Source organism: Sinohyriopsis cumingii, chromosome 14, assembly GCF_028554795.1.
Source record: "Sinohyriopsis cumingii isolate HCF-2022 chromosome 14, ASM2855479v2, whole genome shotgun sequence".
Classification (NCBI taxonomy): domain Eukaryota; kingdom Metazoa; phylum Mollusca; class Bivalvia; order Unionida; family Unionidae; genus Sinohyriopsis; species Sinohyriopsis cumingii.
The window spans coordinates 105,983,966-106,128,144 of NC_142974.1; the positions used below are offsets into that span (position 1 = coordinate 105,983,966).

Sequence of the window (144,179 nt, forward strand, 5' to 3'; positions counted from 1 at the left end):
GAAATATAAATGCGTTGCTTTTGATGCCATCTTTTTAAAACATTGTGTACTTTGTTTTGTGGTGTGCGTGTGTGTGTGTGTGTGATCTATGCATATATACATTTTACTTTAAGAGCACGTGCTGTCATCATACAATGTAGTTCTGACAGACGGTCTTTATTGTTGCTGCCATGACCAAACGCTGCTGAGATTTCTGCCAGTATGAAAATAGCTAGGAGAAATAATCAGCAAGTAAAAAACGGCCCAAACCTCATCACGTTTTCTGAGATGCGATGAGACAAAACCTAACGTTTGAAGCAAGAGGAATCTTGACAACAACGCATGACTGGGCAATGTAAAAGGACAGCTGAAGTTTCCAAGAGATATCTGTAACATTAACTTCAAATATAACAATTTAATGTGGTCAGGAGGTAAAAAGCAGATAATTTTGTTGGAACTAAGTGAACCATGGGAAGCTTGAATAGAGGAGGGCCATGAGAGAAACTCAGCCACGAATGACAGCAAGATAGATGGAAGTTCTGGAATGTACTGCTTAAAATAGGATGGCACGTCTTTGCAGCACATACATTTCTGGGGAGTCATCGGGATAACAGGATATAGCTGAAGAAAGTTAGTCCACAATATGTGTAAACAAACCGAGGAAGTCTCACAATGAATTTGCCGGAAGAGAAGGTAGCAACGGAAATCTATCGGTTCCGGGCTGAGTCTGATCCAATCATTCAGCGCGCATCTCTTGAGATTATTGTATCAGCACCGAAACACTCCAGTAAAGAGGTCACCACTTGATGATGGGACCGAATTGCAGTTCACACACACAAACACACACACACACACACACAGATATATATTATGTTAATTTTTACTATTCTATACAAATACGCGTTGTACTCATTGAACAACGATATTTGCTTAACATTAATCGTAACTATGCAAAACCATATTATCTCTGCAGTAATAGTGAAAATATATTGAGGCATTTCCTTCATCTTCAGCTGTGTTACATTGCCAATACAGCTTAAACTCAATCTATTGATGAATATACGTTTCTATCAAATGCAGTGCATTATGAAGCAAATTACGTTTTTTCTCAGTGGCTAAAATCAAGGAACCAAATGTTATTATGTTCCCTGGAACAAAGTGGTATATAGTTTCTGATAAATATTTATCCTTCATTGAAACTGACCCCACACCATCGTTTGACATGTCTGTTTCGTTAGCACGAAATAATTCTTTTACGAGAGGCTATGCAATGTGTCAAAGCTTTAATTTTAAAACTTCATTACTCTTATAATCCAATAATAAAACATTAGTTAGTGTTGATCTTCTTTATGGGCATGTCTTCATCAGCATGTTGACTTACAAAATCACTTTTATTAACTTCACACGTCACGTCACGTCAAGACTAAACCTGCGATCAGCAAAGCGTGAACTAATGCACAGTGTAATTATAATAATGTGAAAATGTGATAACTACATTGATAGTTGCACTATACTGAACTTAAGTTGTGTGTGTGTGTGTGTGTGTGACTTTGATTTTTAACGTAGCTTTAACAATTTTGCAGTCATATCGCTACGATATCGGCAGTGTGGAAGTTATAGTGATGTCTAGAACTGGGGCATCGTGCCGCAGACATGTAGCATGATGTCCCACCCAATCCCATTATCCTGACACCAGGTCGACTAATCCTTACACTAACCTCTTAATGCTGAGCGCCAAGCGAGGCAGCTGTTAGTACCATTTTTGTAAGTCTTTGGTATGACTCGGCTGGTGATCGAATCCACGACCTCTAGCATCCGAGGCGGACGCTCTTACCACTAAGCTACCGGAGCGGTCCTGAACTTAAGGAACTGTGATCGGGTAAGGGCGCCTATAATGCTGTTGTTGCTTAGGTGTTGCTTAGACTTTGCCAGACTCAACAGGACCACTTTCTGAAAAAGCGAAAAATGAATTATCAAATATATAAAATGCAAAAATTATCGGCTCCGTTTCTTTTACAATTTACTTATAAAGTCCAAGAAGTGAAAATAAGCAAGCGGAGTTAGCAGTTTTCGTAAAGGTGCAAATCTGTACATCAGGCCAAGCTGTTAACTTTACAACCCGAATTACACCTATCAGTCATACACCAGAATAAAGAGAAGTAACAGTTATTTAAACATTACCTAATATGTGCAAGGTCATTTTTAAATAGTCAGTACAACAAGTGCTGAAATCAGGAAACTTTGGTTTCTCTTTCTAAGTCTAGCCACCGCTCCTTTGGCCTATTGGTTAGAGCGTCCGCCTCGGATGCGGGAGGTCGTGGGTTCGATCCCCGGCCGAGTCATACCAGAGACTTAAAAAATGGTACTAACAGCTGCCTCGCTTGGCGTTCAGCATTAAGAGGTTAGTGTCAGGGCTGGTCGGCCTGGTGTCAGGATAATGTGATTGGGTGGGACATCATGCTACATGTCTGCGGCATGATGCCCAAGTGCCAGACATCACTATAAACTGCCACATTGCAGACATCGTAGCGATATGAGTGAAAAATTGTTAAAGCTACGTTAAAAATCAAAATCACATCACACATCACATCTAAGTCTAACCCTACGCAGCACACGAAACTGTAGAGCGCCACCTATACCTATAACAGAGTCTAACCCATAGAGCATACAAGGCAGGGAACCAGACTAGAAAAAAAAAAACATCTCTCATCCGGTACCCTGGGTATTAATTGTTTAATCGTTGACCCAGGGTACCCGGATGCTACAAATCTTACATAAAGCATTAATCATGGTTAATTTATTGCTATTTATTTCTCAATATAATGTTCCGACACCTTAGGATCCAACCACCTGAGAGTTCAACAATTGGTACAGTTATACTACTACTGGGCGGTCGATACATAGGGTCCAGGAACCAAGCTACTATCAATTTAAATGCAAAGTTATCTTACTTTTTCTGCATACCTTCCGTTGCTATATAAAGCGCTGATTACTTATGACAAATAGAGGTGCATCTAGATCAGCAAAGCCAAGCTACTTGTAAGCTTGGAGGCTGTTGTTTATAGAGCAAATAAGCATTTTCGCAAATATGCAGCCCTTTCGTGGCTAATTTAAACACTCTTCCTAAGTGAGATGAATGAATGATTCATTATGTTAAATAACTAACAGAGAATATAGTTATGAAATTTGTCATTACGCTTCGTAATTTTAGAAAGAAAGAAAAGCATACGTGTCACCTTGATCCTGCGTTGCAAAATTATATAGATTTTCGGGAAGGTTGGATTGGGTTAGGATTGGCAGGGATTTGTTTAAATTTTGTTGGTGTTTCTGTTGTTGTTTTTTATACCTCACCCTAATTTTTAAAGCTATTAAAGTTTATTTACTTTTCTGTAAGTCTCAATAAAAATATGTTTTCAAGCTATTTAAGAGGAAAATGTTTTTTTTTCTTTTACTTTCGTAACAGTGCGTGTGTGTGTGTGTTTGTGTATGTGTGCATGTGCGTTTATGGAAGAGTACATTAGCTGTTGGTGACAAGTATGATGAAAAGTAATAATATTCGTAGTGTAACTCATATGGGCATTGAACTTTTAATGATGTTCTAAGAAACACCTTTAGACACTTCTCTGAAATTGTTCAGGGGTGGGTTCTGGGTGGGGTGGGTGGGATGACTAAGTTAAATTTAATCATCTTTGGAAAAAAAAGAAATTAAATATTTTTCCTTTTCCCTTTCACGCGGAATAGATACAAAGTATTGAGATTTGGTCGTTGTTTGCATGATACGAAGTATAAATGCGTTGGTTTTGATGTCATCTTTTTCCAAAATTGTGTATTTTGTTTTGTGGTGTGTGTGTATGTGGTCTATACATATATAAATTTTCCATTAAGAGCACGTGCTGTGATCATGCAATGTAGTTCTGACAGACGTTCTTTATTGTTGCTGCCATGACCAAACGCTGTTGAAAATTTCTGTCAGTATGAATATAGCCAGGAGAAATAATCAGCAAATCGAAAGCGGCTCAGCTCTCATCATGCTTTGTGAAGAGCGATGATACAAAATCTAACGTTTGATGCCAGAGGAAAATTGACAGCTGAAGTTTCCAAGAGATATCTGTAACATCAACTTCAAATATAACAATGGAATGTGGTCAGGAGGTACCAAACCGATTAATTTTGTTGGAACTAAGTGAGCGATGGGAAACTAGAATGGAAGAGAGAAACTCAGCCATGAGTGCCAGCAAGATGGAAGGCCTTTTCAACGTAGCTTTAACAATTTTGCAGTCATATCGCTACGATATCGGCAGTGTGGAAGTTATAGTGATGTCTAGAACTGTGGCATCGTGCCTCAGACATGTAGCATGATGTCCCACCCAATCCCATTATCCTGACACCAGGTCGACTAGTCTTTACACTAACCTCTTAATGCTGAGCACCAAGCGAGGCAGCTGTTAGTACCATTTTTGTAAGTCTTTGATATGACTCGGCCGGTGATCGAATCCACGACCTCTAGCATCCGAGGCGGACGCTCTTACCACTAAGCTACCGGAGCGGTCCTGAACTTAAGGAACTGTTATTATATGATATAAAACAATATGAGTAATGCTATAAACATTATCTCTTGAAGATATATAGATTACCATCAAGATATTAATGTATAATTGTTATTTATGGCAGTTGTGTGCAAAACCTTTGTATCATGCACCCGTGAAAGGGCATACATATGTTAAACTTCTCTCAGAGCCGGATTCTGTCAAAGTTTGAATTCATAATTTAGTAATTCAATAATTAAATAAATATTAACATGGGCAAAATATCGTTCTACTCATATCATAGCTTGACAATGAATAATTAGCTGATTGAAGACGATCGTTAATGAACACAATCATTATATATCTAATCAATGAGTACGGTCTCTAGGAACAGTAGGTGAAATCGACGATTAAATCAATGTATTTTATAAACGTTCCTGCTCCCTGAAGGAATAGAATTTGTTATAAATTGATATGATTGTACCAAAACTGTAGAAATGCTATTAAATCTAAGTTTGTATTCCACTGTTTCTCAGAGTTTAATCAAAATGGAACATTATGGCCGACTAACAAAACGAATGGCGAAGGATGTACCCGAAAACCATACCTATTAAGCAGTGTTATTGGCCGCCATTGACACCGTCTTTTATTACATAACGTAATACGTGAAAACGTTTCTGCACGGATATTTTTTATATGCATACCAAGGGTTCGTATAGACGTGGTCTATTGCATATGACCAGCCTCTTGCGATGAAGTTTATATGGAAGGTATTATAATAAACTTTAAAACCTATTTTGAATGTAGAGTAAAAGAAAACTTTCTTATTCGGGTAATAACTCTTAAGTAATTTCCTTTATATTTTGACTCTTGATATCATTACGAGTAGAGGGAAGACAATATAGGGAACTATGCAGTATCGTCTAACGTACATTAACGCTGAAATGGTGGGGGTCTTGATAAAGGTACTCTCGTGTACAAATGCGGAACAGTGAAGCTTTTATTAATTTCCCGATTGTACTCCAACTACACAGCTAAAGTTGATAAATTATGTGATCTAGTTCGTTAGTGACATTTACGAACTGATAAGAATGTTTCAAAATTATTTTGTAGCAAGATAAATAAATTCCATAATCAAAGTGTTAATAATGTGGTATATACCTTTGTTTATACACCTTCTCATACCACTAAACAAGACGTATGTAAACTGATTCCCCTAATCCACTGGCGTCTTTTCGCATAATTTGGTTCTCACTATTAATTTGAATGAATGAATGAATGAATGAATGAATGAATGAATGAATGAACTGTATAGTATAAAGCCAGTTGAGCACGACATGTATACAAAAAGACATGACCGATTTCCGTGGCCGGAGTCCAACAATCTATCGGCTGAGCCACCGTTTTGTTGTTGTTGTTGTGTGGTTTAACGCCATTTTTCAGCACACGAGAGGCCATACATGGCGGCCAGTATTAATGGTGGAGGAAGAACCCGGGAAAACACCAGAAAGAACCACCGACCCACGAGAAGCTACTGGCAAGCTTTCTCACATACCAACATTGGCCGAATCCAAGACTCGAACCCATGTTGACAGAGGTGAGATGGCAGTGATCCGTGACGGAGAGCGCTTTAGACCACTCGGCCACTCGGGGTCCCCTACCGTTTTGTCCGATGGATATACTTCTCTCCCATGGTCGTGCAGTATTCCATCCGAAAAACTCGTTCATATTGTCCCATAAAAATGAAGTAACCTATAACTATATAATAAAGTAGTGTCATTTAATATACCAAAACTATAGAATAATATTATTTTAAATAGAATACCCAAAACTGTAAAATGATATTAATCAAATTAAAATACCAAATTATATAATAATGTTATGTTAAACAAAATATCAAAATATAGAATAACATAATATTAAATAAAAATACATACAGTATAAAATAATATTTTAATTAAAATTTCAAACAATGGAAATTTGTTACTTTACTTAAAATACCACACTAGAGAATAAAGTTATTTTAGATTAAAATTGTTTAGACAATTGTCAGACCTAAACCCAGAATTCTGAGAATGTGTTTATATAGACAGGGTTTGAATCTGACATTAGTCCTTAAGTCAAAGATTGGTACATTTTACTACAGACTAAATTCCCTTACATTGGTATTAGACTAATGGGATTCAAGAAAATTTATTTAAAATTTAGGTTCATTAGAGATGGTGGAAATGGACTGCAGCCTTCTGAATCTGCAAGGATTGCGATAACTTTTTGATACTAATTGTACTAGCAGGTTATTTAAACTACATACTTCTATACCTATATATATATATATATTATTTGAGAATTATTATTAAGACTTTAAAAAAATGCTTAAATTGGTTTAGCGCAATAAAAGATAAAATACATTCTTAAACAACCTATGGTATAAAGCAAATTTTTAAGAGATACTTTTCATTTGCTTGGCTATGATGTGTTATTAAAAGAACATATTCGCCGATCTCCACTTCCAAGTCAATACAAAGACATTCTCACTATAGTGATAGCCTCGTTTTGAATTTTTCGCAATCGATGTCAGGAAAGGCAACTCATTCGAAATGCATATTTTCAAAAGGGTCTATTGAAGGGGAAGAAACTTGAGCTGATCGTTTTAATATTCTAGGTGAGAGTTCATCTAGTCTTGGTTTTTTGTTGCTATCAAGTTTCTCTAACATATTTACACGATTTTTATCATATACGTAAAGGATATGGAAGGATTTACGAGGTGAGAGTTCGACTCAACAAAATTTATTAGGTGTAAACAATCGTTTGGTATGGAAGAATGATTTCCAAGTATTGAAGTTAACGATTAAAAACTGGTATATACATCAATTGCAAAATATAATGGTCGGTTCTAGTATGATCGCTTGTTTTAAATTCTCAAGGGAAATCCTGAAATGTTGAAGCTGAATTAAAGTTCCTAAAATCTTTCTAAAATTTTCTTACATAATAAATGGTCCTTTATAGCTTTGGTGATTAATTTTTTCCTAACTTTCTCCTTTTTTTATAACTTCGATTGTCACACTGTTTGGTGTCAAGCAGTGTTAGAAATCCTCTCTTTTACAGTAATTTTAGATTATTAGATTAATTTCAAATCACAATTTTTACGTTCAATTCAGATGCTTGTTGTTATGGTTTGATTTTTATTGTTCTCCACTTTGCTCAATTTTATTTTAGTCTTGTTTTCACATGTTGAGATTGCTTTTCTTTTTGTTATTCTTATGTATATCATTTCATGCAAATAAATTTAGAATTTTTTCCTGATTGTTTTTTATTTGAATGGTTCATGTTACTATGTACTTGAAAATATTATGTTAATTTTCCCTATTCTCAACAAACAAACAAACACACATTGTAATCACTGAACAGAACAATGTTTTCTTCAATTTAATCGTAAATGCACATGACTATATTTTGTTCACTTTGATGGATCATACAATTGACCATATTTCCTCTGTCTTAAGCATTGTTACATTGACTATATAGCTTAAACCGTTTTAAGATATTGATAAATTTACTTTTATACTCAATGCAGTTTATTATACGTCAAAACCTCATTTCCTCTCAGTGAATAAAATCAAGGAACCAAGTTGTATTCAGTTCCCTGGAATCAAGTGTTATTTAGTTCTCGATTGATATTTATCTATCATTGAAACTGACCCCACTCACTTATTTAACATATGCCTTACGTGGGCATTTGAGGTGCGTAATGAATATTTCCGATATGGGCAAGAAAGAATTCTTTTACGAGCTGATATGCAATGTATCAAAGCTATAATTTTAAAACTGCACTTCTCTTATAATAACTTATCAAAACATAAGTTATTTGCTAATGTTTTTTATGCAAGTGTCTTCTTCAGCACATTGACTGACAATCACTCGCGTCACATCCGGTCAAGACTAAAGCTGCGTTCAGCGAAGTACAAACGAATATAAGATAGAATTATAATAATGAATAAATACGGCAGCTACATTGATTTTACCGCTATCCTGAACTTATAAGACTGTTACTAAACAATATAAAACAGTATGCTTGATGTTATTATGATAATCTCTAGAAGATAAAATATATTGCCATCAAAATATTAATGTATACAGTATATGTTATGTATGGCAATTATGTACAACACCTATGTATTATGAACTCAGGAGAGAGTATATATAGATCACACCTGCTGCTCTCGCCATATTCTGTCAACATCTGTTAGCTATGACTGTTTCAATCATTTTACATATGTTATTATGAGGGAGATTGCATTCCTGCTGATTTGGTTTCAGATTTTGGTACAGTTTGGGACGGATTAGTTTTTGTTGAGATGGATTTTTTGGTTGTGTTTGGAGTTGAGAGGTTAGGTGACTTCCTTTGTTTCAATTTGATGGCAGTTGTGTTGCTGTTATCAATTGTTTTTTTTTTAATGCTGCCTGATATGTCAAGTGTATTGCATTCATGAGGTTAATTATTTGATTTTCCTTGATAGTATAGAGGCTATCAGATGCATTGGGGTAGTTTGTTTCTCTGCAGTTGGGGCATTTGATAAGTCCCTTTTTACATGCCTCTCTAGGTTGGTCCCCGCAGAGGCCACACCTATATTTGTATCGACATTTGTTGACGTAGTGTCCCCGATGTTGACAGTTGCCTGCTTCACTGGGTGCGTGGAGATTAGAGAACCATCTCGACAAGTGGGCCACAGTATTGCGCACCAGGAAAGACTAAAAGAAGAAATAAGAAGACTCAAACTCTTCGTTTTGCAACCTGGAACATCAGGACCATGTGTCTTGGATTGACCTCTGACCTACAGCAGATCGACGATGCATGGAAGACGCCCGTCATTGACAGATCTCTCCCGACTGAACATCGACATTTTGCCTGCCTCCAGGAGACCCGACTGGCTGACAGAGGCACCATCAGGGAAGCCAGTTACACGTTCTTTTGGCAGGGGAAACCCTCAGATGAACCTAGGCAGCATGGTGTTGGCTTCGCCGTAAAGAACACGCTAATCTCATTCACTGAACCTCCATCATCAGGTACTGAGAGAATCCTTGCCCTCCGGCTGTCAACATCCTTATGCTAGAGTGGGAGCTGATCATGAGGCCTGGTCCACCTGTCTCGGCTTTTACGGAAGGGACAAGATCAATAAGCATGGTCAGCGACTGCGGGAGATGTGCTGCTTCCACAGCCTATGTGTGACCAACATTTTCTTCAAATGCAAGGAGATCCAACAGGTGTCATGGAGACACCCACGTTCACGCCACTGGCACCAGCTAGACCTCGTCATCACCAGGCGTGCAGAACTGGCCGGTGTCCTCCTCAACCGCAGATACCACAGTGCCGATTGCGACAAGGACCATTCCCTCGTGGACAGCAAGGTGCGAATATTACCTAAGAAGCTGCACCACGCCAAGAGGAAGGGTCACCCACGCATCAACATCTGCTGTGCAAGCGACCCAGAGAAAACACAGCAGTGCATCAGCAAACTGAAGGAAGCCCTCACCAAAGTGACACCTGATGACACCATTGACTCCAAGTTGGTCCCATATCCATGACTCTGTGTACAATTCAGCCATCACAGCATACGGGAAGAGGGAACGAAAGAATGTCGAATGGTATGAGGCAAACTGGGAGAAGATGGAGCACGTGACTGAGGCAAAGAGGAAAGCTCTGCTGGCATACAAGGCTGCCCCTAGTCCCAGAACACTAGAAGCCCTCAGGAGTTGAATGAACAATGCCCAGAAGACCGCCCGCCGCTGTGCCAACACCTACTGGCTGAACCTTTGCAACAGTATACATACAGCTGCCGACATCGGGGATGCAAGAGAAAGGTATGAGACTATCAAAAAGGCGACAGCCCCCCTCCCAGCTAAAAGACCACCCCCTCAAGTTCAAGACGGGCGAAGTCATCACAGACCAGGTGAAACAACTGCAGCGATGGGTTGAATACTATCTCGAGCTATATGCAACCTAAAACAATGTGACTGGAACTGCCCTGGACCCCATTCCAGACTTGCCTGTCATGGAGGAGCTAGATACACAGCCCACCCTGGAAGAGCTCGCAAAAGCCATCGATTGTCTTGCCTGTGGGAAGGCTCCTGGAAACGACGGCATTCCGCTTGAAGTTCTCAAGAGCGGAAAACCAGCACTGCTCCAGCCCCTACACATACTCCTCTGCCTTTGCTGGGAACAAGGATACATCCCAAAGGCCATGCGTGACCCAACATAGTCACTTTGTACAAAAACAAAGGATACCGTAGCGACTGCAACAACTACCGTGGTATCTCCCTCCTCAGCATCGTAGGAAAGGCTTTCGCCCGTGTTGCCTTTCCACGCTTGCAGATCCTAGCCTCTCGAGTCTACCCAGAGTCACAGTGTGGATTTCGAGCCAGCAGGTCAACTGTAGACATGATCTTCTCACTACGTCAGCTGCAGGAGAAGTGTCGCGATCAGCAGATGCCCCTCTACATTGCCTTCATGGACCTGACGAAGGCGTTTGACCTGGTTAGTCGGAGTGGTCCCTTCAGACTCCTTCAGAAGATCGGCTGCCCCCACGTCTGCTTGCTATCACCATGTCGTTCCACGGGAACATGCACATCACAGTGTGCTTCAATGGCGCAACATCTGAAGCATTCCCAGTCATCAGCGGAGTCAAACAAGGCTGTGTCCTTGCGTCGACGCTCCTTGCCATCTTCTTCTCCATCCTTCTCCAGTACGGATTCTAGGACTGCAGTGTACATCCGTACCAGGGCTGACGACAAGCTGTCCAACATCACCAGTCTCCGTGCTAAGACTAAAGTCACAGAGGTACTCATCCATGAATTGCTCTTCGCCGACGATGCAGCCATGACATCACACACGGAAGATGGATTTCAAGAGCTGGTATGCCGCCTCTTCCATGCGTGGAAGGAATTTGGACTGACCATCACTTTGAAGAAAACGAGCATCATGGCGCAGGACGCAGACTCCCCTCCCTCTATCACCATCGATGGGTACAACTTGGAAGTTGTAGAGAACTTCACATACCTCGGGTATAACATCTCCAGCTCACTCTCCATTGATTCTGAGGTGAACGGCAGGATTACCAAGGCAGCAGCAGTGATGACCAGACTTAACCAGAGAGTCTGGAACAACACCAACCTCACCGAGAAGACCAAACTGCGTGTCTAAAAAAGCCTGCGTGCTCAGATCAGTTCTCTACAGCAGCAAAACATGGACCACATATGCAAGACACGAGAAGAAACTCAACAGCTTCCACCTGAGATGTCTGCGGCGCATTCTGCACATCCAGTGGCAGGACAAAGTACCCAGCACAGAGGTTCTAGAACGCGCCAACATGAACAGCATGTTCTCCATTCTCAGCCAGAGGCGCCTTCGCTGGCTTGGCCATGTCAAGAGAATGGATCTAGGCCTCATTCCCAAGGACCTGTTATATGGGGAGTTAGCAGAAGGTGCACGACGAACTGGACGACCACATCTGCGCTACAAAGATGTTTGCAAGAAGGATATGAAGACGGCAAACATCAATGTCAACGACTGGGAGAGCTGTTCAAACAACCGTTCCAGCTGGCGTCTAGCTGTCAGGCAGGGAGTTCAAAACGCAGAGGAAGAGAGAAAAATAAAGCAAGCTGAAAAGAGAGCTAGAAAGTAGGATAAACAAAAGCTTACTTTGGAGCTACGCCATCGTCTCCCGTAGACGGACGGATGCCAAGAAGATATCCTTTGAGGGTTAGTACTGTTTTGAAGTTCGTATTTAGGGGTGGTTTAGTAGTTTTTTCTGTTTTGAATTTAGAGGGTTTTTTGCTGTCAGGTTTAGTAAGTATATTTTATGGTAATATGTTTGTTTATAGCCCGAGGGAAAGCAATAATGTGGACACATATAACGGAATCAGGAATTATACTGTAAAGCGAGCGTGTTCACAGAGAATAAATAATATGCTCCATTATTGTTGCTGCAGGCCACTTTTAGTGACTTCAATATAGATTATGTATAGAAATAAAGCATAATTCAAGTTAAAAGATATACAACTGCATATCAAAGTTACTGCTATGATTGCATAGCTTCTCTATGCACACTTCATACACTGTCTCCTTACTTTACATACATAATGAAGCCCAAGTGCTTGAAATTTGGGGCTCAGAGCGCCACACAATATAAATAAAACCCCATGAAATATCAATAATGAAATATACAATGCGATAGAACGATTGACTATTGAGCCAGAAGATTACATTAATCTACAGTAAAAAAAAAAATTGTTATTGTTCATGAAGTGTGATGCATAAAATTCACCGTATCTCTCTCTACACACACACACACGCACACACACACACACACACATACAAACACACCTATATATGCATATTTACATCATAAATACTGAATGCTAAACACCAATAAATAGGCATACATATATATGCACAGGATTCACAGCCGGGTGCACACAGAAAAATGAGGAAAGGTTGTGTAGGGCGGCGGTGGGACTTAAAAGTTTAAATTCCACATAAAATATTTTCTGAAACCAGGATTGCATCTCTGCTCCTGTGCAGTTCAGTTGAAAGTGACGCTAATTACAATTCAAGTAACTGTACGCAGTTGCAAGCCCTGACACATGATTGGCCAGTGAAACCCATGTGACCACGACGGGGCAATTCAATTGGCCTTTCTGGGCTCTGTTCATTGTCATAACAGAGTATGGTAACAAATAGACCCAACCTCATCACACCACCCATACATGTACATACGCAGGCGTAAGTGATTTTATGCTTAGGTGTTTGTTTATAGCCCGAGGGAAAGCAAGACTGTTGACACAGATAACGGAATCAGGAATGATACTGCAAGCCGAGCGTGTTTAGAGTTCGGCTACAGGGAAGAAATTAATAGCATACTCCATGATTGTTGCTGCATGCCACTTTTAGTGACGTCAGTAAAGATTATATATAGAAATAAACATAATTAAAGTCAAAAGATATAAAATTGCATATCGAAGTTACTGCTATGATGGCATAACTTCTTTATGCCCACTTCTTACATTCTTTAGCCTTACTTTGCATACATAATGAAGCTCAAGTGCTTGAAATTTGGGGCTCAGACCGCCACCACACAGAGAGTGCCCGCCACATCTAGCGCTCTCTGTGTAGCCCCAAAATGAATAAATAAATAAAGGGGGGGGGGGGAGAACCTGCAGCAAACAAGCGAAGGAAACATGGAGTGAAAAGAAAGCATAGTAAGAAAAGATAAGAATTCTTTATTCCGGACTACCTAGTCCATACGTCTAAATCAAGATATAAAATAACAACATTATAAAAATAAACTAGCATACATCCTACGCACAAGTATACAGATAACGCCGAATTGTGCACCCGCGAAAAGGGGTGTATTACATGTGCGAAATACTCTTCATCGAACCCATATGAAGAGCAGTGCGCGTATGGTGTGGACGGCTGTTTCGGTCTGTGCACCCACGAGACTTAGACGAAGAATTGAAAAGCAGAACCAGTTAGTAGGAAGTTATATGATAACGTGTGCAACAACGGAAGTCCATACATGCAAATTAAAATAAAAGTAAAACATTGTAAACATAATGGAATATATATATATATATATATATATATATATATATATATATATATATATATATATATATATATATATATATATATATATATATATATCACGTGTACATGTATAGAGATACCTACGAAAAGGGGTGTATTGCATGTGCGAAATGCTCTTCAATGAACCCATATGAAGAGCAGTGACCGTATGATTGATTGTGTACAACAACGGAAGTCCATACATGCAAATTAAAATAAAACTAAAACATTGTAAGCATAATGGAACATATATATCATATGTTCAGGTATACAGATAATGCCGAATGTGCACCCACGAAAAGGTGTGTATTGCATGTGCAAAATGCTCTTCAATGAACCCATATGAAGAGCAGTGCCCGTATGATGTGTATGGCTGTCTCGGTCTGTGCACCCACGAGACCTAGACGAAGAATTGAAAAGCAGAACAGAGCAGTGGGAAGTGATATGAAAACGTGTACAACAACGGAAGTATATACATTCAAATTAATATAAAAGTAAAACATTGTAAACATAATGGAATATATATATATATATATATATATATATATATATATATATATATATATATATATATATATATATATATATATATATCACGTGTACATGTATAGAGATACCTACGAAAAGGGGTGTATTGCATGTGCGAAATGCTCTTCAATGAACCCATATGAAGAGCAGTGACCGTATGATTGATTGTGTACAACAACGGAAGTCCATACATGCAAATTAAAATAAAACTAAAACATTGTAAGCATAATGGAACATATATATCATATGTTCAGGTATACAGATAATGCCGAATGTGCACCCACGAAAAGGTGTGTATTGCATGTGCAAAATGCTCTTCAATGAACCCATATGAAGAGCAGTGCCCGTATGATGTGTATGGCTGTCTCGGTCTGTGCACCCACGAGACCTAGACGAAGAATTGAAAAGCAGAACAGAGCAGTGGGAAGTGATATGAAAACGTGTACAACAACGGAAGTCTATACATTCAAATTAATATAAAAGTAAAAACATTGTAAACATAACGTAACATATATATCATGTGTGCTGGTATACATATAATGCCGAATTGTGCACCCCATGTCGCGAAACGGGATTGGAAGAATGTTTTAATGTTTTGCACGAGGGTCACACCTACAATGAACCCATATGAAGAGCAGTGTCCGTATCATGTGGACGGCTGTACCGGTCTGTGCACCCACGAGACCTGAAGAACAAAAAGAATACGAAATCCGACACGGCAGTATGACGTGCTGTGATGAGGTGTATAAGAACGAAAATCCATGCATCTGAATTAGCATAGAAAACGAAAACATAAGCACTTATAAAAACTATATATACACATATATATATATATATATATATATATATATATATATATATATATATATATATATATATATATATCATACATAAATTTAAATTGTTGTTGTTGTTCTAGGGTTTAACGCCATTTTCAGCACAAGGCTATACATGGCGGCCAGTATAAATGGTGGAGGAAGAACCCTGGAAAACTCAGGGAAGAACCACCGACCCACAAGAAGCTACTGGCAAGCTTACCCCCGTACCCCTGTCTAGCCGAACCTTGGACTCGAACCCACGCAGACAGGTGAGATGGCAGTGATCCGGAACGGTGAGCGATTTAGACCACTCGGCCACTCGGGGCCCCCTAAATTTAAATGAAATGCTTTTCAATGAGCCAATATGAAGAGCAGTGTCCGTATGATGTTTAAGACTTTTACCGGTCTGTGCACGCACGAGACCTGGAAGAAGAATTGGAAGTGATATGATGACGTGTATCCCCACGGAAGTCAGCACTAAATCACAGACTGGAAATTATATAGTTCAGGCTTATATATTTCTTAAAGGTATCGGACCTCCACCGACCCAAGATCCGAATATGACTGTCTGAGAGACCCTGCTTAACACCCTATGTGGTTGCCCCTATGCTCAAACTATGAGTTTTGAACAATTTGGGGTTAAACCCGTTTTCGAGGAGAGCCGTGCGCAGTGCTTGGTTGAACTCTTGGCTAGTTATGGTCAACCCCCAGAGGTAAGGAAAAGTGGTCCCTCCTGACAACCCCGCAGTTGTAAGTAATGGAGTAGCGCGTGGACAGGGCACTGGTGTTGTACTTTTTGGGTCACGACACTTAAGCGAAAAACGGTACCATTGGAGTGTTTGTAATGCGCAAACTGTACAAATAAACCATCATCATTGATCAGAACCTTGGATTGCTGAAACTAGGCCGCCTAACGTTCATTTCCCCACCTGCAGAAAAAACATGAAATGCAAGAAGAAACATAGACTTAAAAAAAGTTTCCCGAAAAACATCGTGGTTAAATGACGGCAGGTCTAGAACGAGTTTATGTAGCACGCCTTTATCAATGGTTAGTCTGGTATCTGTGTGCGGTAAATTGTTATGAAGCGCTTGCAGTAGTTTATGAATAAGAAAGGAATTGGTTGGGTCAGGGAAATTTCTTAGTTTATGCACATAGCCAATAGCCGAGACATAGGTAGATATGGTGGATGGTGCATATTGTTTTTCAAAAAGATACGAGATAAAATGCGCCAAATTGGTACTTGAAACCGTGAAAGTGCTGTGAAGGTTTAAAGTGGTTGAAAAAGCGATGTAATGATTCCATCTGCGCCTGTAAGATTCTACCGAAGATGGAGAAAGAGCACTTTTTACTAACATGGACAGTATCACTTTCAGTCTGTCAATGACGGTAGTTCCGGGACCTGTTTCGTGATTTCCTCTGTACAAGGTGAGAGCTGGGGGAATCTGCGCACCTGTTAGCGAGAAAGAGCATCCGATGAATCGTTTTGAAGACCAGGGACGTGACAGGCGCGTAACAAAATATTGTAGCAGAGGCAGGTGAGGACCAGGCGCCGAACCAAATACATAATGACGGATTCCCTGCACGATTACTTATTGATGATATGAACTAAGTCCATGCTATCAGTATGGATATTAATAAAATCGTTAGCAAGCAAAGGCACCCATATTTGAAGAGCAGTTACAACAGAGTAAATTTCAAGTATAGTAATGCTTTTCTCTTTCCACTCCTCATTCCAAACACAATGAAACCATCTAGCGATCAGAACGGTCCAAAGTACTAGCTGCGTCAGTGAAGAGATTAAGTGTGTCCGAGTTTAATCAGCGTTCTGGTACGAAAAAGAGCGACCATTGAAATGCTGAAGAAACCGACTCCACATAATCAAATCTGATTTTACTGATTTGTTGAGTCGAATGTGATGTTGGGTATGTGAAATTCCCATTGTGATGTAAATGAGTACCACACAACAAGAAAATTGAATGTAACAATTATGGACTGAAGGTTATGAAGTGTAATCTTTGCTTTCTGCCGGCAGCTTTGTATCAGTTCATGACATGTAGCAGGTTTGTCATGCGGTAGACGCACTTCCATTCTCTTTCCATCCAATTCATAACCAAAGAAGGCCATCAGCAGGGCAGGGAGGAAAGTTTTATCCTCTGCCACAGGGATGCCACTGTCTTCATAGAGACGTAAGAAGTCGTTAAGTTTTTGCAAATAACCATCCTTAGTATTAAAATCTAATATGAGAAAATCGCACAAGACATGAACCATATGATGAATGCCCCATTTTCGGTTAGATATCCAGTGCAATGTCCTGCTAAAAGTTTCGAAAATATTACAGCTCGAACTGCAGCCCATCGGTAAACATTTATCAAAATAGAATTTGTTCTTCAATTGAAAACCAAGCAACGGATATTGTGAAGGCATGACTGGTATGATTAAAAAGGCAGTAGCAATATCAGTTTTAGCCATAAAACACCCTTTTCCTAACAGCTTAATGGAATATATAGCATCTTCAACTGAAGCATACAGAACCGAACTGACGACTTTTCTGGCGGAATATTAACATTGACAGAGTGTCCTTGCGGATGTGACAAGTGGTGAATGAGACGGTAAGTGCCCGTATACTATTTCTCAATCAGGCCTAAGGGAGAAATCTGCATTATAGTAAATAGTCGATAAGGGAAAGGACCCGCAAATTTGCCAAGTGACAATTCCTTCTGGATTTTGGCGTCCACGACTTCTGGTTGTGCTTCAGCCGTTGGCAAATGGTTACAACCCGATGTCGATATGGACTCGCTATGACCGATGTCAAAGCCACGAGTGAAACCGTTGATTAGATAATATGTTGAGAAGGGGTCGAACCCCTGTAACCAAAATTCAAGGCGATGCGGTGCACTTGGCGTAGGTAATGCTTTAATCGAGTTGTCTAGGGGTGCCTGATGTAGCACTCTTTTGTGGGTGGATTGATGGTGCACTCTTTTGTGGGTGGATTGATCCAGATGTTGCAATCCCCCCGAAAAAGCAAAGGCTTATTCTGTAAATCCAACTTTTGGGAGCAACGTGGCATGACCTTGAAAGGTGGCGTTACATTCTGTCTGCATGATGTAAAGGGGTGGTTCCCAAGACAGTTGAAACATTTGTGTTGGAATGAGCAGGCCAACCCAGCAGTACAGATTTTACATTTGTGATAGGGGATGCAGAACCCCTTTTGGAAATTTACTCTTGGGGAATATTGATGCTGAGATCGTGCAATCCCTTGCACGTCCACAACCAACTGCAGGTACAACTCTAAGTGTGGTACATTTGGATTTTACCTCTAATGTGGCAGAGGTTTTCCAGTTGCAGGAATTTTTCCACTTGATTAAGCGTGCTGCAGTGAACAATTAGGTAGTCAGTTTTTGGTCTAATTAACCTAAACTGTCCACGATGTGCTCTGGAAAGGGCGTCTATAATGCTGTTGTTGCTTAGGTGGAGCAGTTGCTTGTCCCTACTGCTAATGTATAACGTATGTTCCAGTGAATGAAATCTAGGTGTTACTTCCTGGTTGTTGCCTGGGGAAGAGGGTTTGTTAGTACTTGTATCCTGTTCCCAGTTTGATCTGGAGTGGTGCTGGGTTTTGTTCTCCATGGATGATTTCCTTTACCTAAATATGTTACATGTTCCCTGGTGCTGTCTATAGTAGATTGATAGTTTGGTTTAGGGGATTTATTTTTTAGGTAGCTTGCTGTTGGTTTTATTATCTTGACTGATCACCGAGGAACCTGTGGTTTGGCTGTTGTGGATTGTTTTGTTGTTTGGTTTATTCTTTGTTTTCCATAATTGCTGGATTTTGCTGTGTTGAGTGGGGAGGGGGAGTAGTTTATTGTGTAGTTGCATTTGGAGCTGTTAAGTTTTGATTGGTTGCTGGGTTGTTTACATTAGGTTGGTTTAGCTGTTGTTTGGGTGTGGTAATAGTGGATTTTGGTTCTTTGCTTATCAGGATGCCAATTAGTGGTTTGGATTGGGGAATTTCAAGTAGTCTGTATGTTCGCAGTGTTGATTTGACATCTAAGTGTTGGTCTAATGGGGGATGTGCGATTATAATTTCCACATATAGTGTGAGTATTGTGTCATGTAATTCCTCGTATTCGTATCTCTGATCAGGGCGCTTGAAGTCTATAGGTGAGATTGGGTCAAGGTCGTTTATTGCTACTATTAACATATTGTGTGGGGAACTGATAGTGAATGTTAGATTTTTTTGTTGGATTTGTTTTATTGAAAGGCTCAAGCTAGTGTCTAGTTGTCCTTTTTGTATTAGGGATTTATTTCTGTTTGGTTGGTGAGCGACATTTTTCTGATATTGTTAAGTTGTCTGTGTTGGTTTTTTCTGTCTTTGAGCGCCATTTTGTTTGTATACTTGTTTTGAGCTATATTGTCTGGTTGTTTGACTAAGTGGGAATAATGATTTGTTACTATTAAGTTGAGACCTTTCTTTTGTAAATTCCTTAGGTTTGGATAGTTATTCTTCAGGTGTAGTTAACTTTGTGTATATATTAATATCATGTGAGGGTTTTAATTGTACATTTTGGTTTGATGGTATTGTCTTATTTAATATCCTATTTAAGTTGGGTTGCTTATTAATAGTGTAGTACGGTAGAGCTATTATTACTATGATGATTGAATATTGATTGAATATTGTTTCTTTAATTAGATTTTAACTCTTGATTAAATAGTTTGTTTTTTGCTTAGTGGAGATGAGGAAAAGTGGACTTGTTTTAGGATAATGGCGCCAATAGAATAGAAGAAGTTGAAAAAAATAGAAAGATATAACGGTAGTGTTAGCAGTAGAGAGTTTAAATACTTTCAAAACAGAACAGAGAATGTAATTGCCCGTAGGCTTAAATTATATTACTATATTACTATCTTACTGAGTGTGCCTATCGTTGCTTTGTCAGAGAGTTCGTTTGTTCTGTGTACTTCCTTTGTCCCTTTGCTCACTAAACAGGGATATGAGTTTGCCATTTACAAACGATGCATTTTCATTGATATGTATCACATTGTTTATAATTAAAAAAATCACGAAAATTAAAAATATGATCTAGATATAAATAAGTACAATCTCACATATTTCCAAGAGAGTTAACATTTTCGTAAGCAGGACAGAAATAAGTCTGGATTCCTGACATATCTGCTTACTGGGTTGGACTCGACTATCGTGGCCATCAACGGACGTTATGAAACTTCGATAGTGAGGTGTAAGGTGAAGATGTTTGCATTTGCAACATGCATAATGGAGAGAATGTTGGCAAAGCTCTATGTTACTTTCAGATAAAGTGGCTGAAATTTCATTGACTAGTGTACTCTTGGAAATTGTACATGATCTAACTAAAACGATAATGACTACTCCAGTGTGCTAAAATCAGTGGCATCACTAGAGGGTACGGACTGCACCGGGTGACACCATCAGAGGAGGTGACACCATTATGACTGTCCATAACTTTTTTGAATTGTTGTGCAGGAAGGAGGTCCATGTGGGCAACACCATGAGCTATCGCACTGGGTAAAATGCAAAAATTATCGGCTCCGTTTCTTTTACAATTTACTTGTAAAGTCCAAGAAGTGAAAATAAGCAAGCGGAATTAGCAGTTTTTGTAAAGGTGCAAATCTGTACATCTGGCCAAGCTGTAAACTTTACAACCCGAATTACGGCTATCAATCATACACCAGAATAAAGAGAATTAACAGTTATTTAAACAATACCTAATATGTACAAGGTCATTTTTAAATAGTCAGTATAACCAGTGATGAAAACTGGAAACTTTCGTTTCTCTTTAAAAGTCTAACCCTAGGCAACACACGAAACTGTAGAGCGCCACCTATACTTATAACAGAGTCTAACCCATGGAGCATACAAAGCAGGGAAACAGACTAGAAAGAAAGTACATCTCTCATCCGGTACCCTGTGTATGAATTGTTTAATCGTTGACCAAAGGTACCCGGATGCTACAAACCAAGCTACTGTCAATTTAAATGCAAAGTTAGCTTTACTTTTTTCTGCATACCTTCCGTTGTTATATAAAGTGTTGATTACTTATGACGAATAGAGATGCATCTAGATCAGCAAACCCAAGCTACTTATAAGCTTGGAGGCTGTTGTTTATAGAGCGAACGTGCATTTTCACAAATATGCAGCCCTTTCGTGGCTAATTTCTACACTCTTCCTAAGTGAGATAAATGAATGATTCATTATGTTAAATAATTTACAGATAATATAGTTATAAAATCTATCATTACCCTTTAAATAACTTACAGATAATATAGTTATAAAATCTATCATTACCCTTTGTAATTTTAGACAGAAAAACAACGCATACGTGTCACCTTGATCCTGCGTTGCAAATTTAGGACCAATAATATAGATTTTCAGGAAGGTTGGACTGAGTTAGTGTTAGCAGGGATTTGTTTAAAAAGTTTTGGTGTTGCTGTTGCTTTTTGTTTATACCTCACCTTATTTATTTTTTTACAGCTTTTCAAGTTTATATATTTTTCTGTAAGTCACAAGAAAAATATGTTTCCAGCTATTTAAGAGGAGAATATTTTTTAAAATACTTCCAGTTTCTCCCCCACTCACAATTTAAGGTAGATTTCTAAGAAAAGGTGCATCCGAACACTAGCTGTCCAATGTTGATACATTGTAAATTCGTAATAGTGTGTGTGTGTGTGTGTGTGTGTGCGGAAGAGTACAATTGCTTGCTAGTGAAAAGTATGATGAAACATAATAAAATTCGTGTGTAACGCAAATGGGCATTGAACGTTTAATGATGTTCTGAGAAACACATTTAAACACTTCTCTGAAATTGTTGTGGCTGGGTACTGAATGGGATGGGTGGGGTGACTAAATTAAATTTAATCATCTAATGAAAAAATTGAAATTAAATATATTTCCTTCTCTCTTTCACGCGAAATAGATCCAAAGCATTGAGATTAGGTCGTTGTTGGCATGATACGAAATATAAATGCGTTGCTTTTGATGCCATCTTTTTCAAGAATTGTGTACTTTGTTTTGTGGTGTGTGTGTGTGTGTGTGATCTATGCATTTTCCTTTAAGAGCACGTGCTGTGATCATGCAATGTAGTTCTGACAGACGGTCTTTATTGTTGCTGCCATGACCAAACGTTGCTGAGATTTCTGCCAGTATGAAAATAGCTAGGAGAAATAATCAGCAAGTAAAAACGGCCCAAACCTCATCATGTTTTGTGAGATGCGATGAGACAAAACCTAACGTTTGAAGCAAGATGAATCTTGACAACAACGCATGATTGGGCAATGTAAAAGGACAGCTGAAGCTTCCAAAAGATATCTGTAACATTAACTTCAAATATAACAATTTAATGTGTTCAGGAGGTACCAAACAGTTAATTTTGTTGGAACTAAGTGAACCATGGGAAGCTTGAATAGAGGAGGGCGATGAGAGAAACTCAGCCACGAATGACAGCAAGATAGATGGAAGTCCTGGAATGTACCGCTTAAAATAGGATGGCACGGCTTTACAGCACATACATTTCTGAGGAGTCATCGGGATAACAGGACATAGACGAAGAAAGTTAGTCCACGATATGGGTAAAGAAACCGAGGAAGCCTCACAATGAATTTGCCGGAAGAGAAGGTAGCAACGGAAATCCATCGGTTCCGGGCTGAGTCTGATCGAATCATTCAGCGCGCATCTCTTGAGATTATTGTATCAGCACCGAAACACTCCAGTAAAGAGGTCACCACTTGATGGTGGGACCGAATTGCAGTTCACACACACACACACAGATATATATTATGTAAATTTTTACTATTCTATACAAATACGCGTTGTACTCATTGAACAACGATATTTGCTTAACATTAATCGTAACTATGCAAGACCATATTATCTTCACAGTAATAGTGAAAATATATTGAGGCATTTCCTTCATCTTAAGCTGTGTTACATTGCCAATGCAGCTTAAACTCAATTTATTGATGAATATACTTTTCTATCAAATGAAGTACATTATGAAGCAAATTACATTTTTTCTCAGTGACTAAAATCAAGGAACCAAATGTTATTATGTTCCCTGGAACTAAGTGGTATTTAGTTTCTGATAAGTATTTATCCTTTATTGAAACTGACCCCACACCATCGTTTGACATGTCTGTTTCGTTAGCAAGAAATAATTCTTTTACGAGAGGCTATGCAATGTGTCAAAGCTTTAATTTTAAAACTTCATTACTCTTATAATCCAATAATAAAACATTAGTTAGTGTTGATCTTCTTTATGGGCATGTCTTCATCAGCATGTTGACTTACAAAATCACTTTTATTAACTTCACACGTCACGTCACGTCAAGACTAAACCTGCGATCAGCAAAGCGTGAACGAATGTACAGTTTAATTATAATAATGTGAAAATGTGATAACTACACTGATAGTGGCACTATACTGAACTTAAGTTGTGTGTGTGTGTGTGTGTGTGTGTGTGTGTGACTTAGATTTTTAACGTAGCCTTAACAATTTTGCAGTCATATCGCTACGATATCGGCAGTGTGGAAGTTATAGTGATGTCTAGAACTGGGGCATCGTGCCGCAGACATGTAGCATGATGTCCCACCCAATCCCATTATCCTGACACCAGGTCGACCAGTCCTTACACTAACCTCTTAATGCTGAGCGCCAAGCGAGGCAGCTGTTAGTACCATTTTTGTAAGTCTTTGGTATGACTCGGCTGGTGATCGAATCCACGACCTCTAGCATCCGAGGCGGACGCTCTAACCACTACCCTACCGGAGCGATCCTGAACTTGAGGAACTGTTATTATATGATATAAAACACTATGAGTAATGCTATAATCATTATCTCTTGAAGATATATAGATTACCATCAAGATATTAATGTATAATTGTTATTTATGGCAGTTGTGTGCAAAACCTTTGTATGATGCACCCGGCAAAGGGCATATATATGTTAGACTTCTCTCACAGCCGGATTCTGTCAAAGTTTGAATGCATAATTTAGTAATTCAATAATTAAATAAATATTAACATATACAAAATATCGTTCTACTCATATCATAGTTTGACAATGAATAATGGCTGATTGAACACGATCGTTAATGAACACAATCATTATATATATAATCAATGAGTACGGTCTCTATGAACAGTAGATGAAATCGACGATTAAAGCAATGTATTTTATAAACGTTCCTGCTCCCTGAAGGAATAGAATTTGTTATAAATTGATATGATTGTACCAAAACTGTAGAAATGATATGAAATCTAAGTTTGTATTCTACTGTTTCTCAGAGTTTAATCAGAATGGAACATTATGGCCGACTAACAAGACGAATGGCGAAGGATGTACCCGAAAACCATGCCTATTAATCAGTGTTATTGGCCGCCATTGACACCGTCTTTTATTACATAACGTAGTTGTAAAACCACGTGAAAACGTTTCTGCACGGGTATTTTTTATATGCATACCAAGGGTTCGTATAGACGTGGTCTATTGCATATGACCGGCCTCTTGCGATGAAGTTTATATGGAAGGTATTATAATAAACTCTAAAACCTATTTTGAATGTAGAGTAAAAGAAAACTTTCTTATTCGGGTAATAACTCTTAAGTAATTTCCTTTATATTTTGACTCTTGATATCATTACGAGTAGAGGGAAGACAATATAGGGAACTATGCAGTATCGTCTAACGTACATTAACGCTGAAATGGTGGGGGTCTTGACAAAGGTACTCGCGTGTACAAATGCCGAACAGTGAAACTTTTATTAATTTCCCGATTGTACTCCAACTACACTGCTAAAGTCGATAAATTATGACAATGTTAGTGACATTTACGAACTGAAAAGAATGTTTCAAAATTATTTTGTAGCAAGATAAATCAATTCCATAATCAAAGTGTTTATAAATGTGGTATATACCGTTGTTCATACATCTTCTTATGCCACTAAACAAGACGTATGTAAACTGATTCCCCTAATCCACTTGCGTCTTTTCGCATAATGAATGAATGAATGAATGAATTAACTGTATAGTATAAAGCCAGTTGAGCACAATATGTATACAAAAAAACATGACCGATTTCCGTGGCCCGAGTCCAACAATATATCGGCTGAGCTATCGTTTTGTTGTTGTAGTTGTTGTTGTGTGGTTTAACGCCATTTTTCAGCACACGAGAGGCTATACATGGCGGCCAGTATTAATGATTGAGGAAGAACCCGGGAAAACCCCTGAAAGAAAGACCGACCCACGAGAAGCTACTGGCAAGATTTCTCACATACCAACATTGGCCGATTCCAAGACTCGAACCCATGTTGACAGAGGTAAGATGGCAGTGATCCGTGACGGAGAGCGCTTTAGACCAATTAGCCACTCGGGGTCCCCTATCGTTTTGTCCGATGGATACACTTCTCTCCCAAGGTCGTGCAGTATTCCATCCGAAAAACTCGTTCATATTTTCCCATAAAAATGAAGTAACCTATAACTATATAATAAAGTAGTTTCATTTAATTAACCAAAACTATAGAATAATATTATTTTAAATAGAATACCCAAAACTGTAAAATGATATTAATCAAATTAAAACACCAAACTATATAATAATGTTATGTTACATAAAATATCAAAATATAGAATAATATAATATTAAATAAAAATACATACAGTATAAAACAATATTTTAATTAAAATTTCAAAATATGGAAATTTGTTACTTTGCTTAAAAGTTATTTTAGATTAAAATTGTTTAGACAATTGTCAGACCTAAACCCAGAATTCTGAGAATGCGTTTATATAGACAGGGTTTGAATCTGACATTAGTCCTTAAGTCAAAGACTAGTGCATTTTACTACAGACTAAATTCCCTTACATTGGTATTAGACTAATGGGATTCAAGAAAATTTATTTAAAAGTTAGGTTCGTCAGAGCTGGTGGAAATGGACTGCAGCCTCCTGAATCTGCTAGGATAGCGATAGCTTTTTTATACTAATTGTACTAACAGGTTACTTAAATTACATACTTCTATACATGCGTACATACATATAAATGATTTGAGAATTATGAAGACTTTTAAAAAATGCTTAAATTGGTTTAACGCAAAATAAAGATCAAATACATTCTTAAACAACCCATGGTATAAAGCCAATTTTATAAGAGATACTTTTCATTTGCTTGTGTGTGTTACTAAAAGAACATATTCGCCGATCTCCACTTCCAAGTCAATACAAAGACATTATCACAATAGTGATAGCTTCGTTTTGAATTTTTCGCAATCGATATCAGGAAAGGCAACTCATTCGAAATGCATATTTTGAAAAGAGTCTATTGAAGGGGAAGAAACTTGAGCTGATCGTTTTAATATTCTAGGTGAGATTTCATCTAGTCTTTTTCGTTGTTGCTATCAGGTTTCTCTAATATATTTACATGATTTTTATCATATACGTAAAGGATATGAAAGGATTTACGAGGTGAGAGTTCGACTCAACAAAATTTATTAGGTGTAAAGAATCGTTTGGTATGGAAGAATGATTTCCAAGTATTGAAGTTAACGATTAAAAGCTGGTGTATACATCAACTGCAAAATATATTGGTCGGTTCTAGTATGATCGCTTGTTTTAAATTCTCAAGGAAAATCTTGAAATGTTGAAGCTGAATTAAAAATCCTAAAATCTTTCTAAAATTTCTTACATAATAAATGGTCCTTTATAGCTTTAGTGATTAAGTTTTTACTAACTTTCTCCTTTTTTTATAACTTCGATTGTCACACTGTTTGGATTCAGGCAGTGTTATAAATCCTCATTTTATAGTAATTTTAGATTATTAGATTAATTTCAGATCACAGTTTTTTTACGTTCAATTCAGATGCTTGTTTTTATGGTTTGTTCTCCACTTTGCTTATTTTTCTTTTATTCTTGTTTTCGCATGTTGAGATTGCTTTTCTTTTTGTTATCCTTATGTATATCATTTCATGCAAATAAATTTAGAATTTTTTCCTGATTGTTTTTTATTGAATGGTTCATGTTACTATGTACTTGAAAATATTATGTTAATTTTCCTTTTTCTTAACAAACAAACAAACACACATTGTAATCACTGAACAGAACAATGTTTTCTTCAATTTAATCCTAAATACACATGACTATATTTTGTTCACTTTGATGGGTGATACAATTGACCATACATATTTCCTCTGTCTTAAGCATTGCTACATTGACTATGTAGCTTAAACCGTATTAAGATATTGACAAAATTACTTTTATACTCAGTGCAGTTTATTACAGGTGAAAACCGCATTTCCACTCAGTGAATTAAATCAAGGAACCAAGTGGTTTTCAGTTCCCTGGTATCAAGTGTTATTTAGTTCTCGATTGATATGTATCCTTTATTGAAACTGACCCCATGCCCTTATTTAACATTGGCATCACGTGAGCATTTGAGTTGCGTAATGAATATGTCCGATATGAGCAAGAAAGAATTCATCTGCTATGCAATGTATTAAAGCTTTAATTTTAAAACTGCACTACTTTTATAATCCCTTATTAAAACATAATTTATTTGCTAATCTTTTTTATGGAAGTGTCTTCTTCAGGACATATACCACAATTATGTTTACTATATGTTCTCTATATTTGTTTCTCAGTACTGACCTTTCCACTGTGTGACAATCAATGCAATTCATATGTTAATCTAAGATTTCACTTCCGGATCATCACCAAGGCCTTATTACTCACTGTGCACTGTCGCCGAAATACACACAGACAACAACACTCTGAGCTAATATTCTCGAGAATAAATAATTACCTTTAAATCCCTACCCAAAAAACATAAATAAATCTCTTCTATCACCACCAAAATGAGAGTGGGAAAAATGCTCTAAAAATAGACTAGAACTACATTCGTCGTTACTGAACTGGAGGTATTAATTGTGACCCAATTTCTTCAACACATTAACTGACAATCACTAACATCACATCCGATCAAGACCGAAGCTGCGTTCAGCAAAGTGCTAACGAATATAAGGTGGAATTATAATAATGAATAAATAAGGCAGCTACATTGATTTTGCCGCTATCCTGAACTTATAGAACTGTTACTAAACAATGTAAACCAGTATGCTTGATGTTATTATGATAATCTCTAGATGATGAAATCTATTCCCGTCAAAATAGTAATGTACACAGCATGTGTTGTGTATGGCAATTCTGTGCAACACCTATGTATTATGCACTCAGGAGAGAGCACATATAGGCCACACGTGCTGCCCGCGCCAGATACTGTCAAAATTTGAATGAATAATTTAAGAACTAAATAACTCAATAGATTTTAATGTAGTCAGAGTATCAGATTACTCATAGAGTTTGCCAAACGAAATGGTGAATTGGACACGATCGCTAAACATATGGTCAATGAGTATGCACTCTATGTGCATTATATGAAATCGGCGATTATACCAGTCAATTTTATGAACGTTCCCTCTCCCTTAATGAACACAAATTGTGACGAAATTGAAAAAAATGTGTCAAAATGGACGACATTTTTGTATTTGATTGTTTCTCAGATCAAAATAGTACATTATTGGCGACTAAAGAAATTGATTGGTGACGAATGTATCCGAAAATCTTAATTGGCCGCCATTTATATATTCCTTCAATTAAATAAACGTAGTTATAAAACAACGCGACAACGTTCGTTCAAGGGGGTTTGTTCTGTGCATACCAGAGATTCGTACAGATGTGATAGTTGCATAATACCGTTCGTTTGCGATGAAATTTATTTTGAGGGTATTACAATAATTTTCTTTAACCTGTTTAGAATGTAGAGAAAAGGTTTTTCTTATTAAAGGAATCCCACTTAGATAATTTTATGTATGTTTCGACATTTGATAACTTTACAAGTAGAGGGAAGACGATACAGAAAACTATGCAAAAAGGTCTAACGTACATAAAAACCGAAAGGATGGGGTCTATATAAGGATGCTCTCTTGTACATATGCCCAACAGTGAACCTCGCATTTTTTTCCCGATAGTACTCCCTCTATACAGCCAACGTCTATAAATTAGTTCTCTGGTTCGTAGCAGTGTCATTCAGAAACTGAAACGAATGTTTCAAAAAATATTTTTTCAGGAAGATAAATAAATTCCATCAGCATTGCAGTTTTACTTGTGATTGATGCAATTTTCCCACACATCTTTTGCTCAAGTCACTCAACAATATGTATGTAAACTAATTACCCCAATCAACTGGCGTCTTACGGCATATTGTGGTTTTCAAAGTTAATGTGGGTGATTGAATGAAATATATTATATAAAGGTAGTCGGCCATGACAAATATACAATAAATTGAATTCCTGACAGTTGGATAACGAGTTTAACAATCTACCTGCTGAGCTAGCTTAGTTCCGTTCAATAGGTGGACGACTTTAAGTGTAATAATGTTAGTCAACAGAACGTTGTTTTAAATGTACACACCATAAGCCATAATGACTTACACTTTTCCGATACATTTTAGTCATTTCGCAAGATATGCAATTATAACTTTTAATGTAAATACACACCACATTAGCAGGTGTTTTGCACCGCACACATTAAATCGAACTGAATGAAAAGTATTCTGTACATGCATTGTTACCAGGTGTCTTCAAACATGGCTATCCTTGCAAGCTGAATATTTCAATTAAATTTTACACACTTTCATATTAGTAGAATTCATCTTATGTTCCGAAATTTTGAAAACTATTGCACTATGAGGAGATATATGCAGTCGAGACTAACATACAAACAAGCCGAGCGGGGATCACCTGTACAAGCGCCTCGGAGCTCAGAGTCGCATTCTTTCTACCTCAGTGCTCAAACAATTAGGCTAATGTTTAAAATGCAGTTTCATAGGTCGCTATGGTGTCATTGGCTAGGTGATAACATTGTTTTAAAAGTATGTTTTGTACCAAGATAAATCAGTTCCATAAGCGTGCTTCTACCTCTTGTTTATAGCATTCATCTATTGGAGAACTGACCGAGAATTAAGAGACGACCCCAGTGACAAAGATTTTGTCAGGTCACCAAACAACATAAACAGCTACAAAACTGTAGAAACTGATTTCCATGCAAATACATAATTACATATGTAAATCTGCATTATTGAAAAGCGAGCAGGTTTTGTATTTTGTTGGTTTCAACACACTGGTTTCAACACACTTTTGGTTAATTGATTCCCAAGAAATAAGCTCTTAGTAGCTTCGACAGGACATGCAAACAAGCCGACACCGTTTGGCTTGGACCGTTATCAAACCATTTGACCCTTTCAATACGAGTTCGACATTCTACCAACTGATCTACAAATCTTCATTGAATAGGAAGGAGATTTTAAATGTGATGCGATTGTAAGCAAAGGAATTTAGTTGTTTATTTATCATTCCATATTTCATTATTAACAATACTGTCCGAAACATGTACCAATTTATTAATTACAATTGTCCGATAAATTTACGTTATTCAGCAAGATTATTTACAGCCAAATGTAAATGCATGTTATCACTTAACTTGCCTTTAACTCATTAAATCAGTCCGTAAAATGAGTGCTCTCACATTTTTACTACGCTGAAAAGTCCGATAATTAATATCTATCTATCTATTTATCTGTCTGTCCATCCACCCACCAACCCAATCATTCTCTCTCTCTCTCTCTCTCTCTCTCTCTCTCTCTCTATATATATATATATATATATATATAATTGTTATATTCGGAGAAATATGGTGAGTGTTAGGTTAAATATTTATAAGAATTATAACCTCAGTATATACCGATTAAAATATATTCAATGGGCTATTACTATGCTGTCTGCCAATAGGATTGAGAGAGAGAGAGAGAGAGAGAGAGAGAGAGAAGAGCAAACTTCCTGGTTGTAATTGTGGTTTGCCTTCTTGCAATCTTGGTGGTTTTGTGAAAAATTCCTTTGTGTTGTGAATGTTTTGAATTTAAATGGGCTAAGAAAATAAAGTAAAATACTCGTGGAATGTTTGGCTAACTCTCTGTAAACATGACGAAAACAACGGAGCATTACGTTGAAGTTAACTTATCCATAGAAACGAGTGTTTGAAGTTGAAAGAAAGCTGAGAAACTGACCGAAACATTTAATGTAACAAAAACCAGTAAATTATAAACGTGTACCACTAAGGTCTGCAAACAAAATTAAACATACTTAGAAAAACGTGCATATCACTGCTAACACTGCACGAATAACCGGAATGAAGAGAAAACTTTAAAGTAAATAGGCAGCGAATGCACAGAAATGATTGACCCCATATCCTGTTTCCGTATTAAGTGGCAAATAAGATAAGACTTCAAAGATTATTTAAAATTTAATTCAGAATTCTGTAAATATGTCTTGAATATTTACTGAAATTTTTGGTTTTACTTCCTTTCTGTTATATATTTTAGGAATTAGAGTTGTTAAAATATTACCTAAAAATGTTTCATTTTATGTATGTATGTATGTATGTATGTTATGCATGTATGCATGCATGTATGTACGTAAACTTATGCATTAAAGAAATTTGTATTAATCTAATGTGTGTGTCAATGTTAAATTGTTTGAATGTATTCTCAAGCTCATTTGTAAATCAGGGAAAGTATTTTATTTGGAATCAATCACTCACAACGAACGGTTTGTAAAGCCAAATATGCTTCACCAGCAAGTGGCATTTAGGTAACTATTTCTTTTGATCAGGATACAAAGAATAATGCGCCGTTCTCACTAAATGTCATATTAAATTACAGAAAATCAATCATATCGTTACGCGCCTTTGTGTTTTAAAATGAGACGATATGTGATATGAGAATACAATACAATAAAGTTTATTGTACATAAATGGTTGAATTTGATAATCATATCTGTTGGATCTATTATTTCCTTAGACACTAAAGATCGCAATGCGTGCAAAAGTCGGTGAACATTATGTTTCATGGTTATTGCACGAATAATCTTTGCTTTAATAACAATTACGTGTGAGTCTGTGTATGTCTGTCTCTATATTGTGGGGGACACAGGTAGTAGAGTGATCACCAATCACTGCCATCTCGCCTGTATGCTTGTGTTGGAGTCATGGGGTCGACCAATGGGGTCGACCAATATGGGTATGTGAGAAAGCTGCCGGGTAGCTTTCCGTATGTCGGTGGTTCTTACCGAGCTTTTCTCCGGGTTCTTCATCCAACAGTTATACTGGCCGCCATGTATGCCTATCGTGTGCTGAGATATGGCGTTAAACCCCAAAACAACAACGAGGACGAGACAGAGATAATGATATTTATAATAGCCACTTTAATCTTGTAACTTGCATGCGTACGGTCTCATCAAATACAACAAGTAAAGGCTCTAACTTAAGGTTTGTGTACGGCGACACCATTAACACCTACTAAAGTGTGTACATATGGAGACATCAATAGCACAATATTTGCGTACGGTGACAGGAATCATACCAAGTCAAAAATTCCGAGTTAAAATGTTAGCACGGGGATATAAATATCGTCTAGTATTGTATAACGGGACGTAGTAGCAACCATATTATATATAAGGATTATGATTTAAAGTGTGTGTACGGGGATAACAATGACACACAATAATAGGTTATGATTTAAAGTGTGTGTACGGGGACATAAATAACACGCAATAAAGATTATGAATTAAAGTGTGTGTACGGGATATCACTGACACACAATAAAGATTATGATTTAAAGTGTGTGTACGGGGGACATCAATGACACGGAATAATGGTTATGATTTAAAGTGTGTGTACGGGGACATCAACGACACGCAATAAAGGTTATGTTTAAAGTGTGTACGGGATCATCAGTGACACGCAATAAAGGTTATGATTTAAAGTCTGTGTACGGGGACATCAATAACGACAACTAACGTGTGTGTAAGGGTACATCGTTAACACCAAGTAAAGGTTCTGATTTAAAGTGCTTGTATGGGGACATGAACAATACTAAAGAAAGGTTCTGATTTAATGTGTGTGTGTGTGTGTGTGTGTGTGCGGGGACAGTAATAACACCCACTAAAGTTTTTATTTAATTTATGTGTACGAATTTATCAATAACAGCATGTAATGTATGTGTAGGGGACACCAATAACGCCAAGTAACGTGTGGGTTACGGGGATATCAATTACATCAGATAATGTTTTTTATTTATATATGACAGAAAAATTGTATTTATATTATTCTGTATTTACATACAGATATGTAACTCGGTGGGACAGCAAGCTATTTGTCTGCGACATGCCCCGTGCTAAACATCCCCATAAGCAGCCACACTGCTGACATCGTAGTGATATGAATGGAAAATTGTTAAAACTACGTTAAAAAGCCAAAACACACACACGCACGCACACAAAAAACACACACAAACACACACTCACAAGACTTCTTACCAACAATTCTCATTAACATGGCATCAAAGCCAGCATCAGCGTCTATCTTATAAAGAGTTGTCTTCATTCAATTAAATCACACGAACTCACATAAATGCTATCTAGATGCATTTAAAAAGGGCATTCGATAATAGCGCACTTTATCTGGGTACGATATATAAAAATTACCTTTGCATCCTTGGTTACGCAAAGAGACAATTTTAGTTTACTTCGTGTTATAATTGCAGATTACTGCGTGTTAAAAGTTTAGCTTTACCTATTTCTCGATATATATATATATATATATATATATATATATATATATATATATATATATGTAAAGCCACACAGAAAATCTCGCCCCTCTGATGAACATCTCCCATGTAATGTCCCTTTTGTATTATTCTACGTATTGTGACTCTTTGTCAGTCATTAATTACATGTATACCTTTATATGCCGCTTTCTACTTGCATGATGTTATTAAGAAAGCCATTTATGCCAACCAAATTTCTATAGTTTTTGTTATAGTTACTTAAATCCTTCAACATTGCTACCTTCTCTGGGCTATGATCTATACGATCATTGTCTATAATTGATTTTCAGTAATCGCCAAGGTTTGTTTTTATTTAGGACAAACTAGGTGTTACACTTCAGTAAACCCTTTATTGCTATTTATCACATGCATGAACAACTTCCGCCTTGCAGGAATAGTAGGTAACCATCCATTGTCTCCAATCTGAAGCTATTCAATAATTTTCGTGATATTGATAACGAGTTCGTTTTCTTTATTTTTTTATTTTTAGGTTTCGCCTCCTCTTACATATCCTTTCAATTATAGTGTTCCAACATCTGAAATGTATGTGTTTACTGGGTTGTTAAAACAAGCGGTGAGATAACTAGAACTTGGGGAAACTATAAACGATTGGAATTGTATAAATGTCGTATTTTCTTACTCTTTAGTTTTCATATATTATCTCCATACTAATTCAGATTCGTAAACAGTACAATACGTTTGGTTTAGTAATTAAAGCTACAAAAATTATACAGTTAATGCTCCTAAAGTACTTCAAACAATTGGGTGGGATTTTGTTACGTTATTCGTAGAAACAGCGCAAATTCGTGTAAACCCCTGTTTTAACAAGTTTTGTACTCGTCAACTTAATGCACAATATTCAACCTATCTAATAAACAAGAAGGTCATGTAAGGTCGTTGTCAGGGAATACTTCTAATATATACTCTCCCTGGGACGTCTTTGGGATCCCAGCTTTATGTTCGAAAACGCTGCGTCTGATTCCAAATCGATTGCCTCAACATGTCAGTAACAGCGATAGCTCTATGCATTCTCTCTGTTTTCTTGGCAGGTAATGTACATCATCGTTAAATTGTTATTAACGTATTGCAAAGCATTAAGATATCAATCAAATATGAGAATTCAAAGGTGACTTATTTGCAACATGCGTAAGACTCCTCCATAGGTTCATTAACAGTTTTTTGTGCCTGGGAAATTATATATAGTATATCCTTTAGCTCACTTATGTTCAGTATCAGAAGAAGGAATTAAATTTAAATGTATTTGTGCCTTTGATGATTTCCTAATTATTTTTTCACTCCGTTTTCCCACGCATTTTCAATAATGTTAAACTCAGTGACAAAAAAATCATTTTTCTTTTGCATCAACTGAGACACAACGTATCAAAGTTAAGCGGCGATTTTATAACACTTTATTAGAAAAATGAAACTAATATAATTTTAGTAAACGTAACCTTTCAAACTCCCTCTGATTCACAGATTTCAATTTTTGCAGTCTGCACTAACGTGCAAAGACTTAATGTGCTTTTTGCAGTGATAGCACTAACACGATAGGCTAATTTTCAGTTTAGGTTTTGATATTGCCCAAACATATTTTAATTTTTCCGCGGAGATTCACAGTTATTTGCGGCCAAAAGTTCTCTTCGGAATTGTATTATGATTATTCCAGATAACATACATCAGGATTCAGGAAGGACCTTTTTATTTGCATATAATGCAGTTGAGTTTAATTATGAAGATGCATACTGCAAAAAAAATAAATGACGTCATTACCTTTTGGACGTTTCAATGATTATTTCTTTTTTCCAAAATTAATAGAATGATAGTTTGAATGACCTTGATAATATATAACAGATTTATGAAAACGTTTTTCATTATTGAAATTAATCATGTTCAATTATTTCGTGATCTAGATTTCAAGATATATGTACCATTGCCTGGGTTATTCGTCCTGAATAGTAGTACAGTTTATATATTTATCAACGAGATAGCGGTAACATGTTTGATGTAGAATGTGTTGTTTTCTAAGATTAAGTCACTTCATCTCATAGACATTTAATAATGAAAACACGAAATCTTAGTGCATATAATTCAGTATGAGATTCACCAGTCACGTAAATATTGCGTCTGAACTAATGTTTGTATATATTAAAATTTAGATGCAGATTGAACTGGGACCCATTAAATTCATACTCTAACGCGTTATTATAAAACCGACCAGTTTTAATGCGTTATTATAAAACCCCAATCAATTCTAACGCGTTAGTAATAATTTTATTTTGTACTTGAACGGCCTTTGTTATTACGTATGCTTTACACGACGCTGTCTGAAAACAGCATTACGTTACAAATGCCAAGGTAGTTACCATTGGATGGGAAGATTTAAATGGACTGGTAATACATATAAGATCAGCCGTATCAATTATATCGATAAAAGACTTTATTTGACCTGATTATGACATGATTTGACCTGATAAAATATATGATTTGACCTGATTATGACAAGTCAACTCACCATTTTAAATCACGAATCTTACACAGGGGTTGTTTTTGATTTCTAAGAAGTATTACTGAGAACACAATAGTTTTCGAATATATCCTTTCTCTTCTTCTTGAGAAGGAATTCATAGAGGATTTCTCTTTTTATCTTCCGCCAACAGAAAGGAAAATTATATTCTAGTTTTGCTCGATATTTGTATTATATTTGGTCCGTCATGATGAGACGAGCTACAAGTTTTACTGGGCGAACTGTGTTATAATTTGTTCATAAAACTTCATGGTATCGATATGCCTAATACTGCATTAGTCCAAATCACATTGGCAGAATTAGCACAAAGGTATGACTGGCTAAATTCAACAGCATATAAGTCAAGGTGTTTGACTACAACCCATGATCCTCATTGGCTATTGTGCTGACTCTGGTTATTACACCGATTCACCTAGGTCTTTATGTAAGGACTTGTGGTTTTCGTATTATTTGAATTTCATGTCAGGGTACATCTAACAATGTCAAGGTACATCAAGTTACATGTATTCATGGAATTTTGTACATTCCTTTGAAAATGATTTTGGTTTGGTTAATGTGCTTTACAGCACAGCGATACAAGTAGGTTATCTAGTAACAAGTAAATCTGAGTGCCGTACGAAAGGAAGCACGACGGCAGACTGGTCTGGTGATGAGACTAGTACACGCACGTTTTCGGTCGTAAGTCCAGTGACCAGTCAGCCACCACAGCACCACCTTAGTGACATTCAATAAAGGCCTTCTCCTGGGGAAATAACTGGATCATCATGTAGATTATTGAATTTAAAATTTGTACTGGATGAATTATTTTTCAAGTTAATAAACCCTCAATAATCATCTTTATCAAGCACTGAATGTTATGTTTGTATTTTATTACATTCCATGTGCTGTTAACAGGTCAAATCTTGATATAAACCAGCTTTCATGTTCTGGGCACTTACAAAGGGCATCGGCACTTCCTGATAATTTCATTTAAAACAAATTTTGAAGGGTTAAAACCCAAAATGATAAATCCTTAAGCATTTATTTTCTAATTATGTATGAGTTTTATAGTAATAAGAAGAAGTGGAACACGTATTTGCTGCTGTGATCAGTGTCGTTTTATAAGGGTTTGCATTGCCATAAATATTTTTTATTTATATTATTTGCTACAAATTATGTCCTACTTGTAAGTTGATACTGCATTATATGAGAGAGAGAGAGAGAGAGAGTACCATATTTTAGAGGCATTCTCACCTAAAGTGTTCTGTGGTACGGAATCTATAATTTATGAATTAATCGTTATTAAGCTAATACAATTGACTCAGAATTGCAACACTGCACTAGTACCTCCACATTACCAAGATGATGATGATAATAATAATAATAATAATAATAATAACAATAATAATAATAATAATAATAATGATAACTACAACAACAACAACAAATAATAGTAATAATAATAATAATAATAACTACAACAACAAATAATAATAATGATAATAATAATAATAATAATACTATTAATAACTACAACAACAAATAATAATAATAATAACCACAACAACAAATAATAATAATAATAACTACAACAACAAATAATAATAATAATAATAATAATAATAATAATAATATTAATAACTACAACAACAACAACAACAAATAATAATAATAATAATAATAATAATAATAATAATAACTACAACTAATAATAATATTAATGTCTATCCCGTTTAAGTTACGTTTTAATATTTTAATAGGTTACTTTTGATTCCCTTGGTAACAGTATTCACAGCTGAATTGTACAAAACAAGTATGCTTCGTTCTGTATATAGGACTCCGATTAATATTCAACAGTCGAGTGGTGTAGGTCTAATTATTAGTAACGAAAGGTTGACTTACATATTTTCAATACTTTGGAAAAAACCCTGCTGTATTTGAAAATATGAAAATCAATCTATGCTTATGAGGACCAACCCAGATTCTTCTTACAGCAGAGCACGAAGCACACTCCAATCCATTTCACAGGGATTCTTTTTCTTTAAAACTACAGTTATATCAGATACAATTAGCACAGTCAAAAAGGGGAAGTATGTAAGATTTATAGTTTCATTCCGAGGAAAGCAATACATGCTTTATTTAAAATTTATCAAAGCATACGTTTTCTCCCAAATCTACTCAGACAAATTATTGAAACGTGCATCCCAAGCTTTCATAACCATTCAGTATAAATCATCCATGCTTATGATATAATACTTCTCGAATATCTTAGGTTATTACCATTACTATTACTATTATTATTATTATTATTATTATTATTTAAAATCGGATCTTTAACATATGCAATAAAAGCATTTGTAGAACAATAAAGTTGTCAAAATATAGCAAAATAGCTTCGTTTTTTCAGAACAGATGGACACATGAGTTTTGGATCTGGCCAATTAACCCACTTAGTATGTCCAATTACATTACTCCAACTTAAAATCTAATCGTCAGGTTGACTAAATGTCTTTTTTTTTCCCGATTCACCTTTTATGATAAAAAGCCTCGACAGCATAACAGTACGGTGGGAGATAGCAATCCATATCATGTTATACAAATGAGCTATTTTTGTATTAAATCTGAACGAGTGAGTTCAATTTTCGAGATTAAAAAATAAATTTTTAAAACATGTCGTTGTACCTGTACATGTAAGCTGTAATAACTAAATTTCATAATAATCTTGCGCATGCGCCTGTGGCTAAATGGAGTGAATTGTGAAATGACTTGGCATATCTCAACGATAAATGGATCGATTGACAGTTCACGGCAGAGATGTGTTTATCACTTAAGCTTACAATCACGTTACTTTAACTATTTGCTCGGTTAAAATGGTTGAAATCCTCTCTTCACTATTATAGAATCTTTCAATTTATGACCTGGAAATTATAATACAATCAAATATAGAAACAGTTATCATTTTACTAGAATGGCCTTGTGTCCTCTACTGTTTGCCTATGACATGGAACAGCAGAGAGAGAGAGAGAGAGAGAGAGAGAGAACCGACCTCATGTAAGAAGCGTTATTTTGGTAAACTAAAGCTTAAACAAAAACGAAAACAAAAATCAGCTGATAACTTGAAACGGAGGCTTCAAACTTTCCGACAGTTTCTCTGGGGAGTTAGCTTTTTAGTTACTTTTTATTGGCGTCGTCGTTTTCGAAAAAACATACACGTGAGTTTTACTACGTTGACGCCTCATCGTGGTCGCACCCTCTCTGCTGCTGTCTCTCATCCAAATTTTTTATCAAGACCTATAGGAAAACTCGATCGTGGGTCATGTAATGTTATTGTTATAAATCCAGTGGGGTTGACTGAGACTGGCCGAATAAATTTTTGACCTTAATTATGTCCATATGTCCGCTGCACCATCTCTGATAAATATTTCGCAGAGTGTGTGTATCAATTCCGTTAAATACAGCTAAAATATTACAGTTGTATCTGATCACTTTAGGTATTTTTGTATACCGCTGAGTAACATAAATCACATCTGTGTTTTTATGCCTGCCTCGAGAAAATATCCGAGCTGGATTTGATTGTTTATCCTGCATTACATCGTCGTATACAACTAAATTATTAATAAATCCATCAATATCATCTACAGATGGCGCTTCATTAATATCAGTAATACATTCAATAACATCATCATCGTTTTCATCCAACAACTTTGCGTTTCATTAAAGTCTTTAGGGACATCGTAGCATGGCTGGTCATCTACAGACGAAACTACTAAAATATCACTTATCCCATTTCAACCATCTCATTATCAAATTAAGCAGCAGTTGCGTTTTACCACTTCCAGATAGACCTATTATGATCATTCGGACATAATTTGATAGCGCTGCATGATGCTTGACCAGGTCTTGCTATCGTGTTGCCGAAAAATCAATTACATCCATGTTGTAGAAATATAATAAATAATACGGATTTATATTGCGTAAAATGCACGACGCGTACACCCACTAGTGGACTAACAACTATTACAACAAAAAATAACAGATCAGCATTTACAGGTAAGTGTGAACGATGTGGTACAAAGAAATTTAAGTTTATTTCAACAGGCGGAGTTAAATAAATAAAGGAGGTGATATTGCCGTGCATTTAACAAAGTTACGAGGAATGCCATTGGGAAAATACCCAGGAGAAAAACACCTACCGGGATATAACTATGGCGGTCCTGGCACCCGACTTGATATCATGCTTGAAAACCAAGATCAGCCAAACCAGGTGAATATCCAGTGAATGCTATTGATAAAGCGTGTCACACTCATGATGCAGCTTATAAAAGTAAAAACCTACAAGATAGACATATCGCAGATGTAAAATTAATTCATGCTCTAAATTCCATAACAAATAAATCTTTCAAAGAATCGTTATCTAATTGGTTACTTAGATCTGCAATGAAAGGTAAACTAACTTTAGGAGCCGGTAATTAATCAGCCGATTATTATTGTAACGGAGTCAATTTATTATAGCCCAAGAGGATATTGGTGGGGTAGAGCAGCGATTAGTAAACTCGCCGAAGCAGGAGGTGTCGAACGTTCTACTGCTGAAAAATGGTTAGCACGACAGGCAATATGTCAAATTTACACACTACCGCCTAAAACCATGCAGTACGCACATTTTGATGTCAGCGTTCCAAATGAAGTTCATCATGCTGATATTTTATTTCTACCACATGATACTATTAAATTTGGAAGACGTCGTGTAACGTATAAATACGCGTTAACTGTCGTTGATGTTGCAAGTAGATATAAAGAAGCAGAGCCTCTTTCAAGAAAGACAGCAACTGAAGTAGCTTCTGCGTTTGAACGAATTTATCGACGTGGTGGTCTACGATGGCCACAACTGCTACAAGTTGAACCTGGCAAGGAATTTATTGGTCCAGTATCATCGTTGATGAAGCAACAGAACGTCAAAATACGACAAGGACATGCTGCAATTCATCGTGGTCAGGCAATTGTTGAACGATTTAATCGAACACTTGCTGACAGGTTATTTGGATATCAATATGCAAAGGAAATAATTCAAGACAAAAGATCTCGCAAATGGATCGCAAGATTACTAAGTGTGATAGCTGTTTTAAAAAATGAAATTACTCGAATAACCAACATGAAACCCATAAAAGCAATTACAAAATACATACCCGTACAACGACGTGATTTTTCAAAACAACCAGTATTGCTTAATGTTACTGTAAGATATTTATACGAACCCGGTGAACTTGAAGGTGGTAAAAAAAGAGCGACTGATCATATCTGGAGTATTACGACACATAAAATTTCCATCATGGTAAGATTCACGGGTAGACCCGCTATCTACAAAATTATTTTACGCATTATTTCACACTGAATTATATTCGGTTGTAGTCTGAATAATTTTTTAAACTCTCTTAATTCTACATCAAGATATCTATGATCATTAGTTATTTCCTCGTAATAATCTACAATCTTTTTTAGCCACCCGTATGGAGATGGCCCAACAAACGGTGGTGGTTGACCATGATCGCCTCACATGACCACAGCTGTATTTTTCAATAACAGCCAGTCGAGGAACATTTTAATGTATCTTTAGATACTGTGCATACTTGATCCTAAATGATGATCCTTGAAATATATTTTTCTCCTATTCCGTCAGGAGTCCATCTATCTGCCTTCCATCGGAAAAAGCTATGATAAGTACATGATCGCACTCCTCATTGTCTCATTTCTCTTGCGAGTCTGTTTGTAGGTGTTAAAACAATCATATCATCTTAACTCTGCTGAAATAATTCAATAACTCGCGTTGTTTTACCAGAACCCTACGATCCGTTTAGAAGACCTTTCTGTGTCTGGATACTGGATCACACACATATGCCGCAGACGATAATTTTGATATCTGATTGTTTCTGTAATAAATATTTTTGATTTGAACATCTGCGGATTCAGAATAATTATATAACATTTCTTGTTTGATTCTCCATTAACCCCACGATGCATCAATGGTTGTAAATTGTGTTAGTAATTCTGAATATTTTCTTCCGATATAAAACGAATCCGTTGCAACTCTGACTGCAGTGGTAGGGAATCTATTTATCATCGATAATAAATTTATAGAAACATAACCAAGCATTGAAGATATTAAATGAATAAAATGAGATGACTCGCCATTAATATAACCAACAATTGTACCTAATCATGTTCCGTTAAACAAATAAGCGTTTTCTTGACTTACATCTCTCTTTTTTGCGTCGGCGATTATAAAATCATATTTAACATCATCAACGATTAATCGTGCATACTGTCGTTTATGATCATATGCCCTGCCTTGTGTAAATTTACCGATTATTCTTCTACCGAGATCCTTTGCGGTGTTATCATCATAGGTGGTGGTAACCAAACTTCGGTCTGAGGACGGTATGATACAATTGCTTCACCTACAATCAACGATATTAGTATTTCACAATCAGTCATATATCGTAACAGCACTATTGGTGCCCAACGTTTCTCTGAAAAGTGTCTTCCAAACTAAATATAACAGATCGGATGAAGACCTTTAGCAAACTCGAATGATAAAAATGCGAGCGAATCCGGTCAGACAAAAATCGGATAGAAGTCCATTTATCGATACTCTTGTCATCTCGTGTGTGGGGTGTCCAAATCTTTTACAATATACAGAACACTCTCCGTAACGAAGAAAACTTCCATGATAACACACGACCATATCAACCAAGATAATATCGTTGAGGTCATGCTCGGTATTCCACAATCCGCCGTGTCCGTATTCACTGCAACTTAGCTGTACGTCTTCAAGAAATTCAAATCGTGTTGGCTTCCACGCATTTTTCTCTCTTGCAAAGTTAGTAGCAACTGACGGAACGGTGAAACAATTATTTAGCAATTGTTCAGTATTCTCTGTTGAAAATTTCTGCGGAAGATTTTTCATTACTTCGAGGAGAGATTCTTTACGATATATTTTGCCGTTAGGTCGTACAAATTGATCATATTTTTCATCATCTAAACTTTTAAATGGCCATACTGATACGGGATCAATTTTACTTACTTCGTGAATAAAATCAAAAATATTTCCCTTCCCAGATTTCTCTGGAGGGTAAAATCTTACGGTTCAATATCGTGGAAATATTGTTACTGCGTTAGTCCAAGCGTGAGCATTATGATCAACGATATTTACTGGAGCTCCTTTTTTAATAATGTTTCGAATCGCATAAAATCTCTACTGTTATCGTTGCTACTATGATTGGGAATTACAGTGTTTTTTTCCACCTTAGCGACATCGCTTATTGTAGCTCCGGTATCCTTAACTAATTGAGCCCATTTGTTTATTTTTTCACGTCGTATATCCGTTAACCCATTTCCGCGTATCGTGTTTATAAAATGTTCGATTACTGGTTCGGCTACACAATTTAGTCTTGACGAAGTCAACGATGACAACCTCATTTGCGCAAGATCATTAATGTTAGGGTCATCATTTAGCGAATAAATTCCATAAATAAACGCGGTCATAGGATACGGTCGAGCGCAATATGGTCTGTCAATACCAGTCAACATTCCTGGTTTGGAATTTTTACTTAGGACAGCGGGTTTTTCATTATGAAAAACAAGATCACGTTTTTCACGGATAATCTACCCAGCAGAATTTGTTTCTGCTAGCACAATAAACTTTATTCTGAAAAAATATCTTTGATCGTTGAGATAATTAATAATCTTTTTCTCCCGCACATCGTTCATTTTAGCATCAATGACTTTGTCATCAAGTTTAATTTTGAATGTTGACAATACCTGAGATGCCCCAACATCACGAAATTCTTTTTTTGCATTACGAATATCATTAATCTGATTATTCGTCGGATCAACCAAAACTCGCCTCCGCAAGTCAGGGGTTCTTCTGTCAAGATCGAAGCTGGATTCAGGAAACAAAGTTTCCCGGGGCTTGATTGTGGATAATCTCTTAAACTCCTCGATATTATATTTGAAACCAATATTTAAATTAAATATATTATATAAACAATGAGTCACATAAGGAATCAATGCAAGTGTTTGATGTTAGGGTCTTCAGTTCCTTGTAACAAATCTTGCGTAAAATGAATTCTGCGGACAACATTTACAAAGCGTAAGAAGAGGGAGTCTTGGTCCAAAACAGTGCTTACAGTGTGGTAGTGGAGTTAGATGGAAAACGTAGCTTGTGTGCAATGTGGTGGTAAAAGATATAGAGAACTAAAACGATATTATGATAAAAAAGTAACAACGTTGACTCTTTCGAGGACAACGTCAAGAACCTTGATGGATTTATAAGAAACCTTGAAGATTATATAGCTAGATTTGTAAAGACAAATGATAATTTAGACAAATAATATTATATATAAAAGGAGCAAAAAGAATTTGGCAGACATGCTATCAGCAAGAACGATGAAGCATCTCGTGATGGTATAGTCAGAAACTGTCGGCTGAAGAAACTGGTTGGTGCTGTTGATAACACTGGTTACTTTAGATTCATCGTCGATGGAAATAAAAGGTTTATCAATCATCTGTTGAGATATTTTACGGGCTGATCAAAGACGGACTTGTGATCGATCATATTGACTCGGATAAAAAAATAACTGTTTGAATAACTTACAAACTATCACACAGAGTGAGAATTCTGCACTTGGTAATGCTGGAAAACGCAGAACAGTTAAAAGACGGCAGCTAAATCTGTAAATATTGAGACTGGTGAAGAAATAATATTTCAGTCAATGTATGCAGCTGGCAAGTATTTCGGTATTAACTCACGCGGGGTCAATATGTAGCAGATAAAATAACCAATTTGGCCTTTTCACAGCAGAATTAGCAATGGATTTCATTTTGTTGTTTTCCAATCGTGTTAGATACGGACAACATCCTTGATAAAAATAACGGAGACAACTTTGCCGTGGATATGTAACGCGTTTGATAGATTTATCGTCATCCTTGACTCACGGAATTATATTTCAGAATACTTGTAAATAAATATTTTTTTGTGGTTAATTCTCTCTTCGGAGTTTCTCTATGGATCACAGCTCCCAAGAATCCCTCTTGGGGGTCATGTATTCCTAAAGTCACAGAATCTAACAGTTAAAAAAGCAATCTGTAATACTGAAAGATAATTCGACAAGCCGAAATTGAATGCGGAAGTAAATAACTACAGTCTGTCGAGAGCAGGTTAATCATCCTGTGTTACAGAAGTAAGCACAAACAATAGTATCTACTTGAAGCGCTGACAGTTGTCTCCGTTGTTTTATAACATTTCCTCCCTTGATTTTACCAAGGATTTTATCAAGGACTGTCAATGAAGGTAGGTGTAATCGTTTATTCAGGATAAATGGAGTTTTTAAGAAACAATATTCTCGTTTTACTGAATCCGTCTGGTTTCCTGGTTCATCTGTATTTTTCTGCTACTATATTTAAGAAATCTTAAAAATACAAACAGCGAATAAGCCACTCCCATCGCGTAAGGTATTCTTGAAGTTCCAAGTATTGGTTACCTTATATACTATATTATACTATATTTATTGTGCCGTCCTTAATTAATTGTATATACTATATGTACTGTGCCGTCCTTAATTAAAATTGTATACACTACATGTACTGTGCCGTCCTTAGAATTAAGGTTTTCTGTAAATAGATTTTCCTGATTCTGCTAGAATGTCATATGGCAATCTAGGATATTCGCATGGAGAATGTGTCGTCCTTAATTAAAATTGTATAAACTACATTTACAGTGCCGTCCTTACTGTAAACACACCCTCTTGAACCTGCAAGACTGCCAAATGGCAATGTAGGAGCTCACATGGGTGTTGTTCCACGTATTGTGCCGTACTCTAATAAACATGCCCTCCTGAGCCTGCTAAACTACTGTTTGATAATCTAGGATTTCACGTAGGGATTGTGTTTCGTGCTCCTTGAGCCTGCTAGACTGTCATAAGGCAATCTAGAGAATCACATGGGGTTGTGTCGTCCTTAGTGTAAAAAAACACCTTTCTGGCCTTGCTAGAAGGTCATGTGGCAGTCTGAAAGTTAACATAAGGCTGTACAATATTTTTCTTTTCAACGTATATTTAGTATATAATTAACTATGAAAATATCAATGATATTATTTCTGCTATTAAAAGATTAAATCATGACGGTATAAATATATCTGATGAACTAAATCCTGAAAAAATTATTTTTAATTTTGAAACATTACAAGAACGTAAACTTGAAGTGGGGTACAGACTACCATCAGAATACAAGTCTGTGAAGCGAATTCAAGGGGGATATTTCAATCGTTGGTTACAGTAAAGAAACTGAAGTAGGGAAATTCGTCTCTCTCTCTCGCGCGCGCGCAATGGAAAATAATTAGATTAGAACTTTCTTGTGAATACGAAGCAAAAAAGACAATTAGCACTCGCATAAGACAATTTAGAAGGATTATGTGAGAAACTGTCAGTGGTAATGAAAATGAAAGTTAGAGTCATTTTGTGAAAATGAAAGTGAAAGTATGTCAGATTTTAGTTTTCCTCTTGCTGCTTTTAGTCGAGTAAAAAATGTTCCCCTTGACAGAGTCAAGGATCAAGGAGAGGTATTATTATGCATTTTTTCTCTCCTGTTTTTCAAGTATCTGGTCGTCTTTTGATAAAATCAAGGAGATTCAAGGATAAAATCAAGGAATCTACGATTAAAAATCATTAAGATTAAAAATCATTAAGATTGAAAATCCTTAGGATTTCACATATATATTCAGACTGAAAACCTCTCCTCTTGGGTCAAGCAAGTTGCCGGATTGGTCATTTAGTTTGAAATTTATTCTTGATAATAGCGGATTAAGACATCGTAGATAGACCGAATTGATCGGTTCTTGCACAATCAGATATCCGGGTGGTACTTGCGGTGCAAAAGTTTATAAGGTATATCCTTGCTGTGCTTGATTTTGATATTTCAGCATTTGTCTGATAGCTGCTATCAATTACGTCACATTCAAGATTGATCGCGATCTTTGAGGTTATTGTTACAATTCCCGGCGACGAATGACGAACTTCACCCTGTTGTCCATTGTTGTGCCTGAGAATACTTGCCGACGGCAGTGTTTTTCTCCATTGTTCAAGTATTTTAGGAAAAATCTCATCAATGATATCGTCGACGGATTTTTTTTATAACTCGTCTGGAATATATCCAGGGAGCTTAAATGTAGGTAGATCAGTTTCATTTATTGAACAATGTTTGAGAAATTCTAGCTTTAGTTTTTCTTCTGACTTAACTACAATTTTCACAAAGCTTTTGTGAATAAATTTAAAATCAGATAAAATTTGATTTGATATTTCTATATGTTTGATGATTTCTTTCCTCGCCGATGACAAATCAAGAAGATATTCTGCAAAACTCTGTCGTAATTTTTCTTGATATTGTTTGTGTTTTTCTTTCATTTCACCGAGTAATGTGTCAATACTTGATTGACCACCATCCGTTGTGTGGATGCTACCATCAGTGGTAAAATAAATGTACCCGGATTATAAGATACCCGCCGCGAACGATAATTTACTGTTACCATCAGAATCATTAATTATTGCTTTATAATAATGTTTTATGCAATATGCTGAAACAGTTCCCTAGAACGAGCGTTTATCTGATGTAAAATCGGCCCGTGGATGTTCCGGTATCGGTGGTGGCATCGCCGAAGCATCCTCAAGCCATCCTGGCATTGATTAGATCGATGATTGATATATATCAACTGCGTAATCCGTCGAATTTATCTCTATCGCGGCTGGTAGTGTTGTTTCATGTACTGTTATGGCTATCTTGGATTCCCAGCCCGTAATAGATTTACTTCTACGCTGAAATTCATAATTCCACCAACTACCCAGTCAAGTGTTCCATCTGGGTTTTTTTATTTGCAAATACCAACGAATTATTCGATTGCAAACCGTCGAATGATCTTCACCTGATATTTGGCCAACTGCAGTATATTCGCAACTGCGTAAGAGCGATTTGTTTTACTGGAATCGCGGTTGGAAAATTGATACTGAATTCAGGGTTGGTTGAGCTTACTGATAGCAACGTGGTTTTAAGCGGACTTGTATTTGCGACTATCTGCTGTAGTAGTTCTGTTATTATTTAAACCATTATGATTTAAATCATGATTTTCTAATCAATTACTTCATTGTATGTCTTAAGCATTGTCAAATTCAGAATCTGATATCGTCGTATCAGCGACGTTAATTTAGAGTACGAGTTTGTTGCCGTGTGTAATCGCACACAGTAATCACGCAGTTTTGTGCACGTGCACGTGAATATCTTTTTCGCGATAATATTAAAAACACCAGCAATTGTTGCTGGTGATGAAACACATATCCTTGCTACTGCTTCTGTCACTGGTGTTAGCGCTGATAACAGTACGCCGGTGAACGCAACGAGTGTAGGTACCGTGTATACAACAACATAAATGAGAACTGCACGATATTTTTTTACTTTCGTTGTATACTTGTCAACGATAATTTTTTAGCTTTGTTTGCCATTCAAGTACTTGATGATATCTGAATTTTTGAACGGTCATTATATTTTACACAGTAACCAATTAAGGTGTTTCCGCAACAAATTCCAGACACCACCGGTAAGATGTTGCGGTTAATTTCTTATCAACTGCTTCCAGAATAAATGTTTCTTCACCTCTACTATTTAACACAATAGACACAACTCCGGAAAACTTATCGGTTGAATACCGCCAAGGGTATGTGGTGTATATACTAAATTTTGCAGCGCTGAACACAGACAACCTGTACACACCAGTGACTTCCGCGGTATGTTTGATAGTATTAGTTTGATGTTACCATGTTGAGAATCCCAAAGAAACCGTGTATACTATATTGATGATCTGTTTGTGAGGAATTTTAATCAGATTAATTTTGTTAACGATATCAGGAATTCCACTTATGACATCTAGTGTTTTTCTACTCGTTTCAATATTCGTCTTGACATCAGAGAGTTTTACGTCAACGGTCAACAGGGAGCCAAATAAATCGTCTGCGATTTTATTGGGTTTGTGAAAATGTCTACGGGTGTTCATGCAGATATTTACGTGAATATCTTACTCGACCTGCAACGTGGATAATTTACCATCTACGTTATCTACGTATTTTTTCGTCGCCGCATCTTCGTCGGATGTTGGATCCCTTAGCACGACTATTTTATTTCCGTTCATGCTGAGTTCACCTGTTATTGGGTCACCAATATTCTTCAAACGATCCGTTTATCCTCGAAGCAACTTCAGAAGCTCCAAATGGGTCAAATATTATTGGATTTCCTTGTTGTCTGTTTACTCTGTGTTTTGCCAGAAGCGCAACAAATATATATCGTGGTGCTGACACTCCCTGTTGTGTTGCTATTTGTTACGTGAACAAATCAGCGGCGTTACCGGGGGCACTATTTGTTGTCATTGTAAACCATATAACATCGATTTACCGTGTTCATCAATTGGGTCATTACTGCCATCCACAGTGACAGTTTTGTTAGTGTTACTTTACCATCATCAACTCCAGCAGGATGCCATATTGCGTCATCGTCAGTGGGTTTTCTAACAAGTACTACTGTGTGCTTGGCGCCAAATATAACCTTTCTAACATCTTTGCAAAATCCAAAAAATATGAGACGGTGGAATTGCGCATGAAAACTTCCCCGACGGCGTTTAACATTCCTCGGCTTGAAGCAAAACCCAAATTGAATTCTGGACTAACATTTCTGACCACAGGCTCTACATCTGCATCATCGGCTAGGGGCAGTGTGCCTTTTTTTGGTCGTCTTATAGTATATTGATTACCATTAGGGATGTCAGTTATGTCTTTTCCAAACATCATTGTTGGACCAGCCGATCTCGTATAGTCGTCGGAGTAACTTGCAAGATCAAGTGTCGTCGTGGCAACAATGACATTTTCAAGACATGATTCAATATCTTTTCCATCAATCGCGTATGTGGCTCTGTTAAATAACGCCATTATGCCACTGTTAACAAAACCAACTAGATCGCCAGCTCCGTATGCTGTATCATCTGGTTTTGTCTACCTTCAACTTCGATAAATGCCTCAGAGGGTAGGAACTATCTACTTGTTTCCTGAACTTGCAATTCAATTCTTCCACATGCGTCTGGTGTGCGCGCATCATAAGAATAATACTGATAATCACGCACAGACTCATCTTTGGGAACTGGTGCATCTACGTCAAATGTTGTGTCGGATATGCGCTTGAACATTTTTATTGTAGTTATCATCTAACACGAAGACCACTTACTGATATCAGACTTGCAGTTATTTTTTTCTTTTCATTTCTTTAGTGGAGGGTACGCCAGCCAATCCTGCAAGTTTTTGATTTGCAACTTGATTTATTATTTTACTGACATTTGCGGGCATACCTTCGGTACTGGTAATTTCACTGGTTGAGGTTTTCGTCTTATTAATCGTGCTATCATGTTTTTGATTGTTGTGAACGCTTTACCAGCAACATCGATTATTGCACCAGGAGTTTTTTCACGAACAACGTCTATGGCTTTCATTGATAATTTTTCTCGATTGGTGCTTCTTTGGGAGCCATCCTTGCAAATAATCCCTGGATAACATTACCGAGTCCATCTCCGTAATACGCGCCGTAAACAGGTAATCGTGAGTTTACTACTCTGACCATCACGGGTCTGCGCTGAGAGTTGTGTATGATCATCTTATTTGTTATTTATTCATTTAATCGCTGTAGTAGCCGTCTGCGATTTCATCAATGAGACATGGATAAACATTAATATCCATGATACCGCCTTGAAATAATCGTCGACAAATATCAGCTGCTTCATTAATAATTTCTGGAGAATTGTTACCGGCTCCTTTCCCTCCAAAGTGAACTTCTATTCGTTGACGTCATCGAGAATATAGTTAGGGTATGGAGTAAGACCACTTCCTTAAGTAATAAAACCACTTCATGTAGGTGAATCGTGAAATTCTCCTTCTTCTTCATCTGGATAGTACATTTCTTCTTCCGTTTGTTGCAATGGTGGAGGAAGTTGATAGGAAGGCTCTTGCTGTGCAGTTACTTGTCCTTGCTTTTTTTTTGTCGTTGTTGTCGTTGTTGTGTTTCTTTTTGTCGTTGTTGTTTTAGTTTTCGTTGCTGCTTTTGTTTCTGGTACCTTTCCTTTCGTTGCATTTCATCATATCGGTCTACTCCGGTTGAATACGTTATATAATACACGTCTTGTTTGTCGATCTGATTAACATTTTGGTTTATTTTATACACCCAATCAATCCATATGTTGCGAGTTATACCTTTAACGTATTCAGGTTTTAAAAATGTATCTCTCGAACGATACCATGCGGCAGCAAACTCACCAAACTTGATTATATCATCAGGTTTCATTAGTGGAAATTGTTTTATTGCTTTTATACCGCCTTCAGTAAATTTCTCCGTGAAACCAATTGCCTTTCCCTTTTTTGGTTCTTCCGCACCTTCAAGTTGAGGAGGTGATTCAGGTGGAAGTTGAGCTGCAGCTATATCAGCTGGAAGATCTCGTAAAATCATATATTTTTTAAAAAGTTCTTTCCGCTGTTTTTTTTTTTTTTCAGTAGCCGTTGAGACTCTTTCAGTAACTGTTGTGACAGGTCTAAACAATTGTTCTGTGCCTTCTGCGAATTCAACTTGTGCTTCTTGTCGAGCTTGTAGTATTTCTTTAACAGATTCTTTCAATGGAATATATTTCTTAATTGCTTCTAGTCGCTCTCGAGCTAATCTAGCTGTGTAAGATTCCTGCGCTGGTGCCATTATTTGATATATTATTTAATTAACAGCAGCAGAGAGGGCGTGACCACGAAAAGGCGTCAACGTAGTAAAAATCACGTATAAGTCTTTTAGAAAACGACGACGCGTAAAAAAGTAACAAAAAGCTAACTCACCAGAGAAACTCTCGGAGCGTTAGAAGCCTCGGTTTCACGTTATCAGTATATTTTTTCGTTTTTGTATAAGCCTTAGTTTACCAAAATAACGCTTCTAAAATGAGGTCGATTCACCCTCTCTGCTGCTCACGGTGATATTTTCAAAAACAGCAGATGCACTACAGGCACCGTGTGATGCATTGCTAAATCGGACCCGTATATGTAAATGATTGTAAATAATTTACGAAACCGTTTATAAATACTAAACGCAGTAAAAATTGTTGCATAAATCGATCGATGAGAGAATGCGCATTAATGGTTTTAAAATTTGAGAATAGGGAATTCAAAAAAACTCTTTGTTTTCCTAATTATCACAAATGATCTAACGCATTTGTGAATTATCTTGAATTTAGATCGTACTAAATTTATTATGCGATCTAGAATGCCAAACAGGATCAGACGCATTGGTCATATGAAGATAAACAAATAAACCTAATGTCGTTCCTTTGTCTACAGCAAACAATACTTCATTGTATGTATTTCATAACTGATTACGTGCAATGACATCTGTTGTAAAGCCTGATTACGTTCAATAACACCGTTTGTACAGCAGTGTACAGCGGTTACGTGCAGTGACATCTGCTGTAAAGCCTGATTACGCGCAGTGACATCGGTTGTAAAGCCTGATTGCTTAACTGCAATCAAATTATGTAGGACAGCGTTTCTTTGCAAATATTTAAATGCACGCATTTCAATCCCCTTGGACAAGATACAAAGGAGTGGTATAGGGCGATAGATTGAAACATTTGCACATCATCATTTTCATATACTGGGGCCATACTAGTAAATTTCCATGAATGAGGGAATCACAAGAGACGTAACTGAACTTACAGCTCTTTGAAGTAAACTGAGGTTAAATACATTTATTTATTTATATTTACGCATATCCAACAAGAGTAACCGTGTCTGAATGTTTATAGTACATTGTTTGTGTAGTCAGAAACTCCAATCTTAACATCAATGCACATGTTTTGCAGGACAGCAAGCAAAGGCAGCAGACAGCAGTAAATATGACAACAGTGGCTCGTATGTATATAAATTTATTAAATTCCAATAACTTTTAACTTTAAAATTCAAATGGAAACTAAAATTTGTTTGAATTTGCGAGATGGATGGAAATAAATATGAATGGATATACGATTTCCTTTTCGCAGTTAATTGCTGTATCCATCTGTTCATTAGTCCTCCTTAGCTGGCATGCTCAATTATGTATGTATGTATGTATGTATGTATGTATGAATGTATGCAGAAGTGGATGGATAAATGGATACCCGGACGGACACCCGATCAGACAGATTGATAGATCGATGGGTTGGCTTATTTGTTTCTTTATAAATTTGCAGATCAGGTCTAAATGATGGGCAAATAGCCGGAATTGCAGTTGGCGTCGCCGTAGCTGTAGCTGCCACAGTTACGGTAGTCATCATTGTTTATTGTTGCATAAAAAAAGATTATTGCAAGACAACGGAGTTACGTAAAGTTGTTGTTATATGACAATCATGGTAAGTAATTTTTATAATTTAAACTTATATATAGCGATTGTGTTAATACTTTATTTAATATTAGTGATTGTCTTTGATGTAATATGAGTGCTGATATTTGATATAATATGGGTATTGGTATTTGTGATAATATGCGAATTTGCATGTTTTGCAATATTTGAGCGATGATGATGGATTTTGAAAGTTGTAGAGTAGATAGCATCAGTAATACTGAGTAGTAGCAATAGTAGTAGTAGTTATACTAGTAGCAGTTGAAAATTGTTCATATCTTATTATTTTGTATGTACTACTACTATTGCTGCTACTGCTAATACTGCTACTACTAATACTTCTATTACTACTATCACCACTACTGCTACTACTACTGCTACTACTACTACTGCAGTTACTACTACTACTACTGCTACTACTACTAATGCTACTACTTCTACTACTACTGATACTACTACCACTACTGCCTCTACTACTACTACTGCCTCCACTACTACTACTGCTACTGCTACCACTACTGATACTACTGCTGCTGCTACTACTACTACTGCTACTACTACTACTGCTACTACTACTACTGATACTACTACTACTACTAATAATAATAATACTAATAGTATCAATAACGATTTTTATATTTGAATCCATCGCTATTTTCTATTTTTCACAAAATCAAATTCCTGATTCGGTTTGTCACCAAGGTTTAACTTGCTAGCGAATGATAAAAACCGCTATAATTAGCTCAACCGAAAACAGTTCTCTCTATATTTATAGGTTACTGCATTTGTATTGGAAAATATGAACGAGTTTTTTGGATGGAATACTGCACGACCTTGACAAAACGAGTTTATATTTTCCCATACAAATGCAGTAACCTTTTCATTATATGCTCAATTTTTTATTCTACCTAAGGCTTAATTATATAAACAAAATACACTTCAAGAAACATCGTAAATGAATGTATGCCGTATTCCAAACTAAATACACAAGCGCATATTCATCATTTACAACAACAACATTATTGCTGCGAACATAACTCCGCCCAGATAAATTTGAACTTAGTTGCGCGCTCAACATAACTTTCGAAAGAAAATGGCGTGTCTAGTTAAAATTGAAATTTGAAGTCATATTGTGAATGAATTGCATTGCAATAACTTTTCCATTTGATCTGGAATGAATAGATTTTGATATTTTTTTTTTGAATCTACGAAATTTCGTGATTATGAACTGGATTTGTATGTGACAATTCCATATGAAATACATAGTATTGAAGAAGTTAGGGACAAGCGTGTTGACATCTGCAAATGTGTTTCTGTTTCTGTCATTGAATGCTTGAAATCATAATGTGGGAAAGTATGAAGCCTTTCAACAATTATCAAAAAGACGCTACGGAATTTAATGCTTATTTCATTTTGAATGCAGTAAGGAGGATGTAATTGCACTTATCATCGAAATTAAAGTACAATTTTGAAATGTTTAATCAAAATTGAGAAAATATGACATGGCTCATGTAATTCGGATCTGCAGAACTAAGAAAGTACATTTTGAGGAAATTCAGGACGTAAAACTGTAAGCATATTTATTTTTTTGCCATTCTTATCACCAGCTAAAGAAGACAGTATATGACTTGTCACTTGTATGTTATTTGTAAGGACCTTTTCTTGCGTCAGTTGTATACTGTAGCTAGCCTAAATACGAAGCATTGTATCAACGCGGAATGTGCCAAAGCAACTGCTATGTGGCAGTCCACGAAACATTTGTTTTCTTTCATTCAAGTTCATTCAGAAACAAATCTAAAACAACCATAACGTAAAGCGCCTCTTACGCGAGTATACATGATTTGTTTACAAATCAAAAGTGCTGGCGTCTGCGTCCATTGTTTGTTTACAAAAGAAAGTAGTTCCCTTATGCACGTGAATGCTATAAGTGTATAGCCGCGCAGGTTCAGCATCGGGAAATACTGCACGATTCTGACAATGTAAAGTTAACGGGGGAAAATATGAGCATATAATAATATTTTCTGCTCGTTAAATCTGTAAATAATTTGATTATAAATAAAACTTGCATATTGAATAGTGGTGTCTCTGACATAATATCATCTTTTCTCTTTGACAATCAGGTTGAATCCTAAGGAGTTTTATTACAAAAATACTTTGATCCAAGTAAAAATATAAACCTTTGATAAGAAAGATCGTAGACTAGTCAATGAGTACAATTAAAACATTATACAGGCGAAATGTCATCAACTTAGCAGATAGTAAATCTGGCCATGACTTAAGTTTCATCCTTTTAGTGTGATGTATATTTAATTTAATTGTTTCTTAGTTTTTATTATTTTATTTCATGACATGCTATTGCATTTTAACATTGTATGTTGGACTTGACATTGTCCAAAACTGAGTTCATTTCTGCTTGACCTGAGTGTCATTTGTTTTTATTTGATTCATCTATGTAAACAACTAATAATAGCTTCAGTATTCAGTAGTCACATGACACTGACAACAGGCCGACCAGTCGTAACACTAACCTCTCAATGCTGAGGGTCAAGCGAGGCAGCTGCTAGTACCAGTTTTCTAAGTCTTTGGTATGACTTGGCCATTGTTCCTAATCTGTGACCCCGCATCCGAAGCGGACGCTCTAACAACTTAGACCACCGAGGCGGTCGCTTCCAAAAGCCTGCACCGACTAAGGGGTAGTGGGGCTAGTGTAAGACGTCATATGCATTTTAGAAACGCATTCGCTATCTTGGTAAAACAAATATATCACAGGAAGTCTTGAAAGGATATAAGTTATATTTTCAATTGTGAAAAGCAGATTTAAAATCTCAACCAACTGACAAGTTTTCAAACGTCGAATATAATAATTTGTTTGCAACGTATGGCTTGTAAAATAAAAATTCATTTATAGAAGCGGGGTGGAAAGAGTGATAGTGAAGTGTCGGATTACACTAGACTGTAGATATAAATTAGAAGGGGCATCAGAAGAAAATCCCATTGTGCTTGGAAAGGATTATAAGGTTCATAACCGGCATGCTGGTGAGAAGCAGTGGCTGTAGAAAGATGCATATCAAAACTCCACTGTACGACAGATCTTATCTTGCAGGATTAGTAAAATATAAACTAGTGTTGTCTTTGTAGTAGATATCAGCGTTGCTAGTACATTTTGGTGTCTTTGGATGTAGGTGATGAGAATGCCTTCAAAGTTTGTTCTAGATTACCAGGATGGTAATTTACCACTCCATGGATTAGATTTATCATGGACTGGGAAAAACTGAACAAAAACCAACTGCATCCGAACATGTGTGTGTCTGTGTGATATAATTGTTAACTTAGGTTTAATTTTTTTCAGTCATATTGCTACGATATCTGTAGTGTGGCAGTTTATAGTGATGTGTGGCACTTGGGCATCATGCCGCAGACATGTAGCATGATGCCCGTCCAAGTCACATTTTTCTAACACCAGGTCGACCAGTCTTAACACATCTTAATGCTGATCGCCTGGCGAGGTAGCTGTTAGTACCATTTTTTATAAGTCTTTGGTATGACTCCCCCGGGGTTCGAACCCGCGACCTCATGCATCCGAGGCGGACGGAGCGGTCCGCAGCCGAACATAACTAATACTGAATGTATATGACAGGTGAGAAAGGTTAAGAATGACAGAAGGCTTGAATACATCACAGTGTCAAATTAGATAATCTACAACCTGCAAAAGATATTAACCATCCAAATGCAATGTTATGCATATGGTGAGAGGAAACTTTATGTTCTTACGTACAAGAACTAGTTATAACTGTAGTTACAAAACTGCTGACTTATTTATAAACCACGTAGTGATCATTATTAGATAACTGTCATCAGATACCACATCTCGTTATTTCTCGGAGTTTAACGTTTATGGACATCAACAGAGGGTGTTATTTCTAGATCAAGAACAACTTCGTTTGCTTACGACCTTTGACCTGCGACTTCGCGGCTAATCTTAAATAGCCTATGATCTAAATTACAAAGTGTTTAAAACTCTTCAAACTTTTAGAATTAAAACCAGATCTTGCATAATTGCTTCCTATGCTTGCAAATGGTTACTTACAATACATATATATTTGACACGGGTGTTATGTTATGATACTCTCTGCCTAATATATTAATATAATTCATTTTTATGGTAAGGACTGGTTGTATCTAAGATGAGAAAAAAATAGTTGGCCAAATTACATTGATACATTTATATGGAAATATAATGTGTTTAAACGAACTCAAAGCCTAGTAAGTACACTAAAGGATATTTGCATTTCTCTCACACCAACTTATAATAAACATCAATGTAGTAGATTCCACCAATAATAAGTATCATTGTAAATTAACATGTGCAATTTGTACATGAAGTGGGCAGGTTTGTGTGTCCTGTACCTGATATTCACGTGCCATTTCGCATAATGTGACTAGATTTTAGGACTTATGCACGTGCAATTTATACGTGATTGGGGCATATTTTCGTGCTTATTATTATCTGCAGTAAGGGTATACACATTTACCAACTACAGTGTAGCGATCTTCTAGTGTTGTTTATTTATTAAATATAGAATTATTGTTGAAATCTTTTATTTACAGAATGTCGATCACTGAGAAGGTGGATTACAGCTTGATTGCAATTACATTGAGGACAGTAACGACGAATACTGGCATTCCAGTGTTTTAGCAGTCCAGAGTTTTCCCTTCTTTTAAACAAGGATTACTGTATACTCAGTCTTTGATGTGCATTTTGTCGCAACTTCACTAGTGTACTTACATTCATCTTCATATTGTCTTTAGTGAATAACTTACACTTCTTCACACACCCACGTTTTGTCTGCTTTGACTACACAAATATCAATGTAGCTGACCGAGCCGGAAGATTTTGTTTGCTTACATTCTTTTGCATACGATAAACTTTGTTCAGCCAAACATCAGGGGAAGCAACTCAGTTTAGTTTTTAAAAGTACTTGACTACAAACAGGGAGTCAGAAAATACTTTTCTCGCCAGAGATTAGTACAAAAATAACGACTCACATTCTCAAATGACTTGTGTTTTCTATGTTTTCGTTTGTTTTGAGCTTTTTCCACTAACAAAATATTACAGCTGCATTTTAGGAAAATCCTTCAAGAACCTCTTTGACTTTCAGACGATTTAGAACTGATCAAACCATATAGTACTTTTAAAGGAATTCTTTTGCAGCATTTAAATGATAAAGGAAACAATTACTAATCATAAACTCAAGACAGATTTTTCAGTTTTTCCACTACAGGTTCCAGATCAGCTTTTAGCAGTTTTACTGTTTCAGACACAGTACATACACACAAATGTCCTCGTATACAAATATATTTTGTGTAGACCTAATATGTCCTCGTATACAAATACACTTTATGTTGGCCGAATATGTCCTCGTATACCAATATACTTTATGTAGGCCTAATATGTCCTCGTATACAAATATACTTTATTTAGACCTAATATGCCCTCGTATACAAATATACTTTATGAAGGCCTAACATGTCCTCTTATACAAATATACTTTATGTAGGCCTAATATTTCCTCGTATACAAATATATTTTATGTAGGCGTAATATGTCGTCGTATACAAATATACTTTATGTAGGCCTAATATGTCCTCGTATACAAATATACTTTATGAAGGCCTAATATGTCCTCGTATACAAATATATTTTATGTAGGCCTAATATGTCCTCGTATACAAATATACTTTGTGTTGGCCTAATATGTCCTCGTATACAAATATATTTTATGTACGCCTAATATGGTCATGTGAGGAATAGAAATTGTGAAGTAAGACGCAAATCGAAGGTTTACCTCGAGACTGAATGTTGATGTTTTCAAATTATTTCAAAGACGATCTATTGTGACCCAATTTTTATGAAAATATTTTCATTCTAAACTGTATTCTTAGTGTCATAATTTAAGTCTAGGTTAATTGGTTGACTAAAGTAGTTATAATATGGGATAAACAAAAAAGGGTGCGATTTGAGCACAGACAACATTATTTAACAGAAACCTTGAAGTTTGTTACACACTTTATTTATGGGAACATACTTAGTTTAACTTGTTGTTGTTGTTTTTGTTGTTGTTGTTGTAGGATTTAACGCGATTTATCAGCACAAGATAGGTTACACACGGCGTCCAGTATAAATGGTGGAGGAAGAATCCGGGAAAATCCCGGAAAGAACCACTAACCGACGAGAAACTACTGGCAAGCTTTCTCACATACCCACATTGGATGAACCCGTACTACATGGTACGTTATAGTGATCTAATGCCTTAAATACAGATTCATCCCACCGTTCCTCTGATGCGGGATGTCGCGTGTTCAAACGTTTTGTACACGTTTTGAAACAATTTCGGAACATCATATTTCAGTGGCCATGTTTGTCTTTTAAAAATGTCCATCCTATGTTTCTTTCTTCGAAGAGTGGTTAATTTAAGTGTTGGCATTAGAGAGTGAATATAAAATCTGAGCGATCGTTAATACATTGTGGAAAGTAGAGAACAGTGATAAAGGTTTCGTGCAACATATGTTTATCCAAGATGCAAAAACTAGCTCAAATTCTGTATAATATGTTTTATTATATAGATGTTATTTTCTCAGATATAAAGAATAATTGCAATTCCTAAGCAACTTTAATATGGCCTGAAAATAAGATCAAAGCGACCTAGCTCTGGTTAGTAACAAGCATCTACTGCTAGATGCACAATTAGTCCAAGTCTGGCGGTATTTGATTGGAGAGTAGTGTAATTAGAATTAAAACACGATTGCTTTGTTCTAAATAAATCATTGAGTGTAAATCACAATGACCTAGTGTGGGTGCACAACACATGCACAAATGGTATTAACAGCTGCCACGCTTCGTGTTCAGCATTAAAAGCTTAGTGTTAGCACTTGTTGGTCTGGTGTCAGGATAATGTGACTGGGTAGGACATCATGCTACATGTGTGTAAGTCTTTGCTATGACTCGGTCTGGGATCGAACCCACGACCTCCCGCTTCCGAGGCGGACGCTCTAGCCACTAGTCCACCCGAAAATTTTAATTGTTTTTGGTGGGATCAGATAAGCATAGAGGAGCATGAAGGATGTAAACAAGACAGTTTTACATCGGTATATAGTAGAACAAAATACAATATACTACTCACTTGCTGAAAAATATATAGCAATGATCATATGATGCAAACAAAAGCATTCACAATATAAGAATCTTAGAGTATTTAATATATTCAAGTAATTTACCTGGCACCAGTTAAATATTTTAGAGTAATTTACCTTACACCAGTTAATTATATTCACGTAATTTTCTTGACACCAGTTAAATATATCCAAGTAATTCACCTGACACTAGATGAATATATTCAAGTAATTTACCTGACAACAGTTAAATACATTCAACTAATTTACCTGACACCAGTTAAATACGCATAGGCTAAGACTGAGATATATCAAGGCAGTAACATATTAAATAAACGCCTGGGAAAAGCATTTAGACGATGGCCTTAATGTATAGCTTACAAATATCTGCAGAAGCATATTGCATGACAAAATGCTTGTGGCTGAAAAAGCTTGGATGCAAGAGGTTGCAGACTGTGCCAAAGATGCACGTGACTGATGAAAGAAAAACAAAAGCATGAACTATGAGTTTTCAAATGTGAATATGTTTTTATTGTTTATGAACAGAAACAATACTTTTGCGCTTGTTTTGGTCAAAATAAAAATCTCTTGTGTCATTTATAGAGTCTTGGTACTCTAAACATAACATGTAAGTTATGGGTACACAGTGCACTCTCAAAGTTTTGAGTGGATGCCAGATTGTCATCCATCGCGGTCCATTTAAATTACTGGTTGCTGGACGCACTGCTACATGCAAAATCGAATTCGGTACACGTTTGGTCAGACCCATCGTATTCCTCAACGCATCTCGTGGTGTGACAAAGCCTGACCGCCATCTTACACGCTACTGAAAGGATGTCACAGAGAACCCATTCCGTCTGTAGAAGGAAAACTATGGTATGGTTCTGACATTATCGAAACATATTTCAGCATTTTCGATGACATTTTAGGAGAAAACGACGATGAAATGAAAGTGTGGTTGTGCGAAAACATTCCACTTGCAACTGATTGATCTACGAATCAATCATCAAGTCAAACAACAAATCGTCTTGAAACCAGGTGGAAGTGAATCGTTAGGTGGTGTCCTTATTCTTCGAGTTTTGAGATCACCTCCCAGTGCCAAAGTTAATTAAAAATCATCCAATATTAAATGAAGGCAGAAAAGAAAAAAAGGAGCAAGAAGCCTTACTGACTTGTGGTCTGATATCATCTACTAGAATGTAGTGGGAAACTGACGTTCCCTTGCTGAGAGTCAGTCTTCCAAAGTTAAATATGCCATAGATGTTTACGATGAAGACGGAAACACGTTTTGTTCTCAAAGAGAATTTGAATATATTCATTATCTTCCTATCAGTAAATCTTATTTTGACAATGTGAATATTCGTAAGAAATGAGATCTCGCTCAAAATGTTCCATTTCTAAAGGAAAGGAAATGTTACCTTGATATTTCAATTGTATGATTAACTAGCACAGTGTAGCTGATGTGTACTATGTACAAGGTGGCAGCACCACGTCAACCTCCTTTTTGGAAAGGTGTTAGTTCCTCCTCTACGTATTGGCAAATACAAGGCAGAAACATAATGACAGCCAAATATCTCCTTTCACTAACGATAACATATTGTAGAGTTAACGATCTGTGTTTGCGCATCGTCAACTGGGATAGTGACCAAAATGCTTTAGAGTTCCAACACTTCAGATTGTTTCAGACAGAAATCAACTGAGACGGCTAGACGTTTTGTGCTGGAGCATGTGACCCTAACTTTGCCAAGAAATAATACTTCATATCCTAACTGACTCTCTCTGAAGTTACGAAAGAGTTAGGCTGCAGTAGGAATCACGAAATTTCGTACGACGATTATACACCAGGATATGCTTCGCCGGCATTTGAGTTATAATAATTATGACCTCAACATATAGCGATTAAAATATATTCAATGGACAATTGTTGTGCTGTCTGCCAATAGGTTTGAGAGAGAGAGAGAGAGAGAGAGGTATACTTCCTGGTCATAACTGTCGTTTGCCTTCTTGCAATCTTGGTGGTTTTGTGAAAAAATTCCATTGTCTTGTGAATGTTTTGAATTTAAATGGGATGAGAAAATAAAGTAAAATACTTGTTGAATGTGTGGCCAACTCTCTATAAACATGACGAAAACAACAGAGCATGGAGGGACAATTTAATTCACCGAATAATGAAATCATCTCGTTGAAGTTAACTCATCCATGGAAACGAGTGTTTAAAGTAGAACGAAAGCTGAGAAATTTTTTGAAACATTTAATGTTACAAAAACCAATGAAGCAGAAACGTGTTCCAAAAGGTCTGCTGTCATGATAAAATGTAACGTAAGTAAAATTAAACATCTTCAGAAAAATGTGTATATCACTTCTAAAACTGCACGAATAACCAGAATAAGGAGAAAACTTTAAAGTAACGAGGCAGCGGATGCACAAAAATGCAGAAAAATGGTTGACCCCATATATTGTTTCCGTATTAAGCGGCATATAAATCTGCGAAAAAAAGATTTTTTAAAACGCCTTGGCACTTGGACCATATTATTAAATCCAGTTTGCTTTTTTAAAAATAAGAAAAGATTATAAATTTCTGAATGATGTTTTGTAAGCAGCACAACAATTGTGCTATGACCCACTCTTTCTTTTCATGATGATTTTACAAGCATAACGTATTTACAAATACTTGGTGCAATCAATGTTTTTAGTTTGTCAGTCCATGCTGAAAAATAGAGATAAACGTTAAAAATACAATTATACTCTTCATCAACATCAATTAGTAGAAGATAGACGCGACATGGGTATATTTTAGTCACCAACCGACACAACTTACGTTAACGGTCTTGCCTACTGTGAATTACTATATACAAAGACACGTTTGGTTTTATTGTCAGCGCAATTGATATATTGATTTAACAATGCATGATGTACCGTGAGATTAATACTTTTTCGATTTACTTACTTTGAGGAATTATTTTATTGTCAACGCAAGTGAAATGCTGATTTAATAATACAGACGTACCGTGAGAGTAATACTCTTTCAACTGACTTACTTTGAGGACTTATCCTCATTGGATGAAATAAACGTTACGCTGGTAACACTGTTGCTTTTCGTTATTCGTACAGATAGCATACTCATAACAGTGTTGCTTTTCATTATTCTGATAGGTATTGAACTTGTATCATTCTTTCTTTTCAGTATTCTAGCAGGCATTGTAATTGTAACAATGTTTCTTTTCAAAATACAAAGATCCGTTTTTCTGGTAGGAGTTTTACTATATTCCCAGTATTTTGTACATGGTGCAATCAATACAATGTGTTTGTTGATGTTGCGTCACCAACAAAGCAATTACCGATGCTTTGGAATGTAGAGCACATTTGGTTGGAAGTAATGACTAAAAGTGGTAAATAATGGTTCTCTAGACAGATGAAACAGACTATTCGAGTTAACCCTTAGCGATCTCCGGGCTCCGTCATCTAACTCGAATGAGCAGGTCAGATAACATGATCTCTGTAAGTTACCGTAACGCGCTATCAATTCTGTAAATATGTCTTGAATCTTTACTTAAATTGTTGGTTTTACTTTCTTTTTATTACATATTTTAGGACCAAGAGTTGTAACAATATTAATTAAAAATGTTTCATTTTATGTGTGCATGTATGTATGTATGTATGCATGCATGGATGTACATAAAAATATGCATTAAAGGAATATGTATTAATCTAAAATTAATCTAAAAAGGATTGAAACATTAAGTGCAACTCTTATTGCCCCACACACCGAATAACTTAACGTCAAACGGCTTGTGATGACAAATATGCTTCATCAGAACGTGGCATTAAGGTAACTATTTCTGTTGATCGTTATACAAAGAATATGGCATCGATCTCACGTAATGTCATACTAAATTACAGAAAATCCCGCACTTAGTTGAGTGTCTTTTTGTTTTGAATAAGACGAGATATGTGATATGAGAAAAAAAATATTACCGGCATCGAAGATTATTGTACATAAAATTATATGGTTGAATTTGATATTCATATTTGTTGGATCTGTTATTCCCTTAGACAATAAAGATCCCAATGCGTACAAAAGTCGGTGAGCATTATGTTTCACGGTTATTACACGAATAAACTTTGCTTTAATAACAATAAAGTTTGAGTCTGTGTATGTGTGTCTGTCTCTTTGTTGTGGGAGATACTGGTAGCAGAGTGATCTGAATCATTAGCATTTACGGATCACTGCCACATCTCGCCTGTCTGTTTGGGTTGGAGTCTTGTGGTCGACCAATATGGATATGTGTGAAAGCTGCCGGGTAGCTTTCCGTATGTTGCTGGTTCTTACCGAGCTTTTATCCAGGTTCTTCCTCTACCAGTTATACTGGCCGCCATGTATACCCTATCGTGTGCTGAGATATGGCGTTAAATCCCAATACAACAAAACCCCTCTATTGTGTCCACAAAGATGCAACGAGAAAGAGGTGTAGACAGAGATAATGACATTTATAATTTCCACTTTAATCTTGCAACTTGTATGCGTAAATCGTGCGTACGGTCTCATCAATAACAACAAGTAAAAGTTCTAACTTAAGGTTTGTATACGGCGACACCATTAATACTTACTAAAGACTGTGCATACGGAGATATCAATAGCACCATGTTACGGTTCTGATTTAAAATATGTGTACGGAGATATCAATAACACCAAGTAAAGTTCGTATACGGTGACATGAATAATGCCAAGTCAAAGATGCAGACTTAATGTGTTAGTACGGGGATATCAATATCGCCCAGTAAATGTTATAACGAGAACGTAGTAGCACCAAATAAAGGTTATGGTTTAAAGTGTGTGTACGGGGACATTAATGACAAGCAAAAAATGTTACCATTTAAAGGGTGTGTACGAAGATATCAATAACACGTAATAAAGGTTATGATTTAAAGTGTATGTACGGGGACATCAATAACACGCAATAAAGGTTATGATTTAAAGTGAGTCTACGGGGACGTAAATAATGCTATGATAGGTTATGATTTAAAGAGAGTGTATGGGGACATCAATGACACGCAAAAAAGGATATCGTTTAGAGTGTGTGTACGGGGAAATCAATAACACGTAATAAGGGTAATTATTTAAAGTGTGTGTACGGGGACATCAATAACACGTAATAATAGGTTATGATTTAAAGAGTGTGTACGAAGATATTAATGACACACAAAAATGGTTATCATTTAAAGTGTGTGTACGTGGAAAACAATAACAGGTAATAAAGGTAATGATTTAAAGTGTGTGTACGGGGACATCAATAACCAGCAATAAAGTTCATGATTTAAGGTGTGAGTACGAGGATATCAATAGCACGCAATAATATGTTATGATTTAAAGAGTGTGTGAAGGTAATGATTTAAAGTGTGTATACGGGGACATCAATGACACGCAATAAAGTTTATGATTTAAAGTGTGTGTACGGGGATATTAATGACACGCAAAAAAGGTTATGATTTAAAGTGTTTGTACGGGTACATCAATAAACGCAATAAATGTTACGTTTTAAAGTGTGTGTGCGGAGACATCCATAACACGCAATAAAGGTGATTTAATTTAAAGTGTGTGTACAGGGACATCAATGACACGCAATAAAGGTTATGATTTAAAATGTGTGTACAGGGACATCAATGACACTCAATAAAGTTTATGATTTAAAGTGTGTGTACGGGAATATTAATGACACGCAATGAAGAATATGATTTAAAGTGTGTGTACGGGGATATTAATGACACGCAATAAAGTTTATGATTTAAAGTGTGTGTACGGGGATATTAATGACACGCAATGAAGAATATAATTTAAAGTGTGTGTACGGGGGCATCAATGACACGCAATAAAGTTTATGATTTAAAGTGTGTGTACGGGGATATTAATGACACGCAAAAAAGGTTATGATTTAAAGTGTTTGTACGGGTACATCAATAAACGCAATAAATGTTACGTTTTAAAGTGTGTGTGCGGGGACATCCATAACACGCAATAAAGGTTATTTAATTTAAAGTGTGTGTACAAGGACATCAATGACACGCAATAAAGGTTATGATTTAAAATGTGTGTACGGGGACATCAATGACACTCAGTAAAGTTTATGATTTAAAGTGTGTGTACGGGGATATGAATGACACGCAATGAAGAATATGATTTAAAGTGTGCGTACGGGGACATCAATGACACGCAATAAAAGGTGATGATTTAAAGTGTGTATACATGGACATCAATAACACGCAATAAAGGTTATGATTTAAAGTGTGTGTACGGGGACATCAATGACACTCAATAAAGTTTATGATTTAAAGTGTGTGTACGGGAATATTAATGACACGCAACAAAGGTTATGATTTAAAGTGTTTGTACGGGTACATCAATAAACGCAATAAATGTAATGTTTAAAAGTGTTTACGGGGACATCAATAACACGCAATAAAGGTTTTGTTCTAAAAGTGTGTGTGCGGGGACACCAATAACACCCAGTAAAGTTTCTGATTTAATATATGTGTACGAAGACTTCAATAACAACACCTAATGTACATGTACGGGACATCACTAACGCCAAGTCACGCGTGGGGACGGGAATATCGATAACATTTGATAATGGCTTTGATTTGCATACGAACAGAACAAAATTGATTTATAGAGATAGTATTTTTATAATCCTGTATTTACTTAATGATACGTATTTTCTTCATTCATATGTGGAAAGATCTTTTTCTTTTAAAGATAGAATCTGGATAATGCAAATGGGTGAGACATCAAGCTATTTGTCTGCGGCATGCCACACTGCTAAACATCACCATATGCAGTAACACTGCTAACATCGTAGGAAATTCCGCCCAACCGGATTAAAATCTCCCATGTAACGTACCTGTTGTATTATTCTACGCGTTTTGACTCTTTTTTAGTCATTAATTACATGTATAGATTTATATGCCGCTTTCTACTTGTATGATGTTATCAAGAACGCCATTTATTCCAACCAAATTTCTATAGAGTTTATTATAGTTACTGGAATCCTGCAAAATTACTACCTTCTCTAGGCTATGATCTATAAGATCATTGTCTATAATTGATTCTCAGTAACCGCCTAGGTATGTTTTTTATTTAGGACAAACTAGTTGTTACACTTCAGTAAACCCTTTATTGCTATTTATCGCATGCATGAACAAACTTCCGCCTTGCAGTACTAGCAGTTATCCATCCATTGTCTCCAATCGAAAGGCATTGGATAACTTTCGTGATAGTGATAACGAGGGCGTTTTCTTTATTATTTTGGTTTTGGCTTTCACTTTCCTTTTACATCCTCCTTTCAATTAAAGTCTTCCAACATCTGAAATGAATGTGTTGCTGGGTTGCTAAAACAAGCTGCGTGAGAGCTAGAACTTTGTGAAAATATAAACGACTGGAATTATATAAATGTCGTATTTTCTTACTCTATAGTTTTCATATATTATCCCCATACAAATTCAGATTAGTAAACAGCACAATAAGTATTTCGTTTAGTAATTAAGGCTACAAATAAATATACAGTTAATGCTACTAAAATACTTCAAACAATTGGGTGGGATTTTGTTACGTTATTCGTAGAAACATAGCGCAAATTTGTGTAAACCCTTCGTCTGTTGTAACACGTGTTCTACTCGTCAACTGAATGCACAGTATTCAACCTATCTAATTGTCATGGAATAGCTCTACTATATACTCTAACTGGAACGTCTGTCGGATCCCAGCCTCAACATGTCAGTAACAGCGATAGTACTATGCTCTCTCTCTGTTTTCTTGGCAGGTAATGTATATCGTTTAAATGTTATTAATATATTCCAAGGGATTAAGATATCAATCAAATATGAGAATTAAAAGGTGATTTATTTGCAAGATGCGTAAGACTCCGTCCATATGTTCATTAACAGTTGTATTGTGCCTGGGAAATTATATACAGTATGTCCTTTAGCTCACCACCTGACACAATCGCTCTTTAATTTTATTGTCAGTATCAGAAGAAGAAAATAAATTTAAATGTAGTTGTGCCCTTGATTATTTCCTAATTATTTCTTCAGTCCGTTTCCCACGCATTTACAACAATGTTAAACTTGTAACAAATAACTCGTTTTTCTTTTGGAATAACTGAGACACAACGTATCAAAGTTAAGCACCGATTTTATATCAATTTATTAGAAAAAATGAAGCTAATAATTTTAGTAAACGTAACCTTTCAAACACCCTCTGATTTATAGATTCAATTTTTACAGTCTGAACTAGCGTGCAAAGACTGAATGTGGTTTTTTTCAGTGATAGCTAGCACTAACATGATAGGCTAATTTTTAGTTTAGGTTTTGATACTTCCCAACCATATTAACCTTTTCCGTGGAGTTTCACAGTCTTTTGCGGCCAAAGGTTCTTTTCGGAATTGTGTTCTGATTTATCCGGATCAGGAAGGACATTTTTATTTGTATATAATGCAACTAGGTTTAATCATAAAGAGGCATACTGCAAAATAAATAAATAAATAAAGTCATTACCTTTTGGACGTTTCAAAGAATATTTCTTTTCTCCGAATTAATAAAACTATATTTGAATAACATTGATAATATATGATAGATTTATGAAAACGTTTTTCGTTACTGAAATTAATCATGTTAACTATTTATTGATGTAGATTTCACAATATACGTACCTTTGCCTGAGTTACTCGTCCTGAATAGTGGTCCAATTTACATATTTATCAACGAGATAACGGTAACATGTTTGATGTAGAATGTGTTGTTTTCTAATATTGTCACTTAATCTCAAAGACATTAAATAATGAAAACACAAAATGTTAGTGCAAAGCATTCAATTTGAGATTCACCAGTTACGTAAATCTTGCGTCTGAACTAATGTTTGTATACATTAAATTTAGATGCACGTTGCAGTGGGACCCATTAGGTTCGTTGTTGTTTTATTTGTAGGGTTTAACGCCATTTTTCAGCACACGATAGGCTATACATGGCGGCCAGTATTAATGGTGGAGGAAGAAACCGAGATAACCCCAGAAAGAACCACCGACCCATGAAAAGCTACTGGCAAGCTTTGTCACATACCCACATTAGCCAAATCCGAGACTCGAACCCACGCATACAGAGGTGAAATGGCAGTGATCCGTAACGGAGAGCGCTTTGGACCACTCGGCCACTCGGTGCCCCCATTAGATTCGTACTCTAACGCGTTTGTATAAAACTGAACAGTTTTAATGCATTATTATAAAACTCCAGTCAGTTCTAATACGTTAGTAATAATTTTATTTTGTACTTGAAATGCCTGTTTTATTACGTATACTTTACGCGACGCTGTCTCAAAATATCATCAAGTTACAAATTCCAAGGTATTTACCATTTGATGTGAAGATTTAAATGCACTGGTAATACAAACAAGATAATTCATATCAATTATATCGATAAAATACATGATTTTACCTGATTATGACATGATTTGACCCGATAAAAGACATTATTTGACTTGATTATGGCAAGTTAACTCACCCTTTTAAATCACCTATCTTACACAGGCGTTGCTTTTGATTTCTATGACTTATAACTGACAACACAATCGTTTTCGAACATATCCTTTCTCTTCTTCTTGCGGAGGAAGTAATAGAGGATTTCTCTTTTTTCTTCCGCTAAAAGAAAGGAAAAGTATATTCATGTCCTGCCTGATATTTGCATTACATTTGGTCCGTCATGATGAGACGAGCTGCAAGTTTTATTGGGAAAGTGTGTTATAGATTGTTCATAAAACTACAAGATATCGATAAACCTAATAGTGAATTAGTTCAAATCACATTGGAAGAATTAGTACACCGGTATGACTGATAAATTCAACCGCATAAAAGTCAAGGTATTTGACTACAACCCATGATCCTCATTGACTATTGTGCTGAGTTTGGTTATTACACCGATTCACCTACTTATGTAAGGACTTGTGGTTTTCATATGATTTGAATTTTATGTCAGGGTACATCTAACAATGTCAAGGTACATCAAACAAGTTACATTCATTCATGGAATTTTGGACAAATTCCTTTGAGAATGATTTTGGCTTGGTTGATTTGCTTTACACCACAGCAACACAAGTATGTTATTTAGTAACAAGTAAATGTTAGTGCCGTGCGAAAGGATGCACGACGGAAAACTGGTCTGGTGATGATACTAGAACCAGCACGTCTTCGGTCTTAAAATTTGATTTAAATATCTAAAAACTATTAGTTACATTCAATAAAACCCGTCTGCTGAGGAGACTGCTCCTGAGGCTACTGGTTAGAGCGTGCGCCTCAGATGCGGGAGGTCGTGGGTTTGAACCTCTACCGAGTCATACCCAAAGACTTACAATAATGGTACTAACAGCTGCCTCGCTTGGCGTTCAGCATTAAGAGGTTAGTGTTAGGACTGGTCGGCCTGGTGTCAGGATAATGTGACTGGGTGGGACATCATGCTACATGTCTGCTTCATAATGCCCCGGTGCTAGTCATCACTATAAACTGCCACACAACAGATATCGTAGCGATATGACTGAAATCTTTTTTAAAGCTACGTTAACAATCATAATCACACACACACACACACACACACACACACACACCTTCTCCTGAGGAAATAACTGGATCATCGTCTAGATTATTGGTTCTTAAAATATTTACTGGATGAATAATTTTTCAAGTTTATAAACCGTCAATCATCATCTTTTCAAGCACTGAATGTTATGTTCGTATTTTATTACATTCCCAGTTTTGTGTACTGGCCAAATCCTGATATATACCAGTTTCCATGTCCTGGACGCTAGCTAAAGGCATCGGCAATTTCATTTTAAACACATTGTGAAGGGTTAAAACCCAAAATGATAAATTCTTAAGCATTCATTTTCTAATCATGTCAGATATTGTATGGTAGTAAGAAGAGGTGGGACATATATTTGTTGCTGTGATCAGTGTCATTTTATAAAGTTATGCACTGCAATAACTATTTTATATTTATATATTTGCTACATGTTATATCCCACTTGTAAGTCGATACTGCAATGAGAGAGAGAGAGAGAGTACAATATTTTAGAGGCATTTTCACCTAAAGTGTTCTGCGGTACGGTATCTATTGTTAGAAATATACTTTAGGAATTAATCGTTGTTAAGCTGATACAGTTGCCTCACAATAGCGACACTGCATTTTTACCACCAGATTACCGTTCACCTTTCGAGATAAAAAAATAATTTTTTAAAACATGTCGTTGCATCTGTACAGGTAAGTGGAAATAGCTACATTTCATAATAATCTTACTCATGCGCCTGTGGCTAAATGGAGTGAATTGTGAAATGACCTGATATATCTCAACGATAAATGGATCGATTGGCAGTTCATGGCAGACGTGTGTAAATCACTTAAACTTACCATCACATTAGGTCAGCAATCTGCCAGGTTAAAATGGTTGAAGGCCTCTCTTCACTATTATATAATCTTTATATTTATACCCTGGAAATTATAGTACAATATAATCAGTTATCATTTTACTAGAAATGGCTTTGTGTCCTTTCCTGTTTGCCTATGACAAAAGGCAAAAGCTTATACAAAATCCCCAAAATTACGCTGATAACGTGAAACCGAGGCTTGTAACTATCCGAGAGGTTCTCTTGGAAGCTGTTCTGTTATTTTTTTTTCGCGTCGTCATTTTCGATAAAAACATGTACGTGCGTTTCACTACGTTGACGCCTCACCGTGGTGGCACCCATTCTGCTGCTGTCTCTCAGCCAAAAATTGTATGAAGACCTATACGAGAACGCGATCGTGGGTCATGTAAGTTTATTGTTATAAATCCATACGGGGTTGACCGAGACTAACTAATTACATTTTTAAACGTAATTATGTCCATATCTCCGCTGCACCATGTCTGGTGATTATTTCTCAAAGTATGTCTATCAAATCCGTTAAATACATCTAAAATACTATAGTTGTCTCTGATCACTTTAGGTATTTTTGTATACCGTTGAGTAACATATATTACATCTGTGTTTTTATGACTGCCTCGAGAAAATATCCGAGCTGGATTTGATTGTTTATACAGCATTACATCCTCGTATACAACTAAATTATTAATACATTCATCAATATCATCTACAGATGGCGCTTCATTAATATCAGTAATAAAATCAATAACATCAATACCGCTTTCATCCTACAACTTTGCGTTTTCATTAAAGTCTTTAAGTACATCGTGGCATCGCTGGTCATCTACAGACGGAGCTATTAAATATAACTTATCCCATTTCGACCATCTCATTTTCAAAGTAAGCATCTTTTGCGTTTTACCAATTCCAGATGGACCTATTATGATCAGGATTAGGACAGCATGATACTTGATCGTCTCTTGCTTTCGTGTTGCAGAAAAATCAATTACATACATGTTGTAGGAATATAATAAATGATATGGATTTATATTGTGTAAAATGCAGGACGCATACACCCACAAGTGGACTAACAACTATTACAATAAAAAAAAAACAGATCAGCAGTTACAGGTAAGTGTGAACAATGTGGTACAAAGAAATTTAAGTTTAAATCAACAGGCGGAGTTATACAAAAGAAAGTGATATTGCCGCGCAGTTAACAAAGTTACTAGGAACACCATGAGGAAAATACCCAGGAAAAAACACCTTTCGGGATATAACTATGGTGGTCCTGGCTCCCGTCTTCGTATCATGCTTGGCAAACAAGATCAGCCAATCCAGGTGAATATCCAGTAAATGCGACTGATAAAGCGTGTGACGCTCATGATGTAGCTTATACAAGTAAAAACCTACAAGATAGATAAATTGCAGATGTAAAATTAATTCGTGCGCTAAATTCTATTATAAAAAAATCTTTCAAAGAACAATTAACTACTTAGTTAGTAAGATCTGCAATGAAAAGTAAACTTGCATTGGGAGCTGGTAATTAATCAACCGATTATTGTTGTAATGGAGTCGATTTATTATAGCCCAAGAGGATACTGGAGGGGTAGAGCAGCGATTAGTAAACTCGCCGAAACAGCAGGTGTCGAACGTTCTACTACTGAAAAATGGTTAGCACGATGGCAAATGTATACACCACCGCCTAACACAATTCAGTACGCCCATTTTGATGTCAGCGTGCAAAATGAAGTTCATCAGGCTGATTTAATATTTTTACCACGTGATACTATTAAATTTGGAAGATGTGGTGTAATATATAATTACGTGTTAACTGTCGTTGACGTTGCAATTAGATTTAAAGAAGCAGAGCCAATATCAACAAAGGCAGCAACTGAAGTAGCTTCTGTGTTTGAACAAATTTATCGACGTGTTGGTCTACGATAGCCATAGCTGCTACAAGTTGATCCTGGTAAGGAAATTGAGGGCGTAGTATCTTCGTTGATGAAGCAACATAACGTCAAAATACGAGAGGACATACTGCAATTCATTGTGATCAGAAAATTGTTGAACGATTTAATCGAACACTTGATGAGTGGTTATTTGGATATCAATACGGGAAGGAAATAATTGAATGCAAATGATCTCGCGAATGGATCGCAAGATTACCATGTGTTATAGCTGCATTAAATAATGAAATTACTCGAACCAACACGAAACCTATCAATACATTTAAAAAAACAACATATACCCGTACAAAGACGTGATTTTTCAAAACAACCAGTATCGGGTAATGTTATAGTAAGATATTTATATGAGCCAGGTGGACTTGAAGGTGGTAAAAAGAAGTGACTGATCTTATCTGGATTACGACACAGACAATTTACAGCGTGATAAGATCCACGGGTAGACCCGTAATCTACAAAATTATTTTACTCATTATTTCACACTGAATTGTGTTCAGTTGTAGTCAGATTAATTTGTTAAACTCCCTTATTCTGCATTATGAGATATATGATCATCAGTTACATCCTTGTAATAATCCACACATTTGTTTAGCCACCCGTGTGGAGATGGTCCAACAATGGTGGTTGACCATGACCGCCGCGCATGACCACAGCTGTATTTTGCAATAACAGACAAAGATACACATTTTTAATGTATCTTTATATACTGTGCATACTTCATCCCAAATCATGATACCTCGAATATACTTCTCACACATTCGGCCAGGAGTCCATGTATCTCCCTTCCATCCGAAGAAGCTATGATAAGTACATGATCACAATCCTCGTTGTTTCATTTCTCTTGCGAGTCTTTGTGTAGATGTTAAAATAACCATATCATCCTAACTCTGCCGAAATAATTGAATAACTGGTGTTGTTTTACCAGAACCCTGCGGTCCGTTTAGACAGACTGTCTTTTATCTGGATACTGGATCACAGACAGATGCCACATACATAATTCTGATATCTGATTATTTTTATAATAAATATCTTTGATTTCAACATCTGTGGATTCAGAATAATTATATAACATTTCTTGTCTTATTCTCCATTCACCCCACGATGCATCAGTAGTTGTAAATTATGATCGTAATTCTGAATATTTTTTCCGATATAAAGTGAATCCGTTGCAACTCTGACTGCTGTGGTAGGTAATCTATTTATCATCAATAGTAAATTTATAGAAACATAGGCCAGAATATTTTTAATGAGTCAGCTGAGGTGACTCACCATCAATATAACCACCAATTGTACCTAATCATGTTCCGTTCAACAAATAAGCGTTTTCTCGACTTACATCTATATTTTTTGCGTTGGCGATTATAAAATCATATTTAACATCATCAATGATTATCGTGGATACTATCGTTTTTGGTCATATGCCCGCCTTGAGTAAATTTACCTATTATTCTTCTACCGAGATCCTTTCGGGTTGTATCATCATCAGGTGGTGGTAACCAAACTTCGGTCTGAGGACGATATGATATAATTGCTTCACCAACAATCAACGATATTATTATTTTACAATCAAGCATATATCCTAACAGCACTATTTGTTCCCAAAGTTTTTTCTGAAAAGTTTCTACCAAATTAAATATATCAGATCGGATGAAGAACTTTATCAAACTAGAATGATACAATTCGAGCGAATCCGGCCAGAGTAAAATCGGGTCGAGGTCCATTTATCGATACTCTTGTAATCTCTTGTGTGGGGTGTCCGAATCTTATAAAATATCCAGAACACTCTCCATAACCAAGTAAACTTCCAGGATAACACGCAACCATATCAAACTAGATAACATCGTCGTGGTCATACTCGATATTCCTCAATCCACCGTGTCCATATTCACAGCAACTTAGTTGTACGTCTTCAAGAAATTTAAATCGTGTAGGCTTCCACGAATTTTTCTCTCTTGCAAAGTGAGCAGCAATTGACGGAACGGTGAAACAATTATTCAATAATTGTCCAGTATTATCTGTTGAAAATTTTTGAGGAAGATTTTTTCATTTCTTCGTGGTGAGATTCTTTACGATATATTTCGAAGTTAGGTCGTACAGATTTATCATATTTTTCATCATCTGAATTTTTAAAATAGCCATACTGATACAGGATCGTTTTTATTTATTTCTTGAATAAAATCAAAAATATTTCCCCTCCCAGATTTTTCTGGAGGGTAAAATCTTACGGTTCGATATCGTGGAAATATTGTTACTGCGTTAGTCCAAGCGTGAGCATTATGATCAACGATATTTATTGGAGCTCCCTTTTTTAATAATGTTTCGAATCGTATAAGATCTCTACTGTTATTGTGGCTATCTGTATTGGGTATTTTAGTGTTTCTTCTAACTTAGCGACATCACTTATAGTAGGTCCGGTATCCTTAACTAATTCAGCCCATTTGCTTATTTTTTCACGTCGTATATATGTTAACCAATTTCAGCGTATCACTTTTGTAAAATGTTCGATTACTCGTTCGGCTAAACAATCTAGTTTTGACCAAGTCAACGATGACAATTTTATTGGCGCAAGATCATTAATGTTAGGATTATTATTTAGGGAATAAATTCCATAAATATCTGCGGTCATAGGATACGCTCGAGCATAATTTGGTCTGTCAAAACCAGTCAACATTCCTGGCTTGGAATTTTACTTAGCACAGCGGTTTTTCCATTATGAAAAACAGGCTCACGTTTGTCACGGATAATCTACTCAGCGGAATCTTTTACTGTTAGCACAACAAACTTTATTCCGAAAAATATCTTTGATCGTTGAGATAATCAATAATCTTTTTCTCCCGCTCATCTTTCATTGTAGCTTCGACGACTTTGTCGTCAAGTATAATTTTGAATGTGACAATACTTGAGATGTCACATCATCACGAAATTCCTTTTTAGCATTCCGAATATTATTAATCAGATTATTCGTTGGGTCAACCAATGCTCGCCTCCGCAAGTCAAGGGTTCTTCTGTCAAGATCAAAAATGGATTCAAGAAACGAAGTTCGCCAGGGCTCGATTGTGGATAATCTCTCAAACTCCTCCATATTATATTTTAGACAAGTATTTGAATAAAAAATATTATATATACAATGACTCAAATAAGGAATCAATGCAAATGGTTGATGCTAGGGTCTTCATCTACTTGTAACAAATATTGCGTAAATGAATTATATGGACAACATTTACAAAGCGTGAGAAGAGAAGACCTTTCTCCAAAATCGTGCTTACAATGTCGTGGCGGAGTTAGAGGGAAAACGCAGGCGTGTGTTGATTGTCGTGGTAAAATACATAGAGAACTAAAACGATATTATGATTAAAAAAGAACAGTGTTGACTCAGTCTAGGACATCGTCAAGGACCTTGATAAATTGATAAGAAACCCTGAAGATTATATAGCTAGATTTGTAATGACAAATTATAATTTAGTCAAATACAATTATGTATAAATGGAGCAAAAAGAATTTGTCAGACATCCTATCATCAAGAATTATAAATCATTTTGTGATGGTGTACCTAGAAATTGTCGCCTGAAGAAACTAGTTGATGCTGCTGATAATACTAGTTATCTTAGATTCGCCGTCGATGGGAATAAAAGCCATTACAATCATAGACTTGCACAAGAGACCTTTTATGGGGTGATCAAAGACGGTCTTGTGATCGATCATATTGACTCGGATATAAATAACTCTTTGAATAACTTACAAGCTATCACACAGAGCGAGAATTCTGCACTTGGTAATACTGGAAAATGCAGAACATTTACAACGAAGGCAGTTACATCTGTAAATACTGAGACCGGTGAAGAAATAATATTTCAGTCAGTGTACGCAGCTGGCAAGTATTTTGGAATTAGCCAACGCGGGTTTGAATATGTAGCAGATAAAATAACCTACTTCGCTTTTTCACAGAAGAATGAACAATGGATTTCATTTTGTTATGTTCCAATCATGTTAGATACGGACAACATCCTTGATATAAACAACGGTGACAGCTATGTCGTGGATATGTAACGCGGTCGATCTAAATCAAAGATTTCTCAAACTGTTGAATTGTATAATTATATAGAACATTGTGAGGTGGCAACGATGGCGTCGCTGATATAGCATTGAGTACCGTAATTGTTTCACGGCCGCATAATGGTGGATTGGTTAATGTTTGTGTTGGTAGAGTTAAGTACCAGATTGGCACTCTGAGCCCAACGTTTTATTCAAAGACATAGTTGATAAATTCCTGCGATGGAGCTAACCCGTACCAGTTAATGAGTTCCTACTCCTGTGGAATTATCGAGATTGATAACACCAGTTTCTGAGTTGTTTGGTTGTTGTGTTAACTAATCGCTCATAAAAACACCTCTAAATGATTTTATTTTTAGTGCTTAGCAGTATCAAGTAAATCGAAATTTGACATCGGTGTAAAACCGCTGAGTTATAACGAAGTGTTCCTGGAAGCTTTAGACCCTTCCCCCGAGGATGAGTTTCCGGAAGTTTTAGGCCCTTTCCCGTTCTTATTTTAATGCCATTCCAGCGTTTGTTCCAACAGAACCTAACGTGGCCGCCTTTGCAACGGGAGGAGATGCAGCAGATATCAGCGTTGGTATTGTCGCGAGAAGTGGAAATATATCGCATGTCTTAGCAGTATCTTTGATGGCACCAGCGGAACGTTCAAGTCGTATTCCAGTTTTGGATTGTTTGGCTTTATTAAGATGTTTAAGCTGACGTTCTGTCTTGTTTCACCGCCTGTAATTTGATTGTGTTTTAGCGTTATTGTAGCTCCTGTTGTTTTTACTGATGCGGTGCGTAGCCTTTTAATCTGACCAGGAGTCAGACTGGCACTAACATGACGGTATGATGACATTTATGATAATACTCGTGTTTATGAATCGTTACATGTTTTCTACTGGTGCATCAATGACCCTCATTCGACCACTAACACCTTCAAGCAACATTGATTTGTCGCTGAGTATGACCGCGATTGCCTTAGCACCACCAGGACGAGCCGATGGATCAGGTAATGCTGTTGGTAATCAAGCTACACTAGCTCGGAAGTGTATGTCAACGACAGCTTGTCTAAATAAATCCAAATATTTCAGCGAAAGGTAATAGATACGATACAGTGTTGTGCAATCGCGCTGAGATATTTTTCGAACCAGTGTCGATGTTTTTGAATACATCCCATATACGAAATTGATCGATGATATGCACGTGAAACATGATTATGCTCAAAATCCAACAATATTTCTTCAGAATGTTCTTGATGTTCGTTTATTCTCAAAGCAGCTTCAGAAACTCCAAAATGAGTCCAATACCATTGGATTTCCTTGCTGTTTGCCTACTCTGGTATTTGGCTGAAGCGCAACAAACATATGTTGTTCTGCTGACACCCACTGCTGTGATGCTATTAGTCACGTGAACAAACCAGTGGCGTTAACGGTGGGCACTATCTGTGGTCATTAGTAACCATGATAACATCTATTTACCGCCTGTGTTCATGAAAGAAAGTAATCACTGTTCTTCAACAAGCGATGGAGTCATTACTGGCATCCACATTGACAGTTTTGTTAGTGTTACTTTACCATCATCATTTCTACGAGGATGCCATATTGCGTCATTGTCAGTGGGTTATGTAACAAGTACTACTATGTGCTTGGCGACAAATATAACCTTACTAACATCTTTGCAAAATCCAAAAGTATGAGACAGTGGAATTGCACATGAAAACTTCTCGCCGTTTAACATTTCTTGGCGTGAAGCAAAACCCAAATTGAATTCTTGACTAACATTTATGACCACAGGCTCTACATCTGCATCATCGGCGGAGGCAGTGTATTTCTTTTTGTCGTCTTATAGTATATTGATTACCATTAGGGAAGTCAGTTATGTCTTTTGCAAACATCATTGTTGGACCAGCCGATCGTCGGAGTATCTTGCAAGACCATGCATCGTCTTGGCAACATCGACATTTTCAAGGAATGATTCAATATATTTTCCATCAATCGAGTATGTGGCTCTGTTAAATAAAGCCATTATGACATTGTTAACAAAACCAACTCGATCGCCAGCTTCGTATGCTGTATCATCTGGTTTTGTGAGTCTACCTACAACTTCGGTAAATGCCTTAGAGGGTAGGCAATATCTACTTGTATCTTGAACTTGAAATTCAATTCTTCCACGTGCGTCTGGTGAGCGCGCATCATAAGAATAATACTGATAATCAAGCACAGACTCATCTTTGGGAACTGGTGCATCTATGTCAAATGCTGTGTCGGACATGCGCTTGAACATTTTTATTATAGTTGTTATCGTATAACACGAAAACCACTTCCTGCTATCAGACTTGCAGTTCTAATTTTTTGTATTTCTTTAGCGGAAGGTACACCAGCCAGCTCTGCTAGTCTTTGATTTGCAGCCTGGTTTATCATTTTACTGACATTTGCGTGCATAACTTCAGTGCTTGGTAATTTCACTGGTTGTGGTTTTCTTCATATTAATCGTGTTATTATGTCTTTGACTGCCGTGAACACTATATCAGCAACGTCGCTAATTGCACTAGCAACTTTTACACGAATAACGTCGATAGCTTTCATTGATACTTGTTTCGCGATTGGGAGCCATCCTTGCAAATAATCCATGGATAACATTACGAAGACCATCTCCGTAATACGCGTCGTAAACAGGTAATCGTGAGTTTACTACTCTGACCATCACGGGTCTGCGGTGAGAGTTGTATATGATCATCTTATTTGTTAATTATTCGTTTAATCGGTGTAGTAGCCATCCACAGTTTCATCAATGAGAGATCGATAAACATTAATATTCATGATACTGCCTTGAAATAATCGTCGACAAAGATCAGCTGCTTCATTATTAATTTCTGGAGAATTGTTTCCGGGTTGTTTCCCTCCTATGAGAACTTCTAGTCGTTGCACGTCATCGAGAATATTGTTAGGGTATGGAGTAAGACCACTTCCTTGAGTAATAAAACCACTTCATGTAGGTGCATCGGGCAATTCTCCTTCGTTTTCATCTGGATAGTATATTTCTTCTTCCGCTTGTTGCAATGGAGGAGGAAGTTCATAGGAAGACTCTTTCAGTGGATTTTGTAGTCCTTGCATTTCGTTTTCTCGTTGTTATCGTTGTTGTTTTCTTGTTGTCGTTGTTGTTTTTGTTGTCGTTGTTGTTTTTGTTTCTGGTACCTTTCCTTTCGCTGCATTTCATCATATCTGTCTATTCCGGTACAGTACGTTTTATAATACACGTTTTGTTTGTCGATCTGATTAACATTTTGTGTTTTTTTTTTATACACCCAATCAATCCATATGTTACGACTCACACCTTTAACGTGTTCAGGTTTTAAACACTTATCTCTCGAATAATAACTTGCGGCAACAAACTCACCAAACTTGATTATATCATCAGGTTTCATTAGTTGCAATTGTTTCATTGGTTTTATACCGCCTTCAGTAAATTTCTACGTGAAACGAATTCCCTTTCCCTCTTTTGGTTATTCTGCACCTTCAAGTTGAGGAGGTGGTTGAGGTGGAGGTTGAGGTGGAAGTTGAGCTGCAGCTACATAAACTGGAAGATCTCGTAAAATCATTTTTGCTTTTTCAATTATTTCTACTGTTTTTTCAGTAGCCGATTTCTACTCTTTCAGTAACTGTTGTGACAGGTCTAAACGTTTGTTTTGTGCATTCTGCGAATTCAATGTGTACTTATTGTTGCGCTTGTAGTGTTTCTTTAACGGAATCTCTCAGTGGAATATATTTATTAATTGCTTCTAGTCACTGTCGAGCTAATCTAGCTCTGTAAGAGTCCTGCGCTGGTGCAATTATTAGACATAATTTTATTTAATTTACAGCAGCAGAGAGGGTGCGACCACGACGCGAAATAAATGTAATTAAAAAAGATAACTACCCAGAGAAACTATCGGAAAGAAAACTTAGAAGCCTCGGTTTCGCGTTCTGAACGTATTTTTTGCGTTTTTGCATAAGACTTAGTTTACCAAATAACGCTTCTAAAATGAGGTCGGTTCACCCTCTATTCCGCTCATGATGATATTGTTAAAAACAGCAGATGCACTGCAGGCTATCTATCTCTCTCTCTCTCTCTCTCTCTCTCTCTCTCTCTCTCTCTCTCTCTCTCTATATATATATATATATATATATATATATATATATATATATATAGTGAAGTATCATCAGGGAATAATTCAAGTGATGATTGTAAATAATTTACGAAATCGTTTATAAATACTAAACGCAGTAATAATTGTCGTATAAATCGACCGATGAGAGAATGCGCATTAATGGTTTTAAAATTTGAGAATAGGGAATTCAAGAAAACTCTTTGTTTTTTTAATTATCTAAAATGTTCTAACACAATTGTGAGTGATCTTGAATTTTGATCGTTCTACATTTATTATGCAATCCAGAATGCCGAACAGGATCAGACGCATTGATCATATGAAGATAAAGATATAAATATAATGTCGTTCCTTTGTCTACAGCAAATACTACTTCATTGTTTGTATTTAATAACTGATTACGTGCAATGACATCTGTTGTAAAGCCTGATTATGTTCAATGACACCGGTTGTACAGCCTGATTACGTTCGACTACATCGGTTGTACAGCATAATTACGTGCAGTGACATCGGTTGTAATGCCTGATTACATGCAGTGACATCAAAATCCTAATTACTAATCTGCAATCACATTATATAGGCCAGCGTTGCTTTGCATATCTATCTATCTATCTATACATATATACATCTATATATATATATATATATATATATATATATATATATATATATATATATATATATATATATATATATATATATTGGTCAATATACAAAGGAGAGGTATAAGGCGAAAGATTGAAGCATTTGCAGATCTTCATTTTCATATACTGGACCACACTAGTAAATTTCCATGACTGAGGGAATCACAAGAGACTTAACTGACCTTACAGCTCTTTGATGAAGACTGAGATTAAATACATTTATTTAATTATATTTAAACATCTCCAACAAGAGTAACCATGTCAGAATGTTTATAGTACATCGTTTTTGTAGTCTGAAACTCCAGTCTTAATATCAATGCCCATGTTTTGCAGGACAGAAAGCAAAGGCAGCAGAAACCAGTCATAATGACAACAGTGGCTCGTATGTATATAAATTTATTAGAGTCCAATAACTTTTAACTTTTAAAATCAAGTGTAACTTAAAATTTCTTTGAATTTGAAGGATGGATGTAAAGAAATATGAATGGGTTTCCGATTTTCTTTTTCGCAGTTAATTGCTGTATCCATCTGTTCGTTTGTCCTCCTTAGTTGGCATGCTAAATTAGAGTATGTATGTATGTATGTATGTATGTATGTATGTATGTATGTATGTATGTATGTATGTATGTATGTATGTATGCATGCATGCATGCATGCATGCATGTATGTATGTATGTATGTATGTATGTATGCAGATGTATATGGATAAATGGATTCTCGGACGGACACCATATCAGACAGATTGACATATCGATGGGTTGGCTTATTGATTTCTTTTTAAATTTGCAGATTATATCTAGGTGATGGGGCAATAGCCGGAATTGTAATTGCGTCCGTAGCAGTTGTTGGATTTGTGATAATTATTATTTTTTGCTGTTGCAAGATAGAGAAAGTGTGTTCTTGTTTAGGGACCACGGTAAGTAATTTTTATAATTAAAACTTATATAATAGCAACTGTGATATTTCTGGAAACGGTAGTGGTACTGTTTTAATTAATATTAGTGATTGCCTTTGCTGCAGTACGAGTGTTGGTCTTTACTGTAATATGAGTTTTGGTCTTTGATGTAATATGAATGTTGGTCTTTATTTTAATAAGATTGATGGTCTTCACTGTAATATGAGTGCCGGTATTTGCTTTAATATGAGTATTGGTCCGTTCTGTAATATGAGTGTTGGTCGTTACTGTAATATGAGTGTTGGTCTTTACTGTAATATGCGTGGTGGTCTTTGCTTGATATGAGTGTTGGCCGTTGCTGTAATGTGAGTGCTAGTATTTGATGTAATATGGGTGTTGGTATTTGTTATTAGATGCGGCTTTGCATTTTGGCAATATTTGAGTGTTGATGATAGGTCCTGAATGTTTTAGTGTAAGTAGCATCATCAACATTGATTGTAGTGATAGTAGTAAATAGTTATTGTAGTAGCGGTCTGTTGGAAAATTTATCTTAACTTATGATTTTTATGTACTACTTAATTCTACTACTACTGCTACTAGTACTACTTCTAATATCAATAACGATATTATATTTAAATCAGTCACTGTTTTATATTTTTCAAACATTACATACTGATTAGGTTTTACCAAAGTTTTATTTGCTAGAGACTGTTAAATCCGTTATAATTTGATTACCCGAAAAGATCTCTCTATATTATTTTCTACTGACTAAATCTATAAAAAAAAATAGACTATGAATACAACTTGCATATTTAATAGGGGTGACTCTGACGTAATATCACAGTTTCTCTTTTGATAATCAGCTTTCATCCTAAGGTGTTTTATTTTTAAAATATTTTGATGTAAATAAAAGGAAAAGCTTTAACAAGAAAGATCGTGGACCAGTCAAAGAGTCAAGATGAAGCATTGTGCAGGCGAAATGTCATCAACTTAGCAGATAATAAAACTGACCATGACTTACGTTTCAGCATGCTAGGTCCTTACATACATACATACATACATACATACATATTTGTATGTGAACGGCACTAATTTGAAGATTATATCGTGTCATGAAAGCGGACTAAATCGCACAACTCATTTTACACCTCAAGGCACACATAAAAGAATACATACATGTTTTCATATCTGAAATTAAAAACAAAACAGCCCGATTTTGACAAATTAATCATCCATGATTTAGTGAGAAACAAGCTGCAATATAATAACAATTAAGGGTTATTATTATTTCTTCCAAGATAGGTGAAAACAGAGTGAATTATATGACGTCATCCTTTCCAATGTTGGTTATGTTTGTGCTAATGTTACTCGCTAGTTCGTAACAAATATAAACCATCATTTTCTCCTTCATTATCTATGTGTTTCTAATTGGAGTGAAAGGGAAGCCATCAAGTGTTTGAATCGTTTGCTATAGACGGAAAGAACGTTTTGATCTGGACATTCATTGGTCCACAGTTTCTAAATTTCTCAAGCAAATTCACGCCAAAGAAAACGTAGAAGTGTCTGCATGATTTCGATTTGTAATGAAGTTTTAAACATGTTTCAGTAATATCGTTACGATATCTGCAGTGTGGCAGTTTATAGTGATATCTAGCACTGGGGCATCATGCCGCAGCCATTTAGCGACATGTCTCACCTAGTCAAATTATACTGGCACCAGGCCGACTAGTCGTAACACGAACCCGTTAATGCTAAACACCAAATGAAGCAGATGTTAGTACCAGTTTTTTAAGACTGCCGAGGATCAAAGCTGCGCCCTCCAGCATCCGAGGCGGACGCTCTAACCACTTAGGCCACCGGAGAGGTCGCTCTAGAAAGCATACATCGACTATGTAGTGGTGGGACTAGTGTAAGACATCATATTCATTTTAGAAACTAGTTCGCTATCATGGTACAAAAATTAAATCACGGGAAGACTTGAATGGATATAAGTTATATCTTCAATTATGAAAAGCAGATTTAAAATCTCAGAAACTGCAGCCGAACATGTGATTGCGTGTGATATGAGTTTTAAACGTAGCTATAACAATTTTTCAGCCGTAGCGCCACGATATATGTAGTGTAGCAGTTTATAGTGATTCTAGCAATGGGACATCGTGCCGTAGACGTGTAATTTGATGTACCACCCAGTCACAGTATCCTGACACCAGGTCGACCAGTCATAACACTAACGCTCTAATGCTGAGCGCCTAGAGAGGTAGCTCTTAGTACCAATGCTTTGGTATGATTATGCCAGGGTTCGAAACCGCGGACGCTATAACCACTAGGCAACCGGAGCCGCAACCAAACATGACTAGTATTGAACGTATTAGGCAGGTGATAAAGGGTAAGAATGACAAAAGGCTTGAAAACTTCACAATGTTAAGTTAGATAATCTACAACCACAACATAAAGCGACCCTTACGCGAGAGTATTTTACTTGTTTACAAATCAAAAGTGCTGGCGTCTGTGTCCAGTATTCGTTTACGATAGAAAGTAGTTCCTTTATGCACGTGAATGCTGTATATGTGTATTGGTGGGCGGGTTCAGTATTGGGTAATAGTGCGCAATTCTGAAATGTAAAGTTAACGGGGAAAAATGAGCATATAATAATATTTTCTACTGGCTAAATCTTTAAATAATTTGATTATAAATAAAACTTGCATATTTAATAGGGGTGTCTCTGACAGAATATCTGTCACATAATTAGGCAAAGAAATAACTTGGTTTTGCCTTAGAACTATTCGACTATTTCTCTTTGTACATGCGTACAACGTTATCTAGGGTGAATACGTGTTTTTCCAGGTAAGCAACTGTATTAATATGCACCTCGCCAGAAATTACTTGTGACGAAGGAACATTAATAACATGATATGCACGGGTATTTTACCCTGACTTTTGCTCACTCTCCTATGGATTTAATTAAGATCAATTTCTAAATCCGACACTGGTCTTTTTGGATCACGTCAAGGAGTGTACGCTCTCCATTGTTCTCCAGCCATAGGGGTAAGTGTTAAATTTACATTTTCATTTGATATGCGAAGCTTATTGGTTTGTAATGTCTTATCGGGTAATAATGCATTTATTACAACGCAGATTTAAACTTTGAATTACAAGTCACTATTACAGGTTAAAGTATTATCATATACCTAGAGATTATAAAGAAACTAGTATAATGACCGATTTGTTTTTATTGTTGCTGATTATGTCTGTAGCTGTGAGTGTGTCTGTCACTGTGATTGCGACTGCGAATATGACTATAGCTGTATGAAGCTGTCTGAAGCTGTCTAAATATGTTTAGAGCTGTCTGGAGTTTTCAGAGTATTTAAAGCTGCGTACTGTCGATACGTATATATGCATGTACGTATGTCTGTGCCACGGACGTAGACGTAGCAAATTAAAAAGGGTTATGTATGCTGTCTGTACGTGTGTATACGTAGGACTGTACATGTGGTGGATCCATAAAGGGTGCGAGCGGCCGATAAGTGTGTGGGCCAACCCAAGGAATCCTGCGACTGAATAAGGGGTCTAGAAGCATACGCTTGGTTCAATTGTTTTGAATCTTCGTTGTGTTCATTAGATTATTTTGAATCTTAGCTGTGTTCATAAGATTATTTTCAATCGTCGTTGTGTTGAGTTCATATTCGAGATTAAGTGAATCTCTATTGTAGTGTAAAATACTGTTTGAAGCGTATATGAAGTCCATGAGGTTTCTTGAATCTGTACTTCATATTGATTTATTATTTTGGTTTATTTTCAATGTGTGAATGTTGTATAGAGTGATTTGAGTCAATCGTATGTTGATAGCGTGAGAGAATCATTGTAATTTTACATATATTTTTCTATATTAATTCATTTCATAAATTTCCATCTTTCTCAGATTGTGTTTGTCTTATTCATTTATTCCAAAACCCCACTCAATTTTTACTCTGCGACAATATCATCTCTTCTCTTTAACAATCAGGTTGAATCCTAAGGAGTTTTATTAAAAATATTTTTTTGATGCAAGTAAAAAGAAAAGCTTTGATAAAAAAGATCGTGGACCAGTCAATGAGCACAATTAAAGCATTGTACAGGCGAAAAGTCATCAACTTAGCAGATAGTAAAACTGACCATGACTTATGTTTCATCATTTGAATGTTATGTATATCTAATTTAATTCTTTGTTAGTTTAATTTATTTAATTTCATGACACGCTTTTTTAATGTAACATTGTATGCTGGACTTGACCTTGTCCAAAACTGAGTTGATTTCTGCTTTACTGCCAGTACCATTTTTTCTAAGTCTTTTTTATGACTTTGTCAGGGTTCCTTATTCTGCGACCCCGCATCCGAAGCGGACGCTCTAATCACTTAGGCCACTGAAGCGGTCGCTACAGAAAAGCCTACACCGACTAAGGAGTAGTAGAGCTAATGTAAGACGTCATATATATTTTAGAAACTCATTCACTATCTTGGTAAAACAAATCAAATCACAGGAAGCCTTGAAAGGATATAAGTTGTATTTTCAGTTGTGAAAAGCAGATTTAAAATCTCAACCAATTGACAAGTTTTCAAACGTCAAATATAATAATTTGTTTGCAACGAACGGCTTTTAAATTAAAATTAATTTATAGAACCGGGGTGGAAAGAGTGATAGTGAAGTATCGGATTACACTAGACTGTAGATATAAATTAGAAGGGGCATCAGAAGAAAATCCCATTGTGCTTAGCAAAGATTGTAAGGTTGATGTACGGCATGCTAGTGAGAATCAATGTTTGTAGAAAGATGCCTATCTAGACTCCACTGTACGACAGATCTTATGTTGCAGGATTAGTAAAATATAAACTAGTGTTGTCTTTGTAGTCGATATCAGCGTTGCTAGTACATTGGTGTAGTCGGATGTAGGTGATATGAAAATACATTCAAAGTTTGTTCTAGATTTCCAGGATGGCAATGTATCACTCCATGGTTTAGATTTATCATGGACTGAGAAAAACGGAACAAAAGCCCAATGCAGCCTAACATGTGTGTGTGTGATATAATATTTAACGTAGGTTAGACAATGTTTCAGTCACATCGCTACGACGGCTACAGTCTGGCAGTTTATAGTGATGTGTAGCAATTTAACATCATGCCGCAGACATGTGGCATGATGCCCGACCCAGTCACATTATCCTGACACCAGTTCGACCAGTCCTAACACTAACTTCTTAATGCTGATCGCCTAGCGAGGTAGCTGTTAGTACCATTATTATAAGCCTTTGGTATGACACGGCCGGGGTTCGAACCCGCGATCTCCTGTATCCTGCATCCGAGGCGGATGCAATAAGCACTAGGCAACAGGATCCGTCCGCAGCCGAACATGACTAATATTGAATGTATATGGCAGGTGAGAAAGGCTAAGAATAACAGAAGGCTGGAAAACATCATAATGTCAAATTAGATAATCTACAACCTGCAAAACATATTAACCACTCACATGCAATGATATGCATATGGTGAGAGGAAACTTTATGTTCTTACTATTCAAGAACTAGTTAGAACTGTAGTTCCAAAACTGCTGATTTATATATTAACCACGTAATGGTCATTATTATATAACTGTCATCAGATACCACAGCTCGTTATTTCTCGGAGTTTAACGATTATGGATATCAGTGTCACGGAATTGTGTTCGAGTTATATGAATATGTATAAGTTGTCAAAAATGTACTCGGGTTTCGCTGCCGCATACAGCGTCACCCGAGGGTGGTAAATCCTGAGCGAATCTCAGACTATGCTGCAATTGCCAATTGCCTGCAGCGGGAAACCCTAAGTACCTAGCTGCACATATCTGTCACAGCTAGTAAAGAGCAGATTCTCTATACAAATTACATTACAATGAGCTTTGTCAGAAAGCTTACTACTTTACGGTAGCAAATCTCCAGCTGTAGAGCTGCCTTATGCATGGATTGATGTGGAGTCACAGATATATGTGTGTTTTCTTGTGACGTGTACGTTGTCTCTGGTGATGTTGGTTCGGAAGGGTGTACTGGTGTTCTCGATGCGAGAGACCAAGGCTTCGCGACCATCGGGTCTGTGATAAATGTGAGGGCTCTCGAGGGATCCTTCAACAGACTGAGAGGGGCGGACTATGCGTGGGCGCTTTTCTGACCATTGACTGGAGCGAGTGGAACGGGAGTTACATCTTGGACATCAAATGGGCACCACGATAGTTATATATATTGTGTTCCATGTTGTTATTTTCATTATTGATATCTGAACAAATTTACATGCATTTCAATATCGTTATATGAACGATACATTCAAATTTACATGCATTTCAATATCGTTATATGAACGATACGTTTGAGACTTTGTTTATATTGGGGTGCAGATCATATACTTTATTTTGTTGATCGGTGATAGGACTTAATTCACGTTTGTTTGAAATTCCATTTGTTAAATTCATGCTTGATTTTTTTCTCGTTGAGTTAATTGTTATTGATAGTTCCATGTTAGGAACTTTATAATATTCCTTATCTTTTTGTTTATAATAATGTCAGAATTTTTAATATTTAATTTGCGTTTATAAATAAACATCTTATAAACGCAGTTGCTTTTGGTGTCTTCCCTAATCCAGTCCCAACCCGGCTTCATCTTGTGATAGTCAGCAGAGGCTGTTAGATAACTGTCATCAGATACCACATCTCGTTATTTCTCGGTGTTTAACGTTTATGGGGATCAAAAGAGGGTGTTATTTCTAGATCAAGAACAACTTCGTTTGCTTACGACCATTGACCTGCGACTTCACGGTTAGTCTTAAATAGCCTATGATCTCAATTACAAAGTGTTTAAAACTCTTCAAACTTTTAGAATTAAAACCAGATCTTGCATAATTGCTTCCGATATTTGCAAATTATTACTTACAATACCTCTATTTGACACGCTTGTTATTTTATGATTCTCTGTGCTTATAGATTAAGGTAGTTAATTTATATGGCAAGGAATGGTTGTATCTAAGTTGAAAAAGAAATTGTTGGCCAAATAATATTGATACATTTATATGGAAATAAAATATGTTTCAGCAAAATCAAAGCCTGGCAAGTACCCTAAAGGATATCTTAATTTCTCTCACATCAACTTATACCAAACAAAATTATATTTGATTCTATCAATACAAAATATCATTGGAGTGTATTACACCAAACAATTCTGTGGATCCATTACATGTAATTAATTGTTTCAGGCGAATGTGAGTGGGTGGGGGACTAATCAAATGTAATCATTAAGTATATCTCTAATTTGGGGGAAATTGGGGGGGGGGGGTAGATTACGACCATTGAATGTGCAAGGATCTATACTAAATAAAGAGCTTGCCAAACAACTTCCGTCACGAATATGAGTAAAATATCAATTCGTATGCTTTAGAGAAGGAAGACTCAAATATTTTCTGGTTTTATTACACTAGTAGCCACACGTATGTTTTGGATCACAAAACAACAAGAGCAATGGAAATTAACATGTGCAATTTTTACATGAAGTGGGCAGGTTTGTGTGCTCTGTACCAGATATTCACGTGCAATTTTCGTATAGTGAGGGTAGATTGTGGAACATCTGCATATGCAATTTGTACGTGATTGGGGAAGATTTTCTTGCTTATTATCTGCAGTAAGGGTATACATATTTACCAACACTAATGTAGCGTTCTTCTAGTGTTGTTTATTTATTAAATACAGAATTATTGTTGAAATATTTTATTTACAGAATGTCGTTCAATGAGCAGATGGAATACAGCTTGATTGCAACTTGGATGTTAGACAGTAACGACGAATACTGGCATTCAAGTGTTTTAGTGGTCCAGAGATTTCCCTTCTTTGATGATTGAGTACGTGTGCATTGTGTCGCAACATCACAAGTGTGCTTACATTCATATTTATATTGTCTTAGTCAATAACTTACACCCCTTCACGCACCCACGTTTTGTCTGCTTTGATTACTCTATCAGCATGTTATCGGACCAAGCCGGAAGATTTTGTTTGTTTACATTCTGTTCCATAAGGTAAACTTTGTTGAAAGTCCAACAGCAGGGAAAGTAATTAAGTTTAGTTTTTAAAAGGACTTGACTACACACAGGGAGTTAAGAAACACTTTTTCGCCAGAGATCAGTACAAAACTAACGACTCAGAATCTCAAATGATTTGTGTTTTCTATGTTTCCGTTTGTTTTGAGCTTTTTCCACTAACAAAACATTACAACTGCATTTTAGGAAAATCCTTCTAAACCTCTTTGTCTTTTCGACGATTTAAAGCTGATTAAACCACATAGAAATTTTAAAGGAATTTCTTTGCCGCGTTTAAATGACAAGGTAAGCAATTATAATCCACACAACAGACCATTTCCCCCAACTCTTTTATTATTTATAAATTCAATACCGTTTTTTCAGTTTTTCCACTACAGGTTGCACATCAGCTTTAAGCAGTTTTACCGTTTCAGACTCACTACATACACACAAATGTCCTCGTATGCAAATATAATTTATGTAAGCCAAATACGTCATCGTATACCAATGTACTTTATGTAGGCCTAATATTTCCTCGTATAACAATGTACTTTATGTAGGCCTAATATATCCTCGTATACAAATATACTTCATGTAGACCTAATATGTTCTCATATACTAATATATTTTACGTAGGCCTAATATGTCCTTGTAAAGAAATATATTTATGTAGGCCTAATATATCCTCGTATACAAATATACTTTATGTAGGCCTAATATGTCCTTGTATAGCATTGTACTATATGTAGACCTAATATGTCCTCGAATACAAATATACTTTATGTAGGCCTAATATGTTCTGATATACCAATATACTTTATGTAGGCCTAATATATCCTCGTATACATATATACTTTATGTAGGCCTAATATATCCTCGTATAACAATGTACTTTATGTAGACCTAACATGTCCTCGTCTACAAATATACCTTATGTAGGCCTAATATGTCCTCGTAAAGAAATATATTTTATGTAGACCTAATATATATATAAAGAATATAAATATTCGTTATGTAGGCCTAATATGTCCTCGTATTGCAATGTACTTTATGTCGACCTAATATGTCCTCGTATACAAATATACTTTATGTAGGCCTAATATGTCCTCGTCTACAAATATACTATATGTATACCTAATACGTCATCGTCTACAAATGTACTTTATGTAGACCAAATATGTTCTCATATACCAATATACTTCATATAGGCCTAATATGTCCTCGTAAAGAAATATATTTTATGTAGGCCTAATATATCCTCGTATACAAATATAATTTATGTAGGCCTAATATGTCCTCATATAACAATGTACTTTTATGTCGAGCTAGTATATCCTGGTATACAAATATACTTTATGTAGGCCTAATATGTCCTCGTATACAAATTTACGTTATATTGGCCTAATATGTCCTTGTATACAAATATACTTTATGTAGGCCTAATATGTCCTCGTATACCAATATACTTTATGTAGACCTAATATTGTAACGTGCCAAGGGTCAAGGTCAAATAAAATGGAATAGATGGACAGCTCATGCCTTTTTCAGTTACTAGAACCTCTCCAGTGTATTGTAATGTCAAGAAATGTGTGCTCACTACAAATGTTCTTATATAGATCATAAAAGCACAAAGCAAAACAAATATAGTCAAAACAGTTTATTATATTTCTTCCAGGGTTGAATGTGTTTTCTCACAAAATCTAGTGCTCAGAATAGTGAATTATATGATTTGCCAATTTTCAGAACAGATGTTTCATAAAGCATGTTGAAATGACAACAATAATTTCAGTGTTAAATTGCATGTGAAAATCAGGATAAATGTTCCAGTTGTCCCAATTCACATGATCTTTAACTCAGATAATCCCAATTCCCAAACGAATCTTATACAGAAAAAGAAACTAATTATCTCAAAATTTGTTCATATAACGTACCGAAGTGGTAATGATTTTCTGCACCTAATCAAGGTTCGGAACCAGACCCGGATTTGTGTTTTAGAGTCCAGTGGCAAATATGTTAGAGGCACAGTCTGGAACCGGATGTTAATAGTGTGTCGCGTTTGTTGGCTGAGACTCAGTGTGTCGTTTTGAGCGACACAATCTGAAACCGGATGTCGATAGTGTATCGCTTGAGTTGAATGCGACAATGTGTGTCGTTTTGAGCGACACAGTGTGTCGTTGTGTCGGGTATATTATTTCGACAACTAAATGACACAACCACTACAAAATGGATGGAAATTTGTGATTTCAAAAAGTTACATGAAATTGAATAGGAAATTCGATAATGTCAATGGAATATTAAATTTCCAATAGATAGCAGACGGCTATGTTCATGACAACACAGTGACAATGCCGTCAGCTAAATCCCTCTGTGGGAGTTTTTATATGATATAAAAAGGAAATAAACGTTAAAACAATTTCAGAGAAACTTTATAGTAGTCATTATGAGTACTAAATTTAATGTGTCGGTAGTAACTAGTCTACCTAGTTGAGACTTTCTGTTTGGTTTTGAGACCTTTACTGGAATCCAGTAGAACCACAACTGCCAAAACGGCGGATCTCACCCCTATTTATAGGTTTTGGGGACACACTCGGGAAATTCATGACAAAGTCTTCACGAATATGACTAAATATGGAAGAATTCGGAAAGATTAACCTGAGCGCCTCCTAGTGGAAAGCAGAGCGCCCAATACACACAATAGTAAAAATGGCGCCCGATTTCAAACGACAAAAATAGCAATTATTTCACAATAAATTATACAAAGATTCAACATTGATGATGAACGGTTTCATCACACTAGTGACGAAAAATTATGAACTTACACGAGTCTTACCTTAATCCTGGAGAAAAATGGATACAATTGCCTATTTCTCTCGCAAAATAGAAGGTAAGTGATAACAGTTTACAATCCTGTCATGTACACACTCAGCTTCAAAAATCTTTACCCAGATGATAAATATTTAAACAAATCATTGTTATATGATTTACATGTTGTATCAAATCACTTATCCTTTGTCCAAGCGTCATATTACAAAAACTGATACTACAGTTACTATTATTTGCACTGGAAACAGAGGTACGACTTTCTAACATGAAGGGAATGTAAACAATAAATGGAGATTATAAATTATCTCCAACATTAGTGATATGTGCAAATGCACTTTAAAAAAAAAATACAAGTTGACAGGTAGTCAGGATTGTTTCACTATATCCTCATATACAAATATACTTTATGCAGACCTAATATGTCCTCGTAAAGAAATATATTTTATGTAGGCCTAATATATCCTCGTATACAAATATACTTTATGTAGGCCTAATATGTCCTCGTATACAAATGTATTTTATGTAGGCCTAATATGGTCATGTGAGGAATATAAATTGAGAATTAAGACGCAAATCGAAGGCTTACCTCGTGAGATTGAATGTTGATGTTTTCATATTATTTTTGCGATAGTCAAAGACGATCTACTGTGACCCAATTTTAATGAAAATATTTTCATTCTAAACTGTATTCTTAGAGTAATAGTTTAAGTCTAAGTTAATAGGTTGACTAAAGTTGTTACAATATGGGATAAACTAAAACGGTGTGATTTGAGCACAGACAACATTATTTAACAGAAACCTTGAAATGTGTTACACACTTTAATTATGGGAACATATTTAGTTTAACTTGCTGATTTTGGTACTGTTGTAAGGTTTAACGCGATTTATCAGCACAAGATAGGTTACACACGGCATCCAGTATAAATGGTGGAGTAAGAATCCGGGAAAAGCCCGGAAAGAACCACCAACCGACGAGAAATTACTGGCAAGCTTTCTCACATACCCACTTTGGCCGAATCCGTAAATTGTTGCACTGATTGATGAAGAGGAATTGGACACAGAGGTAAGAAATAATTATGGCCGTTTTTTTGTACTACATGGTACGTTGTATTGATGAAATGCCTTCAATACAGATTCATCCCACCATTCTGGTGGCCCAGTGGTTAGAGCGTTCGCCTTGGATGCAGGATGTCGCGGGTTCAAACGTTTTATACAAGTTTTGAAACAATTTCGGAACATCATATTCCAGTGGCCACGTTTCTCTTTTCAAAATGTCCATAATATGTTTCTTTCTTCGAAGAGTGGTAAAATTAAGTGTTGGCATTAGAGAGTGAATATAAAATCTGAGAGATCGTTAATGCATTGTCGAAAGTAGAGTGCAGTTATAAAGGTTTCGTGAAGGTTGTGTTTATCCAAGATGCAAAAACTAGCTCAAATTCTCTATAACATGTTTCATTATATAGATATTATTTTCTCAGATATAAAGAATAATTGTAATTCCTAAGCAACTTTAATATCGCCTGAAAAATGATCAAACGACCTAGCTCTGGTAAGCAACACACATCTATTACTAGATACACCATTATTCCAAGTTTAGGGGCATTAGATTGGAGAGTAATGTAATTATACGTTAAATACGATTGTTTGGTTATAAAGAAATCATTGAGTGTAAGTCACAATTATCCAGTTTGGGTGTACAACACATGCACAAATGTACTAACAGCTGCCTCGCCTCGTGTTCAGCATGAAAAGCTTAGTGTCAGGACTGGTTGGTGTGGTGTCAGGATAATGTGACTGGGTTGGACATCGTGCTATATGTCTATGACATGAAGCCCCAGTGCTAGACATTACTATAAACAGCCACACTGCGTACATCGTGACGATATGACTAAAAAAATGTAAGGTACCATAAAAATACTCTCTCTCTCTCTCTCTCTCTCACACACACACACACACACACACACACACATGAATCTGGTTCTTAATTTGTCTGCCGGAAATATTTGATCAAGCTATCTTTTCTTTTAGGTTGAAATAAGTCGTGTTAAACATTATTACAGATGCTGCAAACAATTAAGAAAGAGACAGACAGAGACAGAGATTATTTACATGCATTCCAAAATAAACAACATTAATAACACTAAAAGTAGTTCCAGTAACGATAATGTATATATCATATTGAATGAGTATCAATTCCACTGCCATTTCTGTATGTAAAAATTCATTTCCATTTACGGTTATACACATGTCAACATGAATTGCTATTAACGAGTTTAAAAAATTTGTCAACATGAATTGCTATTAACGAGTTTAAAAACTTGTCAACATGAATTGCTATTAACGAGTTTAAAAACTTGTCAACATGAATTGCTATTAACGAGTTTAAAAACTTGTCAACATGAATTGCTATTAACGAGTTTAAAAACTTGTCTTGAGATGCACCACTTCTCTTCTTTTATTTATGAGAAACCATTTTCAAATTCTCTTCTGTTAAATGAAGGATTACTATAGTAAGACTGACGTATGTGTCACAAAATAAAAATTACTAGCTCAGCTATACAGCGAGGAACCGTATATCTAATTTGTCCGCACTGGTATGATTCTATGAAATAGGTTGTACTAAGCAATTTACATCATCACACACAAATGTGGCGAAAATTGTGTGTGTTTGTGTGTGTGTGTGCGTGTATATGTGTGCGTGATTAGGAATTTTAACGTAGCAATAACACTTTTTCAGATATATCGCTCCGATGACTGCAGTGGGTCAGTTTATTGTTATGTCTAGCACTGGGGCATCATGCCGCAGACATGTATCATGATGTCTCACCCAGTCACATTATTCTGACACCAGGCCAACCAGTCCTAAAACTAACCTCTTAATGCTGAGCGCCAAGCGAGGCAGCTGTTAGTATGATTTTTTTAAGACTTTGCATGATTCGGTCGGGGATCGAACGCACGATCTCCCTCTTCCGAGGCGGAAGCCCTAACCACTAGGCTACCCGAAAATCGTAATAGGTTTCACTGGCATCAGATAAACATACAGGATTATGAAGGACGTAAACAAGACAGTTTTACATCGGTATAGTGAAGAACAAAATAAAACATACTACGCACTTACTGAAAAATATAAGGCAATGAACATACTGTGCAAACAAAAGCATTCAAAATATACGAATCTTATAGTATTTAGCATCTTCAAGTAATTTACCTGCCACCATTTAAATATATTAGAGTAATTTACCTTACACCAGTTAAATATATTTACGTAATTGTCTTGAAACCAGTTAAATATATCCAAGAAATTCACCTGACACCAGATGAATATATTCAAGTAATTCATCTGACAACTGTTAAATATTTTCAAGTAAATTTCTTGACACCAGTTAAATATATTCAAGCAATTCACCTGACACTAGCTGAATATATTCAACTAATTTACCTGATACCAGTTAAGTATATTCCAGTAATTTACCTGACACCAGTTAAACATGCTTAGGCCAAGAATGAGATATATCACAGCAGTAGCATATTAAATAAACGCCTGGGAAGAGCATTTACACAATGGCCCTAATGTTTAGCTTACAAATATATGCAGAAGCATATTGCATGAAAAAATGCTTGTGGCTGAAAAGGCTTGGATGCAAGAGGTTGCAGACTGTGCCAAAGATGCACGTGACTGATGAAAGAAAAACAAAAGCATGAACTTGTGAATATGTTTTCTTGTTTGTTTATGAATAGAAACATATACTTTTGCTTGTGTTTGTCAAAATAAAAATCTCTTGTGTCATTTATAGAATGTTCGAATTCTAAACATAACTTGAAAGTTATGGGTACACAATACACTCTCAAAGTTTTGAGTGGATGCCAGAATGTTATCCATCACTATCCGTTTAGATTACTGGTTGCTGGACCCACTGGCACATACAAACCCGAATTCGTTACACGTTTAATCAGACCCATCGTATTCCTCAACGCATCTCGGGTGGTGGCAAAATCTGACAGCCGTCTTACACACTACTGAAAGAATGTCACAGAGAACCCGTTCCGTCTGCAGAAGGAAAACTATGGTATGGTGACGTTGCATTGCTAAAACAAAACAAGAGATAAGCCTAAAGTTCGTGTATCTGCAAAACATATTGGAATAGTGTAGCTTAATTATGATTCATTTCTTTCCCTTCCAACATAATTCAAGATGAATTCCTTTCATTTTTTCTTCGATTCGCACTTTTCATGCAGCTGTCGGTTGGAAACGCACAAGTACATTCACATGTGTCAGACGACAGATGACTTTGATCGCGTGTCAATTTTTACAAGGCATCATTCAAAAAGGCATCATACAACTTGCATATTTGCAACTGATTGATCTACGAATCAATAATCAAATCACGCAATAAATCATCTTGAAACCAGGTGGAAGTGAATCGTTAGGTGGTGTCCTTATTCTTTGATTTTTGAGATAACCTCCCAGTGCCAAAGTTAATTTAAAATAATCAAATCATCCAATCTTAAATGTAGGCAGAATCATGCGGTGTGAGCTAGCGATACGTTTTCTTAACATAAAGCTAAAAACCTTCGAGTATATGTCATAAACTTGGACAATAGTCATCGACCAGGAATATATTGAGTTGCCGCCTACTTTCCCAGCGTCTACATCATAGATTATTTTAATATTCGTGAATTAGCTCCTTTGGAGGACGATGTCATTGGATTATAAGACGAAATGTTGTATAAATTAAACTCAGTAATGTAATATAGCAAGGATCAACTTAGATAATCCGTAGGCAATATAATATGTATAATTATTTCATCAATAATATTACGTTCATCAATAGGAATAGATTGTCGCTGCTTAATGATAATCTTACATTTTCTTTAAAACAGAAACGTGGTGCGTATCCCAGACTGTGCCAATGATGCACGTGACTGATGAAAGAAAAACAAAAGCATGAACTTTCAAATGTGAATATGTTTTCTTGTTTGTTTATGAATAGAAACACATACTTTTGCTTAAGTTTGTCAAAATAAAAATCTCTTGTGTCATTTCAACGAATATTTGTTTGTAGCAAGATTAATTAATTCCATGAACAATGAAGTTCTACTTGTGGTATATATGTGTTTTCACACATCTTTTGCTCAAGTCACTCAGCAAGACGTATGTAAACTAATTACCTCAATCCACTAGCGTCTTAGGGCATAATTTGTATTCCAAAGTTAATGTGAGTGAATGAATTGAGTACATTGTATAAAGATAGTTGACCATGGTACATACAAAATAAATTGAATTCCGTGACAGTTGGATGACGAGTTTAACACTCTACCTGCTGTACGTGCGTAGTTTCGTAGTAGGTGGACGACTTTATGGGTAATAATGTAAGTCAAAGGAAGGTTGTTTTTTTAAATATACACACCATAAGCCATTATGAATTACATTTTTCCGATAAATACTGACAACAGGACACGCCAACAAGCCGACACCATATGGCTTGGACTGGTATCGAATCATGTGACCCTTTCAGCACGAGTACGACACTCTACCAACTGATCTGCAATATCTCCCTTGAATAGGAAGAAGACATTAAATGTGATGCGATCGTTAGGAAAGGAATTTTGTTGTTTATTTATCAATCCATATTTCATTATTAACCGTAGTGTCCGAAAAGTTTACAAATTTACTATTCATAATTGTCCGATAAATTCATCAAGATTTAAAATTATTTACAGCCTAATGTAAATGCATATTATCACTTAACTTGCCTTTAACTCATTAAATCAATCCGTAAAATGAATGCTCTCTATATAAAATTTATCACATTTTTACTATGCTGTTAAGTCCGATAATTAATATCTATCTATCTAACTATTTATCTATCTATCTGTCAGTATGTCTCTGTCCATCCACCCACCCATTGATCCATCCATCCATCCCTTCTCTCTCTCTCTCTCTCTCTCTCTCTCTCTCTCTCTCTCTCTATATATATATATATATATATAGAATTGTTATATTCGGATAAATATGGTTAGTGCTAGGTTGAATATTGATAAGAAGTATGACCTCGGTATATAGCGATTAAAATATATTTAATATTCTATTGTTGCGCTCGCTGCCGGTAGGTTTGAGAGAGAGAGAGAGAGGAGTTTACTTCCTGGTCGTAATTGTGGTTTGCCTTCTTGCAATCTTGGTGGTTTTATGATAAATTCCTTTGTCTTGTGAATGTTTTGAATTTAAATGGGCTGAGAAAATAAATATACCCTTGGAATGTGTAGTCAACTCTCTATAAACATGACGAAAACAATAGAGCATGGAGGGACAATTGAAGACACTGAATAATGAAATAATCACGTTGAAGTTAACTCATCCATGGAAACGAGTGTTTGAAGTAGAAGTAGATGAGAAACTGACCGAAACATTTAATGTAACAAAAACCAGTAAAGTATAAACGTGTGCCACTAAAGTCTGCTGTCATGATAAAATGTAATGTAAGTAAAATTTGACATCTTTAGAAAAATGTGCATATTACTGCTAACACTGCACGAATAACCGGAATAAAGAGGAAACTTTAAAGTAACGAGGTAGCGTATGCACAGAAATGGTTGACCCCATATACTGTTTCCGTATTAAGCGCCGCATGAATCTGCGAAAAACAGATGTTTTAAAACGCCCTGGCACTTGGACCATATTATTAAATCCAGTTTGCTTTTTTAAAAATAAGAAAAGATTACAAAATTCTGAATGATGTTGTGTAAGCCACACAAAAATCGTGATATGACCCACTCTCTCTTTTCATCATGATTTTACAAGCATGACTTATTTACCAATAATTTGTGCAATTATTGTTTTTAGTTTGTCAGTCCATGCTGAAAAAGAGATTGACGTTAAAAATACAATTATATTCTACAAACTGTTATGGAACTTTATCTACATCAATTAGTAGAAGATAGACGCCACATGGCTATATTCTAGTCACCAACCGACACAACTTACGTTAACGGTCTTGCGTATTGTCAATTACTATGTAAAAAGACACGTTTGGTTTAATTGTCAGCGCAAGTGATATATTGAGTTAACAATGCAGGATGTACCGTGAGAGTAATACGTTTTCAATTGATTTACTTTGAGGAATTATTTTATTGTCAACGCAAGTGAAATACTGATTTAATAATATTGACGTACCGTGAGAGTAATACTCTTTCAACTAACTTACTTTGAAGGCTTATCCTCAGTGGATGAAATGAACGTTACGTTGGTAACACTGTTGCCTTTCGTTATTCTTGCAGGTAATATAATCATAACAGTGTTGCTTTTCATTATTATGATAGGTATTGTACTTGTATCATTCCTTCTTTTCAATATTCTAGCAGGAATTGTACTTGTAACAATGCTGCTTTTCAAAATACAAAGGTTCGTTTTTCTTGTAGGAGTGTTAATTATAATCCCAGTATCTTGTACATGGAGCACCCAATACAATGTGTTTGTTCATGTTGTGTCACCACGAAAGCAATTACCGACGCTTTGGAATGTAGAGCCCATTTTGTTCGAAATAATGACTAAATGTGGTAAATGATGGTTCTCTATACAGATGAAACAGCCTATTCGAGTAAACTCTTAACGTCCTCTAGGCTCAGTCATCCAAGTCGAATGAGCCGGTCAGATGCCATAATCTCTGTAAGTCACGTAATCAAGCTCTCCGTAACGCGTTATCTAGTTCTCCAATTTGCAAAGAAACACTTCGAGTTCCTGAGCAGAATCACCTGACGAAGTCAAAGGAAAAGGTCATGGCAATGTGCCTCTTGCAGGTGGTCATTGGTTGTAAAGGTTCTAACATAAAGGGTATACATAAATAACATCCAGCAAAGTGTATATACGGTAACATCAATAACACAAATTAAAGATTCTGAATATATTTGCAGCCTTTATTAGTTTTGAATTTCTATAACTTCAAACTGAGACAATGTATAATTGTGTATTTAATTCAAGTAATCGAACTCCATGTAACGCACTATTGAGTTCTACACCTTGCGAAAGAAAATCTTCCAGTTCCTGTGTAGAATAAACTGGCAAGCTAACATGACTATGGCATGGAAATATGTATCCAGCAGGGTGCCATTGGTTGTGAAGGTTCTGATTTAAAGTGTGAGTGTATATACATAAATAACATCTAGCAAGATGCATATACTGGGACATCAAGAGCTCCCAGCAAAGTGTGTGTACGGTGACATAAATAACACCAGGAATATCATTCGAGAGTTACAACTACCAACGAAAATACGCCCCAAAGAATGCTTTCATGATGTCATTTCATAACATTATACTCTAAAATATGCTGGAAACCCCCATAAATACATCGATTTAGGGCCTCATCGATGTGCAGAATGAAAAGATGTTTGACTTGCTTTAAGAAGTCCAAAAAGGTTTAAATGAGCATATAACTTTCATTTGAACATATTGTGCCCTTACTCAGCAAACACGAAATATAAGAAATATTTACTTATGTCGTCTTTAGTGCATCAGTCTATTATATAAAAAATATTGAAAACCACTAAGCCAGAACTTGCAAAAAAATTGCTGAAATGACAGGACAACTAGGAGTAAAGACAATTACATTTTGAAGATAAATAAGAGCTTGTAAGGGATAAATGCTTTGTGAAAGCTAGTCGCGTAGCAAAACGTTGAAAATAATTACACACAAACACACATACCCCCACCCCACCCCATACACACACACACACACACACATATATATATATATATATATATATATATATATATATATATATATATATATATATATGTGTGTATATATATATATATATATATATATATATATATATATATATATATATATATATATGTGTGTGTGTATATATATATATATATATATATATATATATATATATATATATATATATATATATATATATATTAAGTGCAACTCTTATTGCCCCATACACCGAATAACCTAATTGTGGATGTTTACGTCACTGCTACATTGTTTCAAGTTATTCGCAAGCTCATTTGTAAATCAGAGACAGTATTTTATTTCGAATCAATCACACACTTCGAACGTGTTGTAGAGACGAATACACATGATCAGAACGTGGCATTTAGGTAGTAGAGACAAATGCTTCATCAGAACGTGGCATTTAGGTAACTATTTATGTTGATCAGTATACAAAGAATATGGCATCGATCTCAAATAATGTCATATTAAATGATAGAAAATCACGCACTTCGTTGCGTGTCCTTTTGTTTTGAAAAAAGATGAGATATGTGATACTTGAATAAAATATTACCGGTATAAAATATAATTATACATAAAATTAAATGGTTGAATTTGATAATCATATTAGTTGGATCTGTTATTCCCTTAAACATAAAAGATCCCAATGCGTACAAACCTCGGTGAACAATACGTTTCACGGTTATTACACGAATAGACTTTGCTTTAATAACTAAAAAGTGGCGAGTCTGTGTATGTGTATCTGTCTCTGTGTTGTGGGGGACACTGGAAGCAGAGATCTGAATAAATCGCATTTCCCGATCACTGTCATCTCGCCAATCTGCTTGGGTTGGATTCATAGGGTCGACCGATATGGGTATGTGTGAAAGCTGTCGGGTAGATTTCCGTATGTCGGTGGTTCTTACCGAGTTTTTCTCCAGGTTCTTCCTCTACCAGTTATACTGGCCGCCATGTATACCCTATCGTGTGCTGAGATATGGCGTTAAATCCCAATACAACAAAACCCCTCTATTGTGTCCACAAAGATGAACGAGAAAAAGGTGGAGACAGAGATAATGATATTTATAATTTCGACTTTATTCTTATAACTTGTTTGCGTAAACCGTGCGTACGGTCTCATCAATAACAACAAGTAAAGGTTCTAACTTAAGGTTGTATACGGCAACACCATTAACACCTACTGAAGACTGTGCATACGGATACATCAATAGCACCATGTTACGGTTCTGATTTAAAATATATGTACGGAAATATCACTAACACCAAGTAAACTTTCTATACGGTGACATGAATAATGCCAAGTCAAAGATTCCGAATTAAAGTGTTAGTACGGGAATATCAATATCTCATAGTAAATTGTATAACGGGGACTTAGTAGCACCAAATAAAGGTTATCATTTAAAGGTGTGTACGAACATATCAATGACAAGCAAAAAGGTTATCATTTAAAGTGTGTGTACGGGGAAATGAATAGCACATAATAAACCCGTAATAATATGTTATGATTTAAAGAGTGTGTACGAGAACATCAATGACACGTAAAAAAGGTTATCATTTAAAGTGTGTGTACGAAGATATCAATGACACGCAAAAAAGGTTATCATTTAAAGTGTGTGTATGGGTAAATTAATAACACGTAATAAAGGATAAAGGTAATGATTTAAAGTGTGTTTACGGGGACATCAATAACCCGCAATAATAAGTTGTGATTTAAAGAGTGTGTACGAGGACATCAATGACACGCAAAAAAGGTTATGATTTTAAGTGTGTGTACGGGGACATCAATGACACGCAATAAAGGTTATGATTTAAAGTGTGTGTACAGGGACATCAATAACACGCAATAGAGTTAATGATTTAAAGTGTGTGTACGGGGACATCAGTGACACGCAATAAAGAATATGATTTAAAGTGTGTGTAGGGGGACATCAATGACACGCAATAAAGGTTATGATTTAAAGTGTGTGTACAGGGACATCAATAACACGCAATAGAGTTAATGATTTAAAGTGTGTGTACGGGGACATCAGTGACACGCAATAAAGAATATGATTTAAAGTGTGTGTACGGGGACATCAGTGACACGCAATAAAGAATATGATTTAAAGTGTGTGTAGGGGGACATCAATGACACGCAATAAAGGTTATGATTTAAAGTGTGTGTACAGGGACATCAATAACACGCAATAGAGTTAATGATTTAAAGTGTGTGTACGGGGACATCAGTGACACGCAATAAAGAATATGATTTAAAGTGTGTGTAGGGGGACATCAATGACACGCAATAAAAGGTTATGATTTAAAGTGTTTGAACGGGGACACCAATAACAAGCAATACAATTTTTGTTCTAAACTGTGTGTGCGGGGACACCAGTAACACCCAGTAAAGTTTCTGATTTAATTTATGTGTACGAAGACTTCAATAACAACACCTAATATACATGTAGGGAACAAACTAACGCAAAGTCACGTGTGGGGACGGGAATATCAATAACACCAGATAATGGCATTTATTTATATACGAACAGAACAAAATTGATTTAAATATTGTGTTTTAATTATCCTGTATTTACTTACTGGTATGTATTTTCTTCATTCATATGTGGAAAGATCTTTTTCTTTTAAAGATAGAGTCAGCATAATGCAACTGGGTGGGACATCAAGCTATTTGTCTGCGGCATGCCACAGTGCTAAACATCACTATATGCAGTAACACTGCTAACATCGTAGGAAATTCCGCCCAACCGGATTAAAAGCTCCCATGTAACGTACCTGTTGTATTATTCTACGTCTTTTGACTCTATTTTAGTCATTAATTACATGTATAGATTTATATGCCGCTTTCTACTTGTATGATGTTATCAAGAACGCCATTTATTCCAACCAAATTTCTATAGAGTTTATTATAGTTACTGGAATCCTGCAAAATTACTACCTTCTCTAGGCTATGATCTATAAGATCATTGTCTATAATTGATTCTCAGTAACCGCCTAGGTATGTTTTTTTTTTAGGACAAACTAGTTGTTACACTTCAGTAAACCCTTTATTGCTATTTATCGCATGCATGAACAAACTTCCGCCTTGCAGTAATAGCAGGTAACCATCCATTGTCTCCAATCTAAAGGCATGGGATACTTTTCGTAATAGTTATAGTGAGAGCGTTTTCTTTATTATTTTTGGTTTGGCTTTCGCTTTCCTTTTACATACTCCTTTTAATTAAAGTCTTCCAACATCTGAAATGAATGTGTTTGCTGAGTTGCTAAAACAAATGGCCAGATAGTTTTCATATATTATCTCCATGCAAATTCAGATTCATAAACAGCACAATAAGTATTTCGTTTAGTAATTAAGTCTACAAATAATTATACAGTTAATGGTCCTAAAATACTTCAAACAATTGGCTGGGATTTTGTTACGTTATTTGTAGAAACATAGTGCACATTCGTGTTAACCCTGCGTCTGTTTTAACACGTGTTCTACTCGTCAACTGAATGCACAGTATTCAGCCTATCTAATTGCCAGGAAATAGCTCTACTATATACTCGAACTGGGACGTCTTTCGGATCCCAGCCTCAACATGTCAGCAAAAGCGACAGAACTATGCATTCTCTATATTTTCTTGGCAGGTAATGTACATCATCGTTAAAATGTTATTAACATATTCCAAGGGATTAAGATATCAATCAAATATGAGAATTAAAAGGTGATTTATTTGCAACATGCGTAAGACTCCGTCATACGTTCATTAACAGTTGTACTGTGTCTGGGAAATTATATACAGTATGTCCTTTAGCTCACCTCCTGACACAAGCGCGCCTTAATTTTGTTGTCAGTATCAGAAGAAGAAAATAAATTTAAATATAGTTGTGCCCTTGTTTATGTCCTAATTATTTCTTCACTCCGTTTCCCACGCATTTACAATAATGTTAAACCTAGTGACAAAAAATTCATTTTTCTTTTGCAATAACTGAGACACAACGTATCAAAGTTAAGCTTCGATTGTATATGACTTTATTAGAAAAATGACACAAATATAATTTTAATAAACGTAACATTTATAGATGTCAATTTTTGCAGTCTGCACTAGCGTGCAAAGACTGTATGTGGTTTTCTTTCAGTAATGGCTAGCACTAACATGATAGGCTTATTTTCAGTTTAGGTTTTGATACTGCCCAACCATATTAGAACTTTTCGCGGAGTTTCACAGTCTTTTGCGGCCAAAGGTTCTTTTCAGAATTGTGTTTTGATTAATCCGGATCAGGAAAGACGATTTTATTTGTATATAATACAACTGAGTTTAGTCATGAAGATGCATACTGAAAAAATAATTAAATAAATAAAGTCATTACTTTTTGGACGTTTCAAAGATTATTTCTTTTCTCCGAAATTAATAAAACAATATTTTTGACTAACCTTGATAATATATGATAGATTTAAGATTACGTTTTTCATTATTGAAATTGATCATGTTTAACTTTTTTATGTAGAGTTCACAATATATGTTCCTTTGCCTGGGTTACTCGTCCTGAATAGTGGAACATTTTATATATTTATCAACGAGATAATAGTAACATGTTTGAGGTAGAATGTGTTGTTTTCTAAGATTATGTCACTTCATGTCAATGATATTAAATAATGTAAACACAAAATGTTAGTGCAAAGCATTCAAGTTGAGATTCAACAGTTACGTAAATATTGAGTCAGAACTAATGTTTGCGTATATTTAGTTTAGATGCAGATTGCAGTGGGACCCATTAGATTCGTACTCTAACGCGTTAGTATAAAACTGAACAGTTTTAATGCGTTATTATAAAACTCCCACCAGTTTAAATGCGTTAGTAGTAATGTAATTTTTTACTAGAAATGTCTTTGTTTTTACGTATACTTAACACAATGTTGTCCGAAAATATAATTAAGTTACAAATTCCAAGGTAGTTACCATTAGATGTGAAGATTTTAATGGATTTGTAATACATATAAGATCATTCGTATCAATTATATCTATAAAATACATGCTGTGACCTGATTATGACATGATTTGACCTGCTTAAAGACATTATTTGACTTGATTATGGCAAGTCAACTCAACCTTTTAAATCACGAATCTTACCCAGGTGTTGCTTTTCTTTTCTATGACTTATGACTGAGAACACAATCGTTTTCAAATATATCATTTCTCTTCTTCTTGAGAAGGAATTAATAGAGGATTTCTCTTTTTCTGCCACCAGTAGAAAGGAAAAGTATATTCAAGTCCTGCCCGATATTTGCATTACATTTGGTCCGTCATGATGAGACGAGCTGCAAGTTTTACTGGGAAAGTGTGTGACAGATTGTTCATAAAACTGCAAGATATCGATAAGCCTAATAGTGAATTAGTTCAAATCAAATTGGAAGAATTAGCACACATGTATGACTGGCTAAATACAACAGCATTTAAGTCAAGGTGTTTGATTATAACCTCATTGACTATTTTGCTGACTCTTGTTATTACACAGATTCACCTACTTAACGTCTTTATGTAAGGAATTGTGGTTTTCATATTATCTGAATTTATGTCAGGATACATCTAACAATGTCAAGGTACATTAAACACGTGATATGTATTCATATAATTGTGTACCAATTCCTTTGAAAATGATTTTGGTTTGGTTAATTTCCTTTACGGCACAGCAATACAAGTAGGTTATTTAGTATCAAGCACATTTTAGTGCCTTGAGAAGGGACGAACTATTATTTACATTCAATAAAGGCCTTTTCCTGAGGAGACCGATCCCGTGGCTAGTGGTTAGAGCGTTCGCCTAAGAAGTGGGAAGTCGTGGGTTTGAGCCCCGACCGCGTCATACCAAAGACTTACAATAATGGTACTAACAGCTGCCTCGGCGGCGCTCAATATTAAGAGGTTAGTGTTAGGACAGGTCGGCCCGGTGTCAGGATAATGTGACTGGGTGGGACATCATGCTACATGTCTACTTCATGATGACCCAGTGCTAGACATCGCTATAAACTGACAAATTGCTGACATTGTAGTGATATGACTGAAAAATTGTTAAAGCTACGTTAAAAATCATAATGACACACACACACACACACACACACACACAAACACACACCTTCTCCTGAGGAAATAACTGGACCATCGTGTAGATTATTGGTTTTTGAAATATTTAGTGGCTGAATAATTTTTCAAGTTAATAAACCGTCAATAATCATCTTTTCAAGCACTGAATGTTATGTTCGTATTCTATTACATTCCCAGTTTTGTTTACTGGCTAAATCTTGCTATAAACCAGTTTTCCTGTCCTGGAAACAAGGAAAATGCATCGGCAATTTCATTTTAAACAAATTTTGATGGGTTAAAAGGCAAAATGATAAATTCTTAAGCATTCATGTTATAATCATGCCAGAGATTGTATGGTAGTAAGAAGAGATGGAACATGTATTTGTTGTTGTGATCAGTATAAAGGTTTGCACTGCCATAACTATTTTTAATTTATATATATATGCTACAAATCATATCCCACTTGTAAGTTGATACTGCAATATGAGAGAGAGAGAGAGAGAGAGAGAGTACCATATTTTAGAGGCAGTACGGTAGATATTGTTAGAAATGTAATTTAGGAATTAATCGTTATTAAGCTAATACAGTTGCCTCTCAATAGCGACACTACACTTGTACCACCAAATTACCAAGACAATACTACTACTACTACTACTACGATTAATGATAATAGCTATCTCGTTTAAATTACGTTTTAATGGGTTACTTATGATTGAATTGGTAACGTGATTCACCGTTGAATTGTATAAGTATGCTTCGTTCTGTGTATTGGACTCCGAATAATAGTCAACAGTCTAGTGGCGTAGGCTTCATTATTAGCAACGAAAGGTTGAATTACATCTTTTCAATACTTCAGAGCAAAACCCTGCTCTATTTAAAAATATTAAAATCAATATATGCTTATTAGGACGAACATGCAGATTACCCAACCAATATTCCTCTTACAACAGGGCACTAATCACACTCCTCTTACAATAGGGCACTAATCACACTCCTCTTACAATAGGGCACTAATCACACTCCTCTTACAATAGGGAACTAATCACACTCCTGTTATCATTCGCATGGCCTCCAATTCATTTTCAGTGGAATCTTTCTCCATAAAACTACAGTTATATCAGATACAATTAGCACAGTCAAACAAGGGAAGTATGACAAACGACCTGGAAATTAAAATACAATCAAATATACAGATATCATTTTTCTAGAAATGGCTTTGTGTCCATTACTGTTTGCCGATGATATGGTGTTATTTGCAAAGACAGAAGATGCGCTATAGGTACCGTATGATGCATTGCTAAACCGGACGAGCCTGATGTGTATATATATATATATATATATATATATATATATATATATATATATATATATATATATATATAATTGCTAAAAACATCGATCGATGAGAGAATGCATATTAATAGTTTTAAAATCTGAGAATTGGGATTCGAGACAAATCTTTGTTTTTTAATTCTAAAAACATTCTAACCCATCTGTGATTTATCTTGAATGTTGATACTTCTAAATTTTTTATGTAATCTAGAATGCCAAACAAGATCAAACAAATTGTTTATATGGAACAAAATCAAATCTAATTTCGTGTTTTATCTACAGCAAACACACTTCATTAAAGTTATTTCAATTGATTACGTGCAATGACACCGGTTGCTGAGCCCGACTACGTGCAATGACACCGGTTGCTGAGCCCGACTACGTGCAATGACACCGGTTTTAAAGCCTGATTGCGTGCAGTGACATCAGTTGTAGAGCCAGATTACATGCAGCGACATCGGTATTAAAACCTGATTGCGTGTAGTGACATCAGTTGCAAAGCCTGATTACCTGCAGTGAGATCGGTGGTAAAGCCTGATTTCGTACAGTCACATCGTTGGTAAAAGCCTGATTACGTGCATTGACATGGGTTGTAAACAGGGGAGTATTAACGATCAAGTAGACTAAGCACGTGCTTAGGGCACCAGGGCCAAAGGGGGCACCACTAAGTTGAGAAAAGGGTGAGAAAAAAAAGAACGAATGAATATGTGTACATTTTTTTGGATTAAACTAGTGTAAATTGATCATAATGTTTTGTTTCTTGATCATGGTGCACCCTAGGGTTATCTTCCCAGGTGTACGTGGAAAGGAGTGGGGCACCAAGATTTGTCAGTGCTTAGGGCACCAGTGAGCCTTAATCCGTCCCTGGTTGTAAAGCCTGATTACGTACAATGACACCGGTTGTAAAGCCTGACTGCTTATCTGCAGCCACATTTCAATCTCATTGGAGCTGTATAGGTGATAGATTGAAACATTTGCATACCATCATTTTCATACACTAGGGCCACACTAGTTAATTTCAATGAATGAGGGAATCACAAGAGACTTGACTGAACTTGCAGCTCTTTGAAGTATAATTAGGTTAAATACATTTATTTATTTATATTCACGCATATCCAACACGAGTAACCATATTAGAACGTTTATTGTACATTGTTTGTGTATTTTGAAACTCCAGTCTTGATATCAATGCACATATTTTGTAGGACAGCAAGTAAAGGCATCAGAGAACTGTAACAATGACCACAGTTGTGTTGGCGGGTATGTACATACAATATACGTACATGTGATGATAATGCTGTGGTGATGGTACCAAAGGGTACTATTGAATATGTTGCTCGTATTTATATTGATTTATCTGAGTCCTTTCTTTAACTTTTGTATTCATTTTGAAACTTAAAATATGTCTGAATTTGCAGGATGATGTAAAGAAATGTGGATGGATATGCCGACATCTTTTTTGCACTTAATTGTTGCATCCATCTGTTTTTTTGTCTTCCTTAGCTGGCATGCAAAATTAGAGTAAGTAAGTAAGTAAGTAAGTAAAAAGTAAGTACGTACGTATGTATGTATGCATGTATGTTGTATGCATGTATGTTGTATGTATGTATGTATGTATATATGTATGTAGGTATTCATGCATGTATGTATGTATGTATGTATGTATGTATGTATATATGTATGTATGGATAGATGGATACTCGGACGGAACTCTGATCAGACTGATGAATATATCGATGGGTTAGCTTATTTATTTATTTTTACATTTGCAGATCGGGTCTAAGTGATGGAGCAATAGCCGGAATTGTAATTGCGTCCGTAGCAATTGTCGCAGTTGTAATAAAAAGTATTATTTGTTGCTGTTGCAAGAAAAAGAAGGTGACTCCTTTTAATATTGTGGGTCCATAGTAAGTAATTTTTATAATTTAAACTTATATAATAGCAATTGTGCTATTTCTGTAAGCTGTAGTTTTAATGTTTTATTTAATATTGGTGATTGTCTTTGCCGTAATATGAGTGTTGGTTTTTACTGTAATATGAGTCCCGGTATTTGCTGTAATGTAAATGTTTTGAGCTTTACTGTAATATTAGTGTTGGTTGTTACTGTAATATGAGTGCTGGTGTTGGCTGTAATATGAGTGTTATACTTTGATGTAAGATGAATGTTGGTCTTACTGTAATATGAGTGCTTGCTTTGCTTTAATACGAGTGTTAGTATTTGCTGTAATATGAGTGTTGGTCTTTACTGTAATATGAGTGATGGTGTTGGCTGTAATATGAGTGTTAAACTTTGATGTAAGATGAATGTTGCTTTTTACTGTAATATGAGTGTTGGTCTTGCTGTAATATGAGTGCTGGTTTCGCTGTAATAGGAGTGTTAGTATTTGCTGTAATATGAGTGCTGGTGTTTCTGTAATGTCAGCGTTGATCTTTACTGTAATGTGAGTGTTGGTCTTTGTTTAATATGAGTTATGGTCGTTGCTGTTATATTAGTGCTGGTATTTGATGTAATATGGGAGTAACTGGGTGTTGGTACTTGTTATTATATGCGGGTTTGCATTTTTGGCAATATTTTAGTGTTGATGATGGGTGTAAGTAGCATCATCAATATTGATTGTACTGATAGTAGTAATAGTTATTGTTGTAGCAGTCAGTTTGACAATTGATCGTATATGATTTTGTGTGTACTACTAATGCTACTAATAATAATACTATAAATAACGATATTATATTTGATATTAATCTGATTAGGTTTTTCACCAAGGTTTTGTTTACTAGGAAATGAAAACAAAAACCGCTATAATTAGCTCAACCGAAAACATCAAATCACTCTATAGTATTTTCTACTGACTAAATCTTCAAATAATTAGACTATGAATACAACTTGCATGTTTAATAGGGATGACTCTGACAGAATATCATCTTTTCTTTTTTCATAATCAGGTTTCATCCTGAGGTGTTTTATTTTAAAAGTATTTTGATGTAAATAAACGGAAAATCTTTGATAAGAAAGATGGTGGACCAGTCAAACAGTCCAATTGAAGCATTGTCCAAGCGAAATGTTATCAACTTAGCAGATAGTAAAACTGACCATGAATTACGTTTCAACAATTTAGGTCCTTACATACATATATCCATCCATCCATCCATCCATCCATGCATACAAATAATACATCCAGATTTGTTTGTGAACGGCACTAATTTGAAGATTATATCGTGTCAAGAAAGCGGACTAAATCGCACAACTCATTTTACACCTCAAGGCACACAAATGAGAATACATATATGTTTACATATATGAAATTAAGAAAAAACAGCCCACTTTTAACAAATTAATCAAACAAGATTTAGTGAGAAACAAGCTGCAATATAAGAACAATTAAGGATTATTATTATTTCTCCCAAGATAGATGAAAACATCGTCAATTGTATGACGCCGTCCTTTCCAGTGTTTGATTAATGTTTGTACTAATATTACTCGCCAGTTCGTAACAGAAAGAAACCATCAGTTTCTCCTTCGTTATATATGTGTTTCTAATCGGAGGGAAAGGGGAACTATCAAGTGCTTGAATCGTTTGTTATAGACAAATAAACGTTTCGAACTTCGCATTTATTGGTTCACAGTTTCTAAATTTCTAAAGCAAATTCACGCCCAATAAAACGTATAAGTGTCTGTGTGATTTCGAATTTTAATAACGTTTTAAATATGTTTCAGTCATATCGTCACGATGTCTGCAGTGTGGCAGTTTATAGTGATATCTAGCACTGGGGCATCATGGCGTAGCCATTTAGCATCTCACCTAGTCAAACTATATTGACACCAGGCAGACTAGTCGTAACACTAACTCCTTAATGCTGAGGACCAAATGAATCACCTGTTAGTACCATTTTTATAAGTATGACTCGGCCGAGGTTCGAACATGCACCCTCTCGCATACGCGGTGGACGCTTTAACTACTTAGCCACCGGAGCGGTCGCTCCAGATAACCTTCACTGACCAAGGTGTGGTGGGACTATTGTAATACGTCATATGCATTTTAGAAACTCATTCGCTATCATGATCAAAAAATGTTAGGTCACATGAAGACTTGAAAGGACATAATTTATATCTTCAATTTTCAAAAGCAGATTTAAAATCTCAAACAACTGCAGCCGAACACGTGTGTGCGTGTGATATGGACTTTTAACGTAGCTTTAACAATTTTTCAGTCATATCGCCACCAGATCTGTAGTGTGGCAGTTTATAGTGATGTCTTGAAATGTGACATTGTGTCGCAGACGTGTAACATGATGCATCACCTAGTCACATTATCCTGACACCAGGTCGACCAGTCCGAACACTAACGCTCTAATGCTGAGCGCATAGCGAGGTAGTTATTAGTACCAAGTCTTTGCCATGATTATGCCAGGGTTCGAAGCCGCGACCTCCCACATCCGAGGCGAACGCTCTAACCACTAGGCGATAGGAGCCGCAACCGAACATGACTAGTATTGAATATATGTGGCAGGTGAGGTTAAGAATAACAGAAGTCTGGAAAACATCACAATCCCAATTTAGATAATCTAAAACCTGCAAAATACATTAACCATCCTTATGCAATGATATGCATATGATGAGAGGAAACGTTATGTTTTTACGTACACGAACTAGTTATAACTGTAGGGCTCAAACTATTGACCTATTCATTAACCATGTAGTGATCAATTTTACATGACTGTCTTGAGATACCAGATCTCGTTATTTCTCGGAATTTAACGTTTATAGACATCAACAGAGGGTGTTATTTCTAGATGAAAATCAACTTCGGTTGCTTGCATATCTTTGACATGCAACACGTGTACCTGCAGTTTGTACGTGATTGGGGCAGAGTTTCGTGCTTATTATTGCAGTAAGGATATACTCATTTACCAGCGCCAATGTAGCGTTCTTTTAGTGTTTTTTATTTATTAAATACAGACTTATTGTTGAAATCTTTTATTTACAGAATGTCAATCAAAGAGCAGACGAATTACAGCTTGATGCAATTTGCATGTAGGACAGTAAGGAAGAATACTGGCATTACAGTCTTGTATCACTGCCGAGTTTTCCCTTCTTTTAAACAAGGATTACTGCATATACCTCGTATACTCTGTCTTTGATGACTGTAACAAGATAACCGGGTGGGATATTTCGGATTAACAACAGAACACGTTTTGACGACACAGATATATGGTTTAATGTGGCGATTTATATGAGTAGTGGATTATGAAGATGTGTGCGTATTTATAATCCAAATATTGGATCTATTTAACATAAAAAACGCACAGTTTCAAAGATGGAAAAAATATACAAATAAATTTAGTTAAGTAACCCTAAAATACAGGATAAATGATTTCACAAATGATTCAATAATGGAAAGATGAATATAGTTCACTCAAATAGTAAACGATATAAGTCCTTACACATAGTAAAAAATGTATTCGCTCAGGTAGCGAAATTATGTCACTAAACAAGACCGGATATACAATCTATCCTTCCAGTCCTGAATAATACACTGGGTCTTACTAACCCAAAATTAGCATACAGCTAAAAATACATGTGTGGAGATGCACTCCGTCACCCGTGCACCATATCCGCTCCACAGCTCCTCCGAATCAATTTCACAACCAATATAGACTCCGGACCCTCGGAATACTATGATCACTTGAAATATTAGACCCTCCGGACACTTGAAATATTAGATCCTCCGGACCCCCTGGTCCTTTGACGGCTCTACAGCTGGGTCACCTTAGTCCCTCTGGACACTCCGGACGCTAGACATTAGACGCTCCGGCACCTTAAACGCTCCGGACACGGACGTTTCTACCCTCTGACAACACCGGACACCCCGGATATTCCTACTCTCAGACAACACCGGACACCCCGGATATTCCTACCATCAAAAACAGCACTACAGCTGGAGTTGTGCGAATCCTTTTAGTAGGCCGCTTGCTGACAAAACCATTAGTATTGTAAAGGTCCTTTACATGTAGTAACGTATTTATACCTTTAGAATTTTCGTTATTCTTTATCAAAGGCACCTTGCACGTGTGGCACAGGACGAATCGTACTCAGGATTTCGAAATACAATAGACCCTGATATAATCACCCTCGGATATCGTTGTACACCGAAAAGAAACGAAACCCGAGTACATGTATTTAATTAACAACCTTTACACCATTCCGTGACAATGACTGAGTACGTGTATATGTGGTGGCAACTTTACAAGTGTACTTACATTCACCTTCATATTGTCTTTAGTCAATAACTTACAATTCTTCACACATCCACGTTTTGTCTGCTTTGATTACTCTAGTATCAATGTAGCTGATCGAGCCGGAATATTTTGTTTGCCTACATTCTGTTCCATATGATAAACTTTGTTCAGTCATACAGCAGGGGAAGTAACTCAGTTAATTTTTCAAAAGTCCTAGACTACACACAGGGAGTTAGGACACATGGGGTGAACCTAGGTGAGGATGATATTTTCTGTCTAGAACCACAGTAACAGAACACATGTGAAAAGAGAAGGATACATTCATGATGAAAAGATTGTTTAAAGATAAAACCACATAGTTTCCTGTTTTTCGCGTCGGGTCGGTGAAGAATCACACTTCAAATCACAGAACATAACTATGATTGCCAGATTTATCTGCCTGGTTAAGTGGAACACGACACATATTTGATAATAAGTCAACACGATACGATGGAAGAGTGTCTAGAAGAAGCATGATTGATCTACTTAGAAGAGAAGATCGTTCAAAGATTGGTATAAAAAAAAACTAAGTAACAATTGTCTACCTCCATTGACCTTTTTCGAAGCGAAAGGCATGGAAGCCCACTTCCAAACTTTTACCAGGACGTCCCGTTTATTGAGTGACTTAAAAGATCGTTGAAAAGAAAAAGTAAAACATGAACTTATTACGTGTCGTTACAGATCTAAAAAGTTAATACATGTGAAGTTCATTACATATGACTACAGTCCATACCCAGCTTCTTAGAATCATGCGGTGTGTGCTGGCGACAAAAGTTCTTTATCGGAAAGCTTAAGACGTTCGAGTATGTCACAAACTCGGATGATTGCCATCGACCAAGAATATATTGGGTTGCCGCCTACTATACCAACAACACATTTTAGACTGTTTTGATATTCGCGAAATAGCTCCTTTGGAGGACGATGTAAATGGCTTCATGAGCCGAAATGCTGTATAAACTAATTTCAGTAATGTAATATAGCAATGATCACCTTAGATAATGCGTAGGCAATATAGCATGTATAATTTCTTCATCAATAATAATACCTACATCAATAGTAATAGATTGTCACTGCTTAATGATAATCTTATATTTTCTTTAGAACAGAAACGTGGTGCGTATCGATGGCAAATGACACTATACTAGCTCATTGGAAGATTAATCTTGTTCCCACAACTTGTAAATATGTTCGTGTTTACTGTTGTAGGGAAGAGGAATGGATTAGGCATACTCGCATCTCTTCATAAGTGAATTGATGTTTAAGTTAACGGAGCTAATGAAAAATATTGATTTTGAAAGAAAGAGGCATTGTCTCATTTTTTTGGAAAGAACATGTTTGCGTAAAGCGCCTTTTTTTCTCTCGACGATACAGAGAACTACGCAATAAGGTCTAACATACATGAAAACCGAAAGGATAGGGGTCTTGACAAGAGTGCTCTCGTGTATAAATCCCCACAGTGAACCTGGCATTATTTTCCCGATTGCAAAACCAACCTCTATAAATTGGTTCTCTAGTTCGTAGCAGTGTCATTCGCAAACTGAAAAGAATATTTTAACGAATGTTTGTTTGTAGAAAGACGAATAAATTATATGAACATTGAAGTTCTCTTGTGGTTTTCACACATCTTTTTGATCAAGTCACTCAGTAAGACGTATGTAAACTGATTATCCCAATCAACTGGCATCTTATGGCATAATTTGGTTTCCAAAATGAATGTGAGTGAATGAACGAAATGTATTATATAAAGGTAGTAGGCCATGGCAAATACACAATAAATTGAATTCCGTGACAAATGGATAACGAATTTAACAATCTACCTGCTGAGCTAGCGTAGTTCCGTTCAGTAGGTGGACGACTTTAAGTGTAATAATGTTAGTCAACGGAATTTTCTTTAAATATACATACCATAAGCCATTGTGAATTACATTTTTCCTATTAATACCTTTGACAGGATACGCAAAAATGCCGACACAATTTGGCAGGGACTGGTATCTAACCATGTGACCCTTTCAACACGCGTCCCACATTCTACCAACTGATCTACAACATATCAATTCAACAGGAAGATTTTAGATGTAATATGATCGTAAGCAAAGGAATTTAGTTGTTTAATTATCATTCCATATTTAATTATTAATTTTAGTGTCTGCTAAATTTATCAATTTATTAATTACAGTTGTCCGATAAATTTACTTCATTCAGCAAGAATTAAAATTATGTACAGCCTAATGTAAGTGTAAATTATATACTCGCCTACCATGTCTTTGACTCATTACATCAAACCATACAATGAATGCTCTCCATATAAAAGTGTAAGACAACGTATCAGTTGTTTACTACGCTGACAAGTCCGATATTTTAATTATATATATATAGAGAGAGAATTTTAAAATCGTACTTTACGGAGATTCGAACCTAGATGCGTTGGTAAACGGCACCCATCGCCATGCCTGCACACACGAACCCATATTCGCTCACGACTAAGCACACATCAACAAAAATGATGTTACTCAATCGGTGTTATATGCACCCATGTGTAGCAGACACACTTGCGGACGTGGGTTCGAATCTCCGTAGAGTCCGACATAAAAATTATCTAACCTGAATGATATCATTATTTGTATTAAAATATTAAATGTGCCTACTATTGTCAAGCATTCTTATATATAATCCAGGGATAGCACTTTCCGTTTTGTCTGGTGTATACTTATAATTCTCTACAATCAATTCTATATACTTTGATTTTTTTCATAGGAATCCGGAATGACTGTGTAGATACATGAGAATAAATTACTAGGTGGTCCTGCGAGTTTGTCTGCTACATGTACTAGTTATACTCGGAAATTTATGTTTCGTGCTTGGTTAAATATTTCTAAGAATTATGACCTCAGTATAAAGCGATTCACATATATTCCATGGGCTATTTGTGTGCTGCCTGCCAATAGGTTTTGTACAGGAGAGAGAGAGAGAGAGAGAGAGAGAGAGAGTAAACTTCCTGGTCATGATTGTGGTTTGCCTTCTTGCAATCGGAGTGGTTTTGTCGAAAAATCCCTTTGTGTTGCGAATCCTTTGAATGTAAATGGGCTGAGGAAATAAAGTAAAATACTCATGCAATGTTTGGCCAACTCGCTATAAATATGACGATAACAGCAGATTATGGTGGGGGGGGGGGACAACAGAAGTCAATGAATAATGAAAACATTATATTGAGATTAACCTTTCCAGGGAAACGAGTGTTTGAAGTTGACTGAAAGCTGAGAAACTTACCGAAACATTTAATTTAACCGACGTAAATAAAGTATAAAGGTGTACCACTGTGTTCTGCTGCCATGATAAATTGACAATAGGTTTTGTACAGAGAGAGAGAGAGAGAGAGAATACACTTCCTGTTCGTAATTGTGGCTTGCCTCTTCGCAATTTTAGTGGCTTTGTGGAGAAATCCCTTTGTCGCGTGAACGCTTTGAATTTAAATAGGCTGAGGAAATAATGTAAAATACTCATGTAATGTTTGGCCAACTCGCTATAAACATGACGATGACAGCAGAGTGGGGGGGGGGGGGAAAGAAGTCAATGAACAACGAAAACATTATATTGAGATTAACCTTTCCAGGGAAACGAGTGTTTGAAGTTGACTGAAAGCTGAGAAATTTACCGAAACATTTAATATAACCGACGTCAATAAAGTATAAAGGTGAGCCACTGTGGTCTGCTGCCATGATAAATTGGCAATATGTTTTGTACAGAGAGAGAGAGAGAGAGAGAGAGAGAATACACTTCCTGTTCGTAATTGTGGCTTGCCTTATCGCAGTCTTAGTGGCTTTGTGGAAAAAATCCCTTTGTCGCGTGAACGCTTTGAATTTAAATAGGCTGAGGACATAAAGCAAAGTACTCGTAGAATGTTTGGCCAACTCGCTATAAACTTGACGAAAACGTGTGTCACTGTGGTCTGCTGTCATAGAATGAAATGATCGTTACGCTGGTAACACTGTTGCTTTTCGTTATTCTTACAGATAATAAGTATACTCATAGCAGTGTCGCATTCCAGTATTCTGATATGTATCATTCTTGTAACATTCATTCTCTTCAATTTTCTAGCAAGCATTTTACTTGTAACAGTGTTGCTTTTCAATAGTCATTGGTCTATTGTCATGGTAGAATTGTTACTTTTCAATATTCTAGCACGTATTGTACTGGTAGGCGTGTTGCTTCTGAATATTCGTCAGGTATTTGCGCTTGGTATCATACAGCGTCTCAAATGCCCAATATGTAATAAATATGCATAACAATGCTTATATTACAATGAAAAGAGTGAAAGATGGAGATAAATATACAACCTTTTAACCTATGCTCCACTCAGAGAAATAGAAGCTTCAAGCTAAAAGTGCCCTACGTTTAAGACGTTCAAGATGGATTAAACTTTATACGTGCCTCAATTGTTTATTCTCTAATTCACAATAATGCACCATGAATTGAACAGATCGTCCACCCTGATATGCTTGCATGAAAAAAACGTAGTAAATATTAGTAAATTTATTTGAAGTGCTTGTGATGTTCAAATTGCCAGTTTGATTTAAATAAGGAACAGGTGTATTATTTATTCGATTGGATATTCTATTTCCATAATTCAAGTTTGGTTCTTCCCGTGTCTCGCCATTTATCTTTATATCCATCCCTAACGTTGAATTTGAATATATATATATATATATATATATATATATATATATATATATATATATATATATATATATATATATATATATATATATATATATATATATATAGATATATATCTGTGTGTGTGTGTGTGTGTGTTAAGCTTCGCTCACTCATGTGTCGTAAAATAAATCCTTAAAATGTTTTAAATAATGTTTCAATGTTTCTGTCTGAAAATTTGTTCTGTGCATGCCTAGGGTTTGTAGCATATTGACAAAGTGCGTACATCCATTGGCTTGCGATGAAGGCTATTGTGCATGTGTTATAATAATGTTTTTAAATTCAGTTTGAATGAATATAAAGATCAGTAATTATTCTTAGATAAATCTGTTATTGTCATACTTTACAGACATACAAGCCAAAAGGATGATAATCCTTATACAGATGTAAAAATGCCCCACGGTAAATATCTTTTTTTTCCGATTTTTTTCCAACTTTACAGCCAAAGTCTATAATTTTATAATGTAGTAATCTGAGTCGGTACAGGTCATACACAAACTGATAATATTGTTTTAAGAATATGTTTTGGTACAAGACAAAAGTCCTAAAGCAACGTGGTTCTATCCATGGTGTATACCCCTTACCGACGGTGTATGTGATTCACCCATGGTGTATACCACTTACTGATGGTGTATGTGATTTACCCATGGTGTATACCACTTACTGATGGTGTATGTGATTTACCCATGGTGTATACCCCTTACCGACGGTGTATGTGATTTACCCATGATGTATACCCCTTACCGATGGTGTATGCAATTTATCTGTGGTGTACAACCATTACCTGTTGAAGCACTGACCAGAACTTCATGACAACGTCAGTCATATGTGCGATGTTTAAAGTATTAAACAAGGCCTAGATAAATTAATTTTACCAACGCATTTGTGCCATATCATAAACGTGACTTTATCAGTTAATATGGATGGATTAATGAAGGAGAGAAGCTTTTCCTCCATAAAACAAATTCAAAATGACAAGTTCATAACGAACATAAAACTAGTGGTAGAAAAGTTTAGTACACACAGACACACACACATCACTGTATACATATTTACATTATTTATAAGGGAACATTTTATTATTGTATGGTCTTTTTGTTTATTTTAACAGCACGTTTGACACATTATTCGCTATTTGATATCTATGAAATAGGCTCTAAACCAAGCACGCCGACCCGAATGACCTGAATGAGTATTTGACCAATGACCCATGTATTACGAGTCCGACACTCTTCCATGCTACATAGCTAACGCGGTTTCAGTTCAATAGCAAGAAGACTTTAAGTGTAATATAACTTTAGACGACGGAATGTTTTTAAATGCACTAACCATAAACCATTATTAATGACAGTTTTCATAAAAATGTACCCTTATCTATTGATGAATTGGCACATAATTTAATGAGAGCTGAAGCTACACCGGATTTGTTCAAGTCACAAAACGAAACATAAACTAATTCTCCCAATGCATTTGTATGTTTTCGTTTAGTTGACCTTTCCAAGTTATTATGAGTGAATACATTTTATTGCACGAGTGCATATTATTGTTCCTTGTCTTGGTTTAAACGGCATTTTACAGACCTGCGCGCCAAATGCTTTAGCCAGCGAAACACCAAGCTAGCCAAGCTTGACTGACCCGAGCGGGTATAGAACTCCATGACCCTTTCATTACGAACCTGACTTTCAACCAACAGATCTACTGTCGCTCCTTTCATCTGAAAGAAGACTTTAAGTGCTATATGATTTTAGTCAACGGAATGTTTTAAAATGCATACACTGTTATAATTATAGTTTTCCGATAGATTTATATTTTATCTACATATGGAATTAACCAGAACAGTATGATAACAACTCCAGCTATTCCTTATTTTTTAAGTCACTAAACAAGACGTGTATATTCATTTAAATTATTCAAAAGGGATCGGTTTGTTTCGGTTTTTCGTTTCTCTTTGTTGGTTTTAACGGTACTTGATCACATTGTTGGTTATATGCATTGCAAATGGACGCTAAGTACCTTTCTTAAGTACACACTAAAACTAGCCCACCCGGGTTGGAATGACCCTTGGATTACGAGTTCAACACTGTACCAAATGAGCTACCACGTGCCCCTTTAATACTGAGAAAATTTCAGGTGCAATATGAATTTTTTAAACGGAATGTTACTATTTAAACGTACTTTCCATACGCCCCTTTTAATTACAGCTTTCCGACACACAATCACGTCAATCAACGAGATATTTGACTACTTAGGATAAATGCTCTCCACGTGCATTTTACCATATCTTTCATAATAAATAAATAATAAATACTATAATATACGCAGAATTGGATAGTGGTACTGAACTCTAGAAGCTGATCACAATGCACTGACATTACTGCATGTATACATATGCATTATTCAAACTTGGGGTAGCCTCTATTTTGTGTTGTTTTTCTCGGCACTTTTAATACATTAATGCGTATATCGTATATGGGAAATGGGAGCTAATTGCCTTCCCCAACGACCCCACATCCTTTCATTAATAGTCCGCGATCCTATCAAGCACACTACTGCATTTTTCTTAAATAGGGAGAAGTCATTACGAGGAACATGAACTTAGTCAACGGAATGTTTGTTTTTATAATGTCCATATCATATTCTAAAATAACTTATACTTTCTATAATAAATTCTTTATGGCATGTGAAACTATTTTATTTATTTAAATCGATTGACTTCTTCTCATGCTATACAACAAAGCTCCACCTGTAGCATTGATATTATAATAAAAAGAGTGGAAGATTAAGATAAATATTCAAATTGAAACATTGACTAATATGATATATATACAATCTCAAGCTAAACGTGACAGAAGATTATTGTGCACTACCTTCAAGAAGGATGCAATATTTACGTTCCTCGTATGATGAATCCCACATGAACAATTCTGCACCATTAAGTGAACTCCTGCAACTCATTGTACTTGCATGAACAAAGTTGTAAACTGTTTGCTGAATTATATTCTAGGTTTTAATTAATTTGGTCATTCGTTTGTTTGTTTGTTCATTTATCTTTATGTCCATTCCTGAAGATTAATTTACAATTTCATGTATATGCTAAACTTAATTAATTACTTAATTAATTCCACCGGTCAGTCAGTCATTTTTCAATGGAAGCCTCAGTAATTATAACTTAGAGTGGAGATAAATGAATACATTTGAGTAGCATGATGATTTATCAGTGGATTTGTCATTTGAAGTATAGTTTCACTATGTATCGTGCAGGTAAATAAGAAAAGGACGACCGATCAAAAACTAAATCTCTCGTTTAAAGCTTTAATGGTTACACCAGTCCTCTTTGCAAGTGAAATCATCGTCCTACATATATAATGTATGGTTAAATAGGCATCAGCTTGAAATTAATATTTTTCGTACCGCTAAATTGTAGTGGCTTTTGTGGGATGTGAACGCATTTACTGAAATGAGAATCTATTGCAATACATCCTAAAAGGATAGTTCCTATAGGCCAATAATTCCTAGTCAAACTTCAACATTTCAATGACACACATTATCACTTTTTTGCGAGAAATTTAAACAAGATGTTGAGTAAAACATCAACGTTGAGCCGTCGAACTGAACTAACTTCCCTCACTTGATTGCTGATTATTGTTGTATTCTAACTGACTCTTGAGTACATCAGATGGAACCAGTCCGTCCTTGAAACGTACTTTCTCCACTCATAAGTGTGTTTGATCAAATTGATATAATTATATGATAACTGACGAAGTGACTACACTGCTTCGCTTGGTGTAAGTGGAAAATATAATTGTTTGATAAGAAAGAGAGAGATGTTACGTTATGCTACGTGGCATCCAAAGTTTATAAGAACCATACCACTTAGAAATATCTTAGATTTAAATTAATATCTAAAGATCTGTATCGAGACATTCAAGATAAATTCAAAATTCATGATGCTATTCTAAACAAAAACTTCATTTCAAGCTGTCTTGCTTATCGCCTATGTCTATTGTATACAGACGTCTTGATACGTTAGTTTATAAGGGAGTTATGTCCAATGTAATATTAATTAATTTATGTAATGTTTGGATGCACAGGGATGATACATATGCATCAAATTAAATGTTATATCCGTTCGAACGGTAGTGCTATTTGTGCAGATTAGCAGATAATGACCGACTCTAAAAATGACTGGTGACGAATGCATCCAAACATTACATAAATTGATTAATATTACATTGGACATAACTCCCTTATAAACTAACGTATCAAGACGTCTTATAAAATTTGTTTTGTGCGTACATAGGCGATAAGCAAGACAGCTTGAAATGAAGTTTTTGTTTAGAATATCATCATGAATTTTGAATTTGTCTTGAATGTCTCGATACAGATCTTTAGACATTAATTTAATTCTTAGATATTTCTAAGATAATTCTTAGACCTGTAAAATGTCGCTGTTGTGCTCCGAAATTAGACCTATAAAGAACAATGTAGTTCTCTTTGTTGGTACGGTATGATTTTCTAACTGATAAGCTTGTTTTCAAAGGTAAATAAGCCCCAAAGCAATACCGTTCTACACTGTGTCTACCTACGCACTGATTCAAAATTATATGACAACTTCGGCCAATTTGATTTTTTGAAAGCACTAATCTAGACATAGATAAATAAATATCCCCAATGTGTAGCATATATGTTGCAGTTAATATGAATAAATGCTATTTACGGAGCCAAAACGTGCATAATAAAGGTTACTTAATATGGTGAATGGGATAATGGTTCTGAAATTTAGAAATGCTATTCAGATGTGTACGTTATTAAAATATTATGCGTCTACGTTCTTCAAAAGAAAACGTTTTTTTTTTTTTGTTTTTTTTTAAACAACAATTCGTCTCGTTTTGGGTGTCACGACACACTTAACACCTTGCTGGTTGTGTCATGTCCAGGAAATGCGCCCTAAGTGTGCGTAGCCAGGGAAACAACAGAAAAGCCCACCTGGACTGACCCGGGCAGGTATAGAAATCAAGGACCATATCGTTATCAGTGTATAATTCTACCAACAGACCCAACACAGCTCCATTTAGAGTAAGTGTAATATGAACGTCTTTAATGCACACACAATAGACATTACTAATTATAGTTTTCCAATAAATGTTCCCTTTGTTTGCTGAAGGGTTTACCCAGAACGGAAGGACAAATTCAGCTACTACTTTCTTCAAGCCACTAAACAACAGATATGTAAACTAATTCACCCAATTCATATGTGTACTATGGCAAGTTTTGACTTTCAAAGGTAATATTAATTTTACAAAATGTATTACATGAATCCAATTGTTCGCGACCAGTGCACGATAATACTATAATATATATAGACTTTCATGGTGGTACTGAAATTTACAACTCTGATTTATATAAGCAAACATCTTTATATATTAATATCTACATAATTCAGTAGGGGGTAGTGTTTAATTTTGGTTAGTTTCAATGGAATTTGTACCTTATATTGGTATATAAGAAGATGGGGAAATGCTCGCTACGTACCTTTCCCAAGGACACATATAGCAAGCCGGCACGGATTTGCCTAGGCCGGTATCGAACTCCGTGACTTCGATTACTAGTCCACCTCCCTACCAACATTGCTACCTCGGCTCAGTTTAATATATGCTTATAAATAAGGTCACTACAAGACAATTTTCTGCTCATTGTATCTGAATTATTTTCAGTCTTTTACTTTCTCGTCTAGGCGACAACCAAAACTGACCATTTTGTACAAGGTACACTGACGCAAATTCAACTTATCCATTACAAATATAGATTCTAACATAAAGCCTCAGTTACGATTATGCAAGTATATTTTATTTACAGTATCTTGAGTTTCAATGAATTTATTCCAGCTTCCAAACACCATTTAAATTCAATGGTAAATCTACAGGCATACCATAAATATAACTGCTAATGACATCATTTTGGATCTATATGTAATTAGAAAACATGACGTATTTAATGTTGATGATATTAGCTATTAAAATCATATAAAGGGACGTTAGTTAAGAACATACACGATTATTTACAGCCTCATGTAAATGTAGAACATAGTGGTTATTTTGCATCTCACTCAGTAAATGAAACTGTAAAATAAATGCTCTCTATCTGAAATATTACAACATGTCCCTTGACATTGTTATGCTTACACTTTCAATAAGATGTCCCTTAATATGGATATGCTTACACTTTCGATAAGATCTCACATACTGTAACTATGCATAACTATGCATAACTTTCAACAAGATGTCCAATAACATGTATATGCGGCTATGCATACACTTTCTATAAGATGTCCAAAACATGGCTATGCTTACACTTTCAATAAGGTGTCCCATAGCATGGCAATGCTTACACTTTCAATCATTCGGTTAAATTTTACATTATTTCATATGATTACAATTCCTATCAGAAAATAGGTTTTATGTGACAACTATAGTAAACTGTTACATGATTAGGGAGAACAATTACGTAAAATATACAAGAGATGCAGTTATAAATACAAACCGAAAGGGGTGGGTTGGGGTGGTATTCACATATTCAGTCACGTGTACAAATGCCCCACAGCAAACCTCACATTCTTTCATTGTTGAAGTACAGAAATAGAGACAAAATCTAATATGTATTTCTCTATTGTCGGTTCAATGCCATTCGCACGCTAATAACATTGTTTTAAACGTTTGCTTTCTGTCAAGATACATACGTTCCTAAGCAACGTATTTGTACGTGTCGTTTGTACCATATATATACTGAAGCACTGACTAAAAATTCTGTCACAATTCACGTCATATTAAATAAGCCCTAGCCTGTAACCAAGACGTATTTAATCTAATTGTCTCTGTTTCTTTGTTTCTAATAGCCTAATTTAGCTTTCAAAAGTATTATAAATGAATGAATTTAAACAGTTTTATATAATATGTATCATTAGAGAGTGGTATTGAAATCTAGAAATTAGTTCATATGCGTGTGTATCACAATTATGCATCTGCGTTACTATAAAGAGAGGGTCATATTTTAATTTGTTTCCTTTGATGTTGATTTTAACATGGCTTTTAACACACTGTTTCAGATAGCATGCGTAGAAATGAACGCTAAATATCTTTCTCATGAACACAATAACAAGCAGACCCAGACTGCCTTGGGTGCGTACTGAACCCATGACCTTTGTATTACAATTCCAACACTCTACAATGGGTGCAAACTACGTTTAGTTCAAAAGTAAGACGAATTTATGCTTCTACCGAATTAAATATATTAAAATGCATATAGCAGAAACCATTATTAGTTATTGTTTCCGATAAATGCACGCTATTGAAGGATTTACACAAATTTGAATGACAACTATAGCTGCCCCTGCTTTTCATTAAAGCCACTAAGCAAGAATACAAACACCCTAATATATATATATATATATATATATATATATATATATATATATATATATATATATATATATATATATACGCTACCTCTCGATTCATGTGTTCCTTCTCCCATAATTCGTCTCTCAAAATTAAAATGAATGAAGTTAATTGTATGAATCAAGTACTAAATATATAATAAACATCATAACATACGTTTAATATATTTACATGATTCAACACAATTTGCGATTATTTACGGTATGGTAAAATGGAGCAATAGCCAGTATAAATGGTGAGGAAGAACCCGGGAAAACTTGCCGACCCGACCCAACGAGAAGCCACTGGCAAGCTTTCTTACATACCCACATTGGCCAAATCAGAGACTCGAGCCAACACAAACAGAAGTGAGATGGCAGCAATCCGTAACGGTGAGCGGTTTAGACCACTTGGGGCTCCGAGAATGAAATGTAAAAATTTGATTCAAACATATTTTAATTTCCATTATTCAAAATGGAACTGTTTGATGTATTTGTTGATTCAACCGCATTTTATCACTTAGCCGCGTTGACATTCCCAGTAAATGGGTGAAAATTACCTTTCCCAAGCGAGCTCAAGCAAAACCTATTGGCATGGCCTTGGCAATTTTCACACTTCATGACAATTTCATTGAATGTTCCACACTCTTACACGATTTTTTGGTAATGTGCATTAGCTAAGGGAATGTGCTTTTTTATTTAATGTACATACTATTTTTCACTAATAATGACAGTTCTTCGACAAAATTAAATTGTTCCATGAAGAATTATAATTATCCAATACATATAAAGATTCAACACAACATGATAATATTTACAGTATCTTATAACTGAGCAGTAGATTAGAGACGCATTAAATGAAACCGTAAAACATGCTCTCTAAATGAAATCTGTCAAACGAAAGCTGTACTGATAAGTTCAATAGTTCAATGAATGTATATATTATCTTCATGTTTTTGTCTTACTAGTCCAGGTACACGATGGTATGAAGCTCTGCGGAATACCATAAGTGGACCGAAGTATTTAAATTAACCGAACCATACCGTGTAAAACCTGAAAGGTGTGCCACTGTGGAATGCTGTCATGATCAGATTTGTCATACATAAAATTCTACATCCTTAGAAAATGTTCTTGATATGACAGCTAACACTGGACGAAGAACACAAAACCTAAAAGATACGAAAGGAAGGTGTTTAACAAGTTACTAAAATGCGTGGTATGTCGTTCAGGATTGCTGTGCCATTTTAAAAATCAATAGTACAAGGAGTACATGGTTTGGGAATTCAAGTTAAGAAATGATAGCAAAGATTACCACTGGCAATCCTTCTTCCAAGTGGGAGGGATTTCATAGACAATTCGAAGAAACCATTATTTTGTGATGTAACTCGATATATGCGTGTTTACTGAATTATTCTTATTCACTCTATTGAATAAGCAAACAATACAAAACGAGATGCAACGGATCAGGTCGTTGTCAAGAGACATCTGTACTGTATGCCATTTGTTTCGATGTCTCTCTGACCTCAGTTTTACTGTCGATGACATTGCATTAGATTTTGGCACATTACTATTGTTTTACTTAGGGTTTGAATACTACGGGATTTAGTTCTAGCTCCTTGGCCTCCTGGCAGGTAATGTACAGTTTCAATATGTTTTCTGTAATATATTGCAATGGATTTGAATATCTAGAAAAGATGCAAAGGGAGTAATTAATTATCTGCAGGACGCTTAGGACGCAACTACCCGTTCCTTCAAAATTGTTAAATGCTCACGTTCTATATTTTATATTAGGCGTTTGATTAATTAAAGACGTCCATAGTGTCCCAAAAAGGAATGCGTAGAACATCATATGATTTCCAATGGTGGAGAAGGACCATATGAAGCATTACGACTCTATTATCTTAAACTAAGTTACTGGAAATAGAAGAAACCAAAATGTTTTGTTAAATTCAACACATAATCGATTTCTCAATAACACACAAAAATGAAAATGTAAAAGGAACTTCCGATATTGTAAACCAAATCATATCAATTTTGAAAATGGAGCAGTGTTTATATGTTTGGTTTGTAACAGTTGCAACACATTGCTGGTTACATTATGGTCAGTAAATGGACCATTCCATTTTAAAACACCATCCAAACCGATATTGGGTGATCTAGGCGGTTATTGAACCCATGACCATTTATATATGTGTCCTACATTATACCAGCAAAATTAACTCGACTCATTTCAATAGAAAGAACATTTAAAGGTTAACATGATCTTAGTCGACGTAATGGATTTAGATGTACATACCATAAGTCGTTATTCATTGTGATTATCTTGGAGAATTGTATTCTCTATCAAATGAAAGATCTGACCCTGAACTGAATGACAAGAGCAGCCCATGCTTCTGTTCAAGCCAGTAAACAAAACATAAATGAACTTATTCACAAATATTTGCATCTTCTCGAATAATTTGGCTTCCAGAATTAATTCGAATAAGAAACAATTAGTGCATGAATCCAATTGCGTTGTTTTTCTAAGGCGCTCTCTTTAGCTGTTGAGAAACTCCTCACCTACGTGCACGCGGTTTCAGCCTCGGGCCCGGACATAATTGTCATTTAAGAAAGCTTGCGTTTAGCTTCTTCTACGTCAGTGGTTCTTCTCATGGTTTTTCTTTCACCAGAGACACTGCCGGCCATGTCATGTGCAGAATCATAATATATGCAAAGAAAATAAACACAATATATCATGGCAAGTACTTAATGGACTATATTTACAGGTCCATTATGAGTCCTTTTAATTCGATAAAGACTGTAAGTGTAATTCAATTTTAGGAATTGGAATGAGTATATTTAAACGTACATACAAGTCATTATTATTTATAGTTTTCTGAGAACGTTGAGCACGATTATTTACTGTCTAAAGTAAATGTTCAATATATTATTTGCGTCACAATCATTAAATTAAACTGTACGATTAAAGCTCTGTGTGTGGAATTTCATAACATTACTACGTTTGCAAGTTCACTAATTTGGTTAAATGTTACATAGTTTTATATTAGTTTAATTCCTGAAGAATATTTTTTGTATGTGACGATCTTTTTATTCTCTTCAAAGTGCACATACAGTCCAATCTGTTAAAAAAGATTGCATTATAGGTTAGTCTACATCGATGCCAAGTTGAACATGATCATGAAAAGAACATTTGCATTTCAACATTTGCGCCACGGCAAATATTCCATCCTTCTCACTGTTTTACTCCAGCGATACAGTTATTGTAGATGGTTAGGTCGGTAAAGTGTTATTCAGAAAGTCATAAGAGATTTTATAACAAATATCTGATCAAGCACTGATCCGGAATTGAATCACAACTCCAGTATCTTTTGTCTTGTTTAAGATACAAGCAAGACCTATAAACTAAATCGCCCGAATCGCTTTTGTCTTTCATATATCTTGACTTTCAATATTAATATTAATAAATGAAATTCACTCTGTGATTCAAAATGTTCATGGCAGACAGATATTAAACATTATAATATGCATACAACTGGATGGTGATAATTTAATTTAGAAATGGATTCATATACATGAGCATCTCCACGGATATACATTTGCATAATTCAAAAGAGATATTGTTTTGTATGTTTCGGGTGGCGCTGATGGTCAGACAACCCTTTTAACACATTGCTGGCTTTATCATAACCAGAACATTATATCTAACTACCTTTGACAAACAAAGAAAGCCGATCCGGGTGATCCTGTGCGATTATTCAGGGTGCAAGACTCTGCATACACTTCATTGAATAGAGAGAGGGTTTTAAATGTAATATGATATTAACCCGAACAATGGTTTAATGTACACGTCAATGGCCATTATGTATGATAGATTTCCGTGCAATTTTCCATTTTACCTATCGACAGATTTGCTCAGAATTGAATGACAAGTCCAGCCACTCCTGCTTTGTACAAACTACTAAGCAAAACATATAAACTAATTCTCACATTTCATTTTATCCACATGATTTGATCATCACAGTTAAATATAGATAATGAAGTTGATTGCATGAATCTGTGTGATAACGGCCAGTATATAACAAGCATTATAACATACATAACGCGGGGCGGAGACACTGAAATGCAAAACGTGATTCAAATGCATCTATATCAGCCATATGAAAATGTTATTTTCAATAAAAGGGAAATATTTTTTATTTTTTATTTTATTTTATTGATTTAACGGCTTTTTTAACGTATTGCTGGCTATTTAATTCCAATAAAGTGGACATAAAGTTTCTTTTCCAAGGACAAACCAAGCAAGACGACCCGGATTACCCATAGGGGGCAGCATAACCCTTTATGTATGAGTTAGATTGCTCTTCATACTAATCTACCTCAGATCCCTTAAATACTGAGAAGGGTTCACATACAATATAATAGTATGGAAAGGAATTTATTTTCAATTTATATACCATATATAGTATGGAAAGGAATTTATTTTCAATTTATATACCATATTCCATTATTAATTATAACTTTCCGACAAATTAACGTAATTCACTTGTTATGAGTATTAATTTGTATTTTAGATGGATTTTTTCAATGAGTATATATATATATATATATATATATATATATATATATATATATATATATATATATATATATAATATATACATCTATCTATCTATCTATCTATCTATCTATCTATCTATATATATATATATATATATATATATATATATATATATATATATGTATATAGTAATTGACCTGAGTAGCGAATCAAATCAATGGTGTACATGACTAGTGACATTCATTTTGTAAACACTAGTATATAGCTAATGCTTCTATATGCTTACAGAATAAATTTTCCGATAATTATTAATGGAGGTAAGCATGTTTATTTAAACCTGAGTCTAGGAAACCAGTTTTCCACTTTGAAAGTCCTAAATGTGTTGACATTTTTCGTTGACTGCAATAAGAGATTTACTTAGGTTCTGATTTTTTCACTGTGTCATTTCTTTTTATGTGAATAATGTCTGCTTTAAAAAACTACTCGTTCGTGCCTTCACAAATGGAATCAGTTTTATTGATGTCTTGATGTAGCTAATATTGTACTGGTAGCATATAGTAGGTGATTTTAACTATTACGACAGTTAATGTACTGGCAGCGTTTTTGTTGTAGTTGTTGTGAGTGTTTGATTTACATTTTTAACGTAGGTTTAACAAGTCATATCGTTACTATGTATGCAGTGTAACAGTTTATATTGATGTCTAGCAATGGGACATCATGCCGCAGAAATGTAACCTGATTTCCTACGCAGTCACATTTTCCTGACACCAGGCCGACCAGTCATAACACTAATCTCTTAATGCTGTCCGCCATAATACCATTTGCATAATTCTTTGGAATCACTCGGTCGGGGTTTGAAACAGCGACCTTCCGCGTCCCAACCGGACGTTCCAGTCACCTAGGCCACGGGAAATGTCTGTAATATTGTGGCTTTTCAAGGTTTTAGCAGATATTATACTGGTAACTTTGGTGCCTTTGCATATTCTAGTTGGTATTGTGCTGACAACAGTTTTCTGTGTAACGGTTTATGTGTGGCTTTTTACGGCAAACTATGTGAGCTATTAGACATGGCCGAGCAAAATATCTCTTGCGGTGATATCAAAGATCTTTCAATTGTCCCTAAAAACAACTAATAATGACGGCGAGTGTCATGATGTTTAATCGTCTTTCTTTTGTTTTCTTCCTATATACTCGTTTCGATTACAATGTTTGATCACTTGCAACGAATGTTTTTCTTCAATTTATACATGCGATAGGAAAGCTGTGAAGTAAACAATTTTTATACTAGTTTTCCAAAATCCATACCAATTAGTAACTATTAAAACTTAAGACATCATTGGTTTGGTAATTTAAGTGCCATTATAACGTTAATACTTTCAAAAGACTTCAACCAAGCGGAATGATGTTTCTTAAAGTCTTTGTGGGATAGGCTTATCATCACAATTCCTAGAAACCGAGTGTTTTGTTTGAACATGTTTCCTTTCTGTTGGCTCAGTACGCGACATTGAACGTATCGAATAAACACAAATTACCAGTTTAGGCCGTTGTCAAGGAAAACTATAATATATAACCCATATACCATTAGTGGGATGTCTTTCTGATCCCAGCTTTATTGTCGATGACACTGTGTCTGATTCCTGAACGTTCCTCATAACATGTCAGTAACAATACCAGCATTAGTTTTGATCATTGCAGTCCTGGCAGGTAATGCATAATTTCGTTCTCTTTTTAGGAATTTATTGATAAGGTTTAAATTATCCAAAAAAGATATACGCACAATGGTGATATAACTATCGCATCAGCAAGAATCATCCGTAAGTTTCTTAGCACTAGTCCTGCCTTATAAATTATATACATTATATCCGATAGTGTATCTACTTACATGGTGGTGGCGTACATACGCACAAATATTTTCGTGTTATGTTCATCATCAACGAAGAGAATAAATTTAAGTGTATTTTCACACCATTTTCGATGAATTTAAGGGCAGTTAAATCAAAATTTTTTTTTTTAGCAATCAATGAGCAACAACATATCGTAATATAAGCAGAGCTATTTGTGAAATAGTATAAAAAGAGGAACAAAATTAATAACATTTTATTAAAAGTAACTTTTCAGACACCCAGTACACCCGTAGATTCACACCTATTCAAGTTTGCCAGTCTGTACTATTGTCCAGATGCATAACTCGACAGTCATGTTTTCCGTTTAGCTTTTGATGCTGACGAAGTATTTTATCTTTTCTGCCGAGGTTCAAACATTTTTTCAGTGACTTAGGCTCGACTGAAATCTGTTCTGATTATTTTTGATCATTCCCTCTGTAATAGTATCTTATTTCAAAAGGAGTAGCCATTTATGTCTTATCGCAGAACTTGCAAGTCATGTCAGGAAGGACAATCATATGTGCACATAATGTAATTTACTTTAATTACAAAATAGCTATGTTGCAAAATATATCACCAAATTAGCAAATACATAATGAATATCGCTCTTTTTATGTTTTCGAAGATCATTTCTTCCGAATTTAATAAAATATCATACTAATAATTATAATAATAATAATTTCGAGTCTTGATTGAAAGGAAGCAAATAATGCCTATGATACAGTTGATTTCACAATGCAAACGCTAGATTTACGCGTTCTAAAATTGTTGGTACAGATGTGTTTTTTTCTCGACTAATTGACAGTAAAATGCTTGAGGGAGAAGGTTTGTTTTCTAATTTGAACTAGTTTCCTCGGAAAGACGTTAAATAATCTCATTGGTCTATGTCAACGTTTCAAACATCTTCAGTACGAAAATAATTTACACATTCAAATTAATCCATTTAACGTCCACAAACTATAAAACCATTGCGTCTGATATAATGTTTGTGTGTATTAAATTTAGAAGCAGATTACAGAGTGTCGCATTAGAATCGCGATAGGAGGTGAAGGGGTAAAATGCTAACGAGATTTTTCCGACGAGTTAGTTTATTATTTTAATTTATAGTTACACGGCGTGCATTATGTCGCAAAGGTTTCACTATGCCGTCTTACGAGAACACATGCAATTACTCTTAAGAACTGTACCAATAGATAACATGTTTCGACTTGATTATTGCAGGTCAACGGGTAATTCTAAATCGCGATTCTTACGCACGCGTCGAGCTTGACTTTTAGAAAAAATTACAGCGAAAACAATCGTCTTCGAATATATCGAATTGTTCTTTTTGTACAGGAATTTATAAAGATCCTCTAAGTTTAGTTTGGCAACGTATACAGTAGTCCTGTTACGTATTTTGTATTATATGTATGTTCCGTCGTGATGGGACGACGTGCTGGGTTTATAGTTCGGACACTGGAATATTATTTTATAAATTTTCAATGCTTTATTTAGCCTATTACTGCATTAGTTCAAATAACATTGGAGGAATTAGCACACATGTGTTACTCAGTAGATTTAATAACATAGAAACCATGTTGTATTTGACTCCTACCCAGAGTTAACGTCGTGATGACCCTAACTATTCAACTGATTCATCTACTTGACATTTTGTAATTTGGTCCTGCAGATCACTGAACATAAATTAGTATAAACCGTTATATCTGTGTATTGTAGTTTTCATATTATTTAAATTGTATATCGCAAAACTATATCAAGGTACAGGAAACAAATTGTTTTTGGTTTGGCTAGATGTTTTATGGCATAGTAACACAAACAGGTTTGTTGTTTGTTTGTTTTTTTGCTGCCAAGGCAATTGGAGTAAAGTGCATTGTGCAAAAAGACACCACGGTTGTTAACCATGATTGTTCTGTTGGTAGAATTTGAAATCTTGACCATCTCGGTCACAAGTCCGGTACTCTAACCACTAAGCCACCACATTTCCCCTTTAAAATAGATATAAGTGTCTAAAATCTACCAATTACTTTCATGAAAGGCCTTTAATCCACTAAGCAAATAACTGGATGATATTGTAGGTTTTTAGTTTCTAATAATGTTACCTGATTACTAAATTTTCTTTTTTATACTCACGATGAACATTACATCAAACACGAAAATTTAGTATTTTCATATATTATAAAATTCTAAATTTTATTAACAGCCCAAACTTAATATCAATTCTGTATTATGTCTTGAACATTAATAAAGGGTATCTGCACATTTTTGTAATTGTATTGTAAATAAGTTTTGGATGGTTACAACTCAAAATTGTAAATCAATAAGCATTCAGTTTCATCTTCTTCTTACCATTATTATTATTATTATTATTATTAGTATTATTATTTAAATCAGAGCTTTTAATTAACTTCGAAATTAAAGCATTCTTCAGTAAATAATATAGTAGAACAATAGCATAATAAATAGTCTCTTCTTTTGCAGCTCAGACGGAGAAATGAATTTAGGATATGGCCTTTTCGCCTTACGTATGATCTGAATTTACATCACTCCAACTTAGCATCTATTATAGGGGATCAGTCAATAACAGTCTTCGCTGTAGCGATTTATATTATATTTACATTATGACCATAGCTACGAGAACACAATATCACAGTGGGAGGTAGTTCTCCATATTACGTTCCATCTCTGCGGTATTTTGTTCATCAGATTTTAAAGGCTGGGCTCACCAGTCGAGATTTAAGACAACATTTTGAAATTGCGTCGTTGTGACTGAACAGGTAACACGGTAATAAGTATCTTTCAGGACATTCTTACGCATGCGTCTATTTCTATTTAAAGTAACAAGGTAAACCATATCGATAATAAGATCAAATTACTGGAATTTGTAAAACACTTTAAATCTCAGTCCGACTAATTCAGTTGTTAACTTGGTTATCTTCAAGGGGACGAAAGCCTATCTCCATTCATATATTTGCTTTCTACATTGCAATTAAATGTCGGATATTTTTGTAAAAGTGACGTATTGTACTGTTTGTTAGTAATACGGTGATATTTGCAGGAACAGTAGATGAATTACAGGCACCCTTAAGTTGCGTGCATTGTGTGGAAAATGGAATATTTTTTTAAATATTGATAAAACAACGGTTATCATATTTTTTTTAAAGAGCTAAAATATTATTAAAGGACGAGATAAGTTTTTAGACATTTTGGGTAAGTTTGATCATTTAGGTCTTTTTTTCAGCAAAAATTCGTCTCGATGTGTTACAGATGTTATTTCTGACAAACGTATCCATGCACTGGATGCACTTTTGAATAATATTAATAAGACTGTTTATAATCTATGAGGTCCATTAATTAAGTGGACTCATTCGTAAGTCTAGTTTTGTCTTCTTGCTGCAAAATGTGCGGATATTTGAAAGCTGAAAATATAGAATATGTAAATAGAAAATACGGCGAACGTTTATTTGTTGCTAAATTATGAACCAACAATGTGTTTGCTCATTGGATGTTAGGAAGATATCCATAGTATATTTTTTTTAAATGTCAATATACGTCCGTTTCTTTCTGCCTTGTCAGGAAATTTTTGCATGTGTTTACCTCTATTTGCGTGGGTTCGAGTCTCGGCTTTTCCAACGTGGGTATGTGAGAAAGATCGCAAGTAGCTAATCGTGGGTCGATGGTTCTTTCCGGGTGTTTACCCGGTTCTGCCTCTACTCTATATAGCCTGTTAAACGACATTAAACCCACAAAACCACGATCTGTGCTAATTAGTATAATGGCTGCATGACTACATTGACAAAAACAGAACTTGCAAAAGTTTACAAACGTCTACGACAGATACTTTTGAACAATTTTTGTGTGGTCCCCGTAATGGGTTGACAATTCGGTCGGGGAACAATCCCAGGGTCACCTTACACCTGATACGGCATAGGAATAATAAATATAGTGTAGGAGAAAAAAATAATATACATGCACACATGCAACATTTGTTAAAATTCCTGTATTACACAATCTCTTATTTGACAGTTATAAATATACAGTATCTAGGTGACACACTGGACACTATAAGATGACGCTATTAAACATATATTTCAGTTACTATAATTAATGTACACATAAAAGCTTCTGTATATTTTGTCAAATTAATCAGCGTGTTCATACACATTTGAAAAGATTGTTATTTTGGTTTACACGTTTATTGTGCGGATTGATACAGTGACGATTGTAAGAGTTGTGGTACTCTATAATACCATCACTGATTCTTCGTGTTTACAGAATTCAGAACAAAGTATTTGAACAAAATATTTTAAAGGGAGTTTACCTATCAGAATGTATGTTTTTTTTGTCTTTTCTTCAAATATGTGGCCTTGACAAACTTGTAATCTAGTAACGTAACATGAGCTGGGCCTAAATTTCGATTGTTTAAAAATGCAAATATTTAAAGCCCGTTTTCGTTTCTTGGAGTTAATTCTTCAGTGATGCAAAATACGGTCTTGACATTCTGATATATGTTGATCCCCTGTGTGTGTGTGTGTGTGTGTGTGTGTGCGTGTGTGTGTGTGAGAGAGAGAGAGAGAATCAACTACATTTAAGTATGGAAATTCAAGTTTAAATAACATGCAGAGGGCAGATATATTTATTAGCTGGTTAAAAGTAGTTCCGAACGTATTATCGCCACTCTGATAATATCAGCTTTATTCCACTGATACTTTTCAATATCTGATGAAGGACTATACTTGTTTATATGTTTCTGTCGGCCCATTATTATGAAAATAACTTGGTATAAAACTAAACTCTCTTTATGCAAATAGTTTGTTCCTCTCTATTTCATTTTTCTAACTGTTATTCACAACGTTGAAGACATCAGCTATTGTCAGTAAAACACATTTAGTATTTTCATTCCAGCTGCTCACAAAAGGTTATTTGCTGGACACTGTTTAAAAATCTTACATGTGGTTATCTTTAATAAAGGTAAATTCTACACATCGTCAACCAACAGGTGTCACTATTCTTTGAAAATGTATTAACTTACAAGTGTGAAATAAACAAGGACGAGTATTTATATTTCTTTTAGGGTGCACGGTTAAGATAAATGTTCTTCCAAATCTCTCATTTCGCTTTTTCTGTTTACCATGATATCATCCGTTGAGACGTCATACTCAGTATTTCTATTCATTTATTTACTTTTTGTCAAGTGTGAAATATAGCAACTTATCGGTGGAAACATTTTCACATTTTTCAACCCAATATCCTCAGATGTAAAAAAAGATATCTTTATAGTATCACACATGTAAAAATACTTCTTCAATGTGAAAATGTAAAAATTCCCATCACGCAGTGCGAGTTTGTGTATGCGTACAAATGTTGTACATGCAATTAGAAAAATGAATACTTTGAGTGCTTGAATCTCTGATTCAGAAATTCGACCAGCCGCTGTTTCAGTTTCTCTGATGTTTTATCCACCTTACTTCCTTGACGACAACGCTAATGCCGCTTTCATACGTCATTTATATTTTTATGATCGGACTACAACAGTGAAGTGAATTTACGAAAAGTCGGCGAGCGAGTTGCACTGAAGAGTGATTTTAACCTTCAGAATTTCGATTCTGGAGAAATTTTAATATATAATGAAAAGAAACACTTGTTTTCCAACGTTAATACCAGACATACTTCATCTTGTGGCACCACATACTATAATTTTAACTCATCGCTTCGCCAGTAGTTCAAATATTATGATTACGGTATAACATTTTGAAATATATCCGGTATACACGTAGAAAAACAAGATATCCTCTATTTATTATATGCGTAAGTGTTTATCTTTGGAATTGATAGGCGAAATAATTTTCCTCATTTTTCATTCATATGCTGTCATATGTGAAACATATACCCTTACATTTTCGCATGTGGAAATATCTGATTTCCCATCATGCCATGAAGTTATTTCCCCTTGCTTCGTTGACGACAGTGATATAGCTGCTGTGAACCACTGTTCAATCGGGTTTGCTTTGTGGTCAGATATGATAAAATTATTTATAAAATGTCAAATTTTTCAACTTCTTGCGACAAAATAGGACATTCCAATTCTACTGCACTCTTAAGACATTGGTATTTATCTGCTTTGTCTTCCTACTCTACCTCCATTTGGAAATATAGCTTAGGAATTAATGGTTACGTAAGCTATTGCTTTTGAATAATTTTTTGTCGCGTATGCCGAACCTGTTCCACCCGACTATCAACACTGTAATACGATGTTTTTCCCGACTCGGGAAATTTTAAAGAATTGGATGGATTACTTATTATTCCTTTGGTTTTGTTTTCCAACGTTGAATTGCGGAAGACAGAATTTTGTTTGTGTAATATAACGAATCCTATGTTTATCCCAGTTCTGGTAAGTTTTAAGAATTGCAGGTGATAAATATTATTCATTTGGTATTGTGTTCCATGTTCGAATTGTGGAATTGTCGAAGACATATACGATATAATTATGTTAGCGAATGGTTTATGTCTTATTGTTAGCAAGAATGGTTAAATTACCTCTTGCTAATACAAAACAGCGAAACCATGCTAAATTTTAAACTACTGAATTATTGTATGCTTACAGTATTGCACAAGCCGCACGCCTGTTGCTGTTCACATGACCTCCAAATGTAATTTTCCACCGATTCTTTTTATTACAATATACAGTTATTCCAGTATTAACTTTCCCCCAAACCTCATTTAGACAAATGATGTACACGAGCATGTCAAGCAAGTCATCGCAAGACAGTTTCGTACCTTCATGTTTATGTTGGATTACTTCTCGAATATCGTTGCTAAAAATCTGCAATAAAGGATGGTTATTGGAGCTATTATGGCTGGGTTAAAGGTCATTTGCCAAAGAAGGCTATTTATTAAGTGTCCTAATTTAGAATTCTAGCGGACTTTGTGGGATTTTCTTTATATATATATATATATATATATATATATATATATATATATATATATATTATTTGCGACATCATTTTTATTTACATAAATTATGCATATTCAAAGGATCAATGCTTGAGCGAATGCTGCATTAGTTTTTTGAGAATCCAAGAATCGCGAATTCGGTACAACCCTCTGCTTTCTTAAAGATAAATACATGTTTTAACCCAGCACTAAAGTCCATTGATTACCAATCCCTTTTAGTTTGAGAATTGATCTGGAATGACATGCGTGATCAAATACATTGCTCATATCATAGAAACTAGTTTTAACTTCCTTTCCATGTTACTAAAATGTTATTATAGTTATCTTGTAACGGATTTATTGTAGAGTCACCTTGTTTAAAGCCCTATTATTTAAGTGCGATCAAATTATGTGAACATTATAATAATGCAGTTATTTATAGACACACCTGTCAAGCACCATGAACAACATACAAATGCGTGATATAATGTGATAGTTTGAAACATTTATTCGGAATCTTTTTTATTTACTGGGACAACATATTTTAATTTTCAAGAACTTGGGAATCCAGATATGTAAAAAAAAATGTTAAAATATGGACACTGCACACGCCTAATCGGTCTTACAGTGGTCTTACCCAGCTTGATGTGAAATGAATTTACTCATTTGTATACACATAGACGGAACGAGGTTAACAGTGTTTGTACGTTTACAGCACATTTTTGGTTTATTTAGTACCTCTCGTCGTAATATAAGCCGGCTCGCATATTTTAGTGTATATATTTTGCAGGTCAACAAGCGAAGGCGACAGAAACCTGCACATATGACTACAAATGTTCAGCTCTAGGCGTATGTACCTACCAGACACGTACATGTGATGATATTTG

At 35.7% G+C, this 144,179-nt stretch overlaps 1 protein-coding gene and 3 long non-coding RNA genes across 4 annotated transcripts in view; all 4 read left to right on the forward strand.

Annotated features, from left to right (window-relative positions):
• Positions 1-35,096: 35,096 nt before the first annotated feature.
• Positions 35,097-64,450, forward strand: LOC149784560 (uncharacterized). The gene is made up of 4 exons (XR_016413896.1): positions 35,097-35,264; positions 53,682-53,730; positions 54,048-54,206; positions 58,805-64,450. It is a non-coding gene; the product is annotated as an uncharacterized LOC149784560 (long non-coding RNA).
• A 4,595-nt stretch (positions 64,451-69,045) lies between these two features.
• LOC149784561 (uncharacterized) lies at positions 69,046-94,054 on the forward strand. The gene is made up of 4 exons (XR_016414164.1): positions 69,046-69,180; positions 83,925-83,973; positions 84,381-84,507; positions 92,254-94,054. It is a non-coding gene; the product is annotated as an uncharacterized LOC149784561 (long non-coding RNA).
• Positions 94,055-107,642: 13,588 nt separating this feature from the next.
• LOC149784562 (uncharacterized) lies at positions 107,643-116,577 on the forward strand. Its single transcript, XR_016414166.1, has 4 exons — positions 107,643-107,736; positions 112,706-112,760; positions 113,273-113,407; positions 116,486-116,577. It is a non-coding gene; the product is annotated as an uncharacterized LOC149784562 (long non-coding RNA).
• Positions 116,578-136,065: 19,488 nt separating this feature from the next.
• The window catches only part of LOC149784563 (uncharacterized), an 11,622-nt gene continuing 3,508 nt past the window's right edge, over positions 136,066-144,179 (forward strand). Inside the window, exons 1-2 of the mRNA XM_089933286.1 lie at positions 136,066-136,183; positions 144,083-144,179. The exon at positions 144,083-144,179 is cut by the window's right edge and continues 42 nt beyond it. Of these exons, the coding sequence (XP_089789412.1) occupies positions 136,135-136,183; positions 144,083-144,179 (146 nt within the window). The 5' untranslated portion in view covers positions 136,066-136,134. The remainder of the gene's footprint in view (positions 136,184-144,082) is intronic.